Source organism: Microcebus murinus, chromosome 24 (assembly GCF_040939455.1).
Source record: "Microcebus murinus isolate Inina chromosome 24, M.murinus_Inina_mat1.0, whole genome shotgun sequence".
Classification (NCBI taxonomy): domain Eukaryota; kingdom Metazoa; phylum Chordata; class Mammalia; order Primates; family Cheirogaleidae; genus Microcebus; species Microcebus murinus.
This window is the reverse complement of record NC_134127.1, coordinates 4,631,630-4,772,754: the sequence shown is the minus strand read 5'-3', so window position 1 is coordinate 4,772,754 and position 141,125 is coordinate 4,631,630. Positions and strand designations below refer to the sequence as shown.

The following is a 141,125-nucleotide window of genomic DNA, read 5'->3' as shown; positions in this document are numbered from 1 at the left end:
TCCATCAGTGCCCTATAAATCTTGAATTTGCCAGCCTGACTAGTGGGAATAGGCACTATCCCATACCTTGTAGGAACCTCAGGCACTGTTTCCTCTAATCCTTTGAAATATTTCTTTCCCTGGAATTGGGTAATTTTCTCACATGTGTACACTGGTCAGTACCCAGCTGAATACTCAAAGGAAGCCCTCTGTGGATCACTGGCATTCTCCCTGTACAGCTCCCACATTCTGTCCTGTGCACCCCAGCCGCGTCAGTCCTTCCAGACCCTCAGCTCCATCTCCTCAATTCGGAGTTCACAAGACTCTGCCTGTGTTCCCCTTCTCTGCACTATATTCTAGGAACTCTCCAGGCAGGAAGATGGAGCCACTGTAGAGCCCACTTCATTTTTTCCCCGTCTCTCGGAGATCACTGGCTTTCATTACACAATGTCCAGTTCTTATTGACTGTTGTTTCTTATATCTTTCATATATTTTACTCATTTGGTTGTTTCAGGTGAGAGGATACATGTGGTCCCTGTACTCCATCTTGTCTGGAAGCAGAAGTCTAGTATATTGTTTTATATACTAAAAATATATATAAATAAATACATATATATATGTTAGGGGGAGGGTTGGGGTAGAGACAGTGTCTCGCTCTATTGCCCAGCCTGGAGTGCAGTGGCATGATCACAGCTCACTGCAGCCTCCAACTTCTGGGCTGAAGTCATCTTCCTGCCTCAGCCTCCTGAGTAGCTGTGAGACTACAAGCATGCACCACCACACCCAGCTAAATTTTTTTTGTATATTTTTTATAGGGACGGGGATCTCACTATGTTGCCCAGGCTGATCTCAAACTCCTGGCCTCAAGCGATCCTCCCGCCTCGGTCATCCAAAGTGTTGTGATTACAAGCCTGAGCCACTGCACCCGGCTAGTTTTAAAAGATATTTCATATTGGGAGTGAGGGAAGTGGGGAGCCTATTTATATTGAATAAATGGCAGGTAGGACAATCAGCTATTTATTTGAGAGAATAATTAAGCTAGATCTTCTTCCTCACTGTGTAAATTCCAGCTAGATTAAAGAATCTTAATAATCAAAACTATAAAAGTATTGGAATAAAGTATAGGAAAATATTTTTATTTTCTTAGGCTCAGGAAAGGGCTTTTCTAAGCAAGACATAAAATCTGGAAACCATAAAAGAAAAACAACTAGCAGATTTGATTACACAAAAATTAAAGCTGTCTGCATATTAAAGCAAATAGAGAAGCAGAGAGTAGAAGAGAAATAATATTTTAAAAGGAGAGAAGAAATTAATGTCCAGAATACATAAAGAGCTACAAATCTTTTTTTAAATCTATAAGAAAAAAATAGGCCAAAACCAAGAACAGGCAATTTACAAAGGTAAAAAATACAACAGGTCAGTAATCAAATGAAAAATGTTCAACGTCAATCAGGAAAATACAAAATAATAAACTCTATTTTTCACCCATCAGATTTGTAAAAAATGAAAAAGAGAGCTATTAGCCAGTGTTTTGAATGGATGAATAAATGAGTACGCCCACACCTTATCAGGAAGATTCTAAAATGTGAAGGTCTTTTAGATGACATATTGGTAATATCTAATACAGTTTAAATTAGACTTCCTCACTAGCTAATAATTTCAATTCTGGGGACTCATATATCCTATGGAAATGTATATGCACAAAGTTCTATACCTAAGCTTTGTTTTTGTGTTAAAAAATAAGAAACGATCTAATGTCCATTAACAAGGAATAGTTAAGTAAATTGTGATCCTCTGTTCTGTGGAATAGTGCAGTTTTTTTAAAGTACCAGTGGATCTGTGGTATTGGTCTGGAAAATCTGAAATATATATTGCTAATTGGAAGCAAACAACCCCTAGAACATTTAGTGTGATCCAATTTATGTTATTAAAAACAGAATAACAAGAAATTATGCATTTGTGTGTGTGTGTGTGTTTGGTTGGATGAAGATACACTGAAATAGATCTAGGAAAATTCTCATTCCAAAGGTAATAGTGGTATCCTATGGGGGAAGGGCCTGCATATGCTTTTATATTGCTTAGTTTTGTTTTTTTTTATATATATCAAGCATGTATACTTTTTGTCACTTATTAAAATTTTATGTTTTTTTTTTTTAAGAAAATCAGCCTGAGCTCAAATTCAGTATTAGGAATATTATTAATCAGTCAAGCCAGACACAGTGGTGCGCACCTGTAGTCCTAGCTGCTTGGGAGGCTGAGATGGGAGGATTGCTTGAGGCCAGGAGTTTGAGGCTGTAGTACACTGTGATTGCGCCTGTGAATAGCCACTGCACTGCAGACTCCAGCCTGGGCAACATTGCAAGACCCTATCTTCAAAAAAAAAAAAAAATATGAAGTCAGTTTGCCTTAGTTCAATTCAAATCACAACTATTATTAATTTTGTAATCTTGAATAAACTTTTGCCTTTCTGGGCCTCAGTTTCCCCTGCTGTAAAATGAAGATAATAATAGTGCTGTAGTGAAGATCAAAAAGAAACAATGCATATGAAGCGATTAGCATACTGCCTAGAAGATTTCAGCATTCAGTGAAAGCCACAGGTGTCACTTCTGCCCTCACCGTCGTCGTTATTCATGTGAGGCAAAGCTGATCCTCCATTTCCCATATACAGCTCTGAAAAAGAAAATGGCTTCGATGACCAGTGTGTGGGTCATTCCGAGCCTTTAGCATTCATTGCATGGGTCATTCTGAGTCCTTGTCTAATAAGAACAGCCCATCCCAGAAAGCTTAAGAACATGCCGATGTGCCAGGGAAGCACTTTGGCTGGCACTGGTGTCCCTTCTTCATTGTCATCTTGACCTTGTTCCTGTTAGAACTGAGGCTTCATCAATCAGGCCTGCTCTCGGGAATCGCCAGCCACCAGGTTCTTGAAGCACGTGGATACCCGTGTGCTGCCTGATTGTGTTGGCATTTCCCTTTCTTTAGTCATTTTTGCTGATTAGCCTGCGGTGGTCTGACCTTTGAACTTATATCTAGTAAAACTGTCAAATTAGTTTTCATATCAGAACTGAGATCTAATTGTCTTTTTCTTTTCCTGGGATAGCTTCCCCTCCACCGAGTCAAAGATCTGTTACCTGGTACTTGCTGCAGTAGGGCAGGTAAAGACTGCTACCTTGCCTCTTTCTCCTTACAGCTGTCCCCAATCTCTTCATGGTGGAAACAGTGGATTCTACAAAGTTGGCAGACAAAGTGAACAGTTCCTGGCAGAAAAAAGGCTCCCCGGAAAGGTTAAAGGTTATGGTCCAGATTAACACCAGTGGAGAGGAAAGTAAGTGACCAGACCTACATTGTAGATTTTTCTTCCCTTAGGACGGCTGACGCTCAAGGAGAATGGTGGGCCTAGGTATGCGCTGGGTGAGGTCCTGGACACAGGTCACAGGCCTTCAGTAAGCTGTTTTGCGTGTGCCCTAGATGGCATGATGGCCTGGCAGGCCAGTCTGTGTGATGCTTCACTACATCGTGACTTGTGATATCTTAATTTTAGAGGAGGAGGAGGAGACATCATGAAGGGGATTGTGGCTTTGATCTGAAAATCCCCACAGGTCACCTCCACTCCTGAGGGGTATTGAAAGTCACATGTAAAATACTTCTCGGGTCTTAGAAAAAATGCTCAGTGTTACATGGGGAGAGAATAGAAGGAAAGCACTGTGAGCCCAGTCAGTGAATGTCCTCACGGGGCTTGGGTCCACAGAGGAACACAGTGAAGAGTAGCTTGGCTCTGAGTCAGGCCTTGGGTTGAACATCGTAGCTTCCCAGCGTTGTAGCCTCGGTTAGTTCCTCAACCTCTCTGTCCCTCGGCCTCCGTGTCTGGCAATGGTGCCATAATGGTACCTACTTCAGAGTGTGTGGCGGGATTGAGCATGGTACTGAAGTCAGGCTCCCTGAGTTCAAATCCCAGGTGCATAGTTGCCCGTTGTGTAGCCTTGGAAAACCTCAGAGGACTTAGCCTCCCTGTGCCTCAGTTTCCTCATCTTTAGAATGGAACTAATAAGAGTACTTGCCTCACAGACTTATTGTATTAAATGAAAAGCTCCTATGACTTGGCACAAGTGTCTGGTACGTAAGTGTTCAGTAGATTTTAATAATTTTCTTTATTATATATACATGTACCTACATTATAGCTACATTATATTATCAATGTAGGCAAATCGGAAATTGACTCCAGATCAAGTCTTTATTATATCACTTCTTGACACTTAGCTATAATTTGCCCTAATTAAAGATTGAAATAAATGTTCCTAGCATCTCTGTTTCATAAACAGGGGCAAAATAGTATCAGTCCTTATAACTACATAACAAATGAGTATTTGCTACAGATTCCTCCTCCAGTTAATTAGCAAGTTCAGTTAAACTTTGCAAATATATATAGTCAAGACTATTTAATATGTACTTTATTTTAAATTTTTTGCAATCCTATTATTAATAAAACTATAAAAATACCAGATTTAGGAAAAAAATTCTCAGGTTCACCTGGCACTTTGGCAATGTGAGTCCTCCTGGTGTCCTGAGAAAAGCCAGGATTTTTCTTCTCCCTCTCCCTGTCTGTCCTCAGCTAAAGGCCTCCTGAGATGGAATGAAAATAATCCAATTCATGGCTCTTTCTTGAGAAATTCAGAACCTGCCCAGAAGGGCGCACCATGGAAGAAGGTCCCCAGTATTAATACAAAGTTACTATTGGTGACTTGAGGATAAGTTATTTCCAGAGGTCCTCCAGTCTGGGAGTCACGTCCTCTGATACGAGGAAGGGGCGACAGTAGAGCCTTCCTCCGGCTGCTTAAGATGTGTTGGTGTATGTTTCTTCTCTTTCTTTTTGTGAAGGTAAACACGGCCTCCCCCCTTCAGAGGCGACAGCCGTGGTGGAGCACATAAATGCCAAGTGTCCCAGCCTGGAGTTCGTGGGGCTGATGACCATAGGAAGCTTTGGGCATGATCCTAGTCAAGGACCAAATCCAGACTTCCAGGTACGAGGAGGGGGTAGATGGCTCGTGCTAATGAGCACCGTGTTGAATGCCATCGCCCGAGGCTGCTGTGGCGTTCTGGGGAGGCACCCGCGTGGTGCTCGGCCACCATCCTAACCCTCTTCCTAGCTCCTCTCGGCAGGAAAAGGGAAGAACAGATGCCCAAAACCCCATAGACCTTTCTCAGCTCCATTTGAACTTGGCTAAAACACAGCCTTTAGAGGAAATGGGTCCTTTCTTCCTCTCTTGGGACTACTCTCTCCAGGGGGAAAGTGTGCTAAAAACCCTTTCAGGAACTTCTGGAAATTTCGACAGGCCTTGAAGTCGTGAGGCATGAAATCTAATCTTTGTCAGAGGTGGTCGGATTCAGCGGCTGTCGGGCATACTCGGAGAGAGAAGGCAGGAGTGACATAGGTGTCACACTCGTGTCTTCGTCAGGTGCTGCTGTCCCTGCGGGAGGCGCTGTGTGCACAGCTGCGCATCCCCACCGACCAGGTGGAGCTGAGCATGGGCATGTCCATGGACTTCCAGCACGCGGTGAGTGTCCTTGCAGCCAGCGCCCCGGCTGCCCCACGAGGGGCGTCCGAAAGGCTGGCGCAGGAGCCGGCCGTGGCTGGAGAGACCTTCCGCAGTGCCTCCCGGGCGCTGCAGGGTTCCCAGCCGCAGTGGATCTCGGCTGTACTCACACCTCACCATTTCTCACGCACCTTCTTTTTTGAAAAGAAATTTATAGAAATGATAGCCTGCCACCTAAGTTTTAAAAACTTAATCTAATTCCCTAAGCATACTCTAAAGGAAAATAAGAAATTAAGCTGTAATGTCTTTAAAGGCATTTCACCATGTAAATGCTTGGGCATGGCTCTCTGACCGTAAATCCTGATGAAGCATCTGAGGCTGAATCTTGGGTGCGGATTCACCAAGAACGCAGCAGCTGCACACACAGACTGATCAGGTGTGCCGGCGTGGCAGCTCAAACACATGATTTTCTAGAATGGTAAATAACTTAAGTCCCAAAAATCAAAAGTACAAACTTGCATTCCTAGAAAACTGTATTTATTAAAACAGTGAAAAAATACATTGCATTCGTAAGTAAGGTAGAATTCAATCCTGTGCTCAGAGAATTATAAGGAGACCTTTTTCATCTACTTGTCATTCTTCACAGAAGCCGCTCGAGAGCCAGAGGCACCACTTCAGCATTTGCTACATTTCATGATTTTAAACTCGGTCCTCTCCACTTTCTCTTCTTTCCCACAGATTGAAGTAGGATCCACGAATGTCCGAATAGGAAGCACCATTTTCGGAGAGCGGGATTACTCAAAGAAACCTGCCCCGGACAAGTCCGCAGCAGACCTGAAGGCCCCAGCGGTGGCACAGGAGCACTGAGCCGAGGAACAGCCCAGAAGACTAACTATGCACTAACCGAGATTTTCATTTTGGTATTCTCTGTGTCACAGCACAATCCCGCGCTCCTGTGCCCTGGAGAGAGAGCGCTGAGGATTACGTGTGTTGATGGGAACCATCCGTACTTAGTCTCTGACATAGGAAGTTCACTTCAAGCAGTGGCTTTGGATTGGATTTAAGAGATTCAGCCATTTCTGCAGAGCAGATACCAAATCAGTAGCAAACAATGGAGTTCAATGTTGAATTCTACCCAGGAGCACAAATAGATCCATGAATGCCTTTTCCAGGTTACAATTTGCTTGTATACCTGTCATCATGGAAGTGAGAGGGATTCCTATTTTTCACCCCACTTTAACAGGAAGTTCCCTGGCTGGGCACGGTGGCTCACACCTGTAATCCCAGCGCTTTGGGAGACCAAGGCAGGAGGGTCACTTGAATCCAGGAGTTCAAAACCAGCCTGGGGGCCAGGCGCGGTGGCTCACGCCTGTAATCCTAGCACTCTGGGAGGCCGAGGCGGGCGGATTGCTCAAGGTTGGGTGTTCGAAACCATCCTGAGTGAGACCCCGTCTCTATTAAAAATAGAAAGAAATTAATTGACCAACTAAAAATATATATACAAAAAATTAGCCGGGCATGGTGGTGCATGCCTGTAGTCCCAGCTACTTGGGAGGCTGAGGCAGGAGGATCGCTTGAGCCCAGGAGTTTGAGGTTGCTGTGAGCTAGGCTGACGCCACGGCACTCACTCTAGCCTGGGCAACAAAAGTGAGACTCTGTCTCAAAAAAAAAAAAAAACCAGCCTGGGAAACAACATAGCGAGACCTCATCTCTACAAAAAAAAAAAGGAAATTCCCTATGGTTAGTAATTCTCTACAAACTCCTACTAAATCCTCTAAATTGCTGCTCTGGAACAAGGTGATTTCTGCCCCCAATTTCTCCCCTAGACAGTAGATATGTGAAAATATTCTCTCCTCTGGAATGGCAGTACAGGTAACTTCAGGAAATGTCTCAAGTTAATTCTCCAAACACAAATTGTTGCTAACGTGAGTTTATGTGGTCGGCTACCCTGTGGTTTTGACGCTGACATTACAGGGATGACATAAATAGGACTAGGCCTTTCTGACATCCTCCTGAAGAGACAGGACTTGGAGTTTTTCCTCTGGGACCTACAGTGATGAGAATTGAATGGTATCTCTCCCACCGTAATCCTTTTTATGGTGACTTTTTAAATCCAAGACCAGTGAATTTCATTACTCCTGAGAAATGAGACATTCATTCAGAGCCAGTTCAGGCACATAGTTGCTACAAGGCCTGGCTTTGATGTTCATTTTCCTGAGAAGCACTTTGCAAGCACAAATATTTATAGCTTCCCCACTATATTTCTACGGCAGAATTTTGCAGCCTTCTTGATTGTCAACAAATTAGCAAGATCTTCAAAACCAGAGAACACAGTTCTCCAGTAGTCATGACAGATGGCTGCAGTGGGCTGTTGTTTATTTCCTAGATGGCTTTTTCTCTTATTTATTCGTGCCCAGTCTTTTAATTCTATGAAATCACTTTCAGATCATGATGCTGCTGCTGAATGTACTTTTGTAAAACTTAAACCATTACCGCTCCTGTACTATTTTGCTCAAAGCTATGGCGTGATATTCCAGAGTCTATTAAATAAAAATGTGAGTTTGAGTTATGCCATCTGTGCCAATTACAAAGCAATTAAAAGATTTATTTTCATGATCTGGTGTAGTGAGTGAATGTAACCAGAGGGGCACTGGAGCCAGCGGGAAGCGCTGTGCCCGTTTCTTGGCATCGTGCCAGCCTGGCTTGGCCAAAGGCTTCCCCTGGGTCACAGGCGCAGCCAAAGCCACACCACTGGTGAGAGGGATTCTGAACTCCCAAGGGTGAGAGTGAAACATTGACGTTTGGGGAATTGCAAAAGTAGAAGTTACTTCTTGCTGCAGGGAATTCTTTCGAATTGCCTCTAGATGGCGGCATTGGCTAACCTGAGGGGCAGGCGATGGCGCTCCACTTCCTGCACCCTACCCTGCTAGGCAGAAATGGAGGCCAGAAAGGACATGACTTTCCCAAGTGACACGGTGACTCTTCCAGAGCCACAGGTGTACCTTCAGCTCCCTCATTTCTTTGCTAACTTGAGGGTGGCTGCAGAACCCTTCAGGAGAGCTGAAATGATTTGAGCAATAAAGATCTCTCTGGGCCGGGCACGGTGGCTCACGCCTGTAATCCTAACACTCTGGGAGGCCGAGGCGGGAGGATCACTTGAGCTCAGGAGTTTGAAACCAGCCTGAGCAAGAGTGAGACTCTGTCCTACTAAAAATAGAAGAAGAAAAAAATTAGCCGGGCATGGTGGTGTGCACCTGCAGTCTCAGCTACTTGGGAGACTGAGGCAGGAGGATCATTTGAGCCCAGGAGTTGGAGGTTGCTGTGAGCTCGGCTGACGCTATGGCACTCACTCTAGCCTGGGCAACAGAGCGAGACACTGTCTTAGAAAAAAAAAAAAAAAAGGATCAACTCTGGCACATGCCTGAAGATTAAGGCAAACTCGAGAGAGGCCAAATCAAATCCAGATAGAAGAAGGAAACCAAAGTCTGTCGAGCGTGTCCACAGCAGGACAGGACCTTTTGCAGAGAGAAAATTGAGCCAGGTTCTGACTTCGTGTTTTTTTACACATGATGAGCGGCTGGTTGAGTTTCTCCCGGACTTTCATCAGAGCAGCGTTCAAGAGTTACAGCAGCATACTCTCCCCTGGGGCAGAGCCGCCAAGCAGGGCTTTGTTCTCTTGGGAAGTTCCTCGTAGATTCTATCATATTTCTTAAAGCAACCTCCTAATTCTCAAATGGTGTCCCTTCTCCGCCTTTTTTTTTTTTTTAAAGAAACACTGGTGGCATATAAAGCACTACGCCTTGTATTCAGTCGTTCCACCCTCATGACAGCTGGTGGGGTAGTTGGGGCTATTTGGCAGTTCCGCTTTGTGGACAAGGGCCCTGAGGCCCAGAGAAGGTCCAGTGCTCTCCTGGTCTGAGGTCAGAATGAGTTCGTGGTAGAGCAAGAAACAAACTCAGGACTCTGGACTCAGGCCCAGAGCTTGGTCACTGCACCACCCTGGCATCTTCTGTCTCTGGCTTCCATCATCGATCAGCAGCTTTAACTCAAAAGAGCCTTATTACCGTCAAAGAAATGTATTTGTTTTAGTCTGTTGTAGTAATAGTTGAGCATTGACGCATCTTGATGCAAAACAAACTTTGAAACCACAAGCAGTGGGAGTGAGAAGGAAGGAGAAGCCCAGCCATGAGTGGCATTAGTTTACCCTTCCGTCTTCCCATTTCCCTAAAGGGCACATTCCTCCTCTCAATTCAGACTACCCCGTGGGCCGCAGGGCTCAGAGTGTGCAAAACGGTGCCTGTCCCCTCCCTGGAGCTGGACGCGCAGAGAGTTCTGTTCCCCAAGCCTAGACTAACAGGAGGAATGAGGTCAGACAGGACATTTCTTAAAAGCCAAGACATCTTTGACTTTCAAAAAAGAAGTGGCCCTGTGCTTCCTACTAAAGCTTTTAAGGAGGAAGGACTCACCCACCAATTCCTGGGGGGGGCTGCAGTAAGTGGGGGTGTCGTCAGCGGTGTGATTGGTAATGATTTCTCTGGGAACTGTGACTGTCTACCATGAAATTAGTTGAATGCTATTACATCAGCCGTGTGACTAAGGGCAAAAGAATCCAAACTATCCACCAAAATGTTTCACTAATCTGCCCTCCCCTCAAGAGGCACGTAGGTAAAGAAAGAGGCTTTCCTTTCCACTCTTGCAACGTGCATAGACCGTGACTCCGTGCGGCTAAGTAGCTACTTACAGGTAGAGAGATGTCCTTAAACTTAAGTTCCTCTTCTATGATCGCTCCGAGTCCCCAAGGGACCTCAGAGCTAACACTCTTTTTCCTATAAAATCCAGCACAGATCAGCTGAAATGGCACATGGTAAGGACAGTGGGAGGAACTTTTGGCACCTTTCTTGTATTTAAAACAAATTTTATAAGCTCACGATCCTGAGCTTTGAGATCACACGGGAGCAGAAGCCACTCTGAGGGCCAGAGAGCCTTCTGGAATGGTTCCGTTCACACCAGCAAGCTCCGTGCTAGTGTCCAGGGCCCCCCCACCACCACCCCCGCCCTCCCGAGGAGCAGACCTGCTCTCCAACTTCAGAGCTGAGCCTGCACCAGCTGCCAATCTCCAAAATAAAATCAATGTGTGACCTTATTCGCCAGATGTACTGAAGAAACAAGCACAAACCAGGGCCAGCGTTGAAGCCAAAAAGGGAAGATGAGAAGTGGGAGAGAGAGAAAGAGGAGGGACTGAAAAAAAAGAAAAGAAAAAACTTGGCTGGACATGAAAGGTGTCTTGTCTGTCTGTTCCCCATTAGGCGCAATTCTGCAATCCGCAGCCTCGACATCATTCTCTTGACCAGAAACTCTCTGGAGAGATAGTGTCAGAAGGAAAAACAAACAGAATAGCATCTTCTGACAGCAAAGTCACTTAAAAACCTATTTGGGAGAGAAGAGGAGAGATGTCAGCACACGGGGCAGGGCACGCCTTCGCAGCAAGTCACATGTGGAGCTGCATTTGCCCTGGGATTGGACTAGGCCAGGCATGGGGGGGGGGGCGGGAAGGGGGGACATGAAAAGCCAAGAAAGACCCAAGAAGCAAAACCCCGAGGCCTCCGGCCCCATCGGCCCCTCCGAAGCCTCCAGATCAGCCTCACTGGCCTTCCCAACTGTGGATCCACACTGGAGCCCATGCCGCTGGGCTTCGCACGACCCCATGGGAGGAATTTAGAAGTGTTGCCTTAGAAGTAAAGGGGTCCCACATTGTCCTAAGCCCACGCTCTCGTTTCTGACGGCAACCAGAAGCCAAAGGCTGAGAAATGGGTTCTGCCCAGGCTGCAGAGGCCTCTTCTCCCAGAGCCCCTGCGACCTGTCTTAGAACTAGGCCCCATGTCCCACCCCTGCAGGAGCCCAGGGGGAAGGTTCTGGAGGAGTTGGGGTGCAGGGCAGGTGAAGGCAGCCGTTCTGTGCTCAAGTTTCTGGGGCCGGCATCCTGTTAGAGGAGAGGATTTTTTTTTTTTAAAGAAAGAAAAACGAATCCGAAGAAAGAAGCAAGAGCTTTCCCTGCCGTTTGGACTTGTTTATTACTAAGATATCTGATTTCAGCAAAGGAAGCCGGCACCGAAGCAAGGTTTTTATTGGCCGTGAGCAAGAGGAATTCAGGGTTTGCCTTTGATTTGACTTCCCCAGAACATGAGGCACCGAAGGCGCTTGCTGCTTTGATGGAGCAACTCTGGACTCTGAGTTCCCCCCCTCGCCCCCCCCCCATCCCCTGTCCCTGCAGCAGGGCCTAGAAGTCCCTGTGGAGGATGAGGGTGGAGGGACTGGGGAGCCCAGAGTGGAAGGTGCCTCGTAAGCATTTCGGAGCGGAGATCAAAATAGAGGACAGTAGTTTAGAAGTTCTGAAACTGCAGCCTGAGCGAGGGCCGGGCCCTGCCCCCTTCCCCTGGGGAGGGGGCCGGAGGAGGCCAGGTCTGGTTTGCATGAAAGCTCAGAGCTCCAGGCAGTGGGACCCACAGAGCAGGCAGGCTGCAGTCAAGGGCCAGAGGGCCCAGGCCTGATGGTTTCAACCTGTGGGGAAGATAAAGCCAGAGGTGTGCAGGGGCTGGTGCTTCCCAGCTGGGACGGGCTGGGGCTCTGGGGAGGCAGTGACCAGCTAGGCCGCAGGGCTCCTCCGGGGCTCCACAACACCATCCACTATCGTGCAGAGAGAGCTGCTGCTCGGGCCTGGAACCCCACCAGCCCCCTCTCAGCCAGCCTGGTGTAGCCCTCCCTCCTCCTGGCTTCCCAAGGGGGCACCACCCACGCTGGAGACAAAGGGAGGGCATCCCCTGATTTGGGGGGCCCCACCATCTCTCCCGTTTTTCCTTTTTGCATCCTGTCTCTACTTCCCCTCTGATCTCCTTCATCCCTTCTCCCACAAACCACAGGGGACAGGAAAGCCCCAAAGCGGAGATCTGAGTGGCCCTGCCTGGCTCTGCCGCTCTGGCCAGCCCCGCCGGGGGAGGCAGGAGTTTGCCGGCACCCAGGGCTGCTGCTGCCACTGCAGGGACTTCAGGGCCCGTGCAATTGTAGGGGCAGCCCCTCGCCAGAGCCCCGTGGCGGGTGGCTCTGCCTGCGATGGCTGTCTTGCTAGGAGCTGTGGGCCGACGTGAGGCCACCTTCCTCCTCTCGCAGGACGTGGGTCTTCACAGGCGGCCCTGTGTGCCTCCTGGTGACCTGGCACTGGCCTGGCTCCAGGGCCGAGCATGCGCCCGCGGGGCCCAGGCCCACTTTGGCAGCCAGCGTGCAGTTTGGCCCTCTGAGCGGAGGCCCAGCGCCTGGGGCGGGGCGCGGGGGCGGGGAACAGGGCCCTCACTGTGCCCACTTCAAGGAACCCAGTCATCAGAAGGACTTTATGCAGGGAGAGTGAGAACACACGTACAGGGAGCGGCTGTGACGGGGCGGGGGCTGCCACACTGCTGCACTCGGGCACACACACACATACATGCACACACATGCACACATAAACTCACAGAGACACACATACCGGTGCATTTGTGCACATGTATGCACACATACCCATACACACATGTAAATATATAAACACACATGCATAACATACATGCATGCCATACACACATATACATACATCACACACATGCACACATATACAGACACACATACAGATGCCTTTGTGCACATGTATGCACACATACCCATACACACATGTAAATACATACACATAAACACATACACGTGCATAACACATATACACGCATGCCATACACACATATACATACATCACACACATGCACACACACAACACTCACATACACACATCAACACACACGTGCACACACACAAATACAGGGACAGCCACAGTGGTTGTTCCTAGACTCTGGCCCCAAGTCTGTCTGGGTTTGAATTTCAACTCTGTTCCTTACCTGCCAAATTACCACGCACTAAGTACTCAACCCCCTTGGTGCCTCAGTTTCCTCATCTGTAAATAGGGGGTGATCCGAGGAGTGACTGCCTCGTGGCGTTGCTGTGAAGGTTAAATGTGACCGTGCGTGCAACGTCCGTGCAGAGAGCCTGGGCACGGGGAAAGCTCAGGCGGTGGCCACTCTCCGGCCTGGCCACACTGGGCTGGACGTCCGTGGAAAGGGGTGGGGCTCTGAGGGACAGAGCAGACAGCACGCCAGGGACAGGGACGTTTCTGCCGCCGCCTTCCTGCGCACCTGAAACCTGGTCCTCTGAGGCCCAGGCGTAAGGGGGACCCCCCAACAGGCAGCTGGAACTCCAGGTCCCCCGCAACAAGCGCCCCTCAAGGGCGGCTCGCCGGTCACCGCTGACATAACCAGCCTGGACGCGGGGCCAGCCCAGAGCGACACCAAGACCAGACACGCAGGCGCACACGCCCTGGGGGGCACCCAGACTCCAGCCACCCGCCCGGCTCCCTCGAGTGTCGACTCCAGGACGGGAGGCCCGGGGGTCTCCTCTGGCCACCTCTCTCCCAACCTCAGCCACGGGGCCTTGGGAGACGGAGCTGACGACCTTCTGCACGGAAGCACCGCCTGGCCCCAGACCCAGGGCCTGTGGGGGTGGGGTGGGAAGGAGAGGAGAGAGACAGAGAGAGACAGAGAGAGGAGAGATGCACAGAGGAGGGAAGGAGAAAGAAAAGCACCCAGAAAGGTGGAGGAGAAAGGGAGAGACGCGGGGGGAGGTGACAAGAGTGACAAATGCAAAAGGGCCACCCAGACACACACACTGCTGCAGGAATGGGGGCTCCGCGCAAACGTGGGCTTTCCCAGCAGGTTAAAAGCCCAAGCAGCCAGGAGCGCGTGAGCCCACGCTGCCGGCTAAGGAGGGCGTCTCCCTGGGGCTCAGCAGCCCCCCCAAAAGAGGACCCCAGTGGGGCGCCGCGGCGTGGGAAGAGGGCGGCAGCAACCCAGAGCAGCCGGCTTGCAAGTCTCTGCAGAGCCACAGCTCTGACCGCGCCAGGCCACCAGGCCGGGGAGCTCCTGAGAGCTTTGGGTGTCGGTCGGGGCGGTTGTCCCTGGGTGCCACGCCTGTCCTGCAGAAGAAGCGAAAGCAGGGGCAGTTCAAGGCCGTCGCCCCTGGGGAGTGGGACCAGGGGAGACCGTGGCTTTCGTCACGAGTTTCCCAGCGCTATTCCACTTCTCGCCCACATGTGTGGATTCCTTTGATAAAGACGACTTTTTACACAGTGGAGAGAGCTGGAAGCAGGCGAACCTCAGGCCCCGCCGCACAGTGTGCAGGGGACCCGCCCCTCACTCACCAGCCCCCACCTGGCCCAGTGTCCCCTGGGCGACCCCGAAGGCTCCAGGCTTGCCGGGACGCTCTGTGCCCCCCATCCTGCCTGGAGTAGCGGCTGCGACTTTCTCTGCCCGGCGGCTGTTTGCTCCTCCTGTGCTGCATTTCCCTCTGCACGAGTGGTGCAGACGGTTGGCCACGCCCGCCCACCCAGGGCACAGTGGTGGGCAGCGCGGGGAGGGGGCGCCAGGGAGCCAGGGCCACCTCAGCCTCTCCATTCCGAGTGACCCTGTCACAGCACAGACGGGTGCGAGACCAAAGGAGCCCCCACCCAACACGCGTGCACACGCATGTGCACACATGCACGCACGCACACACATGCACACGCACACATGATGTCTCTGAGCTCCAACGTCCTCATCTGTGAAAGAAAATAACGACCTCCCTGGGGTGGTGCGGGGGTTCGCTCAAACCTGGGCACCTCCATCAACACTGCCCCTGCCCCCTGAAGCCACTCGCACCCGTGCAGAGACGCCGGCCTGGTGCCCCTCCCTGTCCTCCCACGCACCCGCCACCCACACGCTCTTCCTGCTGAGACCTGAGTGTGTAGCCCGTGGGGCTCGGGAGAGGGTACGGTCGGCCACGGGGCCCATCTTGGCTGCCCGGGGACAAAAAGCCGTGGGTGGAGAAGGCCCAGAACAGGAGCCCCGAAACCAGACGGGAGGCTGACTCCGTCCGTCTACTGAGTTCTTACGTGTGCCCGCCTGGGGTGTCCCTGACACCAACCTCCCAATGTTGTGCTGCCCACTGAGTGTCCTGCGATTACATTCAACGCCGCCGCTAACTACCTCAGATTCCAGTGGCCGGCGGGTCCCAGGCCACCCGTACTTCCCATCGGCTCGCTGGAAACCAGAGATTCCGCGACCCCCTTCTCAGGTTAGACAATCTTCTGGAAAGGCTCACAGAACTCAGGAGCGCACACTGCTTACATCTGCCAGTTGGTTGCAAATACACCACCCTTTTCCCACGCCCAAAGGGCTAGGAAGCACAGGGCCGGGTGTTGGGGGAGGGCGGATGGCACACAGCTTCCACGGCCTTTCTGGGCAAGCCCCTCCAGCACCTTGCTGTGCTCCCCAACCTCTCGGAATCCCATCGCTGGGGAGTGCTTTGGAATCCAATCTCCAGCTCCCCGACCCTTCCCAGAGAGAGGCCAGGTGGGTGGGGCTCATCACTGGTCCTTCTGCGACCTCCTTCTGAGGCTCTCTGGTCACCTCCTTAGCAGAAACTCGTGTCTGATGGAAAGGGACTCAGACCAAAAGACACTCCCAACACTCAGGAAATTCCAGGAGTTTTAAGATCTCTATGTTAGGAACCAGAGATAAAAAACAAACACGTATTTGGTTTTTTGGTGGCATAATTTGTGGTATAATTGGTGGCATAATTTGTATTATGCCACCCGGACATGTACCTCCCATCGTCATCACAATACTCTGCGGTACGTACCGTATTTTATCTCCCATTTCACAGATGAGAAAACCAAGGCCCAGGTAAAGTAAGTGGCCTGCCCAAAGTCACGTGATCAGTACAATGGAGCCAGGACTCGAGAGCGCGTTTGGAGGTTCTGGCATAGCCTGGACTGAAGAACAGTCCTCTGCCCGGGAAGGCCGTCCTCTTCCACCAGGCAGGCAGCTTTGGGAGGGACAGGCATGGAGCTGGGCGGGAGGAAGGGGACACCCGCCTGGCCAGCCAGATCAGCTGGGATCAGCCCTGGCGATGCATGGGGTGACAGAGGTCGCAGCCCGATGGCCCTCGTGCCCAAGAGCCAGGATTTGAACCCAGCACCGGAGTCCATGCTCTTAGCCACTGGGCTCACAAAGCAGGAAGTGGAACGTTCATCTCAGGGAACATGCGTAGATGTCACTTAAAGGATGGGCTGGAGTTTAGTAAGGACAAAGGTCACGGCCCCTTCCTGCGGGAATGTCTAAACCACACACAGGTGCCTCGTATGTGGCAGAACCCGGTCACCGTCACGGGAGAGAAGCCCTTGCAGACCCAAATATTTATCTGGGTGGCTCCCACAGCGCTGATTCATTCCTTCTGGTTGAGCCATGAACTCTTCTGGGTCATGAACGTCCGGTAGGAATGTTCCAACAGGACAGGCAGCTGGGCACAGTCTCCTCTGGGGGGTACGGCACAGGGACGGGATCTCAGAGGACTGCCCAGTGGAGAGCCATCCATCCTGGGGGCCGGTGGGGGCTGGAGGGTCACCGCTCTGTGCCTCCACCTTGTCACTCTGGGCTATCGGAACCCGGAGAAAGGTCAGGTTTGCAACCATCGATCCGTTTACGGGTGGCCGTCATCTCAGCCACCGTTGCCCTGGTCTGTGTCGTCAGGATCCAGCCTCTGAAGGGCCACAAGGCCCAGAAGGGGGTTGGAAAACCTAAGAATTAAAAGGTGAACAGCCTGGGTGGGGCCCCAGACAGACTCGTGAGAGAACAGGGCCTGGGGCTGGGAAAATGTCAGCCGCCGCAATCTCCGAAAACCTACACGTGTTTATCGTCCGCGTATTAATATATTCTTCACCCACCCCCACGCTCCCCCAGCTTAGTGCAGCTCCCCTGTGACGTCTCCGCCTTCCCTGGCTCTGCCACCGGCTATGGGTGGGGAGTGGACCCCTTCAAGAGTTCGGCTCCGATAGGGCCAGGGAACCACAGTGAGAAAGCCTCAAGGGGAAGTGAAACTTTCAAGACTTTTTGAGATGGTCTCCTGCTTCCTAGAGACGACAGACTATAGCAATTAAAGATTTGGACTCTGGCGCCAAGAGTTCCTGGGTTCAGACCTTGGTTCTGTTATTTACTAGCTGTGTCTGTGTGGATGAATGACCATTCTGGCTCCCTGTCTATTAAAACAGTCGTCCTCACCCTGCTGTGGGGGCCAAACGAGCTAATTCTCCAGTAAAATGTACTCAACCCATGCCCTGCAGGTACTCAGCACTCAGCAGGTGTACCTGCTGCGCAGCTCTGGTCCACCTGTCCCAGCCCGCACCCGACAAAGGCAGATGGGAGCCCCAGACCCCTAAGAGCATAAGGTCTAGTAGAGTCCAGTAGATTATATCCCTGCTCTGGATTTGGACGGAAACTTTTGGAAAGCCCCTCCCCCTTGCTCCGATCAGAATTAATTCTGCCTCATCTCTATGATCTTGTCCCTTAACCCAACCTCCCCTGAAGAGCTTAGCACCTCCCATCAGAGTGTATTTAAAAGTTGTCAGGCTGCCTGGCCAGATTTTCTGAGGTCAGGAACTAAATTCAAGTCATCCCTCTATCTCAAACCTCAAAACAAAAAGATTCTGATGTGGGCAACTCGTGGTCCACTCCTCCCTGCACCTCTGAGGACAGACAAGGAGGCTTCCCATGGGAAGAGCACTTAAGAATCCGGAATCGGAAGACAAGTTCCCACCCTCCGCTCCAGGGTCTTCACCTGGCAGTGACTCAGTTTCCTCGTCTATACCTGCAAAACAGGAAAGTGGCTCCCACCCCATCCGCTTCCCCAGGTGGGTGCAGGAGCCAAATGTGAAGACCCTTGGGGACGGAACAGCCTCAGAGAGGGGGTGTCACAGTAGAATTCCTTTCCAGACCTTGAGTGTCTTCCTTTGGCAAGAGGAAATCACAGAAACGCTGTGTGACCCAGGCCAGAGGCCTGTCCTCCCCTCCCCGAGTTTTCCTGCCTGCGAACCCCTGCACAGCCTGCCCCGGGCTGTGGCTGCCCCTTTCCTGAGGAATGCAGCCTCAGCCCCCTGCCTGCCGGCTGGGGAGTCCGTTCCCCCTCTCCTTCCTCCATTTGCAATCACTATTTATTTATCTTTGGAAGTTCAAGGAAGCAGAGCCTGCAACTGGGAGAGATCTGTGGAGCCAGGGAGGGAAAGTGAAGAGGCCAATGTCTAGGCTGGTGTCTGCCGCCCACAGGCTGGGGGGGAGGGAGGGAGGGGGACAAGCCACTTCCCTGCGAAGGGGGTGGGCGATTTGGCTGACGGGACACAGGGGTCCTGGAAAAGGCACCACTCACACCAGCAGGGCAAGCCACTTAGGGGCAGTGAAGATGGGGAACAGGAGTCCTGCCCCAACCCTGGCAGCTCTGTTAAGTGGCAGAAAGGCAAGACTTTGTGGGGAAACTGAGGACACCTGAGCCACGCTTCCCTTTCCTCTGTCCCCAACCCTGGTTCCTGCGTGTTGCAGTCCATCTGCCACCACAGGCGTCTTTCATTACCCCCTCCCTTGTCAAGGTCAAACCCAGCCAAGGCCGCCAGTCCTCTGCCTTTGGAAACTGAGTGGTCCCTGCTCTCCCACACTCACTCTCCTGCCACAGTTTGCATTTATACACCAGGTAGCAGGCAGGGCCCCCACTGTGGGCCCCGGGTCACCTACCCCAGGATGTCAGAGGCTGTGTCCAAAGTCAGACACTAACAGGAGGCGAAGCTGAGTCTGGACTCACTGTCCAGTGCTCCTTCCACACTCTGCCGCAGAGCCCTGCTCCTCCTGGTCACATCTTCCCACTCGCTCACTGTCCTCTCCTGCCCCCAACACACACGGGGATGTCAAAAAGGTAGGAGGCCAGATGCAGCCTTGTCCGCCTTGGCCTTTGACCTCTCCGTGGCCGAATGACATGCACTCCCCGCTGGGCGAGGTCGCGCGCAGCAGAGGAAGGTCTGCTGAGCCCCGGGTCAATGGCTTGTACCCTCCCGCGGTGGCCTCCACGGGGGCTTGGGGGCAGGCGGGGCTGGGCGAGCGAGAGCCGGTTTCCAGGCTGGCCCGCCGTGCCCGGGACCACGGGAAACGGCAGACTCCGAGCGGGGCGCAGAGTGGACCACACGCACGGCGCACTGGACACCCCTGGCCGAGCCCGCCGGCGCGGACAGCCCCGCGGCGTGGGCGCGGACGGGGCACGGGCGAGGGGGTTGGGGGAGGTGACGGCGCTGGGCTTAGAGGCCTGAGGTGCATCGTGGAGAGGAAGGGTCTGGGGCGAGACGGAGAGGAGGCTTGGATCAGGGGGCGCGGGGGACGCGGGGCCCGGCCCGCCCGCCCGCGAGCGCCCAGCGGAGGCGGCGGCCCGGCGCGCGGCGGCGGCGCTAGGGCCCGGCGGAAGGCGGGCGGGCGGGCCGGGCGGGCGCCGAGCTGCCTCCATCCATGGCACGCAGCGGCGGCGGCGGCGGCGGCGGCAGGAGCCCGGCGCGGTCCGCTAGGTCCCAGCCCCGCGCCGAGCGAGCGCGCGACGCGGAGGGCCGGGCGTCCCCGGGCCCGCGAGCACAGCGCCCCCCCGGGCCGCGCCGCCGGGGCCCCAGCGCCGCGCTGACAGCCGCGCCCGCGCCCTCCCCGCCCGGGCGCTCCCGGACATGCCCCCGGGGCGCGGCGGCGGGGACCCCGGGGCTTGCCTCCGCCCAGGGCCCCCCGCCCCGCCCTCGGGCGCCCCGGGCCCGCGCTGAGCACGCCTCCCGCACGCCCGGGTCCCTCGGGCCAGCGCGCAGCGGGCCCCAGCGCCGGAGTCCCCGCGGGCGATGGGTTGATGGGCGCCGGGGGACGCAGGATGCGGGGGGCGCCCGCGCGCCTGCTGCTGCCGTGGCTGCTGCTGCTCCTGGCGCCTGAGACGCGGGGCGCGCCCGGCTGCCCGGTGCCCATCCGTAGCTGCAAGTGCTCGGGGGAGCGGCCCAAGGGACTGAGCGGCGGCGCCGCCAACCCAGCGCGCAGGAGGGTGGTGTGCGGCGGCGGGGACCTCCCGGAGCCGCCCGAGCCCGGCCTCCTGCCTAACGGCACCGTCACCCTGTGAGTACCCTTCCCGGCGGGACCAGCGAAGGCGAGACGGGAGGTGCTGAGGGAGGGGCAGGAGGGGGTCCCGCCACTTCGGAGACGCCAGGACAGGCCCGAGTCCAGGCGCCCAGAAGGGAGGGTCGGAGGAGACGGGGAAAGACTGGGGCTCCAGGGCGTCTAGGGAGGAAGGAGGTTGGGGACAGGCGCGCCCCACGGAGAGGCACCGCGGGCGCCCACTCACCTGCACAGGTGAAGTGGAACGCACGCTGGCGGGACGCCGGCGCCGCGTAAGTTTGCAGCCTGGGCTAGTGTTGCGGGCTCGGGAGTCTGAGGAGGGCGAAAGCGGGGAAGTCTCAGGCGAGATCGTCGCCCGCGGCCCAGGAGGTGGCTGTGGTCTTTACCAGCGCGGACGCGTCCGGGCCAGACTGGAGGGGTGTCTTGGTTGCACCCAGCGGCCTGGCCCCCGCGGTTGGTGGCACCCCCTCTGCACTCCTGACTTGCCAGCCCCGCTTCCAGCCCGTCTGCAAAGGAGAGCTGGCTCGGACAAGCCTGTCCTTGGATTGTGGGCGCTTCTGATCTGCAGGGGACCCTGCTGTCCCAACTCCTCTTGGGCCCCTCTCGCACTGGCGTGCGTTTGTGTAGTGAGCGTGTGCTGGGGCCCTGCGTCCCTGCCTCTTCCTTGCCTGCCCTGGAAATGGCTCGAGCTTCGGCTGCTTCTCGATTGATTTCTAAGCGCAAAGATTGCAGAGAACGCAATCGGCTGGGGGAGACGGGTGCACCCTGGCCTCGTTCCGTGACTCTCCTCTCAACCTCTTGCTTTGCTGGCACTGGGCGCCGCTGCGCTGCACTGGGACCCCAAGTCGCCTCCGAAGGGGGCTCAAGTCCCAGCAACTGGGCGAGCACTGGCGACCCCTCCCCACCGCAGAGATTTCCTGCGCCAGCCACGTGCTTGGAACTCCACGCAGGCACGCAGTGGAGTTGAGGGTCGGGGCCTGGAGGCCGCCCCTTCCTTCCCTGTCCCAAATCTTGCCTAGAAGCCGCTTCCCTTTCCCTGTCCTCCTGACCCCAGTGGCGACCGTTTCTCCACCGCCCCTTGCCCCGAGTGGGGGCTGGCTCAGTCTGCTCGATTGTGTCCAGAACAATACAGTAACGCCTCTGGTTGGGTGAGTTCAGAGGCTGCCCGCTTCCTGACAGGACACAACTGGTCAGCTCTGACGTTGGCCGCCCGGCCTGCATTTTCCCCAGCTGGGGTGTGTGTGCATGTGTGTGTGTGTGCGTGCCTGGGGTGGGGGAGGTGTGACTGCTCCTCCCCTCCCCCCTGCCTGCCTTCCCGGCCAGGGCAATGGCCAGGTCTCCCTGAGGGTCCACTGGTGTTTAAGGGTCCCAGCAGGACTGGGCATTCCCAGCCCACTCAGTTCTGGAGGAGAAAAACGCTTGCCGTGTGGAATAATCCGGCGGGTGTCTGCGTGAGTCCCAGCTGCAGGAAGATAACTCAGTCCTGAGCCTGCCTGCGTGTGTGTGCGTGAGCACATGCACATGTGCTTGCGTCTGAGCTCACGCACACATGTGGGTCACACCGTGTGTCGGGGTTAGGGAATCCTAACATACCAAAGGCAGAAGTGGGGGTGGAAAGGTGGTTTTGCGGCACATCTTAGAATGATTTGGTAACTAATGCTTTCCAGCCATGGCTAATTCCCATTGACGCCACCCCAAGGAAAGACTGTGGCCAAATGCTGGTGAGAATATATTGTGACCAGGTGGCAGCAAAGGTGACTTTGAGCTCACCTCAGCATCCCAACCCCTCCCCAGAGGAAGGGCCTCCCTTCCCTGCCAGGCTGCTGACCCGGCTGGCTTTGGATTCCTTCCAGAGGATCTGCCCCCCAGCCTGGCTGGACCGTCCCCACAAGGAAGGCAGGGCAGGCCAGGGAAGCGCCCGAGAGCCACTCGTTGGACAGTGGCTGGCAAGTCAGCCCGGAGTGTAAGAACCCCGGCCACAGACCTATTCTCGGCTTTACCCCCACCCCGGGAGGCACTTGAGCCTGGCCTGATGTCCCCCAGGCCCCAGCTGGCTTCTGAAGACAAGAGAACCCAGGCTTTCCATCAGCAGAAGCTGGGCGCGGATTCCTTCCTCCCGGGGCTCAGTCCCTCCGGCACACCCGCCCCTACGCCAGGAGGCGTCTTGAGGGAAGAAGGAAGGGAAGGTCTGTGTAGGGGCAGAAAGCGGTGATCCCTCCCCTCCCCGTCATAAACGCTCGTGGCTGACCCTTTCCTTTAACGAGAGAAAAGCGCAACGCATGCATCACTGTTACGGGCACACGTGTGCACACGAGCCATACAAAACATGAACTCGAAGCGGGGCCACATGGTTGAGGCTTAATGCTCTCTTCTTAGAGGAGAGATGTGTGGACCCAGGCGGTGGGAGCCAGGGGGAAGTGAGCGGCCCAGGAACAGAGGTTGATTATGCGGGTCAAGTCCCCCAGTAGCGTCAGAGTTAGATGGAAAGTCCGTCTGGGCGTCTTGGCGCAGAGACTACTGCCAGTGTCTTCCCCAAGGTTGACCTTTCCTGGTTATTCGACAAGATCTCCAGGGAGGGGGTGTTAAGACAATCATGTTTCTTCGGGAAAGAAGTTTTACTCGGTCAAATTAGGGAATTCCAGGGAGAGCCTCTTCTCCCTGCGCTTGGGGGGCCAGGGCACAGGACAAGGTTAAGGGAACCTTGGACCTGAGGCAGCTTCTAAGGCCAGCTTAGCGCCAGTCCTTGGGGTACTGCTTTCTGCGCCAGTCCTTGGGGTACCGCTTTCTGCGCCCCGGCAGCTGGGAAGGACGAGGCTGCTGCTTCGGCCGGCCAGCAAGGCAAAGGCCGAGAGCTCAGAGCGTCCCCACGAATGGTCAGCCTTGACCCCCAAAACTCCTTCTTCATACACTCCTCTTTTTTTTTCCCCCACGCACATGTTCCCTGTCACCTCTTAGCTTGTCACCTGTTGCAAACAACAGGACTTGAGTCATTCGATTTTTGCATTGTGGTTTCTCCTCCCTCCCGTGAACCCTTCATTCCCACTGAGGACCCGGTCCTTTCTCCAGAGTGGGCCCCCCAGCTGCGGGAGTCCTCTGGGGACTTGAGGTTCCCCTCGGGGAGCCTGGCGGACTCTGAGTACTGAGGGCCGGTCAGGCCCAAAGGTGCTAGGTGAGGTCCCTGTCTGCAGGAGCCTTCTGCTATGCCAGCCAGCCACAGAGGCGGTTCTGAGCCCGGTCCCGCTGGCCTGGCCGGGCCCCTCCCTCCACCTCCGCCCGCCCGCCCGTTATCTCAGCTCTGCCTTCTGTTTTTGCAGACTCCAGCCCCCTGTCCCCCACCCTCGGCGTTTTTCTCTCTAGCGGATTTTCATTCGCTGTTTTCCAGGAAAGCAGAGCTCTTGGCTTCCTTCCTGCTGTGTCTGTCCCACCCCACCCCCAGGCCGGCGGCCGGGCTGCGGGGCAGCTGTGGGCACCGCTGCTCCTGCCCAGAGGCGGCATGGGCCTCCCCAAGGGGACGGGCGGCTTTCGACAGGGGAACAGGGGGGGGAAGGGGCCCCCACCGCCCCTGGGCAGCAGCTGACGCCCACCCTCTGGTTCTCAACGCTGAGCGAGGCTGAGGGGGAAGGGCCAGGGCGAAGGCATTCCAGGAGAGGACTGGTGGTAGATAGCTCCAGAAGGAAATCTCTGAGGACCTCCCGGGACATCTGAGCAGCCCTGGAGGATGCCAGCCAGTGTCATAAATTCCTAGAACGTCTGTGCGGAGAAGGGTCCTTCGGATAAGCCAGTCCGCCCCGCGTCTTACAGGAGGGGGAAGGGGCTGCCACTGGCCAGGGCGGGCGCAGCATTCCTGTCCGGAGAGGGCCTCACCGTTCACCTGGCTGGACTTGGGACCCACGGGCCACACAAGCTGCTTTAAAAAACCGGGTCCCTTCCCAGCAGGACCCAAGCCCCTTTGACCTGGAAACATTCCAGGCTGGGCGAGGAGGGGGCAGGCATGGGACTTGTTGCTCTCTATTCCACCGGGACATGCCAACCGGGGACCTGCTCAGCCTCCATTCCAGGGGGGCCGCCCCCACCCCCTGCAGGATGCCCACCCGGAGGTCAGGGCTGGTGGCCACAGGCGAGCCTAGCGCTGGCCCCACCCTGCTGCTGGGAGTGTGGTGGTCCCGGTGGGGGGTGCGGGGAAGATGGGCCTGGGGGACTGGTTCTTGAGCTCAGATCTCCTTCTGTCTGCGTGGCCCTGACGGGGGCTCCCCTCAGCACCCCAACACACCGCAGCCCCCAGGATCCAGGCAGGGGAGTGTGGGGCCCAGTGTGCCAACGCCAAGCACATGGCCCGAGGGCAGTGGGAGGTGCTGGCTGCAGGGGCGGGCCCAGGCCGGCCCCCACCCCCTGCTCGTCCACCCTCTTTCCCCATATGGTTCTCATAAGGTCTGGGCTCCGAGACAGCAGCCAGAGGAAGTGGCTGTGCACAGAGAGCTTTTGTGAGAGAGGAGGGGGAGGGGAAGAGCGGAGGGAAAGAAGGAAAGAAAAGAGGGGAGAGGCCAGAGACAGAGAAGGCCCAGCACACCCCGCGCCCCCAGCGGTGTGGGTCTTGGGGGCACACCCCCACTCGGGGCTCAACCTTCACCCGTCTAAAGTGAGGGGCACCGCAGAAACCCACGTCCCGCCCGACTCTGCCCAGCTGCACATTCCTGGGGCTGGAGGCAGCCGGCTCAGGGTGCAGAGCTGCACCTGGGCCTGGGAACCCCATCCTTAGGCTCCCTCTGCCGAGGGAAGTCACGGTCCGTGGTCCCATCCCAGGGAGGGCGCCGGGCAGAGATCGGAGCTCTCTGGGGCTCAGTGGCCGAGTCCTCACTGCACCAAACACGCTGGAGAGGCCGTCGCGCTGAGCTCCAAAGAGGACCCGTGAAATTCAGCCCCAGCAGGTCCGGGACCAAACGGGTTCTTTGGTCTGCATTTTCAGCACGTATGCATGAACCCAGCCACTCCTGGACCCCAAGGAAGTCCTGTCCTGCTAGCCACTGTGGATCCCTCGGTGATCAGAGAGGGGGAGTGGCAGCCTCTGGTCCTGGGGTCTGAGAATTCCCCCCAAAGGCACAGGCAAACCAGTGTAACGCGAACCTAACCATAAATTGACCCTTACATTTGGGGTCATGTTTTTAAAGGGAGAGAGAGTTTCTAAGTTTATCCCGCGTGGGATAAGAGCCCTTTCCTGAGGGAGAGAAAGCTCCAGCCACCTCTGAGTACATTCCTTCCCTCTCGCCAAAGCCCAGAGAGGGAAGGCGAGTTTGCAGACGCCACACAGCCTGGGCCAGGGCCAGCTTCCCCGTCACCCTGGAGGTGGAGGCTGCTCCAGCCTCCCTGGGAGCAGGCAGAGGGCAGGGGTGGGGAAAGGAGGGAAATGGCCCTGGGCTGAGGGACCAGAAGGAAAATCCGGTAGGTAACAGCTAGGAAGGGCTGCGCAGAGGGGCTGTTTATTTTCATTCCCCCAGCCTAGCTGCTCTGTTCTATTTAGAGCCCAGACACTGACAGGACGAAGCTGCCTCCTCCCCTTCCTCCCTCCTCCGGCCCCCATCCTTCCCAAACTCAAGAACATTCCTTTGCTTTTAGGATTGGGTTATTGGGGGGGGGGGATGGAGGGGAGGGGCGGAGAAACGGTGGAGTGTGGCTAACCCAGCCGCCTCCCAGGACCCTCCCAGCTCCCCAGCCCTGGCCTGGACTGTCCCCTGGGAGCCAGAGGGTGTGCAAGATGGGTGGGGCCAGGTGAGGGGCAGGGGGCTGATGGGGCACAGAGGCTCCGCAGTGAGGCAGGAGGGAGGTCCAGCGGCCTGACCAGGCCAGACGTCTCCCAGCTGGGAAGGGACTAGAAGGTCCAGCACCCCCCTCCTCCCCCGTCTCCTCCCCCTTCCCCTCCCCCGCCAGGGATCCCCGCCTTGCTGGGAACTGTGTGGAGAGGCAGAAACTCTGTGACTTCAGGCTTGGGGGACTCAGCGTCCAGGATGGGAAAGGCCTCCGAAGACTAGGTGTGGGGGCTCCAGCCCAGACCCTTCTTTTGCAAAGATGGGAGCCCCAAGAGAAGGGCTGAGCTGCCCAAGGTCACGCAGCAGCTCTGAGTTAGAGGGCTCCAGCTCGCCCCCAGGACTCCTGACACCCGGGTGACCTCTGCCCTGAGCCTTTGCAGGTGGGAGCCGGGAGACGAGGCCCCCACAAAAGGGGTCACATCTTAGGAAGCTGAGGCTCAGGAAGCAGGACAGAGAGACTGGGGGGGACACTGGGGCCTCTCTGGCCTCTTGGAGGCTCCACCACTGTGAGTCCCAAATGGGACGTATGCATGAACGTGACAGTGACGGTGACACAGACCAGGCAGCAGGGGCCCCAGAGGGCTCACCCACCCACTGTCCTGAAGGCAATGGGTTGAGTTTGTTTGTTTGCTTGTTTGTTTGTTTTTATCAAAATGCAGGCACGTGGTACTGGGGGCTCACAGGGGTCCCCAAATAACACTCCCTTTCTTCATTGGGTTTGGTTGTTGAGACATAGAAAATGTTAGCAGACAGAATGAGATCAAAATACAGGTTTTATTACTGATAAGACCTGTCATCCTAGCACTCTGGGAGGCCGAGGTGGGAGGATCGTTTGAGCTCAGGAGTTCGAGACCAGCCCAAGCAAGAGTGAGACCCCCGTCTCTACTAAAAATAGAAAGAAATTAATTGGCCAACTAAAAATATGTAGAAAAAAAATTAGCCGGGCATGGTGGCGCATGCCTGTAGTCCCAGCTACTCGGGAGGCTGAGGCAGGAGGATTGCTTAAGCCCAGGAGTTTGAGGTTGCTGTGAGCTGGGCTGACACCACGGCACTCACTCTAGCCTGGGCAGCAGAGTGAGACTCTGTCTCAAAAAAAAAAAAAAAAAGATCCCACTGTAGTCAGACTGGCCTGCCCACCCAGGGGGTGTCCTCAGCCAAGAAGCTGAGACAGGTAGGTCTGGCGCCCACTAGTCCATTTTCCTTATCCACATGGATACATGAGCCAGGGAAAGGGGCTCCCCCTCACAGCGGCCTAACAAGTCCATGTGTACTTAGGGAGTCCACAGTACAAAGTCACTGCACAGTGCCTTTGAAATCACACTGCCCCAGGAATTGTGAGACCCGCAGTCTCCGAAACGTCCTTCCAAGTGTTTCTGCTCCCTCTCCTGCACCAACCAGGACAGCTTCAGGACGATGCATGTGACGCCCATGGGGGTGATGGCCCAGAAGGGCTGTGCTCTCTCCTAGGTGTTGGGGTGCACAGGCAGAGGGGGATTGGAGGCAGAAGGAAACCACCCCCCTAACTTGGTCCATTGAGCACCCCCCACTCTGGGGCTGCCCGTCAGTCCACTGGGCTAGCGCCTACCGTGCCGGGAGGAGGTGAGACACCCAGGCTCTGCCCTCGTGTCCCTCCAGTGTCTCTGCGGGGACGGAAACAGGCTCACAGAGCTGGACAGGATCAGGCCTCCAAGTGAAACTTGCTCTGAGAAGGGAAGATCAAAAGTCGAATTTACACTTGGGTATAAAAGACTCATAGCAGATTGACCCTTTCAGGCCTACTTGTTTTTTGTTTGCTTGTTTGTTTTTGGGACAGAGTCTCACTTTGTTGCCCAGGCTAGAGTGAGTGCCATGGCATCAGCCCAGCTCACAGCAACCTCAAACTCCTGGGCTCAAGCGATCCTCCTGCCTCAGCCTCCTGAGTAGCTGGGACTACAGGCATGCGCCACCATGCCCAGCTAATTTTATATATATATATATTAGTTGGCCAATAATTTCTTTCTATTTATAATAGAGATGGGGTCTCACTCTTGCTCAGGCTGGTTTGGAACTCCTGACCTTGAGCAATCCGCCCGCCTCGGCCTCCCAGAGTGCTAGGATTACAGGCGTGAGCCACCGCGCCCAGCCAGGCCTACTTGTTTTTAAAAAGAGGTCTGCTTTCCTCGCCCAGAAGTTTGGCTCCTCAGCGGTGAGATTCCAGGTTGGTCAAGTGAGGGGGAAGTGTGGATTAGGGCAATTTCCCAGTGTCTGAAAATCAGATGGACACACACGCACTCACAGGAACTTTCCACGCTGCCAGACACACCTCCCTCCAGGAGTGGAGGTTCTGAGTGGAGGTTTGTTGGGACACCCTGTGTCATTTGTTTGTAGCACTAGCGTGTTGCACAAGGTTGAGCGCACAGTGGGTATTTAGGTAGGTTTGAGAGATGAAAAAATGAATGAATGAATGCATGCCCAAGCGTGGATGATTATAGCAGACTCCGCTTGATGTGCTCAAGCTAGGGGGCTGCAGCCCCCAAATCCCCATCAAGGCACACCCCCCTCACCCCCACAAACCCTCCAGAGTCAGTCCCAAAGCCACAGACTTCCCCACTGTCAGCCCTTCCCATCTAAGCCCCAGTTTCTTGGTTCTGCCTGCATACTACCGAGATGGGGGGGTCCCTTGTGGAAAGGGCAGACTAGAGGAAAGCAAGTAAGGCCTACAAGATAAGGCAGGTTAGAGCAGGAGTTGCTGCAAGGCTGTTTTCTCTCGTGGCCTTGACCTCCCGCCCTAATGGACAGCCCACCTTCCAAGGCGGAGTTCAGGGGTAATCTCAGGACTGGACCGTCCAAAGCCCCTACCTGGGCCTCCTTCTATTACCTGTAGGTGTTCAGGGCTGAGGGGACAGGCTTCCAGCCAAGGGGGGCGGGGAGTAGGGAAGCGCAGAAGTGGGCAAAACACCTTGCTCCTCCTCCCCAACACACATGTCCCCTGCAGGCAGGCTAAAAGCACATGAAGGAGCCGGGCGCGGTGGCTCACGCCTGTAATTCTAGCACTCTGGGAGGACGAGGCGGGCGGATTGCTCGAGGTCAGGAGTTCAAAACCAGCCTGAGCAACAGCGAGACCCCGTCTCTACTATAAATAGAAAGAAATTAATTGGCCAACTAATATATATAGAAAAATTTAGCCGGGCATGGTGGCGCATGCCTGTAGTCCCAGCTACTCAGGAGGCTGAGGCAGGAGGATCGCTTGAGCCCAGGAGTTTGAGGTTGCTGTGAGCTAGGCTGATGCCAGGGCACTCACTCTAGCCTGGGCAACAAAGTGAGACTCTGTCTCAAAAAAAAAAAAAAAAAAAAAAAAAAAAAAGCACATGAAGGCAGCCTCCAAGGGCAGGGAGCTGTGGGGCAGCCTTGCCTGAGCGTGTGTGGACACAGGGCTGTGCACCAGGCATGCTCGCTGGTGGAAGCCCCTCAATCGTGTTGACCACACTAAAAAGTACCCACACCCTTCACTGAACGTGATGATCACTGCTAACAACATCGCATGGCATTTGGTGGTTATGTGACTAAGCATTCGTTAATTTTCCATATTTGCAGCATTTATACGTCAGAGGCAGTGGTTCATTCTTAGGTTTCAGGTGTCTTTGGGGCCCTGGAAATGCTCCAAGGGCCTGGGCGCTGCACCTGCAGGCTCACCTGGATGTTGGGGGGGGGGTGTCATAGGCCTCCAGTCTTTTTGGTGGCAGCTAGCAGACCGCCTGGCACCCCCACTGGCAGTCTCCTTAAGACACTGCCAAGGTGCCAGCCAGACTCTGGGGGCCTCCCAGACGCTGGGGACCTGGTGACAGCCTGGGTCCCTGGAGAGTATGGACCCTCAGTGTCCAGAGGTGAGGTCATTGCATCCTTGGGGGGGAGGGGACTGACACATACGACTCTCCCTACACATGTGAAAACTGTTTAGTTCAGGCGTGTGCCGGCTCCACGCTGGATAGAGTGGTGCCCACGTGGCTGGTGCAGGGTCCTGTTTGGAGCTGGGGTTGGTATCTGCTGAGTTCCTGTGGCTGCCCAGAGTCCACAGGGCCTCTCCGTAGACGCCAGCCACTGGATCCCTCAGCCTCCAGCCTCGTTAGTGGCAGCTCTGCCTGCTTCTGTCCCCGAAAATAGGACCCCGAGAGAGTTCTGGAATGGCTCTGTGTACCCCTCTCTCTGGCCAGATTTCAAACCCTGGTGCCTGGAGTCTCGGCAGCACTCTGGGGACTGGCCCTCCTTCCAGTGAAAAGCTTGACTTCCAGAGGAGGAGGAGGGAGAGGGGAGAAGGCAGCTGAGGATGGCTGGCTGGCAGCCAGGGCTCTGGGGCCAAGTGGGGCAACCCCACCTGGCTGGGCCCTGTGGGCTTGCAGGGCAAGAGGAGGCATCTGTCTGGGAGCAGAAGGGGCCCAAGGCTGGCCCTGTGTCCGCGCTGGCTAGATGGAAGGCCCCTCCTTATCTGCCCAGACGTTGTGGCCACCCTGCCTGCTTTTCTCCCCTGAGGCAGCCTAGAGTGGTGGGAACATTTTTCTTCCCATTGGATGAAGCTCTGTGTGTGTGCCCGTGTGTGTGTGCATGTGTGTGTATGAGTGTGTGCGTGTGCATGTGTGTGCTTGTGCATGTGTGTGTGCATGTACGTGTGCATGCACGTGTGTGCATGTGTGTGCGTGCATGTGCGTGTGTGTGCATGTGTGTGTGCATAGGGTTAGCTCCTCCATTAGCAGAACTGTAACTGCCAGCTTCCTACCTGTCCATAAATCACCAGATTTATGGCGCACATTCTGTCTAGAACCATGGCTGCCCTCCCCTCCCCGGACGGACCCACGGGGCCCATGGGGCCTCGGGGAGAACAGCACGCAGAGTGCAGTGGAGGCCACTCTCTGGACAGCCCAGGTCTAGAGTGAGTCTCCTCAGACCTCTACAGCTTGTCCAGGCCAAAAGGTCCCATGCTGGGTATTTGGGGACCCACACAGCCATCTGCCCAAAGTCTTCCAAGAGCTGGAAAGGCAGCAAGAAGGGGGTCCCTTGGAGGAGAAGGAGGAAAAGGCATTTGCCTGGTGCCTGCTTCTGTGAGCGGTCACAGGGTGGGGTTCAGGGCCAGGTCCTCTGCATTTCCAGACTGTATGCATGCTGGGCTAGCCAAGCCCGAAGTGCAGGCTGCAGCTGACCCCCCAGCCCTGCTCTGCCCTAGGCTCCTGCACACACAGAGGCTGCCTCATAGAAGGAAAGGAGAGACAGACAGACAGACAGACAGACAGACAGAGAGAGATGGGAGGGAGGGGCAGGCTGTAGGGTGGGAGGGGGCTGGGAGCTGGCCCACACCCTGGCCTAGAGCTATGTCGTCCTGGGACAGAGGCTCAGTGTAGCCCGGCTCCCTGCAACCTGCCCCTGCCCCTCACACAGACAAGCTTGCACTTGGAGCATGGCTGGTCTGAACTGAGATGTGCTGGCAGGGTAGAACACACACTGGATTCTAAAGATTTCATACAAAAATAAAAAGGAAAATCTCATTAATAATTTGCATGTTGATTGCATATTAAATGAGAACATTTTGGATACATTGGGTTAAATAAAATATATTATATTGAATCTTTGACTTTTTTTTGATACGGCTACTAGAAAATTAAAAAATTCCATATGCATCTCGAATTGTGTTTATATAAGACAGCTGGAAGTTAAAGAATGTGGGGTATTTGGAAGGGGTTAAAGGGTTAAATAAGGGCTGAAGAGTTTGGAAAATGTGGAGAACCCCTCAATACCACCTCTGTTGGACCAGCTGGGATCTCAGGGTTTAATCTTAGGGATTGGAGAATTTTTTTAATACTCTATTTTCAATTCACTGATCTTTTTAAAGGAAACTTCCCTAAAAAAATCTTTTGCAGCTAATTTTGAGACAATTTTCAATGAAAAGGCATTTTCATAGTGTGAGATTTTTAAAGTCAGTGTTTCTCAAACTGGAATCCTCAAACCTAGTTCCAGGAACTAAGATACTGTTCCCCTTTCTCTGTAATAGATCCATGCACTGCTCAAGCTTGAGAGAGAATGTTCTGGAGCTCCTGCCCCTGTGGAGGGGGCTGTGGTCATCCGGGGAGTCCTGTTCCTCTGTCCTTCACCCCCAGCCAAGTTCTTTCCTCCTCCCTCACCCCCCCCACCCAGGGAGGGACAACTGCTGGAGAGGCCCTTGGGTGGGGGGAGGCGGGAATGATGTCCCTTCTCCACCTAGCCTTTCGGGACCCCTCCCTGACATTCCCAAGGAGTCTGAGGGCTCCTCTAGACTTCCTCCCTTCTCTGACATTTAATGCAAACTCTGGGATGTAGGGAGGGCATGAACCAGGGGTGTGGTGAGGTGGGCTTTGATTTAAAAGTCAGGTCGTTAGCCCACCAAGAGCTCATCACCGAGAAGAGGGCCTCGTGAGCCCTCTCTTTAGAGGCCCTAAGAACTGACGAGACTATGAGTTACTACCACCATCCTTGTGTGTGACCTGAAATGAAACTATTCTAATCCATCAAATGACAGTAGGAGTTCATAAAAGCCCTAATTTTTCTTTTTTTTTTCAATAACTTTTTTTTTTGGGGGGGGTAAGAGACAGGAGTCTTGTTCTCTTGCCCAGGCTAGAGTGCAGTGGCATCATCATAGCTCACTGCAGCCTCCAACTCCTGTGCTCAAGTGATCCTCCTGCCTCAGCAGCCTCCTCCTGAGTAGTTGAGACTACAGGCATGCACTACCATGCCCAGCTAATTTTTTAAACATTTTTTTTTTTTAGAGACAGGGTCTTGCTATGTTGCCCAAGCTGGTCTCAAACTCCTGGCCTCAAGCAATCCTCCCTTCTAGGCCTCACAAAGTGCTAGAATTATAGGCGTGAGCCACCAAGCCCAGCCTCAATTTTCATATAATGACTACTGTGAGGAACTTTTCGAAATATCAAGATAATGGTGTGTGTGTGTGTGTGTGTGTGTGTGTGTGTGTGTGAAGCATTCTGGATACCCATCCACCATCCTCTTCCCCCAGCACCCTCCATGCCCCACTGGGAACCGTCACCGTCACCATTGGAGGGCCCACTAGGCAGGGACTGGGCAGGTGGGGGGTCTGCCTGGAGTGGGGACAGGGGAGGAGGGAGACTGAGGTCTCCACCCCTTCCCTTCCTGGCCACTGCCTGTTCCCCAGGAGCCTCAGCACCTGGGGTGCCCTGGGACATGGGGGGCTCTCACTGCCCCTCGTGGTGTGCTCCCCCACCCACTCCGCGCAGACCTCTCTGCCAGCTCCTCCCGTGCCCGGGGCCGGACCACTGGCTTTCCTGGGTCAGTTCTCTGCCCGCAGCGGCAGCAAGTAGAAGAGAAGCCCTTTGCCTCAGCCCAGGGCAGGCCGGAGTGTGGGCCGAGAGGCTCATTAAAGCTTTCTAAAAAGCAATTAACGGGAGGGATGAGCCCTTTGGCCGCTCTGGAACTCGCTCCTCCCAGCGGGGCGCTTGGCAGAGAAAGGCTGAGTGGGTGGGCGGAGCTGCGCTGGGTCTCCGCGGCCAGGGCCTCTCTCCTCCTCCCCTAAACACGCCGAACAAATAAACAGAGCTCGCAGGGGCAGAGGCTGAGGCCTGGGCTTCCCCTAGATCCAGGGCTCCATCAGCTTTTTGCCCAGGCCGCGGACAGGCTTGGGGGGCAAGGGCACGGGGACGGCCAGCGCTGGGCACTCAGGCCCTTTGAGCTGGGGGCCCTTGCGGGCTGGGGGTGCTCACCTTCTGCTGAGGTCCTCACTCCCGGGCTGGCGTGCTGGAGACCCCAGGAGGGCAGCTCCCTCCCACCCGCCTGCCCAGCCCTGCCCAGGGCCTTGCTCCCACCAGTGCCCTCAGGACACTGAGCCAAAGGCTTGAGCGAGGACAGAGCTGGGAAGAGCATGCAAGGGTGGTGGGGTCTGTCCCGGGGGTTGGGAGTGGAAAGAGGGCGTGACAGCCCCAGCCCGGCTCAGCCCACCTGCACAGAGCCCCACGTCAGACCCAGGCTAGGGGAAGACTGGAGTCGGTTCAGGGTCTGACCTGGGGCTCAGCGGGCTCCGCCCTGCAATGTCCCAGAGTAGAGAGAGGCTGCGCTGCTGCTGCCTCGCACAACTCCAGGGGGCGCCAGGCGCACGGAAGGCAACACACTCCACGTGCACTTCCCGGGGTAACAGCACCTTCTCCCATCTGTGTCCCCTGTCCCCAGGCTCCTGAGCAACAACAAGATCACAGTGCTCCGCAACGGATCCTTCCTGGGCCTGTCCCTGCTGGAGAAGCTGTAAGTGGCCGGTGGAGGGCGGGGCGGGATGGCGAGGGTCTCGGGGAGTCGGGCGGGCGGCACCCGCTGCGGCGCGCCCAGGACCTGCGGGCTGGCAGGGCCCGTAGTTGGACCTTTGGGACCCGCCAGGGACTGGCCCCCTGGGAAGGGGACCGAGCGGGCCGGGCTGGAAGGGGGAGCCCAGCTCTCTCGCCAGCGCCGCAGAGAGAAGAGGGGGGACCTGGCGGCCCGGCCCGACGACAGGGCAGGGGAAGCTCATTACTGCTCTTTAATGAGCAATTAGCCGAGAGGGCCAAGCCCTCGGCCGCCGCCCCCTCCCAGCTGGGGGCCCAGCATAAAAGGGCTGAGGGCGGCCTAAGGTGACCAAGGCCTCTTTCCTCCTTCCCCCAAAACAAATCAACAAACAAAGCCCCACGGGGGCGCTCGGGGCTGGAGGAGGGGCGGGCCTTGGGCTGCGGGCCCTGCCAGCCCGCTCCAACCTCCTCCCTCCCCTGGGGCTGGGGACCCCTGAGGTCTTGAGAGGAGCCCGGGGCGCGTATGGTGTAAGTTGTGAGGGAAATGAGCCCCGACGAGAGCCTCACGGGGGCTTATGGAGAGGGGGTGCGCCCTGCGTCCAGAGACCCGACCCAGCCACGCGGGCGAGCTGTGGAAGCTGCCTAGCCACGGGGCTGATCCCCCCTCTCCAAGCTGCCTGAGGCCGGCTCGTTGCAGAAGCCACAGCCTGTACCGCAGCTCTAGGTCCCCTCCCTTTGGTCCCCTCTGTCCCCTCCGCAGACAGGCCTGGCCCCACCGCTCCTGCAGGCAGATTCTGGCTTTGTCCACCGCAGTCCCCTCTGCTGCCCTGGGTGCGGGGCGTTCCCTGGGCTCCCTCTCCTACCACGTTGCCCCAAAGCTTGGGATCAGGGCAAAAGACAAAAGAGTAAGGTGTGATGCCAGCTCCCAAAAGTGCCAAAGAGGTGACCCACCAGAAGAGACCTCGGGGAACAGTGGCGTGTGCGCTGGAATTAAGTAGGTCGGGCTCGGTCAGGTTCAAAGCAGGTGTCAGCAACCGCTGGCGTGTTGGGGCAGTAGAGATGCAGCGTCTCCACGCACGTGTGGCCTCTCACCGAGGCCTCAGTCTCACACGAGGGTGTCTCTGCCACACCCATTTCACAGTGGGAGGGAGAGTTTCTCACGCCCTGTGGCTGGGTTAGCGGGAGTGGGAAGGGGCCAAACCCACGCTTGTCTGCAGTCTGGGACATGCTGGGGGGGGGGTAGGGAGGGGCCCAAGATGGTGATGGTGACGTCCACACGCAGCCCCATGACCAGGTCCCTCTGGCGTCCACCTGCTGTGCAGCTCACAGACACAGTGGTCCTGGCCGGGAGAAAGGGCAGCCACCATGCTGCCATTTACACATGTTGGGTGCCAACAAAGAGGGACGGCAGCTAAGCATTTGGGAGCTCCGGGTCCCCCACTCCTTGCGGGGGCTTCTAGAGGAAGACAAACCGCAGCCTCTCCAGCCCTGCCCCTCGAGGTCCAGGCGCCTCCCACAGTTGCTCTGCCTTCTTAGCAGGAGGGAGCTCAAAGGCTCTGGTGGCCTCGCTGGCATCTTCCCTTCGTCATCCTCTGCCCCTCCTCCTCCCCCCTCAGTCTCAGGGGGTCCGTTTTCCGATGAGGATGAGAGGATGGCCTTCTCCTTCCCACCCACCCGGACCTGCTGCACGGCTCCCTCCCCAGCGCAGCGGACAGGGAGACCTCCCGGGAGTGCAGCAGGCAGTTGATCGGAGACTAATGCAGGATGCAGGACAGACTCGGGTGGAGCTCGGCGAGAACATGCTCCACCATGGGAACTCTGCATCCTGAGGGCTCTGCCCCCTGCACACGCCCGGCTCCTTGCTAGGCTCAGGGAGTGCACGGCGGCGGTGGACCGGGTTCCTATCCTCCAGGCCCTTACCTCTTATGGAGGGACCCAGGAAATGGCAAACACACCTGCGATGAGCCAGGTGACATCAGTGCAGGGAAGGAAAGCAAGGCAGGGTGAGGGTGCAGGAAGGAAGTGGATGGGGTGCTGTCTTATGTAGCGGGGACAGAGCCAGGGTGGGAGCCACCTGGAGGGACTAAGGGAGCAGCTTCTGAGTGGGCCCTAGATCCAGGGAGCACCTGGTACATTTAAGAAATAGGAGGAGGACAGAGCCAAGGGCAGTCTTAGGGGATGGGTCAGGGTGATGCGGCCTGAGCACCAGGCATGGGGCTTTAGTTTCCTCATTGCAGAAAGAGGGGGGGGTGGACGGAGCACTTTGGGAGGTATAGTGTGGATCTCACATTCTGTGACCCATGAGTGTGCTCGGATGCCCACAGCGCTGCTGCATGGGAAGCATGGGAAGACGGAGGAGCCCAAGATGGGCCAGGCTTCCCCAGGAGGGGTGCTCTGGGCAGGGGGTGTGCTGTGTGCAGCAGGATGGGCCGCCCGAACACCACTTTATAAAAGCATATATATAAAGACATTTTTAAACAATAGGAACTGGCTCACACGATTGTGGGGGCTGGCAAATCCAAAATCTGTAGGGCAGGTTGGCAGGTCAGGCGGGAGCTGCAGTTTTTTCTTTTTTGAGACAGAGTCTCACTTTGTTGCCCAGGCTAGAGTGAGTGCCGTGGCGTCGGCCTAGCTCACAGCAACCTCACACTCCTGGGCTCAAGCAATCCTGCTGCCTCAGCCTCCCGAGTAGCTGGGACTACAGGCATGCGCCACCATGCCCGGCTAATTTTTTCTATATATATTAGTTGGCCAATTAATTTCTTTCTATTGATAGTAGAGACAAGGTCTCGCTCTTGCTCAGGCTGGTTTTGAACCCCTGACCTCGAGAGTGATCCGCCCACCTCGGCCTCCCAGAGAGCTAGGATCACAGGCGTGAGCCACCGCGCCCGGCCTGGGAGCTGCAGTCTTGAGGCGGGAATTCTTCTCCAGGAAGCCTCAGTGTCTGCTCTCGGCCTTCCCCGCGTGGCTGAGGGCCTCCCGCAGTGCGGCACGTACCCGCCCTTGCTGGCTGTAGATGTCACCGTATCTGCAAAACACCCCACTGAAACACCGAGGTCAGGGTCTGGCTAAATCTCTCAGGACTGTGGCCTGGCCAAGCTGACGTAAAACTAACTGTCACAAGCACAGTCCCACAGCGGGCACAGGGCCCCTGCGCCACCAAGCCCCTGGGCCCCGCTCCCAGGGACTCCAGCTCGTGGGGTCCAGCGGGGCCTGGGAATGTTTTACACGGAGCGCAGGCTATTCTCATGCTCATCCGGGGTTAGGAGCCAGTGGACAAGATGACCCCCAGACTGAGGGCCTATTCATCACGAACGAGTCCCCGCGGCCTGGCTCGTAGTTGGTGCTCAGGAAACACTGGTCTCTCTGTCCTGTCGGGCTCAGATGTCTCGGCTTGGGCAGCCGAGGCCAAGGCTACTTGACGTCCCGTGGTCCACACACAGCAAGTCCCCTGGGTGGGTCGGGGCTTAGTCTAATGGCTGGAAGGAAAGGTCCGGCTGCTCCCGGAAGTGGCCACATGGCCTCCTTGTGCCGAGGGAATGGGTTGTGTGTAAATGGGGGAGGGGCCCTCGAGGTGCTGTTCTGCAGGGGGGGCGGCGGGGGAAGCAGGGGTGGCTGGGTCAGCAAGGCAGGGGGACAGGGGAGGGACACAGCGTGGATGTCGAGTGGGAATGTGTCTGAGATGTTCTTACAGGAGGACCCGGGTCCAGAGAGGCTGGGGGTGGAGATGGGGGATTCGCCTCTTTTACCTGTGTAGGAAGGACCTGGCCCGCCTGGGAGTGTGCAGAAAGGCCCAGAGGTGCGTGAGGCCCTGCCTCTGTGCCCTCCCCTCCGTGGCCTGCCACCTCTCAGCAGCGTGGCCAAGCCTGTGTGTTTCCCAGAGAAAAGACCCCTGGGCCCGGAGGAGCAGATGGGAGAGCCTGGACTCCACGCTGATGTCCAAGGAGGCCCAGGATTGAGTCCTCCTCTGTCATTCACCTCCCGGGGGCCTCGCCCAGCCTCGGGTTACTCATCTGGAAAATGGGGCGATGACAAGCTGTTATGGGGTGGATGAGCCCATCTGCACACAGCGCCCAGACAGCGTGGGCTTTCTGCAAAGGGCCGTTCCCTTCCCCCTCTGAGGAGTGCCAAGTTGCCAGACAGTAACCTGGCCGCCTGTCACCGCGTAGATGCGTCCAGAGTTTCCCAGCCTCGGGCAGGCCGTTAGGTAGCTGAAATGTAAGAGCTTGAAGCACTGGATGACTCGGTCCTGCGTCCCCCAGCAAGCGCATGCAGTGGGGGGCAGGCCACTGGAAGGCTTTTGGGGTGCTCTGAGGGTGTCACAGTTGCAGTGAGACACCCGTGGACTGAGCTGGCCAGAGGGCAGACAGCCCCCCCCCCAGGCGACGGAGGGAGTGGCTGGTGTGTGCACGACTGCGCGGGTCTGTGTGGACGCGGCCCCCAGAGGCTTGTGCGCCGCTGGAGGACAGGGCCGGGAGTGGAGGACAGGGCCGGGAGGGGAGCCGTGGCCCCAGGATGATTTGTCATTGCCTAATGAGATTAATGAGCCCCAGGGGCTGGTATGCAGGGGTGCCGAGGCGCTCATTAGAAGCAGATGCTCATGGGAATGGTGGCAAGTGGGGGCCTGGGGGTGGGGCGCGGAGCTTTCACGGGCCAGGTGGTTCCCATTAATCTGTGGGCGGGGCCAAGAGCGAGGGAGGGGGGCGCTCAGTCCCTCCCTCCCAGCCTGGCAGCGGCAGCGCAGGGGAGGATGGGAGGATGGATGGGGAGGATGGAGAGGAACACCACAGAGAGGCTGAGGCCCCGGAAGGGCTGTGCGGAGGCTGATGGGTTCAGGGACAGCCTCTTGTTTGCTGTGGTAGCCCCAACTCCTGGCCAGGCCACAGGCCCAGTGAATACCTACCTACTGGTTGATATCAGAGATAAGAGGGGCCCTAGGGGACCAGGTGGCAGGGAGGCTGGGACCATATAAATTTCCTAGGGGCCACAGACCCTCTCTCTCTCCTCCCCCAGACAACCTCCCTACCTGCATGGGTGTTCCGGTCTGTTTCTCAGCCAGCCCCCACCTTCTAACGAACCCTGGAAGTCTTGTAGGGCCCAGAGAAAGCAGCTCTGCGGCCTATGAACCTATAATTTGGTTTTCAAACCCACAAGCAGGGAGGTCTGTGGGGGCCAGAGGAAGCCAACTTTCTGCCTCCCCACCCTGCCTGAACGTGGGCACACGCTCACTCACACACACGCGCACACGCGCGCACACACACAGTCATAAAAACTCACACACTCTTAACGGCTCTAGTGAGATATAATTTATACACCATAAAAGCTCCCCCGTTGAAAGTGCACAGGCCAGGGGTTTTGGTATATTTCACAGAATTGTGTAATCATCCCCATAATCTAATTTTAGAACATTTTCATCATCCTCAAAAGAAACCTGGAATCATTAGCAGTCACTCCCTGTTCCCTAGCCCTGAGCAACCATGGCTCTGCTTTCTGTCTGTAGATCTGCCTGCTCCGGACGTCTCATACTAAAGGAATCATGCAAATATAATCTTCCACAACTGCCTTCCTTCACTCAGCAAGGTGCTTTAAAGGCTGGCCCATGTTGTAGCTCATATCAGCACTTCATTCCTTTTTGTGGCTGAATAATATTCCATCGGATGAACATACCACACTTTGTTTATCCCTCTGTCAGTTGGTGGATGTTGGTACGGTTTCTACTTTTTGGCTATTATGCATAATGCTGCTAGAACATTCACTTATCGGGTTCTTGTGTGAATGCATGATCATTTGTCTTGGATTTATACCTAGGAATAGAATTACGGAGTTATGCGATAACTTTCATTGCCCAACTGTTTTCCAAAGTGGCTGGACCATTTTACATTCCTGCCGATACTGTGTTAGGGTTCCAATTTCTGCATGTCCTCGTTAACGCTTGCTATTGCCTGCCATTTTTATTGTCACTATCGTAGGAGGTGCAAAGTGGTATCGCACTGTGGGTTTGATTTGCATTTCCCTTATTGCTAAGTCATGGTGAGCATCTTTTTATGCACTTATTGGCCATGTGTATATTTTCTTTCTTTCTTTCTTTGTTGTTGTTGTTGTTTGAGACAGAGTCTCACTCTGTCACCCTGGCTAGATTGCAGTGGCATTATCATAGCTCACTGCAACCTCAAACTCCTGAGCTCAAGCTATCTTCCTGCCTCAGCTTCCCCTGTAGCTGGGACTACAGGCGTGCACCCCCACACCTGGCTAAGTTTTCTATTTTTTGCAGAGATGGGCTCTCTTGTTCAGGCTGGTCTCAAATTCCTGACCTCAAGTGATCCTTCCCCCTAGGCCTCCCAGAGTGCTGGGATTACAGGAGTGAGCCACTGCACTGGGCCTGTATCTTCTTTGAAGAAATATCTGTTCAAATCCTTTGCCCATTTTTTTCAGCGGGGTTATATTTGTTTTTTGTATTATTGAGCTGTAAAAGTTCTTTGTATGTTCTGGATAGATGTCCCTTATCAGATATTGAGTTTGTAAGTATTTACCCTCATTCTGTGGTTGTCTTTCACTTTCTTGATAGTGTCCTTAAAGCGCAAAAGTTTTAAATTTTTATTAAGTCCAACTTACCGGTCTTCTTTCCCCACCCCATGCCCCTTTGCTTTTCCTGGACTTGTACTCATCAAGTACTCCCTTCTCAATCGCTCTTCTTGCTGGGGCGCCCTCTGTATACGCCTAGCTTCCTGCTCTTCTGTTTTCCCAAGAAGGGATCAGGGCGTAATTTGCTCCCAGGAATCCTCCCTCCACTTCTGCCTTGCTGGCGTGGGGGGGCCTTTCTCCCCGACATCAACATCCACATGGATACAGGGAGGGGGTGGCCTGGAGTCAAGGGAGGCCGCTCCGGGTAGGGCAGTGGGTAGCGAGCGGGGAAGCTCCGTCAACACACAGCGTCTTTGTCAGGTTCCAAGAGCGGGGCTCTGTGGGGGCAGACAGGGATGGGTGTTGCACACGACAGAAACACGTGTGCATTCTCAGACACGCTACTTTAGCCTCGTGGCTTCACCTAAGAAGCGAAGGGACCAGATTAGACAGTCCAGAGCAGGGCCTCTGAACCTGGGTTCTAGAACTCCCGTGAAATTGTGAAATCTAAGGCACGATGTTGGGTGCAGTGAGTGCATTTTTCTGGGGCAGGAGTCCGCGGCCTTGGTCGGACTTTCGAAAGGATGTGCTAAGCGAGAAAGGCTCAGGACAGCCATCTGTAGGAGGCTGGCAGGTCCCCGGAATGTCCAAGTTCTGTGGCGGCGTTTCCTCCTGCCCCTAGGGAGGGGGCGGCCCCAGACCTGCTCCCCTCACGGAGAGGGGCCAGGAGGCCTTTGCGCTGCCTGTGCACCTACAGGGACCTCAGCGCCCAGCCCAAGGCACGGGCCCAGGAGAGGACCGGGCCTGGCCAGCTCCCGAGGGCACTCCAGGGGGCTGCCTTGGCCACCCCTGAGGCCACTCTCCAGGCGGTGTGAGCCGAGGGGAGAGAATGCCAACACTTGGTGGGAGCGCCTTGCTCTCCGGGCCGGCACTGCTGGGCTGCAGGAAGCCGAGGAGGCCGGGCCTGCCTGCGAGCAGCCCAGCTCCCATCTGCAGAGCATCAGTGGGCAGGCGGGCGGGGGCTCTCGAGGGGGCCTGGGGAGGAAACGAGAATAAACACAGGGAGCACAGAGGGAAGAGGGGCTGCAGCCTAAGCCCCTTGGCAGCCCATGAAGGGAAGTGACACAATGAGGAATGTGTTTCCCTCTGCCCGTCCCCCGAGTGGGGGTGGGAGGCAGAGCCCTGAGAATGGCCAGACCCCGACAGGGGCCAGGGGGCACATGCTGGGACAACATCATCGGAGGGGCGGGCTATGAGGACGGGGGTCTGGGCAGCAGAAAAGGGGGCCCGGGCAGGAAGGGCAGCCCTGGGCAGGCCGGGGTGCTTGTCCTGGGCCACCTCCCTCTGCGTGCAGCGGGTGTCCAAGGGTCCCAGTGCTTGCTCACTGCTGAGGTCACCCTTCCTCTGGAAAGCTGGCTCCTTCTGGTGGCCTGCCCTCTTTCTCTAGAGGACTCAGGGTGGTGGAGGCCTCACGTTCTTTGAGTCCTTCCTACGAGAGGGAGCTGAGGTAGGAGGACCGTGAGAAGGGCTGGGCGGGGTGTTTCTGTCCCCAGCAGGGACTGTGCACAAACAGGCCCCCTGGTGGGAGGCACCTCCTGTCCTGAACACCCGGTTTCCTCTCCTTCCAGTGGGGAGCCGGCTCAGTTAACCCCCTCCTGCCTGGAAGTCAGAGGTGTCCCCGAGGCTTTGGCAGGCAGAGCCAGGAGCCCCCTGCCTCAGTCTGGGCTGGGGCAGCAGGGCCTTGGAAAGCAGGTTGGCCCCAGCTACCTCTGCCAGTCTCCCGCCTTCCTGCAACAGGGTCCTTGACATGTGGTTATCCCAGGGGTCACCCCCACCCCCCCTCGCCTGCCCCCTGCCCCGTAATCTGCTGGGTCCTGGACAGGGCCAGGGAGGGTGTGGGAGCCCAGACGGCAACAGCCTCCCCCTTCGGCCTCCCCCTCCAGCCTCCAGCTCAGGGTCCCAGCAGGGGTGGTGCTCTGTGGGCCTCAAGCCTGGTCTGGTTTGGCTCAAGAAAGACCCAGGTGGCCCCCGAGAAGGTGGGTGAGTGGCCCCCAGCCTTCTGGGCTGCTCTCCCTGGCTGTGCCCAGCACGGGACAGGGGGAGGATGAAGGCCATTGGGCCAGCGCCCACCAGGGACCTCGGTGGTCTTCCTGCCCCAGGAGCCCAGAGGCCTCACCCCGAAGGTGCTGTGCTGGGGCCAGGCAGGTAGCTGGTGGGTCCCCAGTGGGTGGGAACTGTCCCTTCAGCACTGGCCCTGGGCCGGGTGAGGAAGGGGGCAGAGTTGCACTCGGGCGTGGTTGGGTTCAAGACACCAGACTGAGGGGCAGCAGCTACAGTAGGACCCACCTGTAGTTCACCCCCAGGCTGGGCGGGGCTGGCGCCTCGGAGCCCTGGGGGGGCCACAGCCACCTCCTGTCCTGTCGCAGCGCTGGGAGCTGGGTGGAGGCCCCGGAACCAGCCTTTGCCCCCTGGGGTTCCTTGTCTGATGGTCTGGCTGGTGTTGAGCCGGCTGCCGGCTGGTTTCCTCACTGCGCTTCCCCGGACCGGCTCAAGATTTCTGCCTTAGGATGGCGGCGTACAAAAGGCCTGACCACATACTCCCAAAGGCCTCCCGGGGCAGCCCCACGGGACCGTCAGGGCGGGTCAGAGGCCAGGCGAGGTCAGAACGTGGCGTCCGGGCTCCCAGTTCAGTGCTCTCCCCACACCTTGTTCCCACCCACCCCCACCCCGTCTGAGGCCCTTCCGACCCCATCTCTTGGTCTCGTCTTCCTCTGCCATTTTCCTGACCAGAAGCTGGTGACGGTGGCCAGGGAGGCCGAGGAGACCTGTGGGGGGGGAGTCCTTAACCCCACCTGCCCCCACCCGTGCTGAGGACAGCTGAGATCGAGCAGGAAATCAGGCCCCAGAGAAACCCAGCTGCTGTGTGGCAGCAGCGAGCACAGCCCGCCCCAGGGGGGCAGGTGGCACCCAGAGGGGACAGGTGTGAGGCCGCCCACTTGCCTCCCGCAGGGACCTGAGGAACAATGTCATCAGCACGGTGCAGCCGGGGGCCTTCCTGGGCCTGGGGGAGCTGAAGCGCTTGTGAGTGGCATGTCCCAGCCTCCCCTTACCCCAGAGAAAGTCCCGTGACCCCGTGAGCAACGCCCCTCCCGCCCAGCCCCCTCTGCCTTCCTCTCGCCCCACCCACGTGGCGGCTGTCCTCACCCTCCCCCACCCCCCATCCCCCCTATCCCCCCTCCTCGGCTGGGGTCAGCGGCGTCTCTAGCCCGGCTGCCCACACGAGCCCCAGCCCCACACGCGTGCTGCCGTGTAGCCGGCCTGCTGAGGTTCCACGTGTCTCTCAGAGATCTCTCCAACAACCGGATTGGCTGTCTCGCCTCTGACTCCTTCCAAGGCCTCCCCAGGCTGCTCCGACTGTGAGTGACCGGGTGGCCATGGCAGGCGGGGAGCAGCAGGGAGGGAAGGGGGCGTGGGGGGAGGAAGGCGGCCCCAAACCCTCAGCGGCCCCCGCATTCTCTCCTCCCTGCCTCCTCTGGCCTAGGGAGGCCCTAAGATCCCGCGTCACTGTCCCCTGTCCCCCTGCAGAAACATATCTGGAAACATCTTCTCCAGTCTGCAGCCGGGGGTCTTTGATGAGCTGCCAGCCCTGAAGGTTGTGTGAGTATCCGTCCCCTGCCCGAGGACCCCCACACGCCCGCTTCCGCGGCCCGGGGGGAAGGCACACGGCACCGCGGCCACCCTGGCCAGCCTCACGAGTGGGCAGCAGACGGTGCCCGGAACGCCACCAAGTTCCTCGCCGTGATCGCCGGGGTTGGGGGGAGCAGTGCAGCCTGCACCTCTTCCTGGGGCCCCGTCCCCACCCAAGTGCCATGCCCCTGTGACTCCTCTACCACCGCACAGGGACTTCGGCACCGAGTTCCTGACCTGCGACTGCCACCTGCGCTGGCTGCTGCCCTGGGCCCGGAACCACTCCCTGCAGCTGTCGGAGCGCACGCTCTGCGCCTTCCCCGGCGCCCTGCACGCCCAGGCCCTCGGCGGCCTCCAGGAGGCCCAGCTGCGCTGCGGTGAGCCAGTCCTCACCCCGCACCCCGCCGGGCCCCGTCCGCACCCTCCGACTCTGCACGCTGGGCCTGGTCTCCAGGGCAGCCTCTTCCCTCGGTGCCACTGCCGCCCACCCTCCGTCCGCTTCCCGCTTCCCGAAGCTTCCTTGGTGCTTTCACCCGGCCCCGCCTCCTGGGGTAACCCGTGCCTCGAAAGGAGCACTTTTCCTTGTCCAAAACCCGCGCTCCTGTCCTTTGCTCTTGTCTCTGGAGACTGTCTCTCGACCCCTCTTCCTGCCCAGCTGGGGCGGGCGACAGGCAGGGGGCCCCAGCCCACCCCACACCCCCACGCGTGTGCTCTCAGGCCTCACTGCTGCTGTGCCCCCCACAGAGGGGGCCCTGGAGCTGCACACGCACCACCTCATCCCGTCCCTGCGCCAAGTGGTGTTCCAGGGGGACCGGCTGCCCTTCCAGTGCTCCGCCGGCTACCTGGGCAACGACACCCGCATCCGCTGGTACCACAACCGGGCCCCCGTGGAGGGCGACGAGCAGGCGGGCGTGCTCCTAGCCGAGAGCCTCATCCACGACTGCACCTTCATCACCAGGTACAGCCTGCCGCCCTCCTCAGCCACCACACCTGTCCCCTTCCCCCCGGAGCGCCGTGCCCAGACGCGTTCATGGAAGAACGTGTCCGCGTGGTGTCCGGAAATCCTGGACTAAGCCGTAAATGGTCTGGATAGAGGCTATACATTAAATGCCTGATAGGAAAAAATGATTTTTTGTCATTTCCGTGAGTGCTTTTACAACGTGTACGGTGGCTGTCACCCATATCACCAGATTCACTCTCTGCAGCAGACCTGCAGAGGCATTAGCATCTCCAGGGCACAGATGGGGGACGTAGGCTCAGAGGCACGTCGTAAGGCCAGGCAGAAGGAAGCCAGGGCCTGCAGCTGGCGGCCCCCGGACGGTGCTGAGGGCGGTGCCGGCCGGGCCCCGCGTGCCTCACCGGCCGCCCCGCCTGCCGCCCGCAGCGAGCTGACCCTGTCCCACATCGGCGTGTGGGCCTCGGGCGAGTGGGAGTGCTCCGTGTCCACCGCCCAGGGCAACGCCAGCAAGAAGGTGGAGATCGTGGTGCTGGAAACCTCCGCCTCCTACTGCCCCGCCGAGCGCGTCGCCAACAACCGCGGGGACTTCAGGTTCGGCCTGACCCAACCGCCCCGCCTCACCCTTGTCCTCGGGAGGCCCGAGGTGTGCCACCCGCTCTCCTGGCTGAGTGCTAAAGCCGGAGATGGCTCTTCCTGTGGCCTTGCAGCCCGAAGCCCTGCTGCAGCATTTAGAGAGGCCTTAACTTTGTAAAGTCGCCGTGGGAACGTGCTTCCCAGTGCAAGAAGGCTTTTATTTGCTCCCTTACGTTAACGGTTTGCAGAAGTTCAGCTGCTAAGAGTAGCACATTTTAATGCCCCAGTGACCCTCTCTGTTAGGCAGGGGCAGGTGTCATTCTGCCCACTGGACAGCTGAGCATCCCGAGGCCCACGTGGATAAGTGACTTACGGCCGTGGCGATGAGTGGCAGAACTTGGACCTGAGCTCAGAACTCTGAATCCCGCCCCCCCCCCCCCCCCCGCTGGCTGTGACAGCACTGTCAGAACAAACACGGGCGGGAGGTGGAACTGGGACCTCCAGAAGCGTGGCCTGCACCCCCTCCTGGGTCCTTGCCCACGGCCCCAAGGAGTCTGACGTCCCAGTCCTGAAGGCAGGGGAGGAGCCCTTGTCCTGAGGAGCCTGGGTCATTGCAACCTCTCTGCCTCTGCCCCCAGGTGGCCTCGAACTCTGGCTGGCATCACAGCCTACCAGTCCTGCCTGCAGTATCCCTTCACCTCGGTGCCCCTGAGCGGGGGCGCCCCGGGCACCCGAGCCTCCCGCCGCTGTGACCGGGCCGGCCGCTGGGAGCCGGGGGACTACTCCCACTGCCTGTACACCAACGACATCACCCGGGTGCTCTACACCTTCGTGCTGGTGAGGAGAGGGGCAGGGGCCCCGTCAGCCCTGGCGCCGGGGCGTGGGGAGGGGACGAAGCCCAAAGCCTGCAGGCAGGGGGCTGTCCGGCTGTGCCTCCGGCCCCCGGGTGTGACAGTGAGGGGCTGGCACCTGCCCCCCATGCTCTCCTCTAGCTTTCCTCTTCCAGGGGACTCAGACCCACCAAGGCCACCCTGGGGAAGGGGACCAGGCCTTCCTCCCATCCAGCCACCCCATGCCTCTTGCCCACCAGCGCACAAAGCCAGAGTCCCACTGTCCTCAGGCCAGGGGTGCTGGCAGCGGTGGCCTTGGCTGTGGTGATGCCAGCCCCCATGCCCTCCTAGCTTGCTCACACCCTACAGGTGGGCTGGACCCCTCCCCAGGCACTGTCACCCTGAGCACCGGCACAGGGGACAGGCCCCAGGGGCGGTGGGGGCGGAAGAAACAGGCACGATGGCCCCCCTTCTTCACCCAGATGCCCATCAATGCCTCCAACGCGCTGACCCTGGCCCACCAGCTGCGCGTGTACACTGCCGAGGCCGCCAGCTTTTCGGACATGATGGACGTCGTCTACGTGGCCCAGATGATCCAGAAATTTCTGGGTTATGTCGACCAGATCAAAGAGGTGAGGTGTGACTGCACCTCTGGAAATGCCCCCATCTGCTGAATCCTCTCTCCCAGGCTGGCCCCTGGGCGCCACCCCCACCCGCCCGCTCCTGCCCCGGTGACCTCCCTGCCTCCCCAGCTGGCGGAGGTGATGGTGGACATGGCCAGCAACCTGATGCTGGTGGCCGAGCACCTGCTGTGGCTGGCCCAGCGCGAGGACAAGGCCTGCAGCCGCATCGTGGGCGCCCTGGAGCGCATCGGCGGGGCGGCCCTCAGCCCCCACGCCCAGCACATCTCTGTGGTAATGGGGCTGGCCCGGGGGGCCGCGCCATCCTGAGGAGGGAGGCTTGTCCTGGCCAGGCACACGCCTGCCTGCGTGTGTCCGCTTCTAAGTTGGCGGTGGCAGCGGGGAGGAGGGGCCCGTGACCTGGAGAAACCGAGCGGGAGGGCCGGCCTGATGGAAGGCACAGGGGGACAGCTCAGAGGGGCAGAGGGGCCGGCAGGGGAGGCTGGTGGCAGTAGTGGGTGTTCCCTGAGAGGAGGTGGCAGCTGCAGTCTGAGGGGGTCGCTAACCGGTAACAGCCACGGAAGAGTGTCTTCTGGGCGCCACACCCGTGCTGGGCACTCCTGACGGTTATAAAGGGGCGCAACTCGGGCCTGCTCCCCAGCGGGGTTGGGGTGACAGGGTCACAGTGAAGAGGTGAGTGCAGGAGAGGGAGGGCCAGCGGGAGTCAGTGCCCCGGGAGGAAGGAGGAGGCCTGCGGCCAGGGACCCGGGGAGGCCCCAGGCCTGGCGGGTTCTTGGGAACACAAGGAGGGGTCCCGGGGAGGGTGCCCCGAGCAGATCTGTGGAGAGGGAGCCTGCAGCCCCAGGCCAAAGGCGCCAGCAGCGAGAGCGGGGCGGGTGACAAGATCCCCGTCCCCAGAACGCAAGGAACGTGGCGCTGGAGGCCTACCTCATCAAGCCGCACAGCTACGTGGGCCTGACCTGCACGGCCTTCCAGAGGAGGGAGGCGCCGGGCACGCGGCCGGGCAGCCCAGCCCAGGGCCCCGCGGCCGAGCCCGAGGCCCCGGCCGACCAGCAGCTCCGCTTCCGCTGCACCACGGGGAGGCCCAACGTCTCCCTGTCATCCTTCCACATCAAGGTGGGCCCCAGGGGGTGATGATGGGGGCATGGCAGGTGCAGGGGGTCGGGGAGGAGGGGGCTGGAAGACAGCAGAGCCCTCGGGGGCCCAGTGTCTCTGAGGAGCCCCTGTGTCCCCCCAGAACAGCGTGGCCCTGGCCTCCATCCAGCTGCCCCCCAGTCTGTTCTCAGCCCTTCCGGCTGCCCTGGCTCCCCCGGCGCCCCCAGACTGCACCCTGCAGCTGCTCGTCTTCCGCAACGGCCGCCTCTTCCGCAGCCACGGCAACGCCTCCCGCCCAGGCGCCGGGCCCGGCAAGCGGCGCGGCGTGGCCACCCCGGTCATCTTTGCAGGAACCAGTAAGGGGCTGACCCACCAGTGCCTCCCACGTGCCTGCCCTGCACCCCTGTCCTGCCTTCCCCTGCCCACGGCGGCCCCCCAGAGCCCGAGCGGAACTGGCAGAGGACAGTGGGTCCCTCCCCACCTCCCGAGGGGACTGGGGGCAGAGATGCCCCGTAAGGGAAGCAGCGCTGCGTGGGTGCCGGCCGGAAGCCCAGCACTGTCCCTGGCTTTGGGAGGATGCTCGTCGTGTGGTGGTCCTTGCCCCAGAGGCCGCCGTGTCTCTGAGCAGGAGGAGGGTGGGACCCGGGGAGAGGGTCAGGCTTCTGAACAGGCAGCTCGGGTGAGAAGCGTTCCGGAAAGGCAAGACGCTCTGGCCCGAAGCGGGACTGACCGACACAGGGGAGCCTTGAGGGATAATGGTCATCTCTCCAGAGACACCAGGGAGGGGGAGGCGGGGCGAGAGGGATACCGTGAGCAGCGGGGTGGCGGGTGGGAGACCCGTGTGTCAGCTGCTTGGGTCTCACCTACAGCCCCTCCTCAGCCACCCACTCTCATGGCCCCACCGTGTGCGGCATGTCTCTCCAGACCAGCTCCCCCACACCTGCCTCCCTGTGACTCCTCTGTGCCCCCACAGCCACACTGACACCAGCCCCACCCCTGGGCGCTGTGCCCCACCTGCCACAGCCTCCCCTGGACTCGTGTATGCCAGGCCCTCTTCAGTGCATCCACACACTGCCACACATGCACCTCCTCGACGTGTCACTCTGCACGTCAGAGTCCCCCAGAGTCCCAGGTCATTTCCTGCCATCAATACGCCCGCCTCCCCACGTGCCTGCCTCCCCACGTGCCGTCTAGGGCCTGTGAGATGCGGCTCTGCCCCTTCTCGCAGCCAGAGGCGTTGCCGCCACCGGCCGGGCCCCCTTGCTGCCCTGGGGTAGACTCTTGCGTTCTGCCCGGGAACTGAGTACCCGTACGTGCCAGCCCGTGCCGCGGCTGGGACCCACCTGCGCACAGACACCGCGTCCTTGTCCTGGAAGAGCACACACTTCAGCACAGAGGTCAGGCACTGGACGAGTCCTCGTTAGTGCGGCTGGGTGTCAGCGAGCTGCGACAGGTGTTTTGCAGCGCAAGGGAGGGCCCAGCCCGGTGACCCCAGAACCAAGCCCTGCAGGGCCCGGAGAGTCAGCCGGGGAAGGGAGTCTGTGTTAGCGCCGCGTGTGCTTATGAGAGCGAGTGGGGAGGGGTGGGTGGTTTGCTTGGGGTCTGGGTAGCCCGGGCCCCGGGCACAGCCACCCTCGCAGCTCTGCCCGAGCTCCTGTCTCCCTGGGAATGCCTCCTCCTTGTCCTCCCTCCACCCCTCCTGACTCCTCCCTACACCCGGGCTTTGCTCTCCCAATCTTCGCTCTGCGCCTCGTCCCTGAGCACCCAGCCAGAGTCCTCTCTTCCTTGGAGCAGTCGTCACTACTCATTCAGCACACAGAGTGGGCCGCCTCCCAGGGCCTGTGCTTTTCTTCACCCTCCTCACTCACCCCTGTCCAGGGGCCCCAGTTAGCCCAAGGCTGCACTTGGCCTCTAACTAGACCCCACCCCACCCCAAGCCACAGGTGCCTGCCTGGCAGGTGTTTAGTGCATGCTCTGGCTGCTGCTGCTGCTGCTGTGTCCCACCCGAGCCAGCCTCCCTGATGGCCCGTGTGCATCTTGTGGATGTCCCTCTCCCCTGCAGGTGGCTGTGGCGTGGGAAACCTGACAGAGCCAGTGGCCGTTTCGCTGCGGCACTGGGCTGAGGGGGCTGAACCCATGGCCGCTTGGTGGAGCCAGGAGGGGCCTGGCGGCCCTGGGGGCTGGAGCTCTGAGGGCTGCCAGCTCCGCTCCAGCCAGCCCCACGTCAGCTCCCTGCACTGCCAGCACTTGGGCAATGTGGCTGTGCTCATGGTGGGTGTCGGGGGCCCGGGGGTGGGAGGGCAGGGATGAGGGACATGTGGCAGGTGGGGTGGGGCACTCTGATCCCTTGAGCCCCCAGAGAAGTGCAGAGAGCACAGCAGCCTTGTGGCAGGACTCGTGGGGAGATGGCCCTCTGCTCTCTCCCACGCCTCTCCATCTTTTCAGAGACAGGGAGGGGTTGCTTCCACTCCTACATCCAGATAGATGGTTCTGGAACCACCCAGCCTGGCCTTCACATGCTGCACTTTCTGAGAGCAGATTCTTAAATTGGGGAAAAAAGAACCTGGGGTTCATCCCCCCTCTTTCCCGGTCATCCTCCTCACTGGCCACTGGCCAGCGCCCCTCCCACCTTACATCTCGGACCCCGCGCTCCCAGAGACGCACGCGGCAGGCGTGCAGCTGGGTCATGGGCAGAACCTTCTCCCTCCTTCCTCACCTCTGATTTTTCGGGCTGGGGATGTGGAAAGTCCCCAGCAAGGCGGGATGGCAGGAGGGAAAGGCAGGCAGTGCTCCCTGGGGCTGACTTTCCCGGAGTGGGCGTCCTGGTGCTCACGTCCCTGCCCGCCTGGAAGCACTGAGCACCAAAACTCAGGGCCGAGGCCGGCAGGGTGGGGACTGGCAAGGTGTCCGCGCTGCTCACGTCCTCCCCTGCCCTTTCCCAGGAACTGAGTGCCTTCCCCAGGGAGGCGGGGGGCTCGGAGGCGGGGCTGCACCCTGTCGTGTACCCCTGCACGGCCCTGCTGCTGCTCTGCCTCTTCTCCACCATCATCACCTACATCCTCAACCACAGGTGGGCCCCCCGCGCGGACAGGGGCGTGGGCGGCAGCCAGTGGCTCTCACTATGGGCTGGCAAGCCCGTGGGCAAGCGCTCCTTCCTCGGGTGGGTCCATGCGACTGCCCATTTGAGGGTTCTGGGGTGGGAAAACACATTTGGGGGGCTGAGGGCTCTTCCTGCCGGGCGGCCCCTGTCACATTCACACACACACAGATAGCTGCGTCCCCCCTCTGGCTCTCCCGATGGCCTGGAGACCCCATGGGCCTGACCTTGGGGTGGGTGGCCCATTAATGAGAGACCGTTTCTGGGGCAGCTCCATCCATGTGTCCCGGAAGGGCTGGCACATGCTGCTGAACCTGTGCTTCCACATGGCCATGACCTCTGCCGTCTTTGCGGGGGGCATCACACTCACCAATTACCGGACGGTCTGCCAGGCGGTGAGCAGGAGAAGGGGCTGGGGGCGGCTGTTCCGAGAGTAGGGATGGCAGCCCAGGCACCGGGCAGGGAGAGCCTCACACCAGCAGGCCCCAGGCCACTGCTCTCCTGCGCCAGCCTTGGTGGGCGTGGCTTGGAGAGTGAGAGTAGGGGCGGTAAGAACCAGATCAGAGAGGATGGATGGGAGATGGGCTTCAAGGTGGGTAGGGGTCAGCCAGATAGCAATGGCAGGGGCCTGGAGAATCCCCGGGGGTGGGAGGGAAGCCTGGGTTGGACGCAGCAGGGATGGAGGCTTGGTGCGTGTCGGGGTAGTGGGCTGGGCAGAGTGCAGGAGCCATGGGGTTGGCTGGGGCTGGGACCCGGGGAGAGTGGGACAACACCAGCAGGGCTGAGGCTCTGGGAGGGCCCAGCAGTGGCAGCCCAGGTCCTCCAGCCTCAGTGCCTTGTCCCGCAGGTGGGCATCACTCTTCACTACTCCTCGTTGTCCACGCTGCTCTGGATGGGTGTGAAGGCCCGAGTCCTCCACAAGGAGCTCACCTGGAGGGCACCCCCTCCACAAGAAGGAGACCCTGCCCCGCCTGCTCCCCGTCCCATGCTCCGGTACATGCTACCGACTGTTAGCTTTGCAAGGGGAGAGGGACTCGGGCAGGTGCAGGAAGCGTCCTGGGTGGGTTCAAGGACCCTGGGAGATTGCTCTCCAAGACAGAAGAGCCAAGGCCTTAGATGCAGCCAGCTTACACAAGCCCATGGAGTGGGTGCATCTTGCCAGCTTTCCGGGCATGCCAAGGCCAGGGAAGGAGGGGACTCTTTGGAGGGCATTGACTGGGGATCCCAGGAACCTGAGTTCTGACTTCTGCATTGTTTACGGTGAGAGAGCAATTCTGGGCCCTGTCCGTTAGAACAGTCTTGGCCAAGTTCCCAGGAGATTTACCAAGGCCTGCCCTGTAGAGGATTTGCATCCCTAGCTAAATACTTCGACGGAATTTAAAGAGGGAAGAGGATGGGAGAGAGACAGTGTGTCAAGGGCTCTGAGCACATGGTTCTTCCCTTCCCCCTCTCTCTGACCCCAAACCCCACTCCCTCCAGGTTCTATTTGATCGCTGGAGGGATCCCACTCATTATATGTGGCATCACGGCTGCTGTCAACATCCACAACTACCGGGACCACAGCCCCTAGTGAGCTGCTCCCTCCTGCCCCAACCCTACCCACCTGGCACCTGCGCCTTCTACCCCACTGGCAGGGACACCGGCCAGGGTCCACCAGCCACAGCCCACCCAAGCCCCTGCATGTGGACTAAGCCCGTCTCTGCTTCTCCACACCCTATCCTGTCTCCCCGGCCACCCCCGCCTGTGGGCCGCCTCAGACGTGCCCCTCCCCACGCACCGCCTCTCTCCTGCAGCTGCTGGCTGGTGTGGCGCCCAAGCCTAGGAGCCTTCTACATCCCGGTGGCTTTGATTCTGCTCGTCACCTGGATCTATTTCCTGTGCGCAGGGCTGCGCTTACGGGGTCCCCTGGCGCAGGGCCCAAAGGGGGGCAACAGCAGGGCCTCGCTGGAGCCTGGGGAGGAGCTGAGGGGTCCCGCCAGGCTCCGGAGCAGCGGCCCCCTCCTGAGTGACTCAGGTTCCCTTCTGGCAGCTGGGAGCACAGGGGTGGTGACCCCGGGGCCCCCGGAGGATAGTGACGGCCTCTACTCTCCGGGAGTGCAGCTGGGGGCGCTGGTGACCACGCATTTCCTGTACCTGGCCCTGTGGGCCTGCGGGGCCCTGGCCGTGTCCCAGCGCTGGCTGCCCCGGGTGGTGTGCAGCTGTCTGTACGGGGCGGCGGCCTCCGCCCTGGGCCTCTTCGTCTTCACCCACCACTGTGCCAGGCGCAGGGACGTGAGGGCCGCCTGGCGCGCCTGCTGCCCGCCCGCCTCGCCCGCGGCCCCGCACGCCCCACCGCGGGCCCTGCCCGCCGCCCCCGAGGACGGCTCCCCGGTGTTCGCGGAGGGGCCCCCCTCCCTCAAGTCCTCCCCGAGCGGCAGCAGCGGCCCCGCGCCGCCCCCCGGCCCCTGCAAGCTCACCAACCTGCAGCTGGCGCAGAGCCAGGCGTGCGAGGCGGGGGCGGCCCGCGGGGACGGGGAGCCGGAGGCCGCGGGCCCCCGGGGGAGCCTGGCTGCCCGCCACCCCAACAACCTGCACCAGGGGCGCCGGGCGCACAAGAGCCGGGCCAAGGGGCACCGCGCGGGGGAGCCCGGCGCCAGGAACCGGCTGAAGGCCCTGCGCGGGGGCGCGGCGGCGGGGGCGCCCGAGCTGCTGTCCAGCGAGAGCGGCAGCCTGCGCAACAGCCCGACCGACAGCTGCGCGGGCAGCAGCCGCCACAGCCCGGGCGCCGGCGCCCCGCCCGAGGGCGAGCCCGCGCTCACGCCGTCCGAGGGCAGCGACACCAGCGCCGCGCCGGCCCCCGAGGCGGGCCGCACCGGCCAGCACCGCAGCGCCAGCCGCGACAACCTCCGCGGCGGGGCCGGCGCGCTGGAGAAGGAGAGCAAGCGCCGCTCGTACCCGCTCAACGCCGCCAGCCTCAACGGCGCGCCCAAGGGCGGCAGGTACGACGACGTCACCGCGAGCGGCGCGGAGGCGGCGGGCGGCGGCTGCATGAAGACCGGCCTCTGGAAGAGCGAGACCACAGTCTAGGGCCGGGCGGGCGACGCGTTAGGACAGGCTGGCCGCGCGGCCCGTTACCCCCAGCCCCTCGGGGCCCTCGAAGACGTCGCTCGGTACGCCAACAGGTGTGCGGTGGAGGCGCCCATGGCTGCACCTGGGCTGGCTAGCACTACCCCGGAGGCCAGGGCAGGGAGATAGGCGCAGGGTCGCCATCTGCCTAGAGGGCCACGCTCTGGGCAGCGACAGACAATCCCAGAAACAGACAAGATACGGTTCCGTCCGGCCCCGGCCAGTTTGACAGCCCAGTTATCGGTGCCCTTCCAGGCAGGGGGGAGTCATCTGTGGGGTGACCCACGACCAGTGAAAGGGCGCGGCACGGCCCAGGTGGGCCCTCCCCACGTACTCCCACCGGGGCCACGCTGCCTTGCTGGCGGACGTCAGCAGTGCCAGGGAAGCACAGCGGGAGCGTGGGAACCGCGCGCTGTCCTCTGCTGAAGTCAGCCCGGTCGTGCCCAGACCCTAAGTCCTCTCTCCTCCCTGGCTTGGCTGACGTGAGCGCAGCCTAGCAATCGAGCCAGGTGACTAGGACAATGGGAGGCAACAGGTGCTACTTTTCTGACCAACTATGCAACAGGGGAAGGTGGGGCAGCTTTGCCATCAACTAGTTCTGGGTGGGGGTAGGGCATACAACTGGGGATAATGCCACCATTCCCACAGGAGTGGCACTCACACCATGCAGCAGGGCTCAGAGGTGGCACATCAGGACCAAGTCTAGGCCCTATACCGAAGAAGCAGACTCTGCCAGGTGTCTGAGGGTGATCTGAGGGAAGCAGGAGGAGCTGATACTCGGAGGAGGGCAGAATCTAGTCATGCCCTAAACCTAGTCCTACAAGGGACCTCTGAAGAGCTCCACCGTAAGGCTGCAGGTGGTGTTTGGAGAAGCACTTAGTGTTTGGTTACAAGATCCATCTCCTGGACCTCAGCCTCCCGTCACTAGGGACTAAGGAATTAGCACTTCCTTGCCTCCGTGAGGCCATATGCAAGAACCATCCCGATATTGTGATCTCTATAGAGCTCCACAGTAGGGAGGAAGTTCCACAATGTCAAACAAGCTTCCTGACTCACAGAAGCCCAGCCAAGCCCCGAGGCAGTGGCTAGGGTCCCTGCAGGTCACCAGAGGCCTGTGCTCTCACTACTATTAAACACCAGCACCCATATTTCCCCCAACCTAAAAAACCACCACCAGCCTTTTACTACAGGACCACATGGAAGTGGAGGGAACCCCAGGTCTGGCCCGGGTCCCCTCCCAGTCTTCATGTCACCCTGGCCTGCTCACCAAGGTGAAAGAAGACACAGGGGAGGGAGAAAACCCATACTTCTTGGGACGAGTCCTGTTATTTATGCTTGCTGCACAGACAATATTAGAAGAAAACAAAAAAAAAAAGCTTTGTATTATTCTTCCACATACGCTGGCTGCTGTTTACATACCCTGCCGATGCCTTAGCACTGGAGAGCTTTTTGCAATACGCTGGGGGACGGGGAGGGAGGGAATGAAAAGTGCCAAAGAAAACATGTTTTTAAGAGCTTGGGTTTTATACAATAGAATGTTTTCTAGCAGATGCCTCTTGTTTTAATATATTAAAATTTTGCAAAGCCCTCTGAGCTACAGCCTTAGTGCACCCACAGTCCTTTTGTTACAAGGTGGAGGATCTCGTGACACTGTACACACAACCCACCAACACCCACAAATGGACACAGGGCCAAGAATTCTCCAGTTCCTGCTCCCCTGCAGGCTGACACTGCTGGGAATGCCAACTGCTCAACAAGCAGAGGAAAGCCCATTGGGCCCAGAGAAGCAGCAGCAGGACATCCAAATCAGACCAGGAGCAGGAGAGCCTGACATTTTCCCGGTGGCCTAAGAGGAAAGTCATCCCACAGAAAACGAACATACGCAACTTGTTCCCAAGCACCAAGGGATGGGACTCTCTCCAACCCAGTCATCCCTGCACTCCTGACTTTACTCCAGGACGTAGGGCCGCACTATTTGCAGAGCCCCTCTTGGTTCCTTCAAACAAAGACAGTACCTGAGGACTGTGTACACCTATTTCCTTGGATGTGACAGCCTGTTACCAAGCTGCTATCAGAACGAGGTGAAGCACTCCCAACAGATGTGCGTCAGGGAGGGTTAGGAACACTGGTGCCAGCCTGTCCCGCAGCTTGGGCTCTCTGGAAGTCCCTAACTTCCTGAGGGGTACGCAGATACTGCTCAATCTCACTATCAGAAATGTTCTCGTCCCCGGTCACAGTGGAGACAGTAGATGTGTGACAGATCCGCTTCGGGGGCTTCAACATGCAGGGTGGGAGGAGAAGGGCAGGACTGGCCGGTTGCTTCCCCTGGGGCAAACCTAGGGAACTATCCCCCACCTCTTCTCCCTGCCCCCGCCCCTGCAGCTCCTTCTCCTGGGTCTCCATTTCTGCTGTGCCATCCCGGAAGGCCGAGCGGACCAGTGTGTGGCGGTGCTGGAGAAGGTCGCCGATGTGTTTCACCACGGACCGCTTGTCAAGCTTCAGAACCTGCAGCCAAGCCAGCTGCTTGGCCATCTGCAGCAGCACCGCCAGAAGCTCCTGCAGGCGGCAGGAAGCGGGGTGGGGCAGGTCCACATTCGCGTATTTACAAAACCGGGCAAGGGAGCACGACAGCCGATACGAAGGCTGCAGGGACTGCCACGCCAGGAAAGTGGCAGCAGTGATGACAGGCAAGGGATGCCGCCCGGTCACCAGCCACGTCTCGTCCGCCAGCTCCACCAACTGCAACGTTCGCGACAGCATCTTCTCTTTGTCCTCCACGTATTTGGCTGGCACAGATGGGGAAGCTTGGAACAGTTTGAAGCTGAAAAACCAAAACGAGGGTTGAGTCTCAATGACTACGGGGGACTGCTCTTCCAGAGTGAGGAAGGGCAGTCCACTCGAGATGGGGAAGCTATTCTGTCCCCTTGGGAACACCCAGGCTCACTGGGCAAGTCATAGAGGCACTGAAAGAAAAGAGGGCGAGTCTTCTGCTTGTTAGATGAAGGGCAGGAGAACGCAGAAGAGTGCTCATGTGTTGAGCACCTCCCTATCAGCCATTATTCCGAGCACTTCACTCTGTCCTCATTTAATCTACATGCAAATGCACCCTTTTATGTGCACTTAGGGTTGAAAATTTTGCCTACAGTCACCCAGCTAGGAAGTAACCAAGCTTCCAATGCAAGACTATTTCCTTTCTACTACATTTGTCAGAAAAAACAAAAGAACATTAAAAAAAAAAAAGGCTTAGCTTCTAACCCCAGTTCTGTCATTAACTAATACCCTTTCAGCTCCTTCAGAGATGAGGCAGGGCCGGGACATACGGCTACATAGGCCACCCGAGACACAACTCCAGGAACTGCCATTCCCAGAGCATATGACATGACTGGTACAACAGCCTGTGCCAAGGCTAATATCTACGTTCCCCACCTCATTAGGTTGCTATGAGGGCAAAGAATTTTGAAAACTCTAGCATTCTAGAAATAATAAATGACATTAACCATATTAATATAAGCATAAAACAGAAAACATCTTTCTCACAAATCCTTTTAGAAGGGCTTTGGTCAAAAAGACTCATCCAAAGGACAAAGGATTCAGGTCCAAGGAGCCCTCCCGTCCCAGTGTCTCCCACTAGGCAGGTACCTGCTACAATAGGTCTTCACCAGTTCTGCCAAGCACAGAGATGGCACATCCAGCCCCAAGAGCTTCACTAGCTGCATGTAAGTGCCAGAAAACACATCCAAATCTGCATACAACAGCGTGCAGATGGTTCCCATGGTTAGGGGCCAGTTACGCTGCCGGCAGGTGATTAAGACACAGCACCCAACCAACACCTCCTTCTTTTGCAGCCTGGCAGCTCGGATGCCAGAGTGCCGGTATGCCTGTTGGTAGTAAGCAACTGCTGTGTCCTCAAATGTTGGTGGCAACTGCAGAACTCGACAAAGGTCTCTTACTCGGCGGAGACCTAGGAAAACCCACAGCAAGAGTTAGAGGGGTCAAAGGAGCTACTGAGCTGCTCCTAGAAAGTTCTGCTAGGACTTAGTTTAGTTCTCCTAAATTTGCCTCAGATGCACAAATTATGTACCTTTCTGCATTGACAGGAATGACAGTTGGTGTGCTCACTCTAAAGGCACAAAATCATTTGTAGAAAGTAGTCACATTTCAGCCCACCATTGTTTTGGAGGCTGATTTGATTCAGGGCCTAGCCAAAGTTTTATCCAGGTTCCTTGAAGCTATCTCAAATATGCCCCTGAGCAAACATAAACCTTATACTGAATTGCTATGTCCCTTGGAACCATCCCCACTGTTTATTTCTAATTCCCATTCTCTTCTCTACCTTATACCAGTAATGCTGAATACAGGAAAAGCAAGCAGATGTACTGTAAGATCAGGATAATTTTCTTTAAAGCCACTGTGTTGTAATAGTTCGATTCTCACCTCGTTGTTCGCTGCGACTGACTTGTTCATTTTCCCCTGTGCTTCGGGAATATGTTACTTCTGTAAGATAATGAACAACAAATAGTGTGCTTAGCCTTTATTCATCAGACCCTTGTCCTCCTACCACAGAAGGCCAGGGAGCAAAATTCCAATCAGTGAGCATCTACACCCTGTCTCACAGATGGTGCCCATCTATGCAGTTAAAGGCCCATCTGATTTTCCATGTCCGCAAGCAGTATCAAATACACAGAGATTGAGAAAGGTTAAGACTGCACTAAAGCAGCTCCAAGCTCCAGATTTTCAGTCACCCCTCCTGTACATGCAATCCAGGCAATTTTCCTGGCTGTGGGTTTTAGGGCTGCACTGGTCAGAAACTTGGAAAACGAAGAACAAAAAGAGATGCTGGCCAGGCATGGTGACTCATACCTATAATCCTAACGCCTATAATGCTATCATTTTGGGAGGCAAGGAGGGAGGATTTTTTGAGGTCAGGAGTTCCAGACCAGCCTGAGCAAGCGAGAGACTCCCTCTCTACAAAAAGAAAAAAGAAAAGAAAAATTAGCTGGCCGCGGTGGTGTGACCTCTAGTCTCAGCTACTTGGGTGGCTGAGGCAGGAGGATCGCTTGAGCCCAGGAGTTTGAGATTGCAGTGAGGCAGGCTGCACCACTCTAGCCCAAGCAGCAAAACAAGACCCTGTCTCAAAAAACCCAAAAGACTGTTTTGCCAATCAGTACTAAAAATTACCTCTATAATCTTAAAGAATTGACCCATAATCCTTCCATTATGACCCGATCAGGCAAGCTGAGTGGACTTTTTTCTCTCTCTCTCTCTCTCATTTATTCAACATTTATTATGCCCACTGTATATACCAGATACCATACTAGGTGCTGGGAAAACACTGATGAATGGAATAGCAGTCCCTATCTTCTTCCGCTCACTCACTTTAGGCCGTTTTCTCCCATATTTAAATATGCTCGTGACGGGAGTAGGAGAGACAGGAGGAATCTGATGTTAATCCCTCCACCGCTCCAGGCTGTCCCAGGGCCTGGGAAACGCCGGGCACAGGTACCTCGGAGGTTGCCCTCGTCGCTGAAGGTGGTGGTAAGGACCCCCTCGGTGACTACGCAGCCGCAGTCGGAGCACACCAGCTGGCTCTGCGAGTAGTGCGAGTCTTCCACGAGCTCAGTGGAGCCGCAGTCGGGGCAGCGGCCTCCGCCCGGCATCTCGCAACCTGCCCAACGGCGCGGAAGCCTTCACACATGGACCCAGGAGCCTGCACCGGCAACCCTGCGGCAGCAAAAGCTACGAAGGGACACTTTTAAGAGCTGCACCCTTGTCTTCCGGCCAGCGCAACAGCCGGATAGGTGGTTCCGTCTGCAATTGCGCGTCACTTCCGGTCTGTTTCTCTGATGGCTCGGGTAGAAACATAACCTAGGAGAGGAGGTTCCTGGTCTGAGCGGCGGCTCCGGTTTCTCTGCTATCTGTAGTGGATTTGGGGTGAACCAGATTGGGGGTTGCATTTGGATGAATTTTCTACCTACATGGACACGTGTAAAAGACAAGAAATTATTGTTGCAATCCCTTAACAACCTCCTTTTAAAGCGTTAGGGGAATCGCAGAGTCTTCATTTCTCTTTGGTAATGAATATTGATTTTTTTGCCCAGAATAGAAAGTGTGTTTCTAAAAGGGGCAGTAAGTAATAGCAAAGGAATTTGTGTTATATTTTCCAGAGCTGCTTCCCCAACCAGATTGCTTCCTCTCTTTGCAGTCTATTTTCCTTAACTGTAAAACAAGAGAGTTTAATTAAAATCTTGGGTGGTTTCCAGAAATTAAAGTGGAAACCACTTTTAGAAACTTTAAAAAAAAAAACAAAACAAAACTTGGGTGGCAAACTCAAATGCTTTTGGAGGTCAGGCAAGAAATGTCTAATGGAGTTTGGAGTGGAAGAATATGGAGTGAGGTGGCTTTAGGCAAGCTGGAGGGTGCAAGCAGATTCAGATATTTTTAAAACCTAGAGCTTTAAGATGCTCCAGGATTTTAGCTCCAAAGCTCCAGCTTGGTATAGTATAGATCAAAAAATCATGAGTAAAATTTTGCCTCTAGTGAGGCTATTACAGAAACCAACCTTACGAATTAGAAACATGCTATGTTCTGAATGCATCTCCCGCAATCCATGTGTTGGAAACTTAATCCCAATGCAACTGTGTTAGGAGGTGGGGCCGTTGGGAAGAGGTTTAGGTCATGGGGGCTCCACCCTCATGAATGGATTTATGCTGTTATAACAGAGCTTTATGGAAGGAGTTTGATCCCTTTTGCCCTTCTGACCTCTCCCATGTGAGTACACAGTGTTCCTTCCCTCAGGAGTCAGCCTTCAAGACTCCACGCTGGAGGCAGAGAGCAGCCCTCCCCAGACATCTAACCTGCCTTTAGACCTGTGAGAAAATAAATTTCTGTTCTTCATTAATTACCCAGTTTCAAAAATCCTGTTAGACTAGTACAAATGGACCAAGACATATATGTCATCTTTGAATATAAATTAAAAATCAACAAAAAGAAGTATAAGTAAATCCTAATTGTGCTCATTAGGAATAAAGATTTTAATGCTTGAAAATTTTAGAATCAGATGTGTCTGAAAAACATGAAAGTTAAGTGACAAGAACAACCAGAGGCCAGTCCCTTAGGAGTCCAAGAAAGCAGAAAGGAGTCACCATGGCAAGTGCTGACAGTGTGTGTGGAAACTCTGTCTCTCAGGCTGACCATGGAGAACTTCTGGCATTTGCAGATCTTAGAAGGTATTGTGGGCTCAATTTCAACCTGGCATTGGGAATTGGCGGTGAGATCAGCACTTCCTTCTGAGAACAGAAAATCTGTTGGGGAGCTCCTGGGCAGAATGAATTGATAGATTACAAAGGGGTCTTGTCGACCCCTTAACAAATAGAGATACTCCCTTGAGGAATAAGACACAGGTTATAGCTGCCTTCTTTAGAAGATCAATAAATTATTATGCAACCTAGAGCTGAAAAAACACTCAGAAGGAAAATGGGGCTTATTATTCTGCAGAGAGAAGGTGACACAATAACCATGTACCCAGTGAGTCCTCTGGACACTTGAGCCTCAAAAACAGGGATTTGATCAGCAGGGCTATAAACTTTTGAAAGAGGTATAGTCAGCAGTCAGGTACAGAGGCTATACCCCTCTGTGTCTAATGAGACTGTGAGTTCCCTGGAGCACAGTGGAGAACTGGGCATCTCTGACAAAAAGGTTGCATTTTGTTTAATAATCCAAGAATCAGCCTCCTCTGCTTCAAACGACACATTTCCTGTTGTATAAATTTGGAAAGAGGTGTTGTGCCTTGCAAGAATTATCCATTCAGCAAAATTCCCTGGCTTACTGGTCCCTTCCCTTTGCTCACATATGCCTCCCCACTAACTACTGGACAGCAGACACTCCTAAACCTCTGACCTCAGTGGACTGGCAGGATGCAGCCATGTTGCCTAGGTGTTAGTGGATCCATGAACGCAAAGCACCCAAGCTTACATTTTTCAATTTTCCACATGAGTCTGTTAACAGACTTTACTGAAAGGTTGAGGAACTTAAGGTGATTATAATATAGTTGAAAAAAATATTTGTAAAACAGAAACTTTCATAAAGCTGTCTTCACAGTTCAAGAGGAAAGCAGCCACAGGTGGTGGCTCACACCTGTAGGCCCAGCTGCTGGGGAGGCTGAGGTAGGAGGATCATTTGAGCTCAGGAGCTCAAGAACAACTTGGGCAACATAGTGACCATCCTGCCTCAGCCTCCCAGAGTGCTGTGATTACAGGCGTGAGCCACTGCACCTGGCCCCTTAGTGAGCTATAATTAAGCTGCTGCACTCCAGCCTGGGTGACAGAGCAAGGCCCCCATGTTGGAAAAAAAAAAGAGAAAAATATTAAAAACAAAACAAAAATACCATTTATGAGGTGCCAATCTCTTCTATTCCAGACCCAGTTTGTATACTTGGTATTCAGACCCTCCCCAAGAGGCTGCTTTCTCAGGGTGTGAGAACCTCCACTCCTTTTTTGAGAAATCCCATCCATTCCACGACCACAGGGCTTGATCACACTGGAGGGTCCTCCACGCGCCCCCAACCGAGGGACACAACAATCCCCAACAGGTCTTTCCCTTAAATTCGGGTCACTCGCCCTAGTGCCACACCAGAGGGGGCTCCGGCACAACAGCCATAGGTGGGCGTTGGCACTCCAAGCCCCTCCTTTCCTCAGCAGTGTGAGGTGGGGGACAGGATTTATTTCTGGTTGTCCGGCAGGTAAATAAGACACACTGGCACGTGTGCACACACGCACCGCTCAGTTTAGGGCAGTACAGTCGCCATTCACCATTCTTTTTTTTTTTTTTTATTTCGGCATATTATGGGGGTACAGATTTTAAGGTTTCAATAAATTCCCTTCCCCCCTCCCCCCACAAGTCTGAGTCTCCAGCATGACCATCCCCCAGATGGTGTGCATCTCACTCGTTATGTATGTATATACCCGCCCCCCCCAATACCCTATTACTGTAGTTCCTATGTGTCCACTTAGGTGCTGCTCAGTTAATACCAGTTTGCTGGAGAATATATCTGGTGCTTGTTTTTCCATTCTTGGGATACTTCACTTAGTAGTATGGGTTCCAGCTCTAACCAGGAAAATATAAGATGTGCTATATCACCATTGTTTCTTAGAGCTGAATAGTACTCCATGGGCCATTCACCATTCTTACCGGAGAGGAGAAACATTCTCCAAAATCAAAATAATTGGCCCTAGGAGTAGCTCCTTGCATCTTCATACAGAACTGAGTCAGACTCCTCTCATGCCCAGTTTTGTGCAGATCTTGAACCTAACTCCATTAAAAAAAAAAAAGTGGGATTTTGCGGAGCGACCTGCCCATGACGGACACCTTGAAATTCCACCTTCCCCAGCGTGACTCACGGTAAAGTGGAAAAGTGGTTTTGTGATCCTCCACCCAGCAACTGTAAGGGGTAGAAATGTCATTGTGTTTTCCTGTCACAAGCGTGTGATGATGCGCTTACCTGTACCACGGAGTGTCGTCCTCAGACACAAACAGGCCGCGAGGAGGACAGGACCCCGGCCAGGAGATGGCGCACTCTACTAAGACGTGTGAGTTTGGGGCTCCCCACCTCCTCGGGAGGAAATCCAATTGTTTGGGAAATGGATTTGCCTTGCTCCAGGAAATCGGGACGGATGCCTCATCCTCCGCACCCTCTCTGCTGCTACACACCCTTCTGGGTGTTGTCATTCATGGAGGTGACGTCTTTTTAACAGATGTCCCTTGAGCCGAGCACCCAGAGAGGGCTTGGTCAGAGCAGAGGGGAGGCTGTTGGAGAGGCCCAGGTGCGGTCCAGGTGTAACGTGGCAATCGAGGCCGGGGTTCTTTCTAGAGGGGGGACTAGAGGAAGGCCCGAGGCTGCAGGGTCTGGCAGCTGAGGGCGTGTGTCTGTTCTCGTTCGACGTACTGTAAGTCTCTGTGGGAATCACCTGTGTTCCCTGTCCCTGTGCCCCAGTGGCACCTGCTGCAGTGAGGACGGGCCTCACAAACCGCTGTCCTGCTCCTGTGAAGGCCTGTCCTGGGTGGGCCAGTCAGAGACGCCGGAATAGATGGCATTCCTGGGAGCGAGGCTCATTCTCTTGTAGAGTAAGTGACAGGTGAGGGTGAGAGGTGGCTGCTCCCAGGCCTGGAACGTCTCTTAGCCCTGGGCTCCTCCCAGCTCGGTTGACTGAAACTTTGTGACCCTGACCCAGCTTCCCTGAGCCCTGAGTACACTCTCACTGTCACTGGAGGCCTCGGAGACTTTCTGACCAGGTTTCCTCTCGCCACCTGAGCCCTTCAGCGGACACTGGTCCTTCCAGGCTGAGACGGACAGGTGCAGCGAGCTCCCATGCGTGGGGGCAGCTTCCCTCACTCCTGCTCCGTTTCCCCACCCCCACCCCACGCTGTCCTTTCTGTCCCCCCACGCTTCCCCTCTCCCCTGGGCTGAGGAGGAACACGTCAATTTCTTGAACTCCTAGGAACAGAGGCGCCTGATCACGCGGAGGTGGTGGTCACAGGCTCAGAGCGTGAACGCATCACCTCGCCTGGGAGACTGCGGTCATGTGGCCTTATGGAAAGTCCTAAGAGGGGACCGAGTTATATATATGGTCTCCATTTCCCCTCCTGCTCCACCCTCCACCACCCCAGTGACTAGTATGGACGTTATCTCCTTGGCCCCCAAAGTAATCCTAGACTATGGTTGGCCAGCTTTTCTGTAAAAGATAGCAAATATTTTTGGTTTGGGGAACAATAAGGACTGTTGCAACTACTCAAATCTGCTGTTGTAATGTGAAAACAGCCAAACACAGTTACATAAACAAAGGGACATGGCTGTATTCCAATAAAGCTTGGTCTGCGGACAGTGGATTTGAATTTCATGTAATGGTTATGTGTGGTGAAATACCATTATTTTGATTTTTCTTCAAGAATTTTTTTGAAAATGTAAAAATTGGCCAGGTGTGGTGGCTCATGCCTGCAATCCAGCACTCTGGGAGGCCAAGGCGGGAGGATCCCTCGAGGTCAGGAGTTCAAGACCAGCCTGAGCAAGAGACCGTGTCTCTACTGAAAAGAGTAAAATTAGCCGGACATGTTGGCGCATGCCTGTAGTCCCAGCTACTCGGGAGGCTGAGGCAGGAGGATCACTTGAGCATAGGAGTTTGAGGCTGCTGTGAGCTAGGCTAATGCCGTGGCATTCTAGCCAGGGTGACTGAGTGACACCTTATCTCAAGAAAAAGAAAGTAAAAATGATTCTTGGCTTGAAAGCTGTACAAAAACAGGAGGCAGGTCATAGCATGCCGACCCATGTCCTTGACCTCCAAGTCAGACAGGTTCTAACATAGATTTCCATGGTTGGGGCGGGGGGCAGGGTGGGCCCCAGCAAGTCCTTTCTTAATTACTCACAGTGTCACCTTAGACAGACTAAGGTCCTCATGCTCCTTTAAGCTTCACGTTGCTCACCTCCATAGTTGCTCACCTTCCATACCTTGATGAGAATTATTAGAATGATCTCAGCGCTTAGCAAACAGTAGGAACTCCATATGTGGGCCTTCCCTTTGCAGCCAAAGTTTAGCCTGAAGTGAGCGGTCGACAAGCAAACAGGACAGAGGCAGCTTTTTCTGGACTATGTGAGAGCCACAGCAGTGTCACCAAGGCAACTGTCTAGGGCTCAGGGTACAGGTTTCTCTGTAAAGTAAGCAAAGGCTAGGTGAGGACAGCCTCCCTCACAAGAGTTTCTGGCTTTGGGAAATGCTGGCCCCACAGGGCTCCAGTGAGCCAGTTTTGAGTCAGGAGGGACAGCTTGTGACTTCCCAGGAGGGGAAGACCGAGGGGCCTGAAAGATGCCACCTGAAGAGAAGCCCAGGGGACAGGATGCCTTCGTCGAGAGCCTGGGCTCAGGGCTAAGAGAGGCAGTGCTGCTGACCCTTTGGCCTTGGCTCAAGAATGGCAACGACACCTTGTTAGTGGCCGTTTTCCATGGGTGGGGGAAAAGCAGGGTGCTCCCTCAGCAGGTCCTCACCCTGGCCCAGAGGTGCTGGGATTATAACGTGGGACAGAGGCGACCTAGATCAACTTTGGAGCCACTGCGGCTCTTCTGCAGAGGAGGGCTGCTAGCCAGGGTCGGTTCTCCCGTGGAATCACTATCAGTTCTTGCTGCAGAACACAGATGGGTGCACACTCTCTAAAGGATGGAGATATGTTCAGATCAATATGGACTGTCTCGATTTAAAATGTTATCTATTCACGGGAGGGGAAAATTCCCACGACAAGTCAAAACAACAGTGATCCTGTTGGTAGTGGGGAAATTGTGATTTTTCTGTTTCTTTCCCAAGAATGAACATGTTACTTAGAAAAATCTACAGACTGAGTGGACAGGGGAGGGGTGGAGGGAACAGCGTCTTACTGCTCCTCCAAAGTAGAACGTGAGGGGCCTCAGATCAGCTAGGAAGAACCTGAGGCCACCTGGCTGAGTGGGCGGGTGCCTACCAAGCCCCTGGACCTTTGGGGCTTGACTGACTCAGAAATCTGGATTGGGGAAAGTTTACTCTCCGTGCTGTTCCTATGTCCTATAATTATTCCCCTTATTTTCTTGGCACTTTTTAAAAAAGCTTTCCATTATTAGCAACTGGGCCAAGGAGACTCAAAAGAAAAGAGAGGGTGCATCTCTCCTTAGGCTGGAGTTTGAAAAATGCAACAGCCTGCCCCGCCGGCTGGGTTTGGTGGCAGTAGCAGGAACCAAACGGAGAGAACTCCAAAAGCAAGTGAAATGAACCACAGAGAAAGGTTGGGGTCATTTGTGTAATTAAGCTTTACTTCCTTGGAGACCTTCCTCTTAGAGGTTTTTTTTTGTTTGTTTGTTTGTTTTAAATCAAACCTGGAGGGCTCTGGGTTTTATGGAGAAGCTGTTTTCATGTCCCTTTACAGGTGGGTCCCACCACTGATGTCCAGCTGGGGTAACCAGGGGGGCAGCACCCCTAGCCCCAACCCAGGAGGCTCACGGGCACCGCCTGCCTCCGTCTGTCCACACGTGGCTTTTATCTCTGCGAGCGCGAAAGCATCTCCTCCGCTCCAACAGGTCCTGGACGTTGCAGCATGGACCTCGACACGCTCGTGGGGCAGGCGGACCTCCAGGCTCAGGGCTTGGGAGAGATGAGTTCCGACAGAGACTCCTGTGCAGCCCTGACACCCTCTCTGCAGAAACGGATCGACTAAGTTGCCTGAGCTGAGGATCAGCTCTGAACCCAGTGTGAATTCCACTCACGCCCTCGAAGCCAAGACTTTGCTCTTTGGGAACCCTGTGGTGGCAGGGTGGGGAGATCAAGGACCCTTGTTCATATGTGCTCAGTCAAAGCCACCTGCTGCCAAGGGACAAGGTGGCAGCTTGCGGCGCTGGCAGCAGAGCATTCCAGTGACGTTTACCTGGTAACTGCCAGGACCCTGCAGGCCGAGATGAAGGGTGTGTCATAGGAAGGGATCTGAGATGTCCCGTTCTCTGCAGGAAAAAGGGTGCCGGGATCTCCCGGCACCAGGCAAGACGGCCGCAGCAGGAATCCACGTGAGAGGCCCTCAGAGGATGAGAAACGCTGGCCACCACCCCCACCCAAGAGGTTTTCCAGGAAGACAGGAGAACTTTCCATTCATACGAAAGCACAGACACGAATCTTTGAAAGGTAGTACCGTTTTATTTAGTGTTGTAGGAAACTTTAGGTTATTTCTTAAAAACGAAAACCAAAGAAATTCAAAATTCCCAAAGTCGCAAAGCAGGAAACCATAATTCTGTAATCCAGAAACGCTGGGCGATCCTTCAAGTGGCAAGAGAGGACATCAGTTTGTAGCTCACATAGTAGGTGTGGGGAGGCCAGGAGGGGAGGCTGGTGTGGACGCTAGGAGTTAAAGTTCTCCATTTAAGGCAATTAACCTTTTGGCCCTGACGGATCATTCATCAGTCAGTCTAAACAAAGGAAAAAGGTTGATTGGGAGAAAGGACCCAGGGAGGGAAGATGGTGCATCCTTTAACATTAAATTGCCTCTCTACAGTGTGTGGCTAAGTGTCATGGGCCTTCCATGCCCTCTCTGGCCTCGATCTCCCACCCTTGGTAAAGCCAGAAAGCACGCACCTGCATCTCATTTCCTGCAGGCAGGGCATTTCATCCCACCATCAACACCACTCGGGGTCCACAGCCCTTCAGCATGGCAAGGGGCAAACTCCCTCCTCTTCCCTTCCCCTACCTTGACGAGGTTAACATGCTGGAATAAAAGACAAGGGCAGGAATGGGCCCAGTGGCTCACGCCTGTAATCCTAGCACTCTGGGAGGCCGAGGTGAGAGGATCCTTTGAGCTCAGGAGTTCAAGACCAGCCTGAGCAAGAGCGAGACCCTGTCTCTACTAAAAAAAAAAAAAAAAAAAAAAAAAAAAAAAAGGAAGAAATTAGCTGGACAAGTAAAAACATATAGAAAAATCTAGCCGGGCATGGTGGCGCGTGCCTGTAGTCCCAGCTACTCGGGAGGCTGAGGCAGGAGGATCTCTTGAGCCCAGGAGTTTGAGCTAGGCTGACGCCACGGCACTCACTCTAGCCTGGGCAACAGAGTGGGACTGTGTCTTGGAAAAAAAAAAAAGGCGAGAGCAGGACACCAGCCACGGTCCAAGGAAGGAGATTATATGAAACAACGGGACAGAGGACTGGCGTGTTTCAGGACGCTGGCCTCCGGCTGCAGTTCACTGGTATTTAACCTGATGCTCCCCTCCAGTCCTGACGGCTCTTTCTGGAGGCAGCCAGGCAAGGCCAAGAAAAGAACTGCCCCAGCTTCTCCAGACCACAGCCCCTCCCTGGCTGTGAGTTCACTGTGCCCTCTGACGCCACCAGCTGGCGGAGCCCCAGGGCTCCAATTCGCCACCTTCTGCTAGTGGCTCAGAGCAGCTAAAGCTTCTAGACAACCACCCCGCAAAGCTGAGTCCTGAAGGACAACAGGTATTCACTGAACGGCCTCCAGGTTATCTACCTTGTGAGATGCAGGAATGCTATAAACTGGATTTTTTCCCAGCAGTGGCAGAAGCCAGTCACACCCTTGAAGCCAATTGTCCTTCATTCTCCAGAGTTTCCAAGTGGCATTTCAGAGCACAGGAATTCACTGCTCCAGGAGGAGGAGCTCCCTCCCACACCCTGAGTCACACGCCCCAGGTCCTAGCAGCAGATAGCCCCAAATCAGCCATCCTCGCAAACAGCGCAGGTCTCCGGGCCAGCTCTCCAAGGGAAGAGAGACCATTCCGTGCACACCTGCCCTACCCGCCCCCCTTGCCCCGCACACTTGGGTTATCACAGTAAAAATGCATTCATATCAAGTAAAAAATAATGCGGAACAAATACACGCATGTGCATTTCTAGAATTCAAGTGAATATACGGGTTTTTTTTATAAGTTTGTAAATAAATTTCATAGCACTACAAAAATACAAGTCGTCTGAGAAGTTTACAGTGGTCCCCAGTATCGTAGGAGGAGGAATTAAATAAAATAAAATAGCTGTAGATAATTAAAAGCTAATTAGATAAATCAAGTTACAGTATCATCCTTCAGATTAAAGTGCTCCAAAATGACCAATGTTGCAGCAGACAGGAGCCTGAGAAGGGATCCTGCTGCCGGTAATCTTGCCTCTTACCCTCAATATAACAAGAACACACACAGAAGACAGTCCCAATTTAATCACTGCTATCATCTCAACCCCTGCCCAGGCCATGGGCCTGTGACAGTCTTCCCCTAGGAGAGAGCACGAGATTTGCTAAGATTCTATCACAGCCAGGAGGAAAAAATGAGCAATGCAGAAATATTCCAGTTCCAATATTAGGTGAGTAACAATGAATTTACCCGAAGAATCTGAACTGGTGGTTTCAGTTAAGAAGGGGTCAAGTACCCTAGTTTAAAAAGTATATGTCTATTAATCTGGTTTTGAAAATACAGCACTGCAAAAAATATCATCTTCTTGCTCCTCACAATTTTATAACAAGGAGGTAAAATGCCTGTGAGTGTATTCGTGAAGGAAAAGGAAAAAGAAACAACAGTTTAGAGGCCGAGGCATTTCTTCTTTCTATTGGCTTTTAAGTTTGATTAACTGCACTGAGCCCCTCACTGCAACTCCCCCAGTATCCCAGAAGTAACTTGGGTTTCCTTTTGGGCAGGGGCAGGAGGTATTCGAAGGACAGACACAGGGACACAGCTGAAGCCCTTCGTGGCCCAAGACTGTGGGTCTCTGTCCCCTGCACAAGGAAGGGGCTTCTTCAGCTTGAGGACCTGGTGGACCCTGTCTCTCCCCAGGAAGTGTTGCCAAGGAAACCAGCCGAGCAAAGGCACAGGGGGAGAGGAGGGTGGCCAAAGGAATCCCACTGACAAACGTCACTCTGTACCAGGTGGCAGTGGGTGCCGGGGTCACCAACCCCGATCAAGGCACGAACAGGCAAGTCAAGCCAGCAGGAACCCTGCTGCCACCAAGGGAGGGACTCTGACCAACTCCCATCACAGAGTAAAGAGTAATTCTCCTAATTCCTGTGTTGTGCTTTTCCTGTCTCCAGCAGAATGGCCCCACAGGTCTAAAGGGCACATTTTAAGGCTCGAGAATAGAAGTTCACACGTTTAGAAAAAAGGCAGCTTGCTCGACATCTAGAAGGCACGCCCAGAGGCTTTCCCTAAATGCCTCTGTTCCCATCAAAAAAAAAAAAATAAGACTCAAGTCTGAGAACCTGGGTAGGTTTATATGGTATCAAAATTTAGCATCTGCAGCCAGAAGCACACCTGAGCTACTCAAAAGCCAAGAAAGGATGCGTAACACAGCACCGACTGCAGGGTCCTCTTCTCATTTCACCCGAAGCTTTGATGACCAGAGGATATGCATTGAAAAAAAGTCTCCACAAGAAGGAAAGAAAGCCCTAGTGTTAAAACGCATTAATACCTCCTTGTGCCACCCAGTCTGGGGCTCAGGGTCAGACCCGATGACCACATCTCTGGTGGGCATGAAACATCTACAAACCCAGGTAAAGGCACAGCGGCGTTTAAAAGTTACAGGCGTGGGAACACACAGCGGAAGATTCACTGTAATCATTAACCTGGCTTCAGTGGGTGGAGTTGACTCTGGCCAGATAACTCGCGGGGGAGCCGGCGACCCGGAGCCCGGCAGGTTGGTCGGCTCTCGACCTCGGGAGCGGGCGGAAACAAACCCACAGAAAGCACGCCTGTTTTGCTCCTCCGGCGATTTACATCTTCCCCGCTTTTTTGCCGACCTGGCCCGGGACGCGGAGGATGTTGGGCGTCTCCTCCATGACCCTGACCAGCAGGTTGTCGATGTAGTCCTCCAGCTCCCGCACCTGCAGCTCCTTCCTGCCGATGGTCTCCTTCTGCTTCAGGACCAGCTGGACGAGCTCGTCGCGGGTCAGCTGCGCGTAGGCAAAAGCAGGGTCTGAGGGGCTGTACTTCTGCACGGGGGACACGGAGGAGGGGGAGATGTCACCGAATGGGCACAGAAATCTACTATCTAAAACAGACGCAATGGCCGGGTGCGGTGGCTCACGCCTGTAGTCCTGGCGCTCTGGGAGGCCGAGGCGGGAGGACTGCTCAAGGTCAGGGGTTCGAAACCAGCCTGAGCAAGAGCAAGACCTCTGTCTCTACTATAAATAGAAAGAAATTAATTGGCTAATGAATATATAGAGAAAAAACTAGCCGGGCATGGTGCTGCATGTGCCTGTAGTCCCAGCTACTCGGGAGGCTGAGGCAGGAGGATCGCTTGAACCCAGGAGATTGTGGTTGCTGTGAGCTAGGCTGACGCCACGGCACTCACTCTAGCCTGGGCGACAAAGCGAGACTCTGTCTCAAAAAAAAAAATAAAATAAACCCCAAAAGAACAAAATGTTACTTGTGATCTGGGTCTCTTGGGAATACATTTTCAATTTAGAGTGAAAAGAGTCTGCTGACTCAAGTTTTCTGTAAAGGGCCAGAGAATAAATATTTTAGATGTTGCAGGATACCTATGGCCTTTATTGCAAGTTCCTCTTTGGCTTTTTTTGCTTTTGTTTTCTGTTTTATGAGCACTTAAAGATGTATTAATAAAAAGCATACATGGCTCACGGGCTGGGGGGGGCGGGGGGGGCTCTGGACTTGACTCCAGGTTTGGGGTTTTAAGAAACATCATCATGGGGCTGGGCGCGGTGGCTCACTCCTGTAACCCTGGCATTCTGGGAGGCTGAGGCGGGAGGATCGCTCAAGGTCAGGAGTTCGAGACCAGCCTGAGCCAAGAGCGAGACCCCGTCTCTATTAAAAATAGAAGAATTAGCCAGGTATGATGGCACATGCCTGTTGTCCCAGCTACTAGGGAGGCTGAGGCAGGAGGATCGCTTGAGCCCAGGCAAATGCAGAGAGTTATGATGATGCCACTGCACTCTAGAAGGGGCGACAGAGTAAGACTCTGTCACTAAAAAAAAAAGCCATCATGGGAGGACTCAGTCCTCCAAATGAGCATTTGCTCGTTTGGGTACACTAGGAGCTTGCACGACCAAACCCCAGCGCAGAGTTGGAGACGGGCCCCAAACCAGAAGGGGCCCATGACAGAACCCAGCACCCAGCACGAGGTTGCTAACGAGGGCCCTCTTTGCAGTGCCGCAGGTCGCTGCTCACCCCGACCACATGCTGCTGATCAAGCCGCACCCACAGGGATTGGTGATTAGCCGACGCAGTGGCCAGAGGCCCCACCTGAAGTTATTTCATACTCGCAAAATATGCAGAGTCTACCCCAAGAGCAACCCGTCTTCACCCTCAGCCATCTAGTCGCACCCTCTGGGCGCACGGCAGCCTGTGCCCTGCACGGTCGCTGGGCTTCCCCGGAGCCTATAATCCGGGACGCCTGGAGCCCAACTGCAAGCCCGAGAGGCCTGAGCCACAAGGAAACACAAGATAAAGATTAAACAGAAAGTAACATGTTGTGCAAGTCTCCATTAAGGGAGACAAAAGTGACTTTTCCTGAAATCTGTGGCTCAGGAGGATTTATAAATTTAAAGACACAAGACGGAGAGGATTTTTGCCTGCAGAACTGCGAGGCAGTTAACAGTTTCGCTGCCCTGGGGGTCTATGGTTTCTCGGTCTGCAGGAAGGCCGAGAGACTGCCCCCTCCAACCGCAGCCAAGGCAAGAGCAGAACCAACTCCCACCCTTCCACGACACGACTGAAGCCCCGGCAGTCTCGAAAAAGAAGAGAAAAGGACTTTGAAATCAGAAGAGCCTGGTTATGTGATGATTTGAAAATTACAACACACATTCCAGAGCGTTACAAAAGGTGAGCACTGGCCACAGAGAACATACTAATGCAAGCAAGAACAGCGGCCACTGTCGCATACTTCCTACCAGGATTTTCACCCTGGATTTTGCTTTTTACGTGGGTGTGACAATGATCACGTACACGCAAATGTGTGCCCAACTCTTTCCATATAATGTTAACAGATGATTTTTGGATCTAGTTGGCTGTACTATTTAAAAACAGAAGCATTAAAAACCACCTTGGTAAATAGTAACCTCCCAGTTATAAATCGTATAAAGGACGGAGACCCTAAAACAATAACCAAAGGGGGGAAAGATCGTTGTAGTAATGATCCAGCTAGCTTTTCATAACTTTAGGTATGCAATTTCTTCCCCTAACCTCTCTCTTATTTTGCAGTATTCCAAAGCATAGTTATTTTCATAAACACTGGCTTATGCCTTGGCACAAAGCATCAATTATGTGGCAGGCCAACAGCAGTCTCCAGGAAGCTCAGCACACTCACTCGGAATGTTTGCTAGGTATGCCGGGACCCAGGGCTTGGCCGCGGCAGGCAGAGGGACTGCATGCAGCAGGGCTTCCGAGCCATGAGCAAAACGAGCGGCGGGCGCCTTTGTTTTGAGGCAAGTTATTCTCTTAATCGGGGCCAGGAGAGAGTAGCCCCTGACTAAATGAGCTTGGAAGAGTAAAAATAAAAGTAGGAGCAAGGGTCTTGCCAACTTCCTGAAAACAAGGTGCCTGTTTCTCTTTGAAGCTCTGCTGCATTCCACAATAAATGGGAGAGGAGAAGGGAGGCTGCTAAATGACCCTCATTTTTCATTACTGGTCCCCTTTGTGCTGTTCTTTTGCCCCACTATGCTGGGGAATATCATTAACTCTAGGGAGATAAGTGCTGTCTCTTCTACGTGCAGCACCCACACAGAAGCCGGGCAAGCTGGTCAAGGTGAGAGCACATTTTCAGGCGAGGGCTAACATGTAGTAGGTACACAGTTCTGGCTGAGGCTGGGAATTGTGAGGCCGATGCTTACCACCTGCCCTGTCAGCACGTCCTGCAAGAGAAGACAGGGCAGGTCTGCTGGAGGGTGCCAGCTTGTCTTCAGCAGTAATCAGTTATGATTACTTGGCCTCTTTTGTCCAAAACTCAGACCTCCAGCTTCCAGTGAGTCTTCATCCCCGTTCCTAGCAGTAGAGATACAATGAAGCCTGAGGGAGTAACTGCCACCTGGCACTTAGAGAAACACTTTCGGCCACGGACAATGGATCACAACTGTAGTCCCAGCTACTGCAGGGGCAGGGGCTGAGACAGGGGAATTGCTCGAGGCCAGGGGTTCAAGGCTGTAGTGCGCTATGATCATGCCACTGCACTCCAGCCTGGGCAACATAGCAAGACCCCATCTCCCCCACCAAAAAAGCAACAACAACAACAAAACTATTTGATATCTTGGAGTCCACGGGACTGTAAAATCTATAGCTGAGTGAAACTTTAGCTGCCCTGACTAAAATAAAAATAATGTTTACTTCTACAGACTGCAGTTCCCAGGAGTCAGTTCCTCTGCACACATTTGAAATATAATACATCCCTGCCACTACGGGTCACCAGTGCCTCCGTAAATCATTCTCTTCCAGTCCCCACGACAATGAGTCCAAGACCAGGGATTTACAGCAAGGCCATATTCTAGATCTTTCTGATTTTAGACCCAGAAAGGGCAAGGTGAAGACACTCCCAGGCAGAGATCATCTGGAAGGCTGGTTTTGCTTTTGAGGGGAGGAGTGTTTTTTTTTTAAAGTTAGCCCATGCTTTTTTAAAGAGAAGAGACCCTCTAAACCAGCAATACTCTCCCCAGAAATTTAGCTTAAGGACACCATCTAAAAGAAAGAAGAGAAAAAGTTCTATGCAGGAAACTGTTGACTGCAGTGTTAATTCGTATTTAAAACCGGAAAACAACCTCAACAGCCAATAACAGGGGAATGGTTAAGTAAATACTGGTATGACGGTTCCAAAGACTTAAAATAGCAACATGCAAAAATGCTTATGATATACTGTTGTGTGGAAAAGAGAATTTAAGATTATTTCCATACATGTGAAGGAGCTGAAAAAAATTATCATTTTGCAGCCATCATACTCACTGATGGATATGAAAGCCTGTTAGTAAAAGTTTGATGAAGAATAGGACATTCACATGGTCTGAAATGAATTCCCCACAAATGTTTTTTTTTTCAATTGTAAAGGGATAAAACAGCAACCTTGCCATGGAGAACCTGGCAGATGCCACTTAATCATCAGTTACTGCTGTCCCTGGTGGGACGATCTGACACTCTTTAGATGAAGCACGGAGAACACGTTATTTGCACAGTTTAATTCCTGCCGAGAATGAGTAACGTCAACCAAAGCACGAGGAGAAATCAAGACAGGCCCTAACTGAGGAAGAGTCTACAAAACAACTGATCTTAAACTCTTAAAAAGTGTCAAGGTCTTGAAAGATTAAAAAAAAAAAACCACAATGCTAAGGAACTAGTCCAGAGCAAAGGGGAATACAGAGACAAGACGACCAAACGCAGTGGAGGGACCCTGGACTGGGAAACAAAATCTCCAAAAAACTAAAAAGACACTAGAGTGGGACAACTGGGGAAATTGAAATATGGACCACGGCTGAGAAAACAGCGTTACATTCATGTTAAATTCCCTGATTTTGATTGAATGTCCTGATTCTTAGGAATTATATACTTTTTACCCCTTAACCTATTTAGGGGTAAAAGAAGCACGAGGCATACAACTTACTTCCAAGTGGTTTGGAAAGAAGAATGGCGCACGGCCCCGTGCAGGCACAGCCGGAGGAAGGGTGGGGCGTGAGGGTGGCACGGCAAACCCGGCCGAATGTGGACAACTGGACAGTCGGGAGGAAGGGTTCACAGGAGCTCTTTGTACTGTTCTTGCTACTTTTTTTAATGTTTGAAATCATTTCAAACTAAAGTTCCTGAAAAAGTATATCTGTGCAATGATTACAACTGTAAGAATTTTATATTCTTGCCAAAAGATAAGAAAGGAAACATGGGGAAGAAGAAAACATCTGACCTGAAGGGGCCCAGAGTGTGGGTGGCGTTTTTTCTTCTCACTAAAATGAAGTGCCAACGTCGATCATGTTGCCCGAGACACACAAAAAAATTCAACAATAACCAAATAACTATAAGGGGGGAAAGTGATTATCCAATGGGATGCCCCGAGGGCTTCCAAAGGTGACCCAGAGACACCAGACTTATGATTAAGTAAGTCTTGGCACTGCCTGCCGCCCAGGGGGATGGACACAAGGGTGTCTTTAGACGGGTGCTCTGAAGCTCCCCAACTACCACGGCACCTTCCCGGAAGACCTACCTTCATCATGGCTTCGTTGATCATGTTCTCACTGATAATGGTGGCAGTTCCCAAGCTGGAGTTAGCAATCTTGGTGGCCGTTGTGTTCATGGGCTTCACAGGATGAGGTCTAAAGAGAAGGGGGAGAGGATCCTTAGACACTTCTGTAAGGAAGGGCAAGACCAAGAGACTGCCCCTCTCAAAGATGGCAGCCAGCGAGCTAGATAGACGAGGGGCAGAATGGTCCACGCCGCTGTTCACATCTCCGGTGTCTCAGTTCCTGTGCAAACGGAGGCAGTCGGGGCCAGGCAGCCACAGGCAAGCCAGCAACGCACGTCCCTGGCCAGGTGTCCTGATGTTCTCAGGGGACCCTCAGTCTTGTTATGAGTATCAGGAGAACCTTAAAGGCAGTCTCTTATTGTTGGGGGCAGCTAGAGCCTAGGACTCCACACGGTGGAGCTCCCCACAGAGCTCTGTGTCACCGGAGCAAAGAAAAGAGTTCAGAACGAACTTGCCGGGTGCACGCTGGGCACTGCTTGAAGGAAGTTCTCAACACCGCTAGACCCTGCCACCCACTGTCATCACGTGAGGCTGTTAAGATACTGGTCACCCACACCTCTGCAACGTGTGAGCTCCAAATGTGACCCTGCTCAGAACGATTCCTGAGCTGTCTTTGAGGACTGCTGCTCTGATCTTGCTAGGGACGCGGCAGTGTCTGGAGTCACTCCCCCCAGGAGGGACGGCCCCCGCCGGCACGACAGGCGGGCTGCAACACCAGGACATCTGTGCCAGCAGAAAGCCAAAACCCCTGCAGGCAACGGGCTGGGGGGACACGGCTCACACTCACAAAGGCGATCTCCCCGTCTCTCACCTGTGCTTGGCCGGCCCGGGGCCAGCGCCCGGCTGAGCTGAGACTGGATGTGTCTCTGAGGGTGAGACCCAGGCCTGGAGGAGTGGCTTCCTCTTGCCAAAATGTTCACCTTTCCCCGCCGAGCCCTCTGCTGTTGCTTTTTTTTGAGATTCTGCTGCACTGGCGTGCTGGGTGTCAGAATGTGGAGAGCCGGGGACAGAGAGCGTGGAGAGAAAGGGCTCAGAGAGGGAGGGGCTGGGGAGGGGAGAGGCCAGGGACGTGCCAGGACGCTGACTAAGACTCCCGCTTCCCTTCGGGTTTTCTCCCTCGCCACCGCCGGGGCCTGGCAGCTGTGCCTCCGAACTGGGGCTCTGGCCAAGGTGTGGCTTCTGGATTCCTAAAGCCGCGGCCTGTCCCGAAGGGGCTGCCACGGACGCTCCGGGCGCTTTCGGCCTGAAGTCCCTGGGCGGGCTCTCTGCAGGCGCCCGCCCGCCCGCCCCCACGCCGGTGCTCCAGGACGCAGTGGCCACCTTTGCCGTCTGTCTGTCCTCTTCCACCTGGTCTATTCTTTCATCATCCGATGCGACCTCGGGGATGGAAGGAAGGGTCAAGTTCAGGTCAGCCGTGGTGGGAAATGGAACATCAGGGGCCGACCGGAGGTCCCCCAGGGGGTCAGACAGCAGCCCTTCGTGGTCACTGGCTTTGCTCTGGCGCTGGGCCGGCAGGGCATCCTCTGCCCACACCCTGAAGGGCAGGGTGTCCCCCGCTGGGCTCTCGGGGCCCTGGGAGAGGCGCTCCTCGCGGGAGGGGCGGAGGGCAGGACCCGCCGGGGGCCCGGGTGCGGCGGCAGTGGGTTCCCCCTCGGTGTCTTCTGTGCGGGAATCTCCAGCAGGCTCCCCGCCGGATGCGGTTCCAGCGGCTGTCCCCGCAGCAGCAGCAGCCAGCTCCTGGGGACAGCCCTCGCCCTCTTCTGTGCCCCCAGCGGGCCTCGCCACCTCCTCTTCGTCCAGGAGCTGCTCGGAGAACGACACGTGCTTCTTGGTTTTCTTTCGGCCCTCCCTGGCGTTCAGGTCCGCTCTCTCTGCAGACTTGCCCATCCCGGAGTCAAACCAGGGGGCCGCCTCTCCCGCGTGAAGAGGGGGCACGGCGGCTGCCGTAACTGAAGCAGTCGCCCCACCGTCCCCAGCTTCGTTCCCCACCCAAGGCCCGGGCAGGGGGGGCCTCCCAGCCGGGCCCGCCACTCTGCCACCGCCCCGTGGAAGGACAGACGCCTCTTCTTCCCGGGCCTCTTCAGGTGGGGAGTGGTCTCGTTCTGTGCGCGGGGGCCTCAGAAGCCCTTCTTGTCGCCCCGTTTTAGGCTGCTCCCGAAGAGGCTCCTCGGATCCGCCCCTGCTGCTGCTCTCCGTGCCTGTCTCTGGGGGCGTCCGGGGCGGAACGGGCGGCTGTCCCCAAAGTGACCCCAGGGCAGAAGAAACGGCATTCTTCGGGGCTGGTGCTAAATTCTCCTTCTGCAACTCTGCCCCAAGGAGCGGGGGCGGCTCTCCAGACCTGGCCGGGCCCTTGTCTGCGGGAGGCCAGCTCTCGACCGGAGTGGACGTGGCAATGGGCGCTGCTATGGGGGAGGAGAGAGAGGAGGCGGCAGAAGGACTCTCAGAGGACCGTGCCTCTGAACCACGCTCCGAATCAGAGGGGACAGGTGCCCGGCCAGAACCAGAGCGGGAAGCAGGAAGAGGAGGAGGAGAGTGAGGGTGAGGAGGGGGCCTGGCTGTGGGCTGGGGCTCTGGAGACACGTCCAGTCTGCAAAAACGACAAAATAAAATCTGCGGGTCAGTTGCAGACGCATGCGGGAGACTAAAAACATGCAAAAATAAACCCGTTTGAAAGGGAGAGCTGTTTTTTTTTTTGTTTGTTTGTTTTTTTATACATTTGGGGCAGTACTTTAAGAAGTTAATGAAGGAATATCAATACTTAACCTACGAAAGGGACACTTTCATCCCCGAGCACATCTGCCACACAAAGGCCCGTTGCAATAGAGAGGAAGAGACCCGGGCTATGCAACCGCCTACAGTTTTTCGTGTTGACTGACACAAAACCCTAGCATTTGACTACCTCGGGACAAAAAGCACCTAGAGAGTTGAAAGCAATAAAAGATGTAAAGCAACAGGCACAGATGTTTAAGAGGAACAGGCTGTGTGTGTGTGTGTGTGTGTGTGTGTGTGTGTGTGTGTGTGTGTGTATCAGAACAAAGCAAGCAGAATCTCCAAAAAAAAGCCTCTCAAAAGTCTGTCCCGCCCCGGACCACAGAAATACTGTGTGAGTCACTCGATCAGCGAAGCCCCCAAGGCTCACACGGGCTCTTGCAGGGCAAGAGTGACCACGCAGGGGACTGTCCACAGGCACCCTTGAGAGTGGACTGAGGGTCTCTCACGCCAGCAACCCGGTGCCAAAGTACGAGGAGGAAAGATAGCACCGGCCTCACAGGGAAATGTGTGATAAGAACTTAGCGAACACGGGCTGTGCCCTACACCAGAACTCAAGCTTGCAGCTCTCAGGACCTGCTCCACGCCGGCCGCTGCATTCCACCGCGATCGGATCAGCTAGTCCAGACGGACAGACCGTGGCCTGGGGCTGGGAAACATCCCTGCGGTCTGCACAGGGCAGGCCAGGCTGGCGGGAGGGGCTGGCTAAATAACGAGGTAGCCCGCAAACCTTTGGCGCACACAGGTACCGTCGTGGAGCCAGCAAGAAGGGGGCCTTGCTGAGCGCCACGCGCAGTGGGGTGGGAAGGCTGCGTGGCAGGGCCGGGGACTCACCGGGGTTTGACAGCTCTGGTCTGGGGAGCCCTTGCCGCGGGGACAGGTGGTTTTGGCTCAGACCTGGACTCCGGGTCGGCTTCCGGTTCTGTGATCTGTACATCTTCAAAGGGGTTCAGGGAGTCACCCCGTCCGGAGACAACGGCCATGGTGTCTTTCTCGGCTCTTCTCCCACGGTCCTCGCTGGCCTCCGTGAGCGAGCCTCCCCTCTCCTTCCCCAGGCCACCAGGGGGGCTTTCGCCGCCGCCGTCGGCGCTGCCCTTAGCCACGTCCTTCTTCCCTGTCACCAGGGAAAGCAAAGAGGACTTCTTGTTCTCCGGCTTCTTGCTCTCTCTGGCGGCCTCCGGGTTCGCCAGGGCTGTGTTTTCCCTGGTGTCTTTGCCGGCCGGCCGGTAGGCTGGCAGAGACAGGGACTTCAGAGCGTCCTTGGCGGGGGACCCGGACAGCCGCCTGTCAGGAGGCACTTCGACTCCTTCCCCAGGCTCCTTCCAAGACTGGACGGCCAGGTTTTCCACGGATGAGAACAGATGCTTCTTCCTGAAGGCCTGCGGGGACGGGGAGGGGGACAGGCTGCTGTCCTTGGTCTCGCTCTTGGCTTCCGGCTGCTCCAGGTAGACGTGGTTCCCGTTGATGCACACGCTAGAGCGGGAAAGCACGTCGCTCTTAGACCGGAGGCCGCCGAGAAAGGAGAGGCCCTCCTTCTTGGGGAGGGTGAAGCCCACCGGGTTGGGCTGCTTCAGATCCGTGCTCGCCGTTCTCTTGTGAGCCGCGGCTGTGGGAAGGGACACAGAGAACGGAAAGAGGACAAGTTAAGCGAGCAGTCTGCTATGCGGAGGGAGGGCACCTGTCGACACGTTTTTGGCTGTCACAGTTGGGCGTGGAGGGTGCGACTGGCATGTAGCATCCTGTACAGCTCACGGCACGGCACCCACAGCAGAGGATTCTCTGGCCCAAACCGTCCGCAGTACCGATTGGGAAACCCGACGTTAAACCAGTGAAAAGGGCGTCACTCTTGGGAGAGTGGCAGAATCTGGCCAATAGGAGGGACTCAGTCATTCAAACTGAAGTTCAAAACACACAATTAATTCAGAGTCCGAGGACTTACACTCTGGGCTTTCATTAGGGATGTGCCCCAGGAGAGAGAAGTATATCAGAGGAGCTCAATAACTATCTGATGAATTAGTGAAAAATCAGAATAGGTTCCATGATTTTATCCTTAAAAAAAAAAAAAACCCAAAAAACAACAATTAAAAAAAAAAACAGACCAGGGCCAAGCGTAGTGGCTCACGCCTGTAATTCTAGCTCTCTGGGAGGCCGAGGTGGCGGATTGCTCAAGGTCAGGAGTTCAAAACCAGCCTGAGCAAGAGCGAGACCCCGTCTCTACTATAAATAGAAAGAAATTAATTGGCCAACTAATATATATAGAAAAAATTAGCCAGGCATGGTGGTGCATGCCTGTAGTCCCAGCAACTCGGGAGGCTGAGGCAGGAGGATTGCTGGAGCCCAGGAGTTTGAGGTTGCTGTGAGCTAGGCTGACGCCACGGCACTCACTCTAGGCTGGGCAACAAAGTGAGACTCTGTCTCAAAAAAAAAAAAAAAAAAAAACAGACCAGGCATGGTGGCTCATGTAATCCCAGCATTTTGGGAGGCAGAGGCGGGAGTATCATCTAGGCCAGCATGAGCAACATAGCAAGACCCCAGCTCTAAAAAAATTTTTTTTAAAAAATTGGCCAGGCACAGTGGCTCACACCTGTAGTCCCAGCTACTCAGGAGGCTGAGGCAGGAGGATAGCTTGAGCCCAGGAGCTTGAGGTTGCAGTGAGCTATGATGATGCCACCTGCACTCCAGCCTGGGTGACAGAGTGAGATCGTGTCCTTAAAAAAAAACAAACAAACAAAATAAAACAAAAAAACCTGGATGCACTCATGGGACTCATCCTGTTAGCTCCAAAAGCTTGAGCTTCTGCACGTCAGTTACGGGGCCAGACATTCTGGACGGGGAACGACACATTCTTAGCGACCTTCAGAAGGCTCAGAAACAGAGGGGCCCCCACCACGCTCGTTTCAAGTCACTGAGATGCTGGGTCAAAAGCCTTCCTCTTCCGACCTGTTTCTCCTCCCTCCGCACGTGTCTGGGAGGAGGACGAAGGTCCCCGGGGAAGGCGGCAGGCACTCACCGTCCGAGGCGGAGGAGGAGGACTCATCCTCCTCTTCTTCCTCGTCGCCCCACCGGGACGGGAAGTCCCCGGGGCGCAGCAGCACTCTGCCTGAACCTGAAGTCGGCAGGACGGACATGGACTGGGAGAGTGGCGTCTTCTGCAAGTTAGACTTGGAGAACAAGGTCTTGATCTTCGACTTCTTCTTCCTGTCCCTGGAGGGGGACTCGTCGTCGCTGTCCACAGACGGAGCCGCCGTGGCGGGCACGATGGCCGACACGGTGTCGGACGGGCCGTCCTTGTTCCGCCCCTTGAGCTTGTCCTTCAGTTTCCCGAACGGGTTCCGGGACTTGTCCTTCATGGACAGGTCGAACATGCTGGCGGTCATGTTGTTCCTCATGAACTGGATGTCGACCTCGATCTCCCCCCGCTCCTTGTCCTTCTTCCCCGGCTTGGACCTCAGGGGGTACCACCTGGAAGGGACGAGGGCATGGAACGCGTCCCAGTCCCCGCGCCAGCCTGGCCCTCCCCTCCGCCCCTCCCCGCCAGCACCAGCCTCCTACACAGACGCTTTCTCTTTGGGGAGAGGCGGGAGGGTCCTGGGTACAGGGCGGAATACTGTACTTTTATTTTTGAGAAGAGGACCATTTCTAAAAATAAATAAAAAAAAATAAAATAAACCATTCCTTGAAATCACTTCCAGTGACTGACACTTTCCTTCGATGGGGCGCAAATGCAAAGATCACACACACAAACAGCCGAGGAGGCAGCGGGCAGGTGGGTATGTAAATCGCAGAGAAAAACCAAGAGTTTGTATTAAGGAACAGTTCCTGCCAGGGAGTAAGGGAACATACATGACACGGGTTTTTTGTTTTTTTTTAAAAAAGAGTGAAATAAGTCAGTCTGGAAATGACAAATACTATATGATTCCACTGATGTGGGGTACCTGGGATGCTCAGGTTCATCGAGGAAGAGAAGAGTGGTGGCTGTCAGGGGCTGGAGGACGGAGGGGCAGGGGAGCTGACGTTTGGCGGGCACACACTGAAGTTGGGGACGATCCACGGTGGCGAGGGACGTACAGCAATGTGAATGCATTTAACGCCACTTGGACGGTTAAAAATGACTGTAAAATTATTTGCAGTTATCGTTCAACTAAAATTTAAGATGGCAAATTTTATGTTGTTTACCGCAACAAAAATAGAGAAATTAGGCCGGGGACGGTGGCTCACGCCTGTAATCCTAGCACTCTGGGAGGCCGAGGTGGGAGGATTTCTCGAGGTCAGGAGTTCAAAACCACCCTGAGCAATAGCGAGACCCCGTCTCTACTATAAATAGAAATTAACTGGCCAACTAATATATATAGAAAAAATTAGCCGGGCATGGTGGCACATGCCTGTAGTCCCAGCTACTTGGGAGGCTGAGGCAGGAGGATCGCTTGAGCCCAGGAGTTTGAGGTTGCTGTGAGCTAGGCTGACGCCACGGCACTCACTCTAGCCAGGGCAACAGAGTGAGACTCTGTCTCAAAAAAAAAAAAAAAATAGAGAAATTGGAAAGGGGGTATTCTTCTCTGTCTTAATACTCAGAAAAAGGAACATACAAATATTATTCAAGTATTCCACACAATCCTTTGCAAACGATTTCGAGACATGGCAAATAACATCATACTAGTGCGACTCCACTGACTGACAAACTCCAGAGAAAGGAAAGCACCCCCCTTGGCAATCACTTTCCACCCGGCAGTCCTACACCGCTGTGGGACCACGGGGGAACTGCGAGAATGCGACCCCATTAGTAGCACGACCAAATGCCTCCAGACACCTGGTCTACTGAGAGCCGTCCCCAGGGTCGCCCTGGCAAACTGAGAACTCTCACTCAGATGCTCTTTTCGGTGACCTATTTAAGAGCTGAGGGCCGAGGGCTTGAAGGAAATGATGGTTTTGTCCAAAAGAGCACCACTTCCTCTCCCGGTCAGCCACAGCCGGGGCTTGCTCCCAGGGCAGGGCAGGCCCCTGCCCCCACGTCTTGGCTCGCTCTGCACTTGCAGGAAAGGGGTCAAGGGAAGGAGAAACCCAACACCTGAGCAGCACCTGCCTCGGGCCTGGCCTGGCGTTGTACACACCAGGAAACATCCTCATTCCAGCCACTCAAGGAAGACGTGCGGCAGACAGCGTACTCATTTTACAGAGAGAGGAGGAAACCGAAGTTCACCATCTCGGTTATCTGTGCGAGGTCTTGCAATTGTTCTGGAGTACAGCTAGGGTTCTCAATGAGCTCTGCATTTCCCCAAAGCTCCTGTTCTTTCTCCCACAACAGGATTCCTGCTTTAAACTCTCTCCTGATTCATCTTTGACAGGCTGTCTTTTGTGACACAGAGAAAGGAGGACTCTAATTTAAGCTCTTTTAGAGGAAAGTTTAAGCTTCTGACTTAAATGTGCAGGCCACCCACAGACTGCAATCCTTGTACTTCGGGAGGCCCAGGAGGCAGGACTGCCTAAGGCCAGGAGTTTGAAACCAACCTGAGGAAAACAGAGAGACCCTCATCTCTACAAAAATTAAAATGTAGCCGGGCGTGGTGGTGCGTTCCCGTAGTCCCGGCTACTCAGGAGGTTGACACAGGAGGATCACTTGAACCCGGGAGTTTGAGATTGCAGTGAGCTAGGATGACGCCACTGCATTTTAGCCCGGGTGACCGAGTAAGACCCTGTCTCAAAACTACATAAATAAATAAATAAATATCCAAAGATAAAAGGAGAAAGGAAGAAAACCACCACCGCTTGCCATCAATCACAAATCACAAGACTGAACTGAAAGTTCAGTATACAAAATCATCAAGAAGGATTTAAAACGGATTACCAAAATATAGCCAAGATCTGGTAAAATTATGTGAGCTACAGTTTTGGACCTTTAGGAGAAATCTGTTATGGTGTGTAAAACCCAAATCCACGGGCGGGGGAGGGGGACTGATGTGATGGGAGATGCAAGTCTCTACACAGGACTCCCCATCCATCCCCAGGCTGGTATCTTTCCAATACATTTCCCAGGACCAGCCTGGAATAGTATGCATATTTGTCACTTAGAGGTTGAGAGGATTATTTGTATTTTTCTCTTCTGACAGTCACGTGGTAAATGGTAGCCTTGGTGACGAAGGGTGTTTGGCTTCTGTAAATACCAACTGGAGGCACCTGAAAAGGAGAAGTTGCTAAAGGCTCAATGCAGAGGCTCAGATGACCACAGGGCAGGGAGAGAACCCAACCCCACCTCCTGCCCCAGGCAGAGTGACCCCTCAGCCCAAGGCTTCCCCCCAGCTCTTCCACTTAGCTGCTTCTGTCAGCCCTCCCCAGAGATGCAAAGACATCACAGACCTTCAAAGAAAGCCACCTGACAACTCCAGGGCCAGCCCTCCCTTTCCAAAAGTATCAGTGACGTTTTGGTTCCCATTTCCTGGTGTTTTTATGAGCAAAGCTACAACCAACTCCAGAACACTCCCTGGGGACCGATTATTATTACCCGACACTCAGTTCCGATCCCCAAGCATGAAAGTGGGATTTGTTCTAGAAACTTCCAACACCATTAGGGGGTGCAAACAAAAACTTCCCCAACAGTTCTTGATGTTTATTTCACAAGCAAACCTAAAACCGACCCCAGGAAGTCAAGAACGGCCACGGGGGCTATTTAAGGATGTGAAAACCAGACTGAGTATCTCAGGCAGGTAAGCAGCCAGCCAATGTTCAGAATTTTAAAAAAATCTATGCTGGATTATTAAAGTTGCAAAGGAAACCAGGAATTGTTTCTTCTACTACTATCAATATTATCCTTAGATTCAAAAACAGTTTAATGGATATTTGACCCAACCATAATTTGATAAGATGAGTAAAAGCCACAGTCCATGAATGCCTTGTCCTAAGAAATCCCAAACCAGGACACAGGCCAGGCGTGGTGGCTCACGCTTATAATCTTAGTGCTCTGGGAGGCTGAGGAGGGAAGGTGATTGACGTCAGGAGTTTGAGATCAGCCTGAGCAAGAGCCAGACCCTGTCTCTACTAAAAATGGAAAAATTAGCTGGGTGTGGTAGGGCGTGCCCGTAGTCCCAGCTACTCAGGAGGCTGAGGCAGGAGGATCATTTGAGCCCACAAGTTTGAGGTTGCTGTGCGCTAGAATGACATCATGGCATTCTAGCCTGGGCAACAGAGTAAGACTCTTGTCTCAAAAAAGCAAAAAAATAAAATAAAATAAAATACCAAGACACAACTGTAGGTTTTAACATTTAAGATCCATTCAGTTTCTATGTATTTCTGTCCACTTTTTTTTCAAGTTCATTTAATTCCTGCACCTCCCAGAAGCTGTTCATAAATAATAAAGTCCCAGGCCACGGCATGGCATGAGGTGGAGGTGTGGGTGTGTTCCGGCATTACCTTTCGCACGGCCCAGAACGCTGCTATTATCTCAGAAATCAGGGTTGGGTCCATTTTGCTAGTCCAAAGGGCAGAGTACAGAAAGAATGCCATAATCTCAGTGTAGCAAGTTTATCTTAAGCCTGTATTCTGAAAAAAATCCTGCAGTCTATTAAAAAAAAAAAATCAAGTGATCCTTTCTATAAGTAAATAATTTTTTTTGCTTATAAATAAAACTTGGTCCTGTAAGAATTAAAGGGATCTTTGAATATGTAGAAAGTGACAGAAAACTTCTATAAACTGTATCGCTCTCTCTCTCTTTTTTGTTTTTTAAGGGTCTTACTCTGTCACTCAGGCTGGAGTGCAGTGGCCCAATCAAACCTCACTACTGCCTTGAATTCCTGGGTTCAAGTGAATCCTCCTACTTCAGCCTCCCAAGTAACTGGGACTATAGGTGCGGCCACCCCATCCAGCTAAGTTTTCTTCTTTTTTTCTGTCGTAGAAAAGGGGTCTCGAATTCCTGGCCCCGAGCAATCCTCCCACCTCAGCCTCCCAAAGTGCTGGAATTATAGGCATGAGCCACCACACCCAGCCTAAACTATATTTTTAAGTAATAACAAGCATAGGGTAAAAATTCAAATCATACAAAACGGTACAGAATGAAACATTCCGTCTTCCTCCAACCCCTGACCCCATGCTCCCCCCGCCCTCCTCCCAGAGGTAACCACTGTTACCTGTTGTGTGCACCCTCCCAAGTGGTGGTCCGGGCAGATACAAGCAAACATGCACAGTGGCCAAACAGGCAACCCTGCTGGGGTTTTTTTTTTTTTTTTTTTTTTTTTTGGTCAAACATAAGACAACAGCTAAAAATATACAAAAAGTCACTTACGTCTTTTACACTTCCTAAAAGATGTCTTAGGAAGAGAAATAGGGGACTATGAAAGAAGAATGGGCTAGGTGAGAAAGACGCACGACGAGTCCCCGTCTGCATGACCGAGCAGGGGCAGGACGCTGGCTCGACTAGGGAGGCAGGTGTCTGGATCCACACTGTGAAACGTCCTCGGCTTTTTTTTTTTCCTTTCTTTTTTTAATATGTTTATTTTTAACTTTTTTTTCTTTTTTTTTTTTCTTTTGCAGTTCCTGTAGTTTGAAGTCCCGGGCTTTTAACAGTCTTTCGGGAGCAGCTAAAACCATCCAACAACCATGCCCCCTTCTCGGCGCTGGCTTGCCTCAGAGCGGACAGCTGGTCTCTCAAACACAAGGCCAGCTGATCCCCGGGGCCTGCGGCTGGAATGCGGTGGAATGTGGGGTGCAGGGCGGAGCCGCTCCTGCTGTTGGGGAAATAAAGGCCTCCGGTGGCCCGTCCCTGCAGACGGGACCACGCTGGTAAAGCGCTGACTGGTATGTCTCAAAAGTAATCTTTCTGTAGCTGAGACAAACATCCTTTTCCTTTGCAACACCCCGGAGGGCAGGCATGCACAGAGGAATGATGGCTCCAAAGATTCAGTTCCAATATTTTCACATGCCAGGCACCGGAGTTACAGAGATAAAGAGGCCCTGAGCCGCTCGCCCTCCTGTGGGGCCGAGGGCAGGCTCCTGCTGAAATATACGATTTCATCACGAATAAGGACTTGCACGCGAATAAGGTTCTCAGCTAATTTAAGCCCCAAGGGGCTGTAGGAACCGGCTACCCAGGAGCCGCTCGGCAAACGCATCCCTGCATCGGACACAGGCTAAGGGGGACCACTGGCCACCCATGTGACTTCCCCATTTCAGATGGACCGGTGTTAATTTCAAGGGACGGCTGTCTCTGCGGTGAAGTTTGGACTCCAGGGTCAGCGTGGGCTGTCTACTTCCCTCACCACGCACATCTCAACCCTGACTTGGAGCGTGAGTCACGGCCACATGGACCAAGCATCGTGACACAGGGGATGATGGCCTCAGCTGAGGAAAGAAGCAGGAAGGACAGAACCACTGTCCTGGCCTAGCTAGCATTGGACAGAAGACGCGTTCAGTCTTTCTTAGATGAAGAAATTTTAAAAGCGGCTCAGGAATTCCCCAGGGAATAAAGATAAGGCCGAAAATTGTGTGATTTAGCAGCTGATGAGATCTAAAAAGGTTCTGAAAGGGAGTGATTTCGTAGGGGTGGAATATCTGGTCCCTTCTCCTGGAGGCCTAGAAGCGATGCCTAGCCAACAGAGACAGGGATGTTTACGACCTATAAAACACTTGTGATGTGTACCTTACGGAAGCTATGCGGCCTAACAAGTTTTGTTATGGAACAAGGTAGCTGGTCATTGTCGCCTAACTCTGAATACAGAATCACACACCCGCCGACCTTGCCTCCTTATAGACCTTCCCCTCTGCCGGCCCTCGGCTACTTGGAAGAACTCCTCCCGGTAAATCATGAGAGCAGGCAAGGGTTCGGGCTAGTTTTTTTTCGCCCGAATCCCTGAAACAGCCATGCAGCGGCACTGGAAGGCTATTTGCAGCCAGCAAACCGGTGAATGGCACGGTAGAAAGGAGAGACAGAAAAGACAGGTTGAAAATGCTTCCGTGGCCCTTTCTAGATTATAATTTGCTCTACAGAAATTCTCTTAGAAACGAATCAAAACGTGTTACAGGAAACAAAATTTTAAATACATATTTTTTAAAAAAGGGACTCAATCTCATGTTCATCTATTACCTCTTCACAAATTTTCTTGAAGTCTTTTTTCCTGTGCATTTTAACGATTAGTAGCTGAGAGACTTTTAGGCGAGATGTTTAACCTCTCTGTGGTGGGTCAGGCTCCTCCTCTGAAATTGGGTTAAGAGCACCCACCTCAGAAGGATGCTGTGAAGATTAAATGGCTTAATATAGATACAGTGCTTAGAACAGTCCCTGGCCATGAACCTTAACTATAATCACTGCTTGGTTGTAACCAGTGTGCACATGCAATTTTATCTGTAGCGCATTATACATTATCGCCTTGCAATCTTCATAGCCATCATTTTTAATGGCTACCTGATATTCTGTTAAGTAGGTATACAGCACATTTATCTACCCATTCAGATGGTTCTCAAAGGTAATCTAAGATATTAACATCTCTTGCTGACTATGTTACGAAGTACCCAAACTTATCCATCACATCTAAATAACAATGATCTGCATTTAAACAGAGTAGTAAAGACTTCCAAAATTGGTTTGTATAACACAATTTCCAAAATGAAAAAATTATGTAAGAATTTTAAAAATACCATGATTAGCCGGGCGCGGTGGCTCACGCCTGTAATCCTAGCACTCTGGGAGGCCGAGACGGGCAGATTGCTCGAGGTCAGGAGCTCGAAACCAGCCTGAGCAAGAGCGAGACCCCTGTCTCTACTATAAATAGAAAGAAATTAATTGGCCAACTAATATATATATAGAAAAAATGAGCTGGGCATGGTGGCACATGCCTGTAGTCCCAGCTACTCGGGAGGCTGAGGCAGGAGGATCGCTTGAGCCCAGGAGTTTGAGGTTGCTGTGAGCTAGGCTGATGCCACGGCACTCACTCTAGCCTGGGCAACAAAGCGAGACTCTGTCTCAAAAAAAAATAAAAAATAAAAAAAATAATAAAATAAAATACCGTGATTAGCGTACATTTTCTGTAACTTGTTGAGAAATGTAAGGATCCTCCTAGATCTCCTCTGGGTCTCTACACAGGGGGGACAGACAAGAAACAGAGGGCTCCCAGACTCTCAGAGACATGCCAAGTTGGCATGACTTACTCAAGTATTTGAATCAAGACACGCTTTCTAAGTGGAAAGCAATACTAAATTTCTTGCAGGTAAAGACTAAAGGAAATCCTGAGCATCAGTATTTTAAGAGTCTCTAAAAATTAGAAAAATTAATGCATTTTTTAAACATGGAAGTTGACCACTCCCACCAGCGGCTTACCAATCCTTTACAAAGCTTGGCCGTATCTCAAAAAGCCACACGTGTTAATATCCCATTATCTATCTCACCGCTTGCCCAAATGTAAAATGCCACTGCTGCATTTTATTTGGTCTGTCAAAGAACAGTGTCTCGAGGCAACCATGGGGTCCTCACACAAGGAGACTTTAAGGGTGGAAAAAGAAAATGCAATAAATAGTTTGGTTCAACATCCCTTGGCCAGGACAAAAGAAAACAAGCAAACTTCAGCAAGACCGAGACATCAAAGAACATTCAGTCCCCTCCTCACCCCATAAACAGCCTCACAGTCCTTTCCATGAGAGCTCCTGGCAAGGGAGCAAAGCTCCTGTGATTTATTTCCTAAGCAAGGTAAGTCCAGAGAAGGGAGGGGAAGCACACACACCCAACGCATTTTTTTTTTTTAAATTTTTTTTCCAACGCATTTTTAAACCCTGTTTTAATAACAAATGACGAGTGAAAACGAAAAGTTCCATTCTGGTGAAATGTATGTCACCATCCGATCCCCTGAGTAGGAAAGGGAAACCCCCGCAGGACTGGTGTGGGGGAGGGGACAGGCCTGAAGGAGTGTCCCAGGCCCAGCCTGCTGCGGCCCACAAGAGGCCTCTGTAGACCAGGCTTTCTGGAAGCCTTAATTGTCCTGCCCTACAGGTTAGCCATGTCCCTTTTTAGTAAGAGTATTTAAAAAAATGAAGTGTGTGTCGGTCACTCCTTTAGTGTATTTTTCTGGGATTCCTTGGAAATGCCCTCCCGCGACTCTGGACTCTCGGACTCTCTCGACTCAGGAAAAGACACTTAATCACCATTGCCTTTTTCCTCTCCACGGGCACATTCCAGAGTGTGTCCCCCAGGAACACCCTGCAGAGTCAAGCCCTTGGTTTTTCTCTAAAAGATTATCAGCAGACTTCTCCCTGCAGGAAAGGAATTTCTCTCCTCTCATTAGCGCTAAAACTGGCTCCTTTGCCAAAGGCTCCATTAGCTACCAAGCTGCAGGTAACCCGCTTCTTCAAAAGGGCACTGAAAGAAGCAGAGCCTTGATCTCATACTTTGGACATCCCAGGTCTCTAATCCACCGGGCTAAACGTAACATTAAATGGTTCTCCATGTTCACTCAGGCAAACCACCGCCTGCCCTGTGCCTGCAGGAGCCACGAGCACTCACTCTCCCTGGCAGAGACGCAGGCCACTCGGCAAAGAACAAGACGGACGGAGGTGGTCCCTGTCCCAGGGGACAGCAGGGACAGCAGGTCCCTGTCTCAGGCTCCTCCTGAGCCAGCTGGGGCGTGAGATCGGACCCGGGACACGTGAAGGTGAGCAGAACCCGCCTGGCCAATGCAAGGGTCTGGGAGTTAACTGTTCGAAATCAAAGACTCCAAGGTTTAGAGATCTGTGCCCAGGAACTGCTCTGAGATGAAGATAAGGTCTGAAACGACCTCCCATCACTCTATTTAGGGCCTGGGCTTCTTATCCTTCTGGAGCTAAGCCAGGCCTAGCTGTCTGTCCAAAAGCATAGAGTAAGAAGCATAATTTTCCAGGACATACGGCGATGCAAACCACAGTGTTCTAATGGATATCTAAGATGATCACTGAGGAGGGGGAAGAGTGACATCAGCAAACATACGGCAGAGCTGATGGCATTTTAATAAGCACACGTATTGCTTGTAATGTAATTGTAACATTTTTTTAGTTAACAACTACAATTAAAGTGACCTATCAAATACTATTTATGAAAACCTTCCTCTGATGGTAGTTACAGAAATACAATGGGAGCCTCTGTAACCAAAAGACGGTTTAAGCAAAATGAGAAAGGACGGAGACTCTTTCCTATGCTTAACTTCCCTAATGTAAAGAGCATTTAAATGGTTCACTTGACTTGAGAGTTTTTATTTTTCATTGATGGGTTTAGCTTCCCTAATGTTGTATACTATGTTTTCCTTTTCTTAGTCCAAGAGCCCCCGAAGCAGTGATCCCATCAGCTGTGGGAGAGCACACCAATGAGATCACATCAGGGACAAGGCCACAAAACAAAGACTTGGCCTGTAGTAAAATGGTAAACACTTGAAGACACACACACACACACACACACACCCTGGTTTCGATGGTATTTCCTGGTAATTCACTCCGACATAAGACTCCACTCATAGGTGTCACTGCCCAAAGCTGTCTTTGCAACGGGGACCTCGCCCTAGTATCACAGTGACTGTTGAGGGAAGAGAGCAACCGCCACTTCCTGGTTCACTTTCAACACCAAACTCTCCTTATTTCATTTGTTCATTTTTATCACTGCCTCTCCTACCACTCACCCCCTACCACATGCAACCCATCACACAGCTCAGGCTGACCGAACCGGCAAGAGATTTCTGAAACGCAGCCACCTCTGCCCATCTCCTCGGCGGTCACCCCGGTCCAGGCCACCACCAACCGCCACCTAGGTCGCTGCGCCAGCCCCTCCCATTCTTGTCTGTGTGATTCCAGGCTAGGCCAGGTTCAAATCCACTCTCCACCCGACAGCCACGGCAATCACACTGAACAAAGTGGCTCACACCAACCCTCTGCTTTCAGCGCTCTGTGGCTTCCATCCCTCTTAAGTGAAGCCCAGCCTTCTTCAGCTACATCATGCACAACCCTCCAGCTTCCAGAGGTTCCCGCCTCAGGGCCTTTGCACAGGCTGCTCCTCCCCCCATCGGGCCCCCTCCCTCCACTCTCGCCTAGAAAAATCCCTCTTTATTCTTCAGCGCTCTGCCTCAGGGAAGCTGTCTGCAATCTCCTTCTTTAAATCATGTCCTTCCTGCTCTTTTCTTTTTTGCTACCCTGTTCTCTTCTTCTGCCGTATTTATCACAATACATGGTTATTTATTTATGTGTTCATTTGTTAATGTCTACTCCCCCACAGGGCTCAGAGCTTCCTGAAAGCAGGGATCATGCCTGTTTTGTTCACCATGGTTCATACTGTATATACAGCACCTGGCACATGGTAGGTATGTACAAATGTTTACTAAAAGAATGGATGAGCTTTAGAAATGAGAAGGAAAAAGGCAGTTAGAACTTTCTCCATGCTAACTGAATGTCTTACAAATGAAATCGTAAATAATACCATCGAAAAAACATGAGGGAACATCTTCCACTCCACCTGAACGACTCTGAATTGCTCTCATTTTTAATCATTTCACTCAGGTTGCTACAAACAGGTTAGGGCTGTTTATCCCAGAACCCACAGAGAGTTCCGCACTGAGCTTCAGTTTCCTACCTGCAGTGGGAGGGCACTGTGGCTGGAGACAGGTAGGAGGGTTTCCAGTAAGGCCCAATATTATTGCTAAGGGAAATTCCAAGAAAGGAAAAACTTAACCAGTAACAACATTGCTCAAATTTTCCAACCTGTTACGAAAAACCTAGATGTGCCTCAGAAGCCCAAGGGTATAAATCCAAACACCGGCTGCTTATAATTTGTGATTTGTAGCTCACTACAGTCACTACTTCTCTGCATCCAACTACCTACCCCTCATTTCTTTTTAAAAACCTAAATTTCAGTTGGCAACCCATTCCTGCATTTTCCTACACTTTCGGTTCTTCAAAATATCTAACCCTTTATAATATCCAAATCCTTTCATATGTAACTGAATTCCCTATTGAGTCTTCATTAGATATAAGAACAAGACTCTCTGTCACTCACACACTCTCTGCATATCGGAAAGACTATTACAATATTAAGTTTCATGGTATTTAGTTACACGATGGCCTTCTAGTCACCAAGCTGAATATCTGCTTTAATCTGTACTTAGATTATTTCCTCCACATTCTGATGCTCTTCGTATCCTAAACTACGTGAGACTAGAAAGAGGAGAGGAGAATCTCACCTGTTGGTCACCTGATTCTATCTCGCAGGTTCATGTCTGTTTTGTGGTCATGGCACTTAACTAATTCCTATTTAACCAAGACCCACTGAGACCCCAGGTCCCAAACAGATGTATAAGTACAAAATCAATTCAAGTTTTCCTAACCAAAGGGCTACACATTCTGCCCTATTAAACATATATGTCAGCTTCTGTTTGGTGTTTTAAAAGTGTGTGTCATCACAGTAAATTTGAGGTCAGCAAATTCTGAGTCAAGATAAAAAGCACATTCGCTTGACTCCAAATAAATATGACAGATGGGGCTTATCAAGAAATCAAATGGAAATGTTAGCGCAGTTAGCTCTTAACGCCTTGAGCTTCTGGACCCAGGACAAAAGTCATACTCTGTTGCAGCAACTCTTCTTTGCTAGAAGAGAACAGACAGACAGACACACACACACACACACACACACACACACACTATCTACAGGTAGACACACATACAATATCTACAGACCAAGATTTCAGCTTTTCTTTCTAGTTGTTAGTGCCTAAGCTGGAATCAAACCATTAATAACTAGTTCAAATAACTTTCCTAGCCCAACTAGTTTACCTCTGCCTCTCAGTGTCTATCTTATTCTCCAAATCTCGGCAATCTTGGGCACCCAGGTGGTAACACCCAGGCATCAGACAGGCTTATTTTAACTGGGTTCCCCCAGCATCTTGGAAAGTCCCAGAAAGTGGCAGATGGAAAGTTTGCAATTCTACCTGCCGGTAGAGGACCAAAGAAGCCTTCCTTTGCAGTCATAAAAAGCCATCAACTAAGCATCATCTTCCTGCCAGTTGAAACTGTGACTAAGTGGTGATCTGCTCAGATACTAGAGACAGGAGAAACTGTTCAGGATCACATGGGAGAAGATGAGGAAAATAAAGATGCAGAGATGGAATGCCTCCTGAAAAAGACCCAGCTTAGGGAGGTTTTCGGAATCTATACACTGGCCCCATGAACCCAGGAACCCAGAAACATAAACACCAATTAAGTCTGGCAACACACTCTATTTACAAATAGGGAAACCTGGGTGTTTAGAGACAGAGCAGCCCAACGGTGAGTCAGGACCACAGCGGGCACCAGACCCAGGACTCTGGAATCTGCATCCCTGGCAGGGAGATACAATTTGCCTTTCAAAGGGATAAAATGTCCACGTAAAAACAGACGGCAGAGATAGAAGCGAAAATACACACGTATTGGGATGGGGCAAGACGAAAAGGACAGCCAACAGGGCCCATTTGAAGCTGGAAAGGAAGCTGACCCGGGGCCCCAAATGTCGTTTAATCAGATGGAAAATTAGCATTGCTTCAGCCCCTCCTTAGCGAAAGACACTGCTCACCTTATGGCTTGTAAGTTGATGCCATGAAATACCTCATCCATCCTCACATCAAGGCTCTCTATTTTTATCTGATTTGAATTCAGAAATGCCTATTCATCTTGGGCCAGATAAGGTAATCAGATATTCCAATTGCAAGCATGCATGCTGAATCGACCCACCCTACAGTAAAGGGGCTAACTACAAACACTCTGGATTTTCCTGTCTTCCTCACAAGAGGAAGCTGAAATATTTAAACTATATGTATGTTTAAAATACACAAAGTGGGCCGGGCACGATGGCTCACACCTGTAATCCCAGTACTTTGGGAGGCTGAGGCTGAAGGAACCCTTGAGACCAGCCTGGGCTATAGTGAGACCCTGTCTCTGCAAAAACATTCAAAAATTAAGCCAGGCATGGTGGTGGACAGCCGTAATCCCAGCAACTTGGGAGTATCACTTGAGCCCAGGAGTTCAAAGTTACAGCGGGCTATGATCATGCTACTGCACTCCAGCCTGGGCAAGAGAGTGAGACCCTGTCTCTAAAAAAAATTAAAAAGAAAATAAAATACACGAAGTAAATCAATCAGTGTGATTCCTACACTGTAATATTTAAGGCCTAGCAAAGTAACCAATTAAACTAATCAAGGCTAGCCTTTGGTGTGTTTGATAAACATAATCCCCAAGTATTCCACTGGGTCAAGCACTGTCATTTCCAAACACCTGTGAAAGAGAACAAATCGGTAATACCTTGGAGTGAACTAGCTTTTGCTCAGCTTTTTCTGCATGAGAAAGATACCCTGACACAGAGCACCTAGACTGCACAGCTACAGGTGAGCTATGCCACCCACCAGCATTAGGACCAGAGAAGAGTGCGACAAACTCCAGAGAGACACAATGCCCAGTTTTGCTCAGGTAGGGGCCGACCCTGGCTCCCTCCGTCACTGGGAAATCCTTGCTAACATGGGGCTCAGGGCAAACACCACACTGTTCCAGCACTGTTTCTGGAGGGGCAAATTCTCTTCGCCAACCCCCTCGGCAGGTGAGAGAAGGGGTCAGCAATCTCAGGGCTGCGGGCATCCCTGGCTGTAAAAGCCCCGCTCCCTGGGTTAGCCTTTAGGGCAGGGGGTGTCAGTGGGTCTCCTGCCTCCCTTTGATCTTCCCTGCGTCCTGGCCCAATCATCCTCAAAGTGTCCGGTTCAGCGAAATACCCGGGAGGCTCCCACCCAAGTCGCGGCAAGTATCAGACACACTCTACCGCCCTGACAGAAGCAGTCCGCCTGCCCCTGCATCTGGTTTCAACTCATCAAAAATTCATCTGGCGCTTACTGTGTGCCAGGCGCAGAGCGGCGACCTGCGGATTCAAAAGCGCCCCAGATGCCGTCCCTGCTTCCAAAGGGCCGGCTGGGGCGGGACGGGGGAGGAAGCGGAAGCCAGGGGGGACACCACCGCTCGCCCGGGCTCCCCCAAAGGCCTCTCTCCACAGCGCCACGCCGCGCTGCCCCTCCCCCGCCCGGTGCCCTCCCCCCCCCCCCCCCCCCGCCGCACTCACTGCGTCCTCCTGCGGCCCTGGTCGCGGTGCAGCTCCCGCAGGTCCACCTCGGCGCGGCCCAGGAACTTGTCGAGGCCGAGCAGCGCGCGGTGCAGCACGGTGAGCTGCAGGGTGGCGGCGCCGGCCGGCACCGGCCCGGAGGACAGCAACGGCGGCAGCTCGAAGGTGGCCTCCTCCCGCCACACCGGCGCGCCCAGGCTGCGCTCCGACACGGACGTGGCGTACTTCTCCTTGCCCACCTGGATCACCGCGTACGCGTCGCTCGTGCCCCCGGGGCCCTTGGCCCGCAGGCCCCGCGCCTGCAGCACCGTCACCTGCACGTGGGTTGGGGACCACACGGCCCCCGGGCCCCGGCCAGCCGAGGCCGTTAGGGACATGGTGGCGGCACCGCGGGCGCAAGCAGAGTATCGCCGCACTCCGCGGCCTCTGTGGCCCGCCCCCCCAGTCCGGGCCCTTTAAGACTTCCGGCCACGCCCCCTCCGGGTCCCGCCCCGGGCACGCCCCGCCCCACCTGTGGCTCCGGCCCCGCCCCAGCCGCGCGGCCGCGCAGGGCTCCGGGGCGCGGAGGGCGGGGCCGGGGTTGAGGGTTACTGGGACTGCGCGGGGGCGTCGGGGATTCCGCTCCGCGCAGGGCCAGGCGGGGACCGGGGTCCTGGGCGGACGCGGAGCTGCCCGGGGCCCCCACCTGCAGCCAGACGCCGTTGCCGGTGTCGCCGCTGCACTGCGAGCGGGCGGCCTGCGGGCTGCTCTGCCCGCGCGAGCCTGCACCTGTGCGGTGCGACGGCACTCGCAGAACCCTGCGAAAGGGGACGATGGCGGTGCATGCCAGGGCTTGGCAGGCGCCTGGCACAGGCGACTGTCAGTGAACGGCCACTGTGAGGGTGGCCCTGAAGGCGTCCGCAGCCCACCCCTCTGCGGCCTGGGGCGCTGCCGGGGGCGGGGAGCCGGATCCGTGGGCGTGCCGAAAGGGGGAAGGCGCCGTGGGGCGGGGTGCCCTGCTTTGCCCGGCCCTCGCCAAATAAGGATAGGCTGGGGGAGGACGGGGGTGGGGGGGGAGAAAGGGGAACTGGGGACGGATTGCCCAAACGTCAGGACCGGTGGCGCCCCCGCCCCCTCACCCCGCGCTTCCCCGTCCGGCCCTTCGTGCGCGCCCTGGGCTCCCGCTCGGTTCCCTCCTGTCCCTCCTGTCCGCCAGGCTGGCCGCTTCCCTGCGGGTCTCGGGTCCTGCTTCAAACGCTCGACCGCTCGGTCGCCGGCGTCAGAGCGAAAAGGCCACTTGGAAGGTTTCGAAGTTTTACAGTGAGGGGCAGGCCCAGCACAGAGAAGGGACCTGTTCAGGGTCCCACTGCGACACTGGGACTCGGATACCAGCGTCCGACTCCCAACCTGGCGCGTGCTGCCCCGCACCCGCGCACCCCCAGTCTGGACTGCTGCGGCTGTCCCGCCTGGTCCCGGCCTCTCCTCCCTGCACCCCGCTTCCCTGGCCCGCTGGCAACCCTGCGGTGCTGCCTCCCTGTCCCTGCGGTAGCTTCGGACTAGACGGGGATTTCAAGACATTCCATTTTGGACCCACCCAAACGCTGGCTCCTCTATCTTCTGCACAAGCTCGTAGCCCAGAGCTCTCCCTACCTCCAGGCCTTTACTCACCTTGTGCCCTTGGCTGTCCCTGCCAGCCCACTGCAAGGCTTCGCTCGCATTTCTCCAAGGTGTGACTCCTTGTGACTCCCCAGAGGGCAGGGGCCAGGTAGTGACTTATTCACCTCGTCTCCCTCACAGTCTCCCTCACAACCCTGGTCTGCAGTAGGCACTCACTCGGGCAGTGCTATTGAATTGGAGAGTTTGCAAGTTATTCCAGCCAACCATGAGGAGTAGGAAGCGTTTCCTTTTACCATGTAGGAAATTAGAAGACAGACATATGCAACTGAGGTTTCCAATAAAGTTTTATTGAGAACTTGTTTTGCAGCAGGCATGTGCTAGCTGCTACTGAGAGCACAAAGCTGAGTGAGACTCCTTCCCAAGGCATACCATGATCGTCTAAAGGAAGTCCCAATGAGTAAAATGCATTGGGTGTTTTGAGGAGAGAGTGATTTCTCTAAGCAGGTGGATTTTTAGGAAGGCAGTGGCATTGAGCTGGGCCCTGAAGATATACCAGGGTTGATGGGCAGAGGAGGGAACGTTGGGAAGAGCAGTTCAGGAGGAGAGAACAGGAGACCAGCCTGAGCAAACCTATGGGGGCCAGAGGGTCATGGCATGGTTAAGGGTTGCAAAGCTGGAATGTAGGATATTTTAGGAGGGTGGGGAGGGGTGGAAATAAGACAGCCAGGGTGGGCTCAGATCCTGCAAGTCATGAACACCCGGCTAAGGAGTATACGCCACAGTGTTGGACCAGGTGAGCCAGCCTCCAGAGGCTTTTGAGCAGGGACATGATCAGGCTGTGCTCAGGTTGCAAGGCAGGTGTGAGCAGAAGGAGCCCAGCAGCCAACAGCAAAAGCAGGTCACAGCCAGATACGTGGGGACTGTCTCCCTCCCATCCCACTCTGCCCACCACCTCTTCCCCATCCCCGTGTCCTGTTGAAGTTGGTATCCAATTCAATAAAGAGTACACTTCCCTCTTGGTTGTCCCACCTTTCCAATGTGCCACTACATCCCCCCAAACAAAGTCAGAGATCTCGGGTCAGAAATGACCCAGGGTGTAAGTTCTTCAGCTCTGGTCTTCCCTCCTCCCCAACACTGAGGTTTTTAGTGCCGTTCCCTCAATAGAGAGCAAGGAACGAAACCCTGCTAGACAGCCTCCCAGGCTGAGTATGAAACAAAGCATCTCTGCCACTCATGGAAAGAATTAGAGGACAAAGGGGAGGGGGTGGTGCGGAGCACCTGTGACCTCATGTGTTTGAGTTTCTGCCAGATACAAATAGACTGTGGCCAAGGCCGAGGGGGCAGGTTGGAGGAAGGCAAGGCTGCCGGGGAGAGATCGAGATCCCCCCGCGTCTGACGCTGGACATTGACAGGGGTTAACTCAGGGGCTCACTCAAGGCAGGAATTGGAAATTGGTCAGGGAAGCACGCAGCCAGGGGCTCCAGCACAGGTGTCCTCCTCACGCCCCAGCTGTTGTTTTTCTCCTCTCTAGCAGGACGGGGCACATTGTCCCTAAGACTCACAGACTCACCCGGGAGTAATCATCCGTCTGCTCCCAATTTGACAGACTCATGGTATGGTCCAGGTGGGGGGATGCACAGGAACAATGACAAGGCAGGCACCCTGGCTGCCCACCTGTCCTGGAAGGACTCTACCCACCCCCCACCCCCCATCCCCTCCCGAAGGCCAGAAAACCCTCCCGGCTCACTGAGTTCCGGGAGTGTCCGTAAATACCTCCCCCAGCCAGGGTGCGGTGAGGCGGCTGCTCTTTCCTCCCACCCTGCCCCGCCTCTAGCTCGGACTGAAAGAGGAAGAGTTTCATTCTGCCCTGAGCACGTGGACAAGGTGCCTGGCAGGTTAGACTGGACAGGTGACACACCTGTCCTCCAAAAGCAGCAGAGCAGAGCGCCAGGACTCCCCGCCACAGTCACGTGGGGGCAGCCGAGCGGGGCAGTGAGACTGATGGGAAATGCAGAGTAGTGTTCAGCCCCGTGGGAAGAATTTCTCTCAATAAGAGAGTCTGTGGGGCCGCGCAGGGGGGAGGAGAGAAAAGGGATTCCAGGGAGAGGTTTGCGCCGCTGCCCTGCTAACTGCCAGTCGCTGTCCTCTCCCCACTCCCCGCAGGGGACACTAACTCAGAGCTTGTCTCTGGGGACTCCAGATGGGCTGCAGTGCTGCCCCGGTCCTGCACGAGGAGCAGAAAGAGGCTGGTGAAGGCTGCTTGTCTTTCTCTTGTGCCTCGGACTCTGGGGTGTGGTGACAAACGTCCACACACAGTGATTCATTCTCCCGGCTCTTGGTAAACAGCTATCCGGCTTCTCCATGTCCAGCTGCCACAGCCTCCTGCCCGCTTGGTTGACCCTGACGCCTCCCAGGTGTGGGCTGGAAGAGTGAGGGCTTCCTGCCTTGTGGGGTCAGAGGGGGAGGGGGCAGCTCAGTGACATCGGGCTCCCTCCCTTGCCCCAGTGGCTGTGGCAATGTGGAGCTCAACACTATGGTGCAACTGAAAAGAAGGTGATCTCAACAGGCAAGTGGCTAGCTATTTCTTCTAGAGCCTTGTCTCGACAGAATGGCTTTGTGTGACAAAGCTTGCATCCGAAATAACACAAAGGTATCATCTTTCCAATTTGTCAGGTCCCCTCAAAGAAGACCTTGGATCCCACACCTATAGGGCTATAAAAAATGGGTAACCCTCACCTTCCTGCCGTCTACACAAGCCTGATGCCTCTCTCATTCAGATTGCTCTTGTTCCCTAGCTTATGCCTTATACTGGATTCGGCACCTGCTTTTCTCACTGGTACTCATCTCTGAGGCAGGAAATGGGTCCCTCCCCTTTGTATTACCATTTCTAGCGTCCTCCCCAACCCTGATTCCTTGCCAGGAGAAGGCAGTACAAGTTAAGTAGAAGAGACATAAATGACTTTTAAGCCTTGAGCCTTCATCCATTCGATCCCTGCTGCTGCCACCTCTCGCACTACCCTGTATATAACCATTTTGTTTGGTTTGGGTTGAGAGTCAAGGTCTCACTGTGTTGTCCAGGCTGGAGTGCAGTGGCTATTCACAGGCGTGATCATAGCTCACAGCATCCTCGAACTCCGGAGCTCAAGCAATTCTCCTGCCTCAGCCTCCCACGTAGCTGAGACCCTAGCCGTCCTTTTAAAATAGAAGGTTTATTTTTTTTTTATTATGATAAAAAACAATATGTGACCATTGCAGATGCAAGCCCTGTTTCACCTTTCCAGAACCAGTTTTGTGGCATGGGGTGGGGAGTTGGGGGGAAAGGCAGAAGTTTTGAGTGTTTATTCCTCCTCGAGTTGTCCCGTTAAGAAGCTGCTTCTGAGGGTCTTGTAGTTTCCTGGCCTCTCTCCCGTATCAACCTGCTGGGTCCCCTGGACACAGTCCTCTCTGCAGCAGAGCTGGCCAAGAGGTAGGTAAGAGCAGCCCTGCCTCCCCTTTTCTGATGCCATGGGCAGAGTGACTTTTAATGTTTGTTTTTTTTTTGGTAGAGAAAGGGTCTCACTATTGCCCAGGCTGGTCTCGAACTCCAGGACTCAGGAGACCCTCCTCCTTGGCCTCCCGAAGTGCCAGGATTACAGGCATGAGCCACTGCGCCCAGCCAACTTTTGACACTATGGAATCACAGTGTAGGCCCGGAAGCTTAAAGCGGGGTCCCATGTATGAGACTTTACGAAGACCGAAAGGGGCACCAGAATGAGGCACTTCGCCCAGGGGCTCCCCTCTCGGGTACCCCACCTCCTCCGTGCTCCCGTAGTTCCCCCTGTGAATCTCCCTCACCTTTGGGAAACCACCCCACCCCTTACCCATCCTAGGATGTGTATCACTTCCCTAGGTCCGAGTCATTCACCCTGGAGTGACATTCTCCCCACCATCCCCAAGCGCCCGCACGGCCATGGGACGTAGCTTCAGCAGGGAAGGTTGGTGGCACTAAAGTCGTTTAGAACAGCTGGGGGAACAAATTGCAAAACATCCTGTTCCGCGGTGTGATTGGGTCCTCCAGCTCAAGTTTTCTTCAAGACCTGTTGGACCGAAAACATGTACATGTCCCCAAAACAATCCCTCCTGAGAGATACTACCACCAAAACCCATAATGAGAAAGAAAATACTGTCATTGTCATCCGTAATTTTAATAAACATATATATTGAAATCTAATATGTATGAAAAATAGAAGAAGGATGTTCATAGAACAGATTCTTTCAAATGTTATTTCACAGTGTTACGGGGGTACAGACATTCTGGTTACATAAATTGCTTCGTACAGTTTGAGTCAAAGTGGTGTGCCCGCAAAAAGAGATTTTTATTTTATTATTATTACTTTTTTATAGCCCGCTGCCCCGATTCAAAAAGAGATTGTTAAAACACGTTTCTTTATTAAAATATGGCGTAGCCATAATAAAGGGGGAAAAAATGAAAAATGTATTATAAACATCCTGTGCAGAAAAGTGTACAAAAATGTTCAGTTTGGCAAATTTTTACCACCCAGATCAAGAAATAGAATAGTATCTTCAGCCAGGGAACTATGCCCTTGAGTCCTTCCCAGCCACTGGGTCTTCATCGTCTCCAATAGTTATCACCATCCTAACTCTACCTCCCAAGATTAGTTTCCCTACTTTTTTTTTTTTTTTTTTTTGAGACAGGGTCTCACTTTGTTGCCCAGGCTAGAGTGAGTGCCGTGACATCAGCCTAGCTCACAGCAACCTCAAACTCCTGGGCTCAAGCCATCCTCCTGCCTCAGCCTCCCCAGTAGCTGGGACTACAGGCATGCGCCACCATGCCCGGCTAATTTTTTCTCTATATATATTAGTTGGCCAATTAATTTCTTTCTAGTTATAGTGGAGATGGGGTCTCGCTCTTGGTCAAGCTGGTTTCGAACTCCTGACCTCGAGCAATCTGCCCGCCTCGGCCTCCCAGAGTGCTAGGATCACAGGCATGAGCCACTGCGCCCGGCCTAGTTTCCTTACTTTTGAACATTGTGTAAGTGAATCAGACATTAGGTATTTATTTTGGGTCTGGCTTCTTGAACTCAGTGTTACTTGTAAACGTAAAATACGTTTACAAGATTCACCAGTGCTTTTCCTGTAGCAGTAATTTGTTCATCTTTATTGGTTTATAGTATTCCATGATATGAATGTACCACAATTTAGTTTTCATTCTAAAGTTGATAGGCAGGCCAGGTGCGGTGGCTCATGCCTATAATCCCAGCACTCTGAGAGGCTGAGGAGGGAGGATCGCTTGAGCTCAGGAGTTCAAGACCAGGCTGAGCAAGGCGAGACCCCGTCTCTACTAAAAATAGAAAAATTAGCCAGTCGTGATGCATGCCTGTAGTCCCAGCTACTCAGGAGGCTGAGGCAGGAGGATCGCTTGAGCCCAGGAGTTTGAGGTTGCTGTAGCTACAGTGACACCACTGCCCTTAGCCGAGGTGACAGAGTGAGACTTAGTCTCAAAAAAAAAAAAAAAAGGAAAAGTTGGTAGACATTTAGGTTGTTTCTAGTTTAGGTCGTTTTCTATTAGCGGACTGGTGGCTTGAGATGAGGTGACCATCCCAGATTATCCAAATGGACCCTCACTCCAGTGGCAGGTGCCTCTCACAGAGTGAGGCAGAGGGAGCTACACAAACAGAAGCGGGGAAAAAAAAAAACAACGGGAGAAGAAGGAGGCCGAGATTAGACTGATGCATCCACAAACCACGCAATGCCCAGAAACCAAAAGAGACAAGGAACGGAATTTCCCCGAGAGCCTCTGGAGGGAGCTCAGCCCTCCTGGTACCTTTACTTTGTGTGTCTGTCCCCCAGAACTGACAGTCAGATAATAAATTTCTGTTGTTTTAAGTTACCAAGCTTGTGGTAATTTGTTGCAGCAGCCACAGGAAATGGATACAGGGCTATGGGAAATAAAATTGCTACACAGTCTCCAGTGTCTTTTGGGGCACGTACATAAGCGCACACCTGCACCCAGGAATGGAATTGCTGGATCATAGGGTGGGTACCTGATCAGCTCTAAGGGATATTGCCAAACCATTTTCTAAAGAGGTTATACCAATTTATACTCCCACCAGTGTTTGAGAGATCCAGTTTCTCCACATTGTTGTCAACCTTGGTGCTCTGGTTTGGGTATTTGACCCCTCCAAAGCGCATGTTGAAATTTGATCCTCAATGTTGGGGGTGGGGCCCAATGGGAGGTGTTTGGGTCATGGGTGAGGATCCTTCATGAATGGCTTGGTGCCATCCTCGCGGTAATGAGTGAGTTCTTGCTCTATTAGTTCCTGCAAGAGCTGGTTGTTAAAAAGAGCCTGGCACCTCCACCTGTGTAGGGGGCTGACATTATATTTTCCTAGTTTAAGAATTAAATTTAGCGAGTAATGTATGTGCTCTGCCCAGAGCGTTTGAAAGTAATGTGCTCCGGACAAGGTCCTTGTGATAAACAAGGATATTGCCTAGAGGCATAACAAAGGACCTGAGTTGCAAGTAAGCAAGAGCTGCCCAGCCCCACAGCATTGGGGGTCTGGGGGCCACACGATAAACACATTGTTCCTGTGATTGCTGCGTACACCCCATAAGATGGCTGGTTAGTCAATGATGTGTAAGACCCCTCAAGGGAGGGGCGACCTAAGCCAGGCACAGCTGCCGGGGTTCAGCCAAAGATTTTAGGGGGTCACCCTAAGCAAGCTGGGGATGAGAAACGTCCCCCGTGGCTTGCCTTGCCCATCCTTGCTAATCTCGGTCTGTGATCTATGCCTGGCACCTAGAGCAACCACCTGGAAACCTTGAGTCAGGGGATATCTGCTTCCCTAAGGCTACGTATTCCGGAATTTATAACCATTGCTGAAATGCCTGGGTGGCTACGTACAAGGAACTAACTTTAAATTTTTAAAGTATAAAAATAAAATGGACCCGGTGTATTATTACTCGAATCAACCGTTTGTACGTGTGTCTGCATTTTTCTTTGTGTTCTGTGTTTTTGTTTTGTGTTCTGTCTTCATCCTCCGTCCTGTAAATGGGCCGCGACACACCTGCCTCCCCTTTCCTGCGTCCTCTCTCACCGTGTGATCTCTGCACACACCGGCTCCCCCTTCCCCTTCTGCCAGGAGTGGAAGCAGCCTGAGGCCCTCCCAGAAGCAGATGCTGGCGCCGTGCTTCTTGTACAGCCTGCAGAACTGCCAGCCAAATAAACTTCTCTTCTTTGTAAGTTACCCAGCCTCAGACATTCTTTTATAAGTAACTTATAGTATTCTGCTTTAAATAACACAAATGAAGTAAGACACTAGGTATTGTCAGTCTTTTATATTTTGTCCTTCTGGTGGCCATGCAGTGGTTTTAATTTGTATTTCTCTGGTGACTAATGGTTTTGTATATTTCTTCTTAAGTTTTTTTGCCATTTGGATGTGATCTTTTGTGATGTGACTATTCATGTCTTTTGTCCATCTTTCTGTCTTCTGTCTTGTTGATTTGTAGGAGACGTAAACCTTTGTCAAGAACAAAATGTTTTGTGGCTTGCCTTTTTTAGTCTTGTAATGGTGTTTCTTGATGAAAAGATGTTTTTAATTTTGATGAAACCTGATTTACTAATATTTCCTTTTATGGTTAGTGCTTTCATGTTCTAAGAAATCTTTGCTGTCCCAAAATCATGAATATATTCCCCTTTATAGTAATTTTCTAGAAGCTTTCTTGCTTTGCCTTTTTAGATTAGAAGTCCACCTTGTGTTAATTTTTGTGTATTGTTAAAAGTTAATTTTGTGAAACAGATAAACTCATGACTCCCATATAAGAATGAACACATGTTAAAATTTTATTTAACTTATTAAGAAAAACTAGTAAGGTGAATCCAAAGAACAGACACATTTGTAGATCAGAAATATTGAAATTAATATGCAAATGAAGGCAAACCTGATTTTTCCACGGGGCAGGGAATGTCCCACCACTAGACAATTCGTACTCATGAATTTTGCATTGCTGTTAATTATCTACAAGTTACAGAGTTGTAAAATAGCTACCATAGAATCAAAATCAAATAACCCAGAGGATGTACTATAGATAGTGCAGTTTTGCACTGAAGACAAAAATTTCTCTACCATATAGTATCTAACAGGGTCAAGATTAATTTTTTTTTTGCCCATATGAATATTAAAGGAATCCAAAATATTCCACCCCAAAATAGACTTTGGCATAGTTTGAGATGGCTGTTCAGAGGATCTGCAGACAGAAGTCATCCTCCAAAGCTTTCTTTTGTTGGGGAGATTTGTATCTGCAGAGAATCTGCATGATGCAGCCAGGTTTTCCCTGAGGCCCTCCTTTGTCTGGATCTAGGAAAAGATGAACTGAGAGTTTGACACCTTTAAAGGTCTAAAAGTAACATCTGTCATCTAATCTTTCTGAAGGCTGCTACCTGTGAGGTTTCATCTGGGCAACAAGACCACCTTTGCAGGCCAGGGCTCCCCTGCTGTCTGCCCCATAACATGTTTTGCCCCAATCCAAGCCCCTATTCTTTCTGTAACCTCAAGATGGTATAAAAGCATCAACCATCTTCTCTTTCTTTGAGATCTTATATTTTGATAAGACTCCTGTGCACATTCATTAACAAATGTGTAAGTGGTGTCTCCCATCAATAGGCCTTTTGTGAGTTGAGTTTTCATCCAACCTTCAGAGGGTGAAGGGGAAGTTTTCCCTTGGTCCCTACAATAAATAGCCCATTCATCCGGTGCCATTTATGGAAATACCCAGCTTTCCCACACTAGCTCTTCAATGTCACGTTTCTGAACTCTATTCTGTTCCCTGGTCTATTTGCCTATTATTAAACCACTACCATGCTGTCTTAATTATCATGGTTTCATAACATATCTCAATATCTAGTAATGTAAAGTGTTTGGCTTTGTCCTTCCTCTTTCAAGATTTTTTGGATATTCTTGGACCTTTCCATTTTCATATTCATTTTAGAATCTACTTGTCAATTTCTGGGAGAAAATATATCTGCTCAAATTTTTATTGAGGTTGCATTGAATTTATAGATCGATTGGAGGAAAACTGATATCTTTACAATACAGAATCTTCCAAACAATGAACAAGGTATGTAAGTCCTTGTATCTGTTTCATTTCTCTCAATGGTTGTAGTTTTTAATGTAGAAGTCTTGTATGTCTTTTGCTTGATTTATTCCTAGGTATCTGATGTTTTTTATGCTATCATAAGTGATGTCATTTTACATTTTCATTTTTAAGTAACTATTCATAATTTGTAAAACATCCCTGATTCTTGGGAGACCCAGTCAGCCACAACACACAAAGCGGTGTTGGATTCTTCTCCCTCCTTTTCTCCCTCTTTCCAAACCAATGCACCACCCAGTGAGGTCCTTCAGATCACCAAGGATAAAAAGGAGGCCTCCTATGAGGGTGAGGGTTGAAAGTTACCTACGGGCACCATGTACACTACTCGGGTGATGGGTACACTAAGAGCCCAGACTCTACCACTATACGATATATACATGTAATGGAATTCAACTCATACCCCCTAAATCTATTAAAAATTTTTTAAAAGGAAAAAAAAAAATGATAGAAGCCTCCTAGGTCTTTCTTTCTTTTTCTTTTTCTTTTCTTTTCTTTTTCTTTTTTTTCTTTTTTTTTTTTTTTTTTTGAGACAGAGTTTCACTCTGTTGCCTGGGCTAGAGTGCCTTGGCATCAGCCTAGCTCACAGCAACCTCTATTTCCTGGGCTCAAGCGATCCTCCTGCCTCAGCCTCCCTAGTAGCTGGGGCTACAGGCATGCACCACCATGCCCGGCTAATTTTTTCTATATATTTTTAGTTGGCCAATTAATTTCTTTCTACTTTTAGTAGAGACGGGGTGGGGGTGGGGATGGGGCGGGAGGGTGGGTCTCCCTGTTGCTCAGGCTGGTTTAGAATGTGGGACCTTGAGCAAACCTCCCGCCTCCTCCTCCCAGAGTCCTAAGATTATAGGCTTGAGCCACCGCTCCCCGCCCCCTCCTAGGTCTTTCAATGACCCCTTGAGAACACAAAGAGATTACTCTTTGAAAATTGACTCTGTTAAATTCTTAACTGAAGGCCTTCATTCACCTCAGGGTTTTTTGTTTTTTGTTTTTTTGAGACAGAGTCTCACTCTGCTGCCTAGGCTAGAATGCCATGGTGTCATCATAGCTCACAGCAACCTCAAACTCCTGGGCTCAAGCGATCCTCCTGCCTCAGCCTGTGAAGTAGCTGGGACTACAGGTGCGTGCTACCAGGCCTTGCGGATTTTTCTATTTTTTTTTTTTGTAGAAACAGGGTCTCACTATGTTGGTCAGACTGCTCTCAAACTCCTAACCTCAAGTGATCCGCCCACCTTGGCCTCCCAAAGTGCTAGGATTACACTTGTGAGCCACCATGCCTGGCCCACATCAGTTTTTTTTTTTTTTTTAAATCTCTTAAGTCTATTTATTTATTTATTTGACATACAATTCACATAACATAAATTTCACCACTTTAAAGTGTGCAATTCAGTGATTTTTAGTGTATTTACTATACTGGACAGCCATCACTACTATTTAATTCCATCATTTGGAAAAAAAAAAAGAAAACAAATCCATACCTATTAGTCTCAATTTCTTCTCCACTATCCATTGGCAGCCACTGGTCTGTTTCCTGTCTCCATGAATTTGCCTATTCTGTACATTTCATATAAATGGAATCAGACAATATGTGGCCTTTTGTGTTTAGTTTCTTTCACTTAGTATGTGTTCAAGGCACATCCAGGTTGTAGCAGGCAACAGTGTTTCATTTCTTTTTATGACATTGCCTCAGTTTCCACATAGGAAAGGAATGAGGATTGGTTAATAGGAAATCTGGAAAATAGAAAGAGAAAAAAATTTTTTTTTTTTTAAAAAAGCACTTATATTCCACCTTGGAAAAATAATAATTGTTACTGTTTCAGCTTTTTTTTTTCAGTGTTTTTTCTGTGCACACTTTCCTTTAGACATAGCTGAGTTTGTACTGTATACACAATTTTGTATACTGTATTTCCACATTTTCTGACTTAATTAGAAATTTTCATATATTTAATTTCCCGTGGGTGTTAATTCCAGCATGTAAATGCACACTAGTTTCTTAACCTTCTCCCTATTACAGAATCTAATACTATAAATAACACATGAAAATCTATACATAAAACACTCCATATTTAGATGTATTATCTTAGCGTATTTCTTTACAATAGATTCTTGGAAATAGGTGAGAAGCCGTGAACATTTTTAATATTCATTATACACTATGACAGATATCATTCCCTCTAATTAGGTAATGGAAAAGCTATTTCACTCAATATTTGCTAATATTAAGCATTATACACTTTTTGTTTCTGTTAATTTGATAGATTAAATGGTAATCTTTATATTTATACAACTGAAAAATAGTATAATTTGCACTTCTTTGATTTCTAGCAAGGTTGAATATTTTTCCATGTTTGTTAATCACTTATTTCATCTTACACGTGAACTGTCGGTTCACATCCTTTGCCCAGTTTCTCTACTGGAGTCTTATCACTCTTTTGCTGATCTATGATTATCTTTATGTAATGTAAATATTGACCCTTTGCATAATTTCTGATAGCCTATTTTTCCCTCCACTTTTTTGTTTAGTTTTTAGTGTGATTATTAATTTTTCATTTTCATATAGCGAAAAATATTCTTTTTCATAGGAGGGAGTAATGTTTTCCTTTCCCTGCTCTTAAGCTTAGGTCTCCCTCCCTCCCTCTGGACATTAGATAAATATTCAGTTATGTTTTCATATAGGCTTTTTTGGTTTGAATTTTTATTTTTTTTAGATGTTAACCTTTCTAGAATTATATTGGTACATGATGTGGCATAAAGATAAATTTTATGGCTGGGCGAGGTGGTTCAAGCCTGTAATCCTAGTACTTTGGAAGGCTGAAATTGGAGGATCGCTTGAGGCCACAGAGACCAGCTTGAGCAAGAGCAAGACTTCTGAAAAACAAACAAATGAACAACAACAACAACAAAATAAACAAAGAAATTAACAGACAGCAGATACAGAGACAAAGTTAAAACAAAGAAAATACAAAGCAAAGTAAATTTAATTGTAATGCGACATGTTCACTTTGCATTATGGTTTTGAACTGTGAACTTAGACTTAAAGAAAACAAACTGAATAAATCAAATGACCAATAGGGCGTTAGGTGAGGCCTGTTGTAATCACGTATCTTGCTTTGTTATTTTGTATATATGGGATTTATCTAGGTACGGCATGGAGAAATAGCAATATAACATACTTTTTCTTATTTAGTGAATGTAAACTAAATAATTCCTTAGGTTATGTTCTGTTAAGTTACCAGCAGAAGCTACTGATTATGAAAATTTAATGACGGTATTATCCTGTCAGGTGAAAAGGCAGCAGTAAGAGGGGTAAAAGCAATAGGTATTTTACAGTTTATCTTTAGAAGCATAACTTTTTTCCTCTACATTGATTATATAGAATTGACAAACCTCTTGAGGCTAGGAAGCTTAACCAAAACAGACTTTAGATTTTTTCCTACATTAAAGGTTTGGGGACTGCCAAGACATGACAAAATTTACTCACTCATACTAGGGCTGGCAACTGTTGTAACCAGGTGTTTAATGCACATCTTCATATATGACAGTTTAGTAAAACTTTGGTAATATAAGTAATGCTTTCAATTATCCTGCCTATAAAAAGAGAGCATCTTTTTTATTAAACCTAAGTAAATAAAAATAAGAATACTCATGAATAGTTTCTGAATTTTGGAGGAATCGAGTAGGGAGAAAAAGCAAGTAATTCCACCTTTCTTCTCAAAAGTACACGTTACCAGGCCGGGCGCGGTGGCTCACGCCTGTAATCCTAGCTCTCTGGGAGGCCGAGGCGGGCGGATTGCTCGAGGTCAGGAGTTCGAAACCAGCCTGAGCAAGAGCGAGACCCCGTCTCTACTATAAATAGAAAGAAATTAATTGGCCAACTAATATATACAAAAAAAAAATTAGCCGGGCATGGTGGCGCATGCCTGTAGTCCCAGCTACTGGGGAGGCTGAGGCAGGAGGATCCCTTGAGCCCAGGAGTTTGAGGTTGCTGTGAGCTAGGCTGACGCCACGGCACTCACTCTAGCCTGGGCAACAAAGCGAGACTCTGTCTCAAAAAAAAAAAAAAAAAAAGTACACGTTACCAAATTGTTGTCCACTATCGATAGCATATGAGAGAAAACTTCCTTAAATCTGTAAAATAAAACATTTAAGGAAGTATAAACAATGTTTTAAACAAAAGCTATAAAACATTACTTTCTTCAATTACTTAATTTCATGTTATTTGTTTCATTGTTTTAATTAAACTTGACTTTCAGCTTCATTAACCTGTCAATTTCTTTATTAGAATTCTGGAAATTTCGTATCTAGTTCATTGATCTGAAAGTTATCAGAAATCTGTGTTCAACAGTACTCATTAGAGTCTTTTCCATGTAAAGAATTTTTGGACCATAGCTGATTGCACATGCTTTTAGAGAAGACTTAAAATAATAACTGTATAACAGTAACTTAGAATAGCCATGGTTAAAAATCTATTGAAAGTTCCCAAATGATAAAGAAACTTAGTGACTTCTATTAATGCAGCATAATAATATAACAACCAGAATTATCAGACCTTTACAAATTTATTATAACCATTAGTATGGTCACATTATAAACATATTCATACAAATTTAACTTTAGAAAATATTTAACATGACAATCAAAATTATGACTAATAAAATAGAAGACATATGAATTTGTATAATGTTTTGAAACATTTATATCAATAACATACCCATAAATGTCATTGAAAGATCTAGTATCACTTATCATATGACAATGTCTCCCATACAATTTAACAAATAAGCCTAATTGTGTAATATCTCTACAAGATCTGAGATACATTAGTTGAGGCTCTCCAAAGGCCCAAGTAGAAAATCCCAAAGTTAATTTTAGGTCAAAAAGACTTAATTTAATATTTTAAATCTAGGGAAACCTGCCAACGATGTTAAAAGGGTCAAAACACTTGAACAAAATGGTGCATTGGGTCATTGTTAAGTAATATTTATTTAATCAGTATGATAATAAAAAGACTGCAAAAGCAATAGGAAAAGTTACATGAACGTAAGACATTTAACCCTGTAAAAGCTCAGTTTTGCTAAGTCATCAAAACAACCTAATAAAGACAACATGGGAAATTATCTTCATAAAACATAAAATCTTTGTTGCTGTTGTTGTTGGTTTAGGATAGTAACCACAAAGGAGGAAGAAAAGCCTGTACTGTGGCTGCTTCTCCCTGTGGGAAGCCCATTTGGATAACCTGGAGTCAAATGTGATGAAAAGGGTACTTGAATTTAATCCAGACACGGGAAGAGTAGGTCCAGGGTTATGAGCCTATACTATATTATAGAGAAATATAAATAAGAAAACTAGTACCTTGAGCAGGAGAATACAAGGCTCTTTAGTAGCAGCGTGGGAACTTTCCTGGTTATGTGTAGCAATACAGACGAATCAAGAAAAGCCAAGAGTACATAATCCAGTTATACTGGAGGAGAATATTGGTCTTCTAGGCCTTTGGGATAATCGCTTTAGCATCAGGCTATAACAGCAGAATTAGAACCAGAGAGAAAGAGTTACAGGAGTCGAGCAAAAGATTGAAGGAGAGAATTATCACTCCAGCCAAGCAAGAAAGTATGCTTTTTCAAAGGGTGGGAAAAGGCAAATTACATTTCCAATCTGAAACTAGGGAAATGAATTAGATTGCAGGAAGAAATGTAAGCTAGAAACTGTCTACAGACTAGAAGATGGCTATTAAAACATAGATTTCAGAATTGGTATATCAAAACCTCTTGCGATTTTACTGCCAGCAAATCAGTGCTTCCAAAATCCTTGTTGTTCTAACATAGGAGATGAATATTGAAAAAGTTTTTGAGTGTATTTTTAATATCAAAACTCAATATGGGAAGACTACTATGAATAATTCAATTTTAATTATACTCGACTTGATCAAATGCAAAATTCCTTTCACAAATTCACTTTTCATGAATCTTATCATAACTCACAAGGAACATTTACAACATGCCTGGAATCTAGTGTCACCAAGTGTAACCGTGTCTCCCCTAGCCTCTGCACTGTCCCAGGATGTGTGCCTCTTAATATCTGGGGACATGATCATCTGAATAATAGCGTCTAACTTCAATCCCTGTCCTTTCTGTGGGGACAGTGTTTTTGTCTTAGCGGGGTTTGTGAGGGTAACAGCAGATCAGTTGCTGTTAGCTGGACTTAGAATGTGCTTGGAGGAATCTCTCTTAGGGACAGACTTGATATCCCTACTGTGAGAAAGGGCATCGGAATTGAATGCTATATCAGTGCCTTCTTTTGAGGGGTGATGGAGGTGCCAGTATCTTCAGTGTCTCTGTTCTTTACATCTTGCGACTGTCTCTTACTGGGAAAGGGAGAGATGAAAGAATGGATACAGCTCCTCTAGATTAACCACTTTGGTATGTGCATCGACCATGGTCGACAGCCACAGATGAATGCCCACAGCGACTTTAGCCAACAGCCATGATATGACTTTTCTAATTTTTCATTTATCAAAATAAAATATGTAATGAAAACGTATATGAATATGTTACCTATTCTGATTTACATTGCAAGTAAAGCTGCCTGTAAAGTAAAACAAGCTTTCAGTGCTTTAAAGCTTTCCTCATCACACAAGAGCAAAACGGATTCATTGTCAATGCACAGCACAAGCTACCGTGGGGACTGTGAGTGCCGGCTGTGGGCAAGGTTTCCTGGCTGGTGAGCACGGTACTCAAGTGGTTAAGAGGTTTTGAGAAAAATGATCCTTTTGGCCTGGAGGGCTTAGTATATACCGTTACTGGGTTTGGATGACTGTGGAGACTCGAATATCCCATGTCCACTGGCCTCATGGGATGGACAGAATTTCATGCCTTCCTTGGCTGGACATTCCCGGATGACCACGGCTTTTGGCTGGAGAATTTTGCTGAGAAAGATCTCATCAAGTTTCTTGTAACTTCTAGGAGCCATGCTTTAATTCCACGCCTTTGTTAGTCAGACCACCACTAGACATGAGGCAGGGCCCAGCCTCCCAAGTGCTGGGGTCATGATAAGACCTATTGGTAGCCCATACCTCATGCCATCTTTGTCATTTTTCAGAGGACTTGGTACTCTGTCAAGAAACTGCCTCAGCCTTGGGCCCCTCCTGCCTAAGCTCTGCTGCAGCAATTGCTCCCTGAGCAGAAGTGCTGCTCCAGTCTCTAAACTCTTCTTGCTCCTGTTGGTACATCTGTCTCTTAGGATGGAGCTGAGAATCCAGCCCTGCGTAGGGTCCCCATAAGCATCAGCCTGTGTGTTCATGTGATACTCAGATGCCAGGAGTTCTGAGTTGGGAGAAAAGGAAACAGGTAAAGATCTCCTTTTGCTCCTCCGTATGAGGTCATGTGTAGAGTCATGTGACAAGGGTCTCTCCCTGGGCCTCTTCTACTCCCAGACACCAACAAATGGAAAAACATCCCATGGTCAGAGACACCATGGTGTTGGAGACACCAACAAATGGAAAAACATCTCATGGTTGGAGACACCATGGTGTTGGAGACACCAACAAATGGAAAAGCATCTCATGGTCATGGACTGGAGGAATCAAGATTGTTAAAATATCTATATTGCCCAAAGTCATTTCATTCAGTGCAATTCCCTACATATAGAACAGGTTTTTCCTATTTTTTTCTTCTAGAATTTGTATAGTTTCATGCCTTAAATTTAAGTCTTTAATCCATCTTGAATTAATTTATATATATCGCAAGAGACTGGGGTCCTGCTTAATTCCTCTGTTTGTGGCTATCCAATTTTCCCATCAAAATACCAACATCTTATTTCACAGGCCTAGAAAAAAAACAATCCTAAGCTTCATTTGGAACCAAAAAAGAGCCTGATAGCTAAATCAATTCTAAGCAAAAAGAATGAATCTGGAGGCAATCACATTACCTGACTTCAAATTATACTACAAGGCTTCAGTAACCAAAACAGGATGGCATTGGTATAAAAGTAGAGACATAGACCAGTGGAACACAAGAGAAACCCAGAAATAAAACAGTATAGCTATGACTAATTGATCTTTGACAAAGCAGACAAAAAATGAAAAGGGAAAGGAGGCTATTCAATAAATGGTGCTGGGAGACAGCTGTATAGAAATATGATTGCACAAACAGGCAGAGAGGCAGGGCGCAGCAAGGCCTTTGTATCTAGTTTCTGTTTGGCCTGAGTGTGCATTCCTTCCTTCTGGGTGTGGGGAAGGACACTTTCCAGAATGGGGGTTTTATAGTAAAACAAAGTAGGTCAGATCATTACTTTAGGTCCAGTTTTTACATAGAATAATTTTAGGTTTTACAGCTGGCTTTCAGAAAAAGAGGTTCTGGCTCTTATGATATGCCTTGGGGAAGATGAGTTCTGATTTCTATGGCTAGCTTCAGGCAAGTGTGGAACCAGGAGGCAGGAAGGCAAGGGAAGGTCAGAAAACTTTTGCTTCTGAGGCCTTCATTTTAGGGTAGTTTTCTGAGACCCATCAACATGACATCACTTGACTTCAGACTGACAAAAAAACCTTCAGCACCAGTCCTTAACACCTCAAACAAAGACACAAATTTATAACACTTTTTTCTTAAATGAAGATCAAGATTAAGCTGTTTGAAAAACAATCTAAATCTGTAATGAATGATAGAATTTTGATAGGGATTGCAATCTTAAGCAAAAAGAAAAAATTGGGGGCATCATTCTGCCAGACTTCAATCTTTACTATAAGTCTATAGTAAGCAAAACAGCATGGTACTGGCACAAGAAAAGTATACATTGGGGAAATTAATCTCTATTCAATAAGTGGTGCTAGGAAAACTGGATATCCACATGCAGAAGAATGAAACTGGATCCCCGCCTCTCACCTCTCACAAAAATCATCTCACAGTGGATAACAGACTAAAGCCCAAGGTGTGAAACCTTAAGAATTCTGTAAGAAAATGTGGGTAAGATTCTTTCAGACATCGGCCTAGGTAAAGAATTTATGAAGAAGGCCCACCAAAGCAATCACAGCAGTAACAAAAATAAACAAATGGGACCTGATCAAATTTAAAAGCTTCTACACAGCCAAGGAACCTGTCCTTAAAGCACATAGACAACCTACAGAATGGGAGAAAATATTTGCTTTCTACACATCAGATAAAGGGCTGATAATCAGAATCTATATAGAACTTAAGAAAATCAACAAGAAAAAAATCAAACAACCCCATCAATAAATGGGCAAAGGACATGAACAGAAATTTTTCAAAAGAAGACAGACTAATGGCCAGCAAGCATATAAAAAAGTGCTCAACATCTCTAATTATTAGGGAAAGGCAAATCAAAGCCACAATGAGGTATCACCTAACTCCCGTGACATTGGCCTCTATCAAAAAGTACCAAAACAACAAATGCTGGCGTGGTTGTGGAGAGACTGGAAAATTCTTATGCTGCTGGTGGCACTGCAAAATAGTACAACCCTTGTGTAAAGTAATTTGGAGATATCTCAAAGAGCTAAAAAATAGAAATACCATCTGATCCAGCAATCCTACTACTAGCCATCTATTCGAAGGGAAAAAAAGACATTCTATAATAAAGACATCTGCACTAGAATGCTTATAGCAGCACAATTTATAATTGTAAAGATGTGGAAACAACCCAAATGCCCATCAATACATGAGTGGATTTTAAAATGTGGTCTATGTATAGCATGGAGTACTACTCAACTACAAAAAGCAATGGTGATCTAGCACCTCTTATATTACCCTGGGTAGAGACTGAGCCCATCCTTCGAAGTGAGGTATCACAAGGATGGAAAAACATGCACCACATGTACTCGCCATCAAACAGGTACTAATTGATCAACATTAAGGTTCTCACATGGTAGTAATACTCACTGTGTGCTGGTCAGGTTGGGGGATGGGAGGGTGGGGGGTAGACAGGGAAGGGGGGTAAACCCACAGCTAATGGAGACGGGGCGCGCTGTATGGGGGAAGGACCCCCTTGTAGCCCTGGCTTGAGCGAGGCAAATGCATTTCATGTAACCAAAATGTTTGTACCCACATAATATCCTGAATTTAAAAAAAATAAACAAAAAAAGAAAAGCAATCAAAATAGTCTCAAAACATTTTCCAACTTTGCTGTAAATTTGAGCACATGTAATATTTGTAACGAGTAAGACTCTTGACATTCTCTTTGGATTTTAACAATCTTTTTTTAAATCTTAAATTACTATACAAATATTACCAGTTCAGGGACTCCTTTTCTAGGAAAAAAAAAAACTTTGTCACAGAAAATAATGTATACATAATTGGATAGCTTATAAAGAGTAGGACAGAAGAGTAGACAAACATCAAGGGAAAATTGAGGTTCCAATTTAAGCTTTTGTTACTACAATTTCTAGGACAGCTTTGAATTCCAATAGTACTTTTAATTTCAGATTATAGAAAGAATGAGTTAGAAATGTGTTTTATGTGTACCTTTCCACAGACATTAAAATCCGTGGAAGAAACTGTATGTGCAGCGAGGATTAAGAGACTAAAACCAAATTTTTTTGTAAACCTTGACCATAAGTGTCTGTTTTTGCGCTCTACTTACTTGGTGTTTTATTTATTCTTGTTTGCTGACACTTATTTTTTTAGGTGCATCTACATTTTTACCTAATTAAGAACTTTAAACACATAGGTATTTTTGTTGATAACTCAGGAGGTTTAGCTATTATCATTAGACCAACTATATTAATTTTACCTTACTTATCAAGAATCATACAAATACAGATCATTGTATTTGGCTGGGTTTATAGTTTTATAACCTTTGTGTCAAACTCTGATGCCTTAAGAACATAAATATGTCCATTAAAACCCAGGAAAAAGCCGGGCGTGGTGGCTCACGCCTGTAATCCTAGCACTCTGGAAGGCCGAGGCAGGCGGATTGCTCGAGGTCAGGAGTTCCAAACCACCCTGAGCGAGACCCCGTCTCTACTAAAAATAGAAAGAAATTAATTGACCAACTAAAAATATATATACAAAAAATTAGCTGGGCATGTTGGCGCATGTCTGTAGTCCCAGCTACTTGGGAGGCTGAGGCAGGAGGATCACTTGAGCCCAGGAGTCTGAGGTTGCTGTGAGCTAGGCTGACGCCACGGCACTCACTCTAGCCTGGGCAACGAAGTGAGACTCTGTCTCAAAAAAAACAAAAACAAAAACAAAAAACTCAAGAAAAAAACATCCATTGACAATATGAAAACATTTTATTCTTACTTTACCATAGCCCTTTGCATAAATCTTTTCGTATTTTTGCCACCCCACCTTTGGGATAAATATCTAAAAGTGAGAAAGCCAGCTCAGTGAATAAATGCAGATGTAATTTTGCCAGATATTGCCAAATTCCTGTCCCTAGGAATTCTGCCATTCTGCAGTCCCCACAGCCTGGCCAAAAGAATATGTTGTCAAACATTTTGATCTTTGCCAATCTGCTAGGTGAGAAATGACAGCTTGATGACTGTTAATGTGCATTGTTCTTAGTGTAGGCAAGGTGGAGAATCTTTTCAAGTGGTTAAGGGGCGATTTGGATTTCATTCCCATGACTCGTTTTTTCATTTCTCCAGTTTGAGTTCCCGTCTGTTTGTTGCCCTTTTTCTTCAATTTGGAATCTGGGTATTAGGGATAGTAACTGCTTGTCTATAATATTTTCCCCAGTTTGCCATACTTTACTCATGGTATTTTTTTGCCAGGCAAATTGTCATGTAATCAAATGTGTCAGTCTTTTCTCTCACTACTTCTGGATTTTAAGCCTTAGGAAAAGGTTTCTCTGTGCAAAGGTTACAAAGGAATTCACCCATGTTTTCTTCTAGTCGTTGTAGGGCTCAATTTTTCACATTTAAATCTCTGATTTATTTGGAATTTATCCCAGTGTACCATGTGAAGAATGGACCCAATTTTATATTTTTCAACAGGACTATCCAGGTATCCTAAAACCACTGTTTAAAATGCCTTTCTTTCCCCACTGATTGGAGATGCCTCCTTTATTATACTAAGTTTCCATAAGCACTCGCATCTTTCTCTGGATGTTCTAGTCTGCTTCTTGGTCCGCGTGTGTCTGTGTGTCAGTAGCGTGCTGATTTCACAGTAGAAGCTCCATCACACTTTCCTGTTTCTCCCACTCCTGTCACCCATCTGTATCGGGGGCTTCCCGGCTGTCCTCGCTTTTATGCACCTCTAAATGAACAAACCACTCTTTTGATAATTTATACAATTATAAACTTTACAATCAACTCTACCTCCTTGAAGTCATCAGGACCCCAGGTGACACAGCCAGTCCAACCCCCCACAGCGGATGCCTCTTGGAGAGAGGAGGTGGCAGCAGGGAGTAGGGTGGAGACTGGCCAAAGCATTCAAAGAGATGCCAGTCTTTGGCAAGCTGAAAGTTCCAGTTTACTTTCTTGTTACCCAGAAAATAGGGTCGCACTTGAATATGTGGGTTGGGTATGGAGAAATAAAGAGATTACCTTTTCTTTGCAAATTAGCATAGGAGTGAGAGTACATTTGTAGTGCTGCTGCTCTTTCTATGGACTTTCTTGTTTCTCCTAATAGCATGGCCATTGTCCTTGTCATCCAGATGAGAAATCTCAAGCCGTCTTTGCACCTTCTCCATCACACTCCTCACCCAATCAGTCATCAAGGCCTGTGGGTTCCACGTCCACAAGATCTTCATGTTTTCCAGGGTCATAGATCAACAGGACTTCAAGGCTCTCACTGTACTATATCACTGGCAGCTGTAATTTTAAAAAAGAGACACATTCTTTCCAGAGCCGACTCCATGCAGACATACACATATACTCTTCTAACCAATTAATTTTAATCAATTAACTTTAAGGAGCAGCGTACACCAGACTCCCCTTATGGTCTCATCTGTCCCCTAGGCAGCACACGCGTGTTGATGTTGCTCATTGTGTGACTTTAGAGCGAAGCAGCACGCCTTCTCCAGAATGGAGCCAGTGATAATCAAAAATTCATTTTCTGTGGGTTGCAGATAGATCTCTCTTTAACGAATATCTGCAAACACATTCAGAGATAAAAACTAATGTATCTTACCTAGGAACAAAGGATTTAGAAACTGAAAATACTATCAGATTCTACTCCTAGGTAAATAATAACAGTAATAAGCAACATGTCCACCAAAAGACATGTAGAAGAATGTTCATAGCAGCCGTAATAACTTCAAATTGCAAACCAAAATGTCCATCAGCAAGATAATGGATAAATAAGTTGGGATTTTTTTTCCTTTATTGGAATGATACACAGTAATAAAAAGGAAAGGCAGCTGTTAAATGAATCAATATAGTGACTCACAACACAGTATGGGCAAAAGGAGCAAACCAGAGGGAGACTGCATACCACACAGTTCCATTTTTATGAAGTTCGAGACTGGTAAAACCAACCTATGATGATCCAGTTAGAATTATGGCTATGGATGGGAGTGGGTATATTCTGGGAAGCGGCATGAGGGAACGTTCTGGGAGGATGGAGATATTCTCTGACTTCATCTGGAGGGGGAGTACATGAGTAGGTAGCTATGAAAATTCACTGAGCCATACATTTAAGATTTGTGCACCTTCCTCAAGGTATGTTATACTTAGATCATAAAAAATGCGATCTCAGATAACCTACCCTCCTGAATACGCAAAGATAGAGAACTTCTCTAAAATCCTCTTATCCCCAAATATCTGGCCCACCAAGACCAGTGTTGTTGCATAAAGCCAGTCACAGACCTCAGCGTCTTCTATGTAATGGCGCCCCCTGGCGCACAAGTGGAGCCACGATTCGCGTTCCAGTTGAAACGGAATTTCTCAGCCTCTCATTTATCACCTACTCCCGTCACCATGAGAGTGAGGGGAATGTGGCTTATTTATGGATCAGGAATATTACAGAGTGTGATCGAAAATAGAAATTCTCATGCAAGCACATAGCTGGCTTTAAAGGGAATTGTAGATTCCTTCATCCTACCCATTGTCTATCCTTTGAGCCATTGGCACTGTGCCTTTCCCGGACAGAGTGGAAACTCAGAATGAATGGAGGAATGGAAGGGTGATGGATGGAAGGGTGAGGGTTGGATGGGTGGATGGGTAGATCAAACCTTACATTGTCAGTAAAACAGTTTAATCTTTTCTAAATGCATGTTTTCTTTGTGGCAAGTCCTCCTCAGTGATTCTTCATTAGAACAGGCCTCCCTCACATCCTCCCCTTCAATTCTACTGTGACTTTGATGAAATCAACAATCCCCATATCTTGGGCCACTGCTTATCCCTTATCCAAATCCCTTAAAATTCCTAGCCCGGACTCCTCAGGGAGGCAGATTTGAGGTTTCCTCCCACCTCCTCATTTGGCTGTAGATCTTGTGAATAAACCTCTTTCTCTGCTGCAACTTGGTGTCTTGGCAGATTAATGTGCTGTGAAGTCCTGGTACAGTTGCACTAGGAGGGTCCTTCTTAGTCGTCTCTTTCCCTGGTTCTCCCAGGAAAACTTCCAGCTGGTCTACCGTTTCACTTCCTCTTAATCGCTTACCATGTAAATCCCTATTGTCTTTGACAGTGCTCTTAGGTGCAAACCTGTGCAAGCCCTGTTCCAAATAGAGGAAGTCTGCTTAGGAAGAACTGCATAGCTCTCTGTTATGGCTTGCCCCTCCTCCTGGGCAAAACATGCACCAAAGCACTAGAGCTGGGAGCAGGGACCATGGCCTGGTCTCCCAGTGTGACACCCCTACCCTATACATGGGCATTAGGTGGGATGGTAGCCCCAGATCAGCTTGGTTTGACTCTCATAGATCCTCTACTCTATAAGCAAACTGGGATAGGAGTGATGGAAATACAGTATTCTAAGCCACCACACCTGGAGTAGGGCTTCTACCCTATGAGTGATGTGAACTACAATAAAATCCTAAACCCTTTGCTAACTGAATGGACCCCTTCATGGCAAAGATGACCCCAGAGAAACCTAAAAACTGAGTTTCCAGCCCTAGCAGGATTGGAGGTCACACATGCCTCTCCCTTGCTAAGGATCATTGGGCTTTTTTGTAAGGGCTAAACAGAACCCAATCTCATGGTCCAGATCAGCATTCTTTCCTGATGAGGGACCACCCACCATGCTGTGGTTTTACCAATCTGCGGAGCATGGATAGAGAGGGGTTTTGTGTCCTTGCTTCACCCTTTTGACACACAAGGGTGGCCTTTTATGAACATGGACCCCATAAAAAAGCATAAAACTTGATTGTGTAGACACATGTTTCTCTTTCATAAATATTCATGACTCCTCTTATAGTTTGTTGAATATATATCTGACCATTCCACTCAGAATACATTCCTGTTCCCTTTGTCCCTGCCTCAAAGCATGAGTTCCTGGCATCTTGCTGGGGCCCAGTTTTCCAGTCTGTTGGAATGGCCACCCACAGGCTACAGCCCTTTATGAGAAAGAAAGCTCTCCTTCCCAAATTATGAACCTCATTGTTTCTTCACTCAGTGCTGGGGGCCTAGTGATGGGAAGGAAGCCCAGGTTTTCTCAGCCACTCCTGCCAGGAATAGTGCTTCTGCAACACAGAGCTGGGGTGGCAAAGGACGCTGCTGTCCTGCCCCTCACAGGGTGAAAGCATAGCCCTAGAGCAGGAGCTGTGGGAAAAGTGAGCCCTGTCTTCTCCGCCCAAGCCATGCACAGCTGATCTTCCCTTGCACAGAGCTGGGTGAGGAGGGTGGAAGCAGATCACGGCTCAAATGCCACAAACTCTCTGCTCTGAACAAAAGTTTCTTCATTTCATGTGTGCCCATAGGAAAATTTCTGGACGCTATAACTGGTTTGTCCTTGTTTTTGAAAATGTCACCAATTAATTTATGGTTTCATTGGGAGGAGAAGGGTGCAGAAAGGCATTGAAGGAGAGAAAGAGTTTTAGTTGAATGAGAGGGAGGAAAGGGAGCATTGCAGGCAGGGGGAATAAACCAACCACAGGAGTGAGGAAGTAGGGACCTCGCAGATGATACCTGGACTGAGTGGGCTACTGTACAGAGACCTAGAGGTGCCACTGCATGGACAGCTCAGAGGTCGTTTTGGAGGACCTTCAATGTCATCTTAACAGATCTGGTCTTTGGATAATAGGGAACCTCTGAAAGCTTTGAGAGAGGGAATAACATGATGGAAACTGTATTTTAAGAACAAAAACATCCACTGTATGCTGTGTTTGCTTTGATGTATCAATTCTTTGTTTTTAAATAATTTATAAGTATTTCTCTAGAGTATTTTGAAGAATTCAGCAAAATTAAATTGCAGTAAGTTAATTCACTTCAGACATCCCAAGTACTTTTTGCTGTCATTAGTGTTTTTAATTGACAATAATTGCATATACGGATGGGGTACAGTGTGATATTTGGACGCATGTATACAATGTCTAATGAGCAAATCAGTGTTATTAGCATGTCCATCCCCTCCAATATCATTCTCTGTGTTAGGACCATTTCAAAATCCAGCCCTCTGACTCTTTCAAAACATACAGGACACTGTCAATCTTGGTCACCTACAGCGCTACGGGACACCGCGCTCCCAGGCGGAGCCCGCCATTGGTGGGAGCCCCGCCCCGCCCGCGTTGCCTAGGAACCCGCCTTGTGTCGTCACTTCCTGAGCGACTCAGGCTCGCGCAGGCGCGGTGAGAGGACACTTGGCGGGACCGTCCCGCAGCGACGACGCTTCTCTCGGAGGGAGCGACCCGGCGGCTCTCCACACCCTCAGCGGCGTCGTCCCGGCTTGGGCCTCGGCGGCGGCCTGGGCCGGTCTCCGGTCCGTGCGGGGCGGCCTGGCTCCCCTCCCGCCGCGTTTCGAACCTTATAAGGGACGCGCTGAGGGAGGCAGGGAGGACGGCCGGGAATCGCCTCCCTCCAGGAGAAAGGACGCCCGCGGAAGCCGTCGCGCCGTCTTGAGGTCGGAGAAGGGAAGGCCGGGGAGGCTCCGCCCTGATGTGGAAGAGGAGCGGGAAGCACCACAGCGTCAAATGAAGCGGCCATCTGCAAGTTACCGACGTCCACCGGGACGGGAAGAGGGAGAAGCCCGCGCCTCAGAGCCAGGCGGGCTGCGCCCAGGGGCCGCTGCTGAAACTGTCCGGGCAAGTGTACAGCTAGCGTTACAGCGCTTGGCTGGGGAGAGAACCGACCAGCACATGGAGAGTTGGAGAACAGCCTTTATTCCACCAGCAGGCTCAGCATCAACTTCTGACACCCCCTTCCTTGTTACCCTCCAGTTTTTATACCCTTGGCAGGATTCAAAAAGTGTCTAATCAGCAACAAGCTTTAACATCCAATCAGCAACAAGCTTTAACATCCAATCAGCAACAAGCTTTAACATCCAATCAGCAGGGGGATTAAAAAAGTATCCAATCAAGATCTCGCCTGCAGTGTGGCTGAGGGAGGCAAAGGACTCACCCACACATCCACCACTCTAGGAGTGGGAGCGGCAGAGGGGGCAGGGAGCCGCCAAGTCCCTGTGTCCAACAGTTTTCCCTGTGAAAACTGTAGACAGCTGCGCAACTCCCACGGTCGGGAGCTGGTGCTGCAACGGCAGCCACTGCCAGCTTCCCTGGGTTATGGGCTCAGTCATCCTACTTCAGCTCTCTGTGACGATGGCAGCAATTAGCACCGGTTCAACACAGCACATGGCAGCTTTGTGACGCCAAGGGGCTTCTTTTAGGAAATCTGGATATTTCACCCCAGCTCTCTTCTGGATCATCCCTTACTCCCCAGTCACCAGAGTGTCTTGGAGCAAGTGAATCTGATGTCTGGATTGAGTCTTCTCAGTTTCTTAATCAAGAGATAGAAGAGCTCAGGGAATCACTGCAAGAAAAAGATGCAACAACTAGAACTCTCCTGGAAAATGATGCCAGATTGTCCAACTCGATTGCTGCTACCGCAGAACTGGAATGAAAAAATATGAGTAAACTGATGGCAGACATTGAGCAGCTAAAGGACAAAGACGATATTTTACAAAGATTACTTAAGGAAAAAGACCTCTTAATCAAAGCCAAAAGTGGTCAGTTACTTTCTTCAAATGGAAATGAACTTTGAGGAGGAAGTAACAAACCTCAAGGAGAGAATATTAACTTAGGAATGGACATTGGTAAACTAGAAGTGGACAATGCAGTGGAAAATTCAGGCCATCAAGCCAGGGTGCAGGTGCAGTCATTGCAAGAACAACTGAGTGCAGTTGCATGCAAAGGGATGAAATTGCACTGCAGCTTTCTGTCTCTCAGGACCAAGTGAAGCAGCACGCTCTGTCACCAGTCAACCTGGAGATGGTAGTAGAGCATTTCCAACAAGAGAAAAAAGATATGTATTCGGCTGAGCTAGAAAAGCAAAAACAACTCAGCTGCATGGGAGAAAAAGGCAGAAAATCTGGAGGGAAAAGTGACACCATTACAGGAACGTTTGGATGAAGCAAATATCAGCATCATGACTTACAGGACAGTTAGAGCTAAAGGAAGAAGAAATTGAAAAACTTAAAAATCAAAATGAGCTCCAACAAGAAGTGCTGGATCATCTGCAAGAGAAGCTGATGAAGTTAGTAAATAGCACAGATGGCAAAGTGAACAAAGTTCTAATGAGAAACCTCTCCATTAGACATTTCCACACACCAAAAATCAGTGTTGTGAGGTGGTATGACTGATGGGAGTATCCTGGGTGTCAGATGGGAGGCAATGGAGCAGTTGTTTGATGAAGATCCAGGCGGTGTTACCAGGTGGATAACTGGGTGACTTGGAGGAGGATCAAAAAGTGTCCTTGACACACCTTTGAGGCCAAATCAGCAATCTGTGCTTAACAGTTCTTTTTCAGAACTTTTTGCTAAATTTCTGGAAGCAGAATCTCATCCATTTGTTCCACCACCAAATCTTTCTGTCCACAATATGAAACCTCTAGATTCACCAGGAAGGAGAAAACTAAACACAAATGTGCCTGAGATTTTTAAAGATACAACTGAATCCAGGTGTGGGAGGAGAGTGGAGATATGTCCATTCTTGGGTCCCCACTCCGCAGCTGTGCCTCTGGTAACCTGGCTGCACTGGGACCCGGTGGCCCTGGCGTCTTCATTTGAAACCCATCTCAGATGTTTGGTCATGTTTTCCAGACCCGTATCTCTCAAAAGATTCAATAATCTAGTCAAAATAGATTAAGGACTTGAATTTAAGACTGGTAACTCTAAAACTACTAGAAAAAACATTGGAAAATACTCCAGGACCTTGGTTTGGGCAAAGATTTTTTTTTTTGGATAAGAACTTGAAAGCACAGTCAGCCAAAGCAAAAACAGACAAATGGGATTATATCCAGCTCAGAAGCTTCTGCACAGCAAAGGAAGCAAACAACAATAAGAAGAGACAACCCACAGAATGAGCAAAAATATTTCCAAACTATACATCTGACAAGGGACTGATAACCGGAATATATAAGGAGCTCTAACAAGTCAATAGCAAAATAATAATAATTAAAAATTGGCAAAAGATCTGAATGGACATTTCTCCAAAGAAGCCATACAAATGGCCAACATGATATGAGAAAAAAATGCTCAACATTACTAATCCTTAGAGAAATGCAAATCAAAATCACAATGGCAACAAAGTGAGACTCTGTCTCAAAAAAAAAAAAAAAGCCACAATTGGATAAATTTTGAGCAGCAGGTGAGGACCTGGTGGGTAGGGATTAAGTTTTGAGAGGTGCCCAGGAAGGTGGGGAGATGGAAGGGGCCACTGCTCTTGGGGGAGGCACCAGGGCCTCCTCCAGGATCTCCAGCCTGTCTGCCCTGATGGTGCCACCTGCAGGTCTCATCCATGCTCAGGGCTGACTCACATTTACACTGTTGGGGCAATGGAGGGACGGTTACAGCAATATGAATGTTAGTTGAATGCAAGGCTGTAACATGAAGTGAAAACAGAATATACAATTTCTTCACATTTCCCTGTAAATACGTGAAAACTGATTTTGTGACGGGTCAATTTGGGGCTGGACAGTGAGGGTAGAGGAAGGGAGGAGCCCCAGATTCCTGGGATTGAGACTGAGTCATTCAAGAGGGAAATGCCTGGGAGGGATCCGTGGGTAGTTACCTGTGTAGGGTTGGGGCAGGAGGATTCCCTGGACATCTCTGGGCCCCATAGTGGAGACTCCTACATACCTGCATCTCCCTGATCCAGAGCTAACACTTTGTGTGGCTTGGCCCACCTGCCTGTCACCCAATGGCTCCCAGCAACCCCACCCCCACCCCCGACCTCCTTACACATTCTTATGTAATTCTCACTGCTTGGTGGATTGGGCTTAATGAATGGCTTCTACCCAAGACAATATGGCAACAGCGATGGGATGTCACTTCCAAGATTGAGTTATGAAAAGTCTGTGACTTCTGTCTTGCTCCCTCTCCTCTTTCTCTCTCTCTCTGTCTCTCTTACCCCACCCCTCACTGCAGGGAAGCAAGCTGAGGTATTATTAGTTACCCTACAGAGACACCCCAGCAGCAAAGAACCAATGGATGACCTGGCCTATAGACAGAAAAAATCCGAGACCATTGGTCCAAACTGAAACCTGCTGATTACTGGTGAGTGAGCTGGAAGGAACATCCTGCCCAGTCGCTCCTCAGTTGAGACCACAGCCCCAGCCTCCCAAGAGGCCTTGAGGCAGAGATGCCCAACTGAGCCATGCAGGATCCTAAAACACACAAACTTTCAGATAATTATAATGCTTGTTTTTACATGCTGTACAGCTGCCACAATGCAACATGTTATTTGCAGTGTAATCCGTTGACAAATCCTTCTCAAATTCTTTGTATGATTCCATTTCTCTAGCCATAATTAAATAATAACATTTAGTTTAGAATCTTCAGGATTAACAGAAAATAGATTTTCCCCAGGAGAACACATCAGGGAAGCACGGAATCCAGGAAGACACGGGTGCTTTGCTGTCAGCCCCTCATGTCTCAGACCTCATCATTGTGTCATTTCTCCAGGGGAGCCCCTGTCTGCCTCCAGGGATCATGGAAATGGAAATGAAGGGCCTCTCCCAAACACACTCATCTCCCTGGAGATGCTCACCAGAAAGGCATCATTGTTTTTGGTAATTGGCAACTGGGGCAAAGTTTTTCAAACTATGATTAGCTCCCCAGTGTGCAGTGTCACTGTTACTACAGGTTAAAAGATAATTGCAGTCCTTTGGGGAGGTGAGGTCACAGGATCACAAAGCATATCCAAAACGTGGCTGCCCCCCTCCCACACACTGGCTGTGCTGAGCTGATTGTGATGCCTGAGCCCATCAGCAATGGAAGAAACTCAGGTGAACATTTATATTTTGATCTATGAGAGAAAGACTGCAAGGCTATTAAATGTATTAGGAACCGGGGTAAGTGTTCTTGTCTGAAAAAGGGATTCTTTGGGGCTGGAAACTGAGCCAGTACAACATTCATGCAAGAAGAAGGAAAGAATGACTGAGTGATGGGTTCAACCTGTGGAAAAGGATGGAGGTCAAGACCATAAACCAGTCCCTAACTGTTTGTTTCTAATTAAATTTATTATAGTCCTCGCTGTTCATCATTGTTGATTTTGATAGAGTCATAGGTGCCTGGTTGTTTTTAGGTTCTCCAGTATAATTTTGGAATTAATTTTCCAGATGCTCTACCTTCCCTACAGGAGTGAAGGACACCTTTCTAAGATGGATAGAGGTGTTTCCACAATACCTTCATGGCTGTGATAATGTACAAGGTATGGCTGATTGAATTAATTTATTCTGTTTAGAAATAGTAAATATAGGTTTTTCTTTTTTACCAATTTGAGGGATATTAATATACCTAATGGAGACCATAAATTTCATGTGACAGAGAACACCTGTTGTCCATGATTGTGGTATATGACAGTTTTCCTTCACAAAGTCAACAGGAAAGGTAACCTGACCTTAGCTTTTTGTATTTTTAAAAATTATGATTTCAGTTTTTGAAAGAATTGAATTGTTTATGATATTTTCTGTTGTACAAAAATTTCCAATGCAATTCCCAGCGTAATACTCAAGCTACTACTATTTAAATTAAAGGAGTTATTTTTCCTACCTCCAATTTCCTTTTACATAATGCAATTATGTTTTAATATATTTAACCATTCTGACACTGAAGTCATTTTATTTCATACCTTTGCATTCACAAATACTATTTTTCTGTACACATTATGGGTAATTTATTAATAGCTTGTCCTTGGCAGTATTTTATCTCCCACTTGTGTCTCATGTCATCTTGCTCAGCACAGAGTCATTCCCATCTGTGCTCCTTCTTGATTAATATAAAGAAGAGTCTTCTCTTTTAAAACCAACATGGAATCATTTGTGCATTCTATAAATTCCACTGGATTTTATATGAACATCATTGTAAGATTATATAGCAAAATCAGCACACTTATATTCTACTTGGATCTCTGAAATAACATAGATGACATATGCCTATGAAATAAATAAATGTATTTTTAAAAAACAGCCACAATCAATATTGGGAGAAAAAGGCACATGATCATTCTTTTTAAAACTAACAGGATATGCAAAGATACCTAAAATATGTGGATGATTGAAAATGTATACATATGTCTGATTTGAGGCAGCACAATGATAAACTATCAACTTCTGACACTCCTCTCAACTAGGAGTTTACTAGAGAAATGTCATTTAGCCTTCCCATGCCTAGGATGTTCTCACCTGTACAATGGGAATAATAAAGAACTACAAGAGGTGGAAAAGATGTAACACATTAATATAGTCCCCTGGTAGTGTGAAGATTTTCTATTTAGATAGAAAATATATGTATTATATATATATATAATTATAAATGTAATTTCATACAATAGTGAAACTCTTACTGAAAGGAGAATAGATATTATTAAGAATGTATTAGTTGAAAATAATGGTATGAGTATTACAGTGACTTTTAGTTCTCATCAAATAAGACCATCCATATGTTCCCACACAGGATTCTCTCACACTGAATGAGATTGTCAGTCACCGGAAAATGACAAATGGCCTCCAAGGATGTGGCAATAGGAATGATCTTTTTATCTCAGACTATGGTTGGATTGCTGGGGAATTTCCTTCTTCTTTTCCATTACAGTTTCCTTTATTATACCAGAGGCACTTTAAGATTCACAGATTTGGTTCTCAAGCACATGACTGTAGCCAACTTCTTGGTCATACTCTCCAAAGGACTCACACATACAGTGACAACTTTGGGGTCGAAACATTTCTGGAATGACTTCTTGTGCAAACTTGTTTTCTATGCTCACAGAGTGGGCAGGGGTGTGTGCATGGGCACCACCTGTCTCTTGAGTGTCTTCCAGGCCATCACCATCAGCCCCACAGGCTCCAGGTGGGCAGAGCTGAAACCACAAGCTTCTCAATGCATTGGGCCCCTCAGTATCCTGTGCTGGATCTTGAACCTGCTAGTAAATATCATTATTATTCAGAATGTGATGGGCCAGCAGAAGAGCATAAACAGCACAAGGCACAACGTTTTGGGATATTGTGCAATATTTGATTTTCACGACAGCATTATGGGATTCCTACATATTATGTTGTTTTCATCATATGATGTTTTGTGTTTGGGACTCATGACCTGGGCCAGTGGCTCCATGGTTTGCATCCTGCACAGGCACAAGCAGCAGGTGCAACACATTCATAGGACCAACCTCTCCCCCAGATCCTCCCCTGAGTCCAGAGTCACCCAAAGCATCCTTGTCCTAGTGAGCACCTTTGTGTCATTTTACACTCTCTCCTCTGTCTTTACATTATTGTTGGCTATTTTTCCTAATCCAGATTTGTGGCTGGTGAACACCTCTGCCCTAATCTCTGCTTGTTTTCCTACAGTCAGCCCCTTTTTTCTCATGAGCCGTGACCCCAGGATACCCAAAATCTGTTCTGCCTGCTGTGGAAGAAATACAATATTCTCTCAGCTAATAGAATTCCTGTGAATTTTAGGTGGTTTTTCATGATTCATTATGTACTGTGCAGTCACTTATTGTTTTCTTGAAGAGGTTTAACCCCCAATATGGTCAGTCACATAGGAGAGAGTGTGTGCACCCCAGACCCAGACCCTGCCCTCATGTGTCACATGGTATGAATAGTAGGTACAGAGTGAATATATGGAAACTGTTTTCATAATTACTTTTTTATTAACTACTTCAATGGAAATGCTTAAATGTTAGAATTATTTTACAACTAGACCTCTACCAATTTGGGGAATGAGGGAGCTTATAACAATGTGTAACTTTAAACCATTTGATTTAAAATTCCCTGAAATTATCTGGGTACAGAAGCACACTGAGGGTTTAATGAAGAGAAGAGTGGGTATTACTCTGTCATGAAAGTGGGAACAAAAAGCAGTAACTTCACAGCAAGTGGTCTGAATAAAAAATGAAGAAAATAATGTATCAGACACTGAATTATATCAAAGACCACGTTTTGAGATTTTACCTTAAATCCCAAAAAGAAAATTAGTCACTCGAAATATGTAATATTTTTGTGAGAGGAGAGTAGTATATTGTTTGTAACATTTTCAGGTAAAAAAATACACAAAAACCTGAGTGGGTCAAAGTGAGCACAAGAATCTTTTTAAGAGGTCTTAGCAAGAATTTAATCGACAGGTAATAAATATGAGACTCATAAAAGAAAGAGACTGGTCTTTGGAACCCTTTTAAGGTGAACTATTTTGTGACAAGCAGTGATCTAAATTAGCCTGTTCTGAAGAGATAGGCTGATGGATCCCACGTCCTGAACTTTGGAAAGTGAATTTGTGGTGAACGCTGACCTTGGAGGAGCTGAGGACAAGGTCTCTGGGCACGAAGGTCACGGTCCCGTTTTTATAGTGTGACAACCGCTGGTTTGAAATATTGAATGGAGAATTTTTGAAAGCATTATAAAATAAAATGGGCCATTCCTTGACCAAATTGAAAACTTAAACCAACTGTTTGTGGTTATCACTAGATAACACAGATGAAATGGATTAATTATTCATAAATTCCAACCATACAACAAACAAGCTTGACTTAATTGACTAATATTGAACCAGGACTTTATACCACATTTTTTCAGCACATTTGGATCAATTTAAATAATTTGATCTCAAAAAATCTTTTAACAAATATAAAATGTTTTACTCAAAGTATTTATCTTTGATACTCATTAGGTTATAATATTTTTGACACAGTATAATAAAAGCTTTTTTAAATATTAAAAACTAAAACAAGGCCATATTACTAATGAATATTGATATTGTTTAGACTAAAAGACAATGGAGATTCTCCATAGCCAAGTTGCTTTCTGTGCTGGATTCAAGAGTATTTAGGTGAAATGACATAGCTAAAAACTCAATTACCAGATTAGAAGATTCCTGAGAATATGTGTGCTAAATGTCAGTCTCTGGAATTTATAAAAGTAAATATGTGCATAATACAATGAATGTGCATAAGATAATACAATGTAGGCCATGAAATTTAGATAATATATTACTCTAATTAATATATTACATGTAATATAATAAATATGGCTAAAATTAATAATAACATATGCAGAGCCAGTGCATTGTTAAGAAAAATGTGAAAACACACACTGAAATATTATTTAAAAGAACAGGATTAAAACTGATGATGGAGTTTTTAAATCCCTAGAGACTAATAAAAACAACAGTATGGTAATGAACTAGAAACCTGAAAGAAAAAAATGGTATTTATAAAGTATTGGCTACCAAACTTGAAGTGAAACACTAATTAGAAATTCAAAAACAAATAAATTTTAAGTATCTGGAATCATTAATCAAAATGCTCATTGTTTTAAATGATCCTTTTCCCAAATTTATAGGTTCTGGTATTTTCCTTTAAAATCTGTTTTATTAAAAAGGGAAAAAAATGCCATGGAAGGCTTTTCAATGGCTATTGAAAAGTGGCTATTAGAGTGGCTATTCAGTGGCTATTACAAACATTACACTGAAACTTGAAAACAGCCTATATAAATTATGAATTTGGATATAAAAGTAATATAAAGTATAAAAATTGATCACAAATAATTTATTTCAGAAATACAGGATCAAACAATAATAGAATCAAGTCATATTATTATTCAACCACATCATATAGTGGAAAAAGGAAAGGAACAGAGGTTTTCTAAAAGAAGATTGAGAAATGGCATACAAACATATGATAAATGCCCAACATTGCTAAATATGAGGGAAATGCAAATTAAAACTACAATGAGACACCATACTGCCCCTATCAGAATGGCCATTATTAAATAGACGACAATAGATGCTGGCGTGGATGCAGAGAGAAAGGAATGCTTAAACACTGTTGGTGGGATTGCAAATTAGTACAACCCCTATGAAAAACAGTATGGAGATTCCTCAAAGAACTAAATGTACACCTACCATTTGATCCAGGAATCCCACTGTTGGGTATCTACCCAAAAGAAAATAAGTCATTTTATTGAAAGAAAAAGACAACTCTACTAAAATGTTTATTACAACATAATTCACAATTGCAAATATGAGGAACCAAAATAACTGCCCATCAGTTCATGAGTGGATAAAGGAAATGTGGTGAATATGCACATGATGGAACACGACTCAGTCATACAAAAACTGAGATAATGTCTCTTGCAAGCAACTTTGATGGAACTGGAGACCATTATTCTATGTGATGTATCTCAAAAATGGAAAACCAAACATCACATGTTCTCACTAATAAGTGGTAGCTAAGTTATGAGTACACATAGGCATACACAGACACACACACACTTATATATATAATAATGAAAACCAAAAAGGGGGGTAGTCTGGGAGGAGGCATATTGGATAAAAACTTGCATTTTGGGTACAATAAACACTATTTTGGTGACAGGCACACTAAAAACCCTGACTTAAGCACTATACAAGCTATCCATGCAATAGAAATATCAGTACATTCTTAGTATTTTATATTTTATAAAAATAATAACAACAGAACTGCAACAGGGCCACCATTCAGCACGCAGGTCTTGTCCTGTCCCCAGCCAGCACCCAGTCAGGTTGAGCTGACAAGATCAACATTCCTACAGGCAGCTCTTTCTTTCTCTCAGATCCTTCTTATTTAAGCTGGCTCAACCAGAGCAAAGGGAGTAAATTTCGAGAGAAGAGACACACAGTGAATATTGAAGAAATTCTTTGTGGTTATAGGAACTAGAATATGCACACCCTGCAGTACTAAGGTGTCCCAAAAATTGGACCTTCCGAGGTCTGCAGTGTTATTCTAGGTGCTCTCTTACTGCCAACTCCCTGTTCTTGGAGACGAAAGAAAGCTATCCCTTTAGCACATATATGTAATAGATGCTGGGGTTGGGGTCCTCAAGATTCCAAGAGTCTTCCTGGGCTGGACCATCCCCAGGGTAGCCTCAAGATGACAGCTTCTGGGATTTTGAGTTTACAGCTCTTGGTATTTGGAACGAGGATGACCCCCTACTTAATGTGGAGGGGCTGCATGGGAAAAAGCCTCAAATACCTCCCCTGTAAATGTGGGCACTTGGCCTGGGTGACTTCAAAGGTCCCACAGGCTTGGAGAAGTATCTGTTGGCTTTCGTTGCTCATCAGTTACCCACTGTGCTCCCAGGCCCTTGGAAAATGGTTTCTACTTCCAGGAGATCCTTCAGAGCAGACAGCAGCCTGTGGGTTTGTAGAACTAAGTGCCCGGGTAGTGCTGGATGTGGCACAGCATTGGACCACATCTCTGAGGTCCAGAGACAAGACTATCTGTGTGAGAGCCTCGCGGTCTCATTTGTGGGTGGGGCCTGAGTCACTGCCCTGGCTGGGGTGAGGAGGTCTTGGGAGAGAAGCTGACACCCGAGAACAGTGGAGGCAAACAGGGCCAATGGGAGGATTCTGAGGTCGTTCCCAACCTCCCAGAGCCTGTAGGTCGCACTCACTTGCCCTGCAGCATTCAGAGAGAGACACTACCTTGAGGACACAGAAACAAAGTGTGCTTGGTTCACTCCAACCCCCATCCTGGTGCTGCAGTGACTGTGAGGGGACACCAAGGGCAGACAGGGCCTACTGTGTTCTGCTGGAGCAACTGGAGCTGGCAACATGGGGGCTCATTTGCTGTGTCCACTTCCTGGGACTCAACATGCACCCTTCATTACCAGCATTCCTCTCCACAGTGTGAGCTGCTCAGAGGTAAGAAGGGGCCCAAGATCACCTCATTTTCTCACAGCAACTGTGCCCCAATTTGTGCACCCTATGCAGGGGCCACATTAGGTCTCAGTGCACTGAAGAAAGTAACCAAGATGGTGCCTGTCCTGAAAGAGCTCGTGGTCTGGACAGGGAGATGGACAACTTCATGAAAGCGAATGCATGAGGGAGAGAATAGCAAGTGCTCTAGTGACACAAAGCAGGTGCTGGGACAGAGAGCCGGGGCCACTGGGTATGCAGGTGTGAAAAGCCTCAATGAGGTGACATTTGTGCTGTGACCAGAAAGACAAGAGGAGGCAGCCCCCTCACAAGTCTGGGAACAGTGTACTCAGAGGGAGGGTGTATTCCTCAGAGACTTGGCGACATAAATGAATTTGGGCACAGAGGAGGTGAGAAAGGCATCCGGTGTGGCTGGAGGGAGGCTGGGTGGAGAGGAGGGAAGGGAAGGAGATGGGCAGGGCCGCCCCCAGGGCATGGAAGACTCTCCTATGTAATAAAAGTTCTTTTAGAGAGCCTGTCTCTGTCATTTTGGTTGACTCTCCTACACATGCTCCCCCATTAGCAACATTTCCGTGAGAGTGATGCATTTATGACAACTGATGATTCCACATTGACACATCATTATCACCCAAAGTGAATAGTAGACATTTTGCTGTGGATAAATGTGTGATTCCATGTGTCTACCATTGTAGAGTCATAGAGAGGAGTTTTAGTGCCCTAAAAGTAACTGTGGCTGTTTATCTCTCACTCCCCAGGAATCCCTGGCCAAGGAGCATTTTACACTCTTCCTAATTTTCTCTTCTACAGAATGTCAAATGGCTGGGATCATACAGAATATAACCCTTTCAGATCAGTGTATTTCACTTAGTACCATGCACTTCATTTTCATCACATCTTTTCATGGCTTGGTAAGCTCATATCTTTTAAATGCTGAATAATATTTCATACCTGGAAGTGCCACAGTTTATCCATTTATCTACTGAACGTCATACTTGCTACTTCCAATTTTGGAATTGTGAACAAAATGCCATAAACATCTTTGTGTATATTTGTGTGTACATAAAGTCTTCAAATCTACATTCACATTGCCCATATATCTGTAATATTCTATATGGGTCAATTCAGGCAAACTTCCCATATTACCCTTATGAATACATCCTAAAAACTATTGGGAAGATTTGAAAACTTTAAATCTATTGAATACTTAGGTGCCATCATTACATGAATAAGTTGAATAATAGAATTTCTGCATGAATAACATACATTTGTGGGGTTAAGCACATGAGGGAATTTTTGATAAAAGTTTCTTTCTAGTATAGTATTAAACAGTTTAGAATCCCTGTCCCCATGGGAGTAAATGCTGAAAAGGTATACATTACCAGAATATATCATCTACATGTTCATGTTAATTTGCATTGATTTGCAAAATTTGCCCCTATTTATTTTTGACATAAATAATTGACTTCAAGTTGTTACAGTGCAAAGAGGCTGCTAGAGTGCAACACGTCATTTGCACTGTAACCTGTTGACGAATCCTTCTCAAATTCTTTGTATGAGTCCCTTTCTCTAGCTATAATTAAAAAATAACATCTAGCTTACAATCTTGAGGATTAACAGAAGATTAGTTTTTCCCATGGGAGCATTTCAGGGAAACACAGAGTCCAGGAAGACACATGTGCTTTGCTGTCAGCCCCTCATGCCTCAGACCTCATCATTGTGTCATTTCTCCATGGGAGCCCCCGTCTGCTGGGAGGGATCATGGAAATGGAAATGAAGGGCCTCTCCCAAACACACTCATCTCCCTGGAGATGCTCACCAGAAAGGCATCATTATTTTCAGTAACTGGCAACTGGGGCAAAGTTTCTCAAACTATGATTAGCTCCCCACTGTGCACTGTCACTGTTACTACAGGTGACATGATAACTGCAGCCCTGTGGGGAGGTGAGGTCACAGGATCACAAAGCATATCTCTCAGACCTGGCTGCCCCCTCCCACACACTCACTGGCTGTGCTGACCTGATTGTGACCCCTGAGCCCATCAGCACTGGAAGAAACTCAGGTGAGTATTTTATATTGTGGTTTGTGAAGCATGGTCTGCAAGGGCAGTAAGTGTATTAGGAGCTCGGGTAAGTGTTCTTGTCTCAAAAAGGGATTCTTTGGGGCTGGAAAATGAGCCGGTACAGCATTCATGCGAGAAGTAGGAAAGAAGGACTGAATTATGGGTTGAACTCGTGGAAAAGAATGGAGGTCAAGACCATAAACCAGTTCCCAGCTGTTTCTAATTGACTTTAATATAATCGATGCTGTTCATCATTGTTGATTTTGATACAGTCATAGATGCCTGGATGTTTTTAGGTTCTCTAGTATAATTGTGTAATTAATTTACCAAGTGGTTTACCTTCCCTATAGGAGGTAGGGACACCATTTCTAGGATGGGTAGAGGTGGTTCTACAATTCCTTCATGGCTGTGATAATGTATAAGGTATGGCTGATTGAATTAATTTATTCTGTTTAGAAATAGTAAATATGGGATTTTTGCCAATTCAAGGCATATTAATATACCAAATGGAGACCATAACTTCCTGGTGGCAGAACACCTATTGTCCATCATTGTGGCATATGACAGTTTCCCTTCACGAAGTCAACAGGAAAGGTAACTTAAACTTACCCCTCTGTATTTTTAAAAATTGTGATGTCAGTTTTTAAAAGCATTGAATTGTTTATAATATTTTCTGTTGTACAATACATTTCCAATGCCACTCCCAAGTTATTCTTCATGCTACTACTATTCAAATTGATTAAGAGAGTAATTTTTCCTACCTCCATTTTCCTTTTACATAATGCACTTATGTTTTAATGTATTTAACCATTCTGACACTAAAGTGATTTTATTTCATGCCTTTGTGCTCACAAATATTAATTTTTTGTATACATTACAGGTAATTTATTGTTTGTCCTCTGCATTGTTTTATCTCCTACTTGCGTCTCATGTCCCCTTGCTTAGTACTCAGTAATTCGCATCTGTGCTCCTTCATGATTAAGATGAAGAGTCTTCTCTTTTAAAACCAACATGAAATCATTAGTGCACTTGATAAATTCCATTGGATTTCATATGATTATCATTGTAAGATTATATAGCAAACTCAGCACACTTATATTCTACTTGGATCTCTGATATAACATAGATGATATATGCCTATGAAATATATAAATGTGTTTCAATAAAAAATTACCACAATCAAAATTGGGGGAAAAGGTACATGACGATTCTTTTTAAAACTAACAGAATATGCAAAGATATGAAGAAAATATGTGGATGATTGAAAATATATACATATGTCTGATTTGAGACAGCACAATGATAAAAT

At 51.2% G+C, this 141,125-nt stretch overlaps 4 protein-coding genes and 1 pseudogene across 6 annotated transcripts in view; 3 read left to right on the top strand and 2 right to left on the bottom strand.

Annotated features, from left to right (window-relative positions):
• PLPBP (pyridoxal phosphate binding protein) overlaps positions 1-7,241 on the top strand; it is a 14,192-nt gene extending 6,951 nt beyond the window's left edge. For both annotated transcript variants that reach the window (XM_012762937.2, XM_075997395.1), the window contains exons 5-8: positions 3,170-3,304; positions 4,855-4,997; positions 5,433-5,531; positions 6,249-7,241. In XM_012762937.2, the coding sequence (XP_012618391.2) occupies positions 3,170-3,304; positions 4,855-4,997; positions 5,433-5,531; positions 6,249-6,377 (506 nt within the window). In that variant the 3' untranslated portion in view covers positions 6,378-7,241. The remainder of the gene's footprint in view (positions 1-3,169; positions 3,305-4,854; positions 4,998-5,432; positions 5,532-6,248) is intronic.
• A 12,734-nt stretch (positions 7,242-19,975) lies between these two features.
• On the top strand, positions 19,976-55,368 carry ADGRA2 (adhesion G protein-coupled receptor A2). The gene is made up of 19 exons (XM_012762942.3): positions 19,976-20,566; positions 34,564-34,635; positions 44,280-44,351; positions 44,615-44,686; positions 44,856-44,927; positions 45,171-45,334; positions 45,702-45,915; positions 46,342-46,506; positions 47,127-47,325; positions 47,801-47,950; positions 48,071-48,232; positions 48,857-49,075; positions 49,197-49,410; positions 51,117-51,325; positions 51,997-52,124; positions 52,423-52,546; positions 52,999-53,144; positions 53,631-53,720; positions 53,945-55,368. Exons 1-19 carry the CDS (start codon positions 20,310-20,312, stop codon positions 55,215-55,217), a joined length of 4,002 nt encoding a protein of 1,333 aa, XP_012618396.2. The 5' UTR covers positions 19,976-20,309; the 3' UTR covers positions 55,218-55,368.
• Positions 55,369-56,759: 1,391 nt separating this feature from the next.
• Positions 56,760-61,034, bottom strand: BRF2 (BRF2 general transcription factor IIIB subunit). The gene is made up of 4 exons (XM_012762943.3): positions 60,760-61,034; positions 59,691-59,750; positions 58,896-59,217; positions 56,760-58,077 (listed from the first exon to the last, which is right to left on the bottom strand). Exons 1-4 carry the CDS (start codon positions 60,911-60,913, stop codon positions 57,363-57,365), a joined length of 1,251 nt encoding a protein of 416 aa, XP_012618397.1. The 5' UTR covers positions 60,914-61,034; the 3' UTR covers positions 56,760-57,362.
• Positions 61,035-68,930: 7,896 nt separating this feature from the next.
• RAB11FIP1 (RAB11 family interacting protein 1) lies at positions 68,931-99,209 on the bottom strand. Of its 2 annotated transcripts, XM_020282678.2 has the most exons (6): positions 98,786-99,209; positions 83,741-84,192; positions 81,565-82,336; positions 78,773-80,548; positions 77,923-78,031; positions 68,931-72,724 (listed from the first exon to the last, which is right to left on the bottom strand). In XM_020282678.2, exons 1-6 carry the CDS (start codon positions 99,160-99,162, stop codon positions 72,506-72,508), a joined length of 3,705 nt encoding a protein of 1,234 aa, XP_020138267.2. In that variant the 5' UTR covers positions 99,163-99,209; the 3' UTR covers positions 68,931-72,505. The 2 variants fall into 2 exon arrangements, with proteins under 2 accessions (XP_020138267.2, XP_020138269.1); XM_020282680.2 differs by lacking the exon at positions 78,773-80,548.
• A 24,096-nt stretch (positions 99,210-123,305) lies between these two features.
• On the top strand, positions 123,306-129,635 carry LOC105870420 (uncharacterized; annotated as a pseudogene).
• Positions 129,636-141,125: the final 11,490 nt, after the last annotated feature.

Excerpts from the sequence above, each read along its gene's own strand:
- ADGRA2 (XM_012762942.3), top strand. The coding sequence starts at position 20,310 with ATGGGCGCCGGGGGACGCAGGATGCGGGGGGCGCCCGCGCGCCTGCTG. Across the intron at positions 49,076-49,196 it reads TGTCATCCTTCCACATCAAG|AACAGCGTGGCCCTGGCCTC; the intron begins GTGGGCCCCAGG and ends GTGTCCCCCCAG. Across the intron at positions 51,326-51,996 it reads GCAATGTGGCTGTGCTCATG|GAACTGAGTGCCTTCCCCAG; the intron begins GTGGGTGTCGGG and ends GCCCTTTCCCAG.
- RAB11FIP1 (XM_020282678.2), bottom strand. The coding sequence starts at position 99,162 with ATGTCCCTAACGGCCTCGGCTGGCCGGGGCCCGGGGGCCGTGTGGTCC. Across the intron at positions 82,337-83,740 it reads CTCCTCCTCCGCCTCGGACG|CCGCGGCTCACAAGAGAACG; the intron begins GTGAGTGCCTGC and ends CCCTTCCCACAG. Across the intron at positions 72,725-77,922 it reads TCAACGAAGCCATGATGAAG|AAGTACAGCCCCTCAGACCC; the intron begins GTAGGTCTTCCG and ends TCCCCCGTGCAG.
- BRF2 (XM_012762943.3), bottom strand. The coding sequence starts at position 60,913 with ATGCCGGGCGGAGGCCGCTGCCCCGACTGCGGCTCCACTGAGCTCGTG. Across the intron at positions 59,218-59,690 it reads CAGTCGCAGCGAACAACGAG|GTCTCCGCCGAGTAAGAGAC; the intron begins GTGAGAATCGAA and ends GGGTTTTCCTAG. Across the intron at positions 58,078-58,895 it reads GTGAAGACCTATTGTAGCAG|CTTCAAACTGTTCCAAGCTT; the intron begins GTACCTGCCTAG and ends TTGGTTTTTCAG.